At 44.4% G+C, this 144179-nt stretch overlaps 3 protein-coding genes across 6 annotated transcripts in view; 1 reads left to right on the forward strand and 2 right to left on the reverse strand.

Moving 5' to 3' along the window:
• The first annotated feature begins 3734 nt into the window (after window positions 1-3734).
• DZIP1L (DAZ interacting zinc finger protein 1 like) lies at window positions 3735-52555 on the forward strand. 3 transcript variants are annotated; one of them, XM_060099634.1, is made up of 17 exons: window positions 3941-4023; window positions 6803-6881; window positions 17141-17722; window positions 20381-20465; window positions 23497-23630; window positions 24307-24468; window positions 27928-28056; window positions 34542-34604; window positions 35868-36008; window positions 38296-38326; window positions 39458-39511; window positions 42541-42674; window positions 44799-44994; window positions 48057-48273; window positions 48690-48862; window positions 49930-50069; window positions 51656-52555. In XM_060099634.1, the coding sequence occupies exons 2-17, from the start codon at window positions 6867-6869 to the stop codon at window positions 51815-51817; spliced, it is 2418 nt and encodes an 805-aa protein (XP_059955617.1). In that variant the 5' UTR covers window positions 3941-4023; window positions 6803-6866; the 3' UTR covers window positions 51818-52555. The 3 variants fall into 3 exon arrangements, with proteins under 3 accessions (XP_059955619.1, XP_059955617.1, XP_059955618.1); XM_060099635.1 differs by having other exon boundaries at window positions 48693-48862; XM_060099636.1 differs by lacking the exon at window positions 6803-6881 and having other exon boundaries at window positions 3735-4023.
• A 40214-nt stretch (window positions 52556-92769) lies between these two features.
• Window positions 92770-115150, reverse strand: CLDN18 (claudin 18). Of its 2 annotated transcripts, none has more exons than XM_060100240.1 (5): window positions 114931-115150; window positions 96809-96973; window positions 96073-96190; window positions 93944-94054; window positions 92770-92941 (listed from the first exon to the last, which is right to left on the reverse strand). In XM_060100240.1, exons 1-5 carry the CDS (start codon window positions 115148-115150, stop codon window positions 92770-92772), a joined length of 786 nt encoding a protein of 261 aa, XP_059956223.1. The 2 variants fall into 2 exon arrangements, with proteins under 2 accessions (XP_059956223.1, XP_059956222.1); XM_060100239.1 differs by lacking the exon at window positions 114931-115150 and adding an exon at window positions 105440-105659.
• A 25062-nt stretch (window positions 115151-140212) lies between these two features.
• Window positions 140213-144179, reverse strand: part of LOC132490581 (14-3-3 protein gamma-like) — a 4939-nt gene continuing 972 nt past the window's right edge. The window contains 3 exon segments of the mRNA XM_060098902.1: window positions 140213-140752; window positions 140755-140865; window positions 140967-141103. Coding sequence (XP_059954885.1) covers window positions 140213-140752; window positions 140755-140865; window positions 140967-141103 — 788 coding nt within the window.

Here is a 144179-nt window from a genome sequence, read left to right on the forward strand (position 1 = left end):
GAAGATGGGGACTTCCCTGGCCGTCCAGTGGTTACAACTCCACACTCCCAATGCAGGGGGCATGGGTTCAGTCCCTGGCTGGGGAAGATCCTGCATGCTGCACAGCCAAAAAAAAAGAGAATATGTTAAAGCGTGAAGATCAGCCCCAGCGTGTTAGTGCCTGTGTCAGCCTAGTGGTTAAATATTTTGAATAGCACCCCTGAATTTCTCGTATGTATAGTTTAAAAAAACATAAATGGATTCATATAATACATATTATTATGTCAGTTGTTTTTAATTTAACAATACATTTGTCTTGGACACCTTTTTTTCATTAACATACCAAGATATATTCTTTGTAAGGGCTGCACAGTGTTTCATTGTAGGATATATCATAATCTATTGACTTAAACCCCAATTGGTGAACATTTAAATTGATTCTAATTTGAATCGTACAAGAAATACTGTAGTCCTGATTACCACATTTTGGGGACTTTAAATTGTGATTTGTGCTGCAAAATTGTTTTCAAAAAGCCTGTTTGAAATTGCTCATTTTCCCATCCTTCACCAGTGCCAAAACGCTACTTAATTTTAGCCAATATTATTGTTTAAAAATGTCTCTAATTGTTATGTTACTTTTGGTGAGGTTGAGTGTTTCACATGTTCAATTGGTATATTTTTTTATTCTGTGACTTGCCTAATCTTTTGTTCACTTTTCTATGGGATTGTTTTTCTATTTCTTAGTGACTTAACTAGTCTTTGTATATCAAGGACACAAACATTTTACTATTTTGTCACAATTTGTGCAGTCTATCTCAACCCTCCCCACCTAGGGTTTGTTTCAAGACTCAGAGCATGGGTCCTGGTTAAAATGACCCTGCATTCTCATTTTGCAAAAGAGGAGGAAAGAGGTCTTTTTATAAAGTGATCTTTTTCAGGGAATGGGTTAGAGTGTAAGCTCTGCCTAGGGAAGAGGTTCCCCCTCCGTTCCAGCTGATTCTTGACAGGTGAGAGTGCGGGCCTTTTGTTGCTAGATTCTCAGAGTTTTCAAGAAGAAACCAGCAAACCAGGTTTTTATGTAAAATGCCCTTCTAACTATACGCCTGTCTGTCTATCTATACATCAGTACTGTGAAAACTCAACAATACACCTTTGACCTAAAATCACCTGCAGGACCATTAGTGGCCAGCATCCCAGCACTGAGAGACCTGTTCTCTATACCTCATATGCCCTTTAGGAAAGTGGGACCTGGAACGGGAGCTGACTTCCAAGGTGTGATGCCAGCAGTTGACAGCAGAGGGCTCCCTAGAGTGTAAAGTAGACCCTCATTTAGCAGACATGTCCCACTGTTTCCTGACACATCCTTAAGTGTAAGGAGACCAGTTGTGATGGTGTCTATGCTGGTCAGAGAGCTGGTATCTGGCACTGGCCTGAGGAAGAGGTGAGGGGCTACAGGGCAAAATGGAAACCACAGATATTGAGAACCCACTGTTCTGTACGTCCAATAGTTACGGCTCAGCTGCTCAGGGTGACAGGAATGTCCCCGGGAGTAGCCCACTAGGGCCAGTCTCCTTTGGCTTGTTCCTGTGTCTTGGATGATACACCTGTTCCCACTCGTGCCACCAAATCTTGTGTGTTGTGGCACAGGTAGCACAGCAGAAGGTGACAGCTTCCTAGTGCTGAGTGATCTAGTCCTCTACAAACTCTTGGTTTCCTCGGGTCTTAGAACAGAGCCTGGCACGTGGTAGGCACTCAGTAACTCTTGGCTGTATTGAATGTCAAACTGTGGCCCAGTAAAGGGAGGGGGTGCGGGTTCCACGCAGGCGAGGTCTTGGTCAGCTGAAGAAGGAGTCTAAATACTTTTGCTTTTGGCGTTACCGAGAAGGTGGATCTGGGTGCACGTCAAGTTCACTTGCTCACAGCAGCCCTGCAAAAGGTGGCACCCATTTCCACATGGGGAAATTGAGGCTGGTGGGAATGACACATGCACACGCACGTGCGAGCACACACACACACACACACACACATGCACAGAGCTACTTTTTGTATACTTCAGGGAAGCAAGTTGAGAAGCAAATGCTCCCAACCCTGACACTTGACTGAACTTGGGAGGACACACCCGTGACTGCCAGGCCCTGGGCTGAGATGTTTTAACTAAGTTGGTTCTCATAATGACCTGCTAGGTAGAGTTTATTTTCCCCATTTTACAGAGAGGGTAAGTGACTTCCCAGGGTTACACCACCTGGGAAAGTGGAATTTAAATGTGTCTTTGACTCCACAGCCTGGATTCTTCTCTGCCCTCCTGCAGAAAGTCCTGGAGGGAAAGGGGTGCCCCAACCAGGAGGGCAGAGGAGGAACAAGACTCCCCATCAAGAGCTGGTGGCTGACAGCCATCCCTACTTGGGCCTGGCCCCTGTCCATCCTTTTTTTTTTTTTAACATTTAAAAAATTGTGGTAAAATATACATCCCATAAACTTTACAATTTTAACCATTTTCAAGTGTACCATTCAATGGCATTGTGTACTTTCACACTGTTGTGCAACCAGCACCACCATCTGCTTCTAGAACTTTTTCATTATCCCTGACTGAAAATCTGTACCCATTAGACAATAATTTCCATTCCCTCCTCCCCCCAGCCCTGTCAACCACCATTCTACTTTCTGTCTCTATGAACCTGACTGTACTAGGTACGTTGTATAAGTGGAATCATATAATGTATGTCCTTTCGTGTCTGGCTTATTTCATTTAGCATAACATTTTCAAGGTTGATTCATATTGTAGCATGTGTCAGAATTTCATTCCCTTTTAAGGGCTGAAATATATATGTATGTGTATAATATATGTATAACATTTTGTTTATCCATTCATCTGTCAATGGACACTTGGGTTGTTTCCAACTTTTGGCTATCGTGAATAATGCTGTTATGAATGTGGGTGTACAAATACCTGTTTGAGTCTCTGCTTTTAATTCTTTTGTGTATATACCCAGAAGTGGAATTGCTGGATCATATGGTAATTCCATGTTGAATTTTTTGAGGAGCCACTATTCTCTTTTCCACAGTGGCTGTACCGTTTTACATTCTCACAGCAGTGCATAAGCGTTCCAGTTTCTTCACATTCTTGCCAAAGCTTGTTCCCATGACATTTTGTTTTGAATACCCCATGACACAGCTTGGCAGATTGAGGCTGGGATGGCAGGAAGGCTTAAGGAAAAAAAGAATTCCCAGAAATCTGAGTCTCAGTAAAGCAACAGATGGTTATAGGAAGGGGTCAGAGACTGTTATCCAGAAAGAAAGAGTTCTTTGGTTCTGGGTTTCCCAGCTGGGTCCACAAGGCTGGCCAGAAGGTTGGGAGTTCGGGGGAAAATGGTTGCCATCTGAACAGACCTGGGATTTACTCAAAGGACCAGCATGGGTTCGGATCAGAAACCAAGATGGTCCCTTTAGTTTAGGACGGGTGGGGCGGGGCTGTCTGCCCAGGAGGCTACAGCTGCCCCCAGCTTTCAGCAGGCCGGCAGCTGTACTGGGTGGGGGGCGGTGTGTGTGTGTCTGTGTGTGTCTGTGTAGACGGGAGGACGTCCCAGCCTCTCAGCAAGGCCTGGGAGCCACTCACTAGGATCCCGGATTTTCCTGACGGATTAAACGTGTCATTCCCTCCTTCCCGCTTCCGTAACAGGCCTAAAAATAGCTCGTCTCAGAGGGGCTAGGGATAGGCTCCGCCCCTCTGTGGGGTGGGGTGGGCGGCTGTAGTGGGAGCGGGAGGCATCAGAGACCCCGGGCCTCCGGCTGCTGGCGCCAGAGGTTCTCTGTGTCCCCGGTCCCGCAGGTTGGCAGCACTGGGTGGCCGGGAGGCTCTGTCACGCGCCCTCGAGAGCCCGCGCTACTCGGGGCCGAGGAAGCAGCCCAGGCCGGCGCGGCGGCGAGGATTCCGGGAACGGCCTCGGCCCGGGGCGGTGGAGCGAGTCGGGAGGCTGGGCCGGGGCGGAGGAGCGGAGCCGCCAGCTCGCGACCTCTGCCCGCTCCCCAGGCTCCGGGGACCCCCAGGTGAGCCGCGCCGCGTGGGAGAGCTATGCCAGGAATGCGGCCCGGGAGGGGCGCGGGTGGGGAGCGTCGTGCAGTCCGAGTGACCGGAGCCACGGGCCGCAGGGGGTTCAACAGCAGCGGCTCGGGCGCCCTGCGGCGTCCAGGCGGGGAGCTGCGCCTCGGGACCCGCGGCCTGCGGCCTGGCCGGCTCCAGACCGAGGTACCCGGAGGGGAGCAAGAATGACTGAACCCGTCGGACTGGCCTTCGCTGGGAGGACGGCCTCGGATTTTCAGTTTCTGAAAAAAGTAAAATGATTGGGGGCGGGGGTGGGTGGCTGCTTTGCGTTCTGTAGGAAAAGGGGGATCTTTTCGCAATGAGATGAGTTATTGATAAAAACAAACAGATTAGCATCTCTGGTTCCTCCGCCTTGCACTCCGAGGCTGGAGTGTAGCAGGAGGCAGCCACCGTATTTTCCTTTTGGGGTGGCTGCAGATAAAAGGCCGGGGGAACTTGCTGGGTACGGGGCAAGGGTCCGGAAGGCTGGTCAGAGGAGGGGTCTGGGGGGCCTGGGCAGGGGTTACCCAGGCCTGTTCCTTAAGGCCCAGGGCCTGCCTGCCCCTGCACGGTCTCTTGAAATGTGGTGTCTAACAGGACTTTGAAGAGAGGCCTGATGAGTGTGAGGTGCTCCGACCGTGGCCTCCTACACTTCCGTCCACAGACGGGGTGGCTGGTGTCTCTCCTTTGTCACAGCCCCTCACACCTGCCCCTAGAGCTGAGCCCTGGCCAGTGAGAACAGCCCCACCTAGAGAAGGCCGGTTCTCCAGTCAAGCAGCTGATAAGCGGTCTTCTGTCTGTCTCTGTCAGCACCAACGCTCTGGAGACCTCTCCCTCACGTGGGAATCTTTTTGGATACCATCCAACTTGATAAAATGGTCGCATGAAGTTACCTGCTTCAGGTTGGGAACAGAAACCTGAACTCACTTGTGCAGCATACCTGGGTTCTGCCAGGGAGCTGGAATTTGGTCCAAAGGCTTGTTGCTCAACTGACACTGACAGGAGGAGGGAAGGGGACAACTTGTGGGCTGTTCTGAACCTCCCTGTGGGCCCCTTGCAGGGAGGGCCAGTCCTGGTCAACAGGGTTAACCGCTTGCAGTGCCATCTGTCACTAGGCCTCCTACCTCTAGGGAGGATGTTGTGGGGTCTGATGTCCCAGGCTCCGAAGCTGGAGAAACTCTACCAAGAAGCAATGACTTCTCCATGGGAAAGAAAACACCAGTATGTTCTAAACCGCTATTCTTTTGTGTTCTTTTTTGCGGTACGCGGGCCTCTCACTGTTGTGGCCTCTCCCGTTGCGGAGCACAGGCTCTGGACGCGCAGGCTCAGCGGCCATGGCTCACGGACCCAGCCACTCCGCGGCATGTGGGATCTTCCCGGACCGGGGCACGAACCCGTGTCCCCTGCATCAGCAGGCGGACTCTCAACCACTGCGCCACCAGGGAAGCCCCAAAACTGCTATTCTTGTAGGTGTGAAAACTAGTGTTGGTTTTTCACAATTTTGCACCTGGGAAGATAGGTCTTATCAGTATGTAGTCGTCTCTAAAATACTTTGAAGAGACGTCAGTCAAATCTCTACCTCCCATTTTTATTTTAAAGAACATCCTTTTGTGGCAAAAACTTAAAATGGGCTTTTGACCAAACCAAGGACATCATCTCTTAAAAATATCTCCAAAGTTTCTAGGGAGGAAATGGGAGACCTGGTGTAAGGGAGAGCTGTAAGCCTGGTGGAGTGGATCTCTCTCTTGCTACTTTATGGGTAAGAAAGAGTGGAAAGGGGGACTCCTTTCTTTAGAAAACAGCAGAAACAGAAAACAAAGCAGAACAAGGTCTGTAACGGTCGTGCTTCAGGAGAGCTCCTGGGTCACTCTTGTCTCCGTTGGGGTCTCTAGTGCTCCCTTGCCTACGGTATGTGCACGACCTGTTTGCGAACTGTGCAAGGGTTTCCTTGGAAGCCAGAACAATGAGCACTAATGACACGCCTGAGCTCCTGGGACGGCACCGCTGAAGTTAGCTGGAAGTCAGGGCAGGCTTGTAAATGATTGCCTGGCAGCTGCCTTGGAAGCTTGGCTCCTCCAAGTGCTCCTCGTGGCTTGGCGGCATTCTTGGAGGAAGCAGAACAGACAGCAAGTTGGCAGCGGTGGTGGTGTAGTCTATCTGTTAATTTACGTTAAAAAAATCAGCCAGAATTTTGTTTAAAAAAATCAGCTCTTTGGTCATTTTTGTGGATGTTCTCTTTGACAGATTTATAGGTGGGCAGGTTTCAGAAGAATTGTAAAGTTTCCAGGAGTTGTTTCACTGTGGAATGGCTGCCTTGGGAGGTAGTGAGCATCTCATCACTGGGAGTGTGCAAAGCTAGGTGGTAGACAGGCTTGCTTTCTTGGCTGTGGGATTGCCCCAGGTAGAAACTGTCTCTTCAATAATGAAGTGAGTTTGGAATGCTAGCGTAAATATTCTTTTGGGTCCCACTAATTCATGACAATGGTCTAGGATTGGGAAGTTCCTGGGACCCATCAAAACATCTAGAGATGGTTAATAGTTCTAGATTTCCTAATGACGGCGAGTCATTTTATTTATTTATTTTTAATTTATTTTTTTTTTAACTGTGCCATGCGGCTTGTGGGATCTTAGTTCCCCAGTCAGGGATTGAACCCGCGCCCCCTGCAGTGGAAGCACAGTCTTAACCACTGGTCTGCCAGGGAAGTCCCACAGTGAGTCATTTTCCCCTTGTGTTTCTATTCCCAGATGTGGGAAAAGAAGTCTGCTGATAATTCAGTCTGCAGAAAGTGCGGCGTGCCTGCCCTCTGGGATGTGTGGTTTCCAGGTAACCAGCAGCATTCTCATTCGGCTTTGTCTTCTGCCCATCCCAACCAGGACCCAAGTTTTGGAGCTGAGCTGTACTTGGCTAAGTTCTGCCAGGATACAGGGAGACGTTAGGGTCTCCAGCACAGACCCTGTTGTGATTTGCTGTAAACTCTTTCAGTCCTTGCAGTTTGGTCAAGAAATCTCAGGTATTGTAATTTACAAAATGGGAAGGGATTTATGTATTATCATCATCATCATTGGGAGGTAGTTTGGCATAATTCAGAAGTTTTGGAGTCAAAACTTGATTTGGATCTTGGCTTCCTTACCTAGTAACTGAAGGACTTGGGGCAGGTCCCTTAGCTTCTCTGAGCCTCAGTTTCTACATCTATCAGATGAGGCAAATCATAGCTACATACAAGGTTGTATGATGGCTAGAAATAGAAATATTAAAGGCTGGCACAGTGCCTGGTGCACGGATACTTAATAAATGATAGCTGCTATCATCCTCATCATCTTCAAATTCCCACAGTTCAGGGTATATGCCCAGCAGTGGGATTGCTGGGTCATATGTTATCTCTATTTTTAGTTTTTTAAGGAACCTCATACTGTTCTCCATAGTGGCTGTATCAATTTACATTCCCACCAACAGTGCAAAAGGGTTCCAAAAGGGAACCCTCCACATGCTTTCTAGCATTTGTTTGTAGATTTTTTTGATGATGGCCATTCTGACCAGTGTGAGGTTATACCTCATTGTAGTTTTGATTTGCATTTCTCTAATAATTAGTGATGTTGAGCATCTTTTCATGTGCCTCTTGGCCATCTGTATGTCTTCTTTGGTGAAATGTCCATTTGGGTCTTCCACCTATTTTTTAATTGGGTTGTTGGTTTTTTTGATATTGAGCCCCATGAGCTGTTTGTATATTTTGGAGATTAATCCTTTGTCCGTTGTTTCAGTTGCAAATATTTTCTACTATTCTGAGGGTTGTCTTTTCATCTTGTTTATGATTTCCTTTGCTATTTTAAGTTTTAAGTTTAATTTGGTCCCATTATTTTCATTACTCTAGGAGATGGGTCAAAAAAGATCTTACTGTGGTTTTTGTCAGAGAGTGTATCCCATTGTTCATTGCAGCACTATTGACAATAGCCAGGACATAGAAACAACCTAAATGTCCAACGATAGATGAATGGATAAAGAAGATGTGGTACATATGTACGATTACAATGGAATATTACTCAGCCATAAAAAGGAATGAAATTGGGTCATTTGTAGAGATGTGGATGGACCTAGAGTCTGTCATACAGAGTGAAGTGAGCCAGAAAGAGAAAAACAAATATCATATATTAACACATATATATGGAATCTAGAAAGATGGTACAGATGAACTTATTTGTAGGGCAGGAATAGAGATGTAGACATAGAGAATGGACACGTGGACACGGTGGGGAAAGGGGAGGGTGGGACGAATTGGGAGATTAGGTTTGACATAAATGCACTACCATGTGTAAAATAGCTAGCTAGTGGGAACCTGCTGTATAGCACAGGGAACTCAACTCGGTGCTCTGTGATGACCTAGATGGGTGGGATGGGGGGTGGGTGAGAGGGAGGTCCAAGAGGGAGGGGATATAGGTATACATATAGCTGATTCACTTCATTGTACAGCAGAAACTATCACAACATTGTAAAGCAATTTTACTCCAATTAAAAAAAATTCCCACAGTTCTGCTCACCATTTGATGTCAGAACCCTAGGACTTCTGAGAATTGGACTCTTGGGGTTCTCGTGACAAAAATGGGTGATACTTTTGGGATTTAGTAAACACTCAGGAACGCAGATCCCTGATTCAGAATTCTGTATAACTGGGAGTGGGGCTGCCACCTTGGGTATTTACAGACTGTGCTCCGACTGTAAACGTGAGGGTTTAGGGGCTGCTCAGGAAGCCAGCTGGAACACTGCTTCTACCTCTTGACAGTCAGTGTGGGACAGTCACTGATGAGCCTGCGCCCACCCACGAGGGCTCCTGCCCTCTAAGCTTTCATTAGCGGCCTGGAGGATTAGGCTATGGACCCAGATGGTCGACAAATCAAGCATTTTACTAAGTCTAAATGGCGTGTCTCTCCAAGGAGTACAACTTAAGTGCCCCTAAGTCCATTCTTACTCTTTATCCTGGTTCTTGTTGGTGCATAGCCTCAGTTCCCCAAGACCCCAAGAATATAGAATCTTGAAGCAGATATTCTAAGATTTTGACAGTTCCATTCAGGTCAATAGCAATCTGGGCTGTGGGTAATATGCTAAGGGCTGGAATCCAACAGATGTAAATAAGCCATGGTCTCAGCCTCTGTGGAGCTCACAGCTGGGGATGTGGTGGGACAGGGGTGGGGGCAGAAAGGACACAGAAATGTCCTGTATGGCCCCTCCTTGGGGCTCCCTGTCCTAGCTCCTTCCCTGGCACTTAATGCTCTGGGGGGTAATTCGGTGTATTTTTCTGACTTTCTGGAGAACAAAATCTGGAGCCAGACCCCAACACTTAACTAGTCGTGTGATTGCGGGAAAGTCAGTTGCCCTCTTTGTTCACCTTGAAATTTCTTCATCTGTCCACTGGGTTGTTGTGGGAATCAAATGGGATAATTCATGCAACGTCTTATGAGTGTGTGTGAAGCACACAGTTCCAGAAATGTTCACTATTTTTATTAACAATGGCAGGGGGGATGTCCCTGGTGGCTCAGTGCATAAGCATCTGCCTGCCAATGCAGGGGACATGGGTTCGAGCCCTGGTCTGGGAAGATCCCACATGCTGCGGAGCAGCTAAGCCCACGCGCCACAACTACTGAGCCTGCGCTCTAGAGCCCGCAAGCCACAACTACTGAGCCCGTGCGCCACAACTAATGAAGCCCACGCACCTAGAGCCTGTGTTCCGCAACAAGAGAAGCCACCGCAATGAGAAGCCTGCACACCACAACGAGGAGTAGCCCCCGCTCGCCGCAGCTAGAGAAAGCCTGCATGCAGCAACGAAGACCCAATGCAGCCAAAAACAAACAAACAAACAAACAAAAACAATGGCAGTTACTGTTGCCTGGGTCACCATCCATCCGAAGGGCCAGTCACAGTGCCTGGCACTTAGTAGGGGCTCAGGAGCCATTTGTTGGTGGGATGGGTGAATGAATGTTGCACAGCCACCCAACACAGACCAGAGTGTGGTGAGGGCGACCAAAGGAGTGTATGCTCTCTGCTCTGGGAGCCCAGGGGAGAGGCCAGGGATTCTGCCTATGGGCCTGGGAGGTATTTATGGTGGCATTCATGTCTGAGCAAGGCCTTGAGCATGAGTCCACCTGCAGGAGAAGCAGAAGGAAGTGGCGGAGGGCCGTCTATCCCGAGAGGCCACGTGGCATAGTGGCTCAGAGCGCAGCTCTGTAACCAGGCTGTGTGGGTCGGATCCTGCTTCCTGCACCTGGGGCAAGCTTCTTCACTTCTTTGTGGCTTAGATAATAATAGTACCCCCTTGAAGGGTTGTTGTGAGGATTACATGAGTTATTCTTTATAAAGCATTTAAAAACAGTGCCTATGAATACATAGCCCATAGATATGAAAGTATGGACAGCAAGTAAATGGTCAGTGGGAGAGGCAGCTAGAAAGGTAGTTTGGAAACAGTTCATAGAGGACTTTGACTATCTTATTTTTTATTGAATTATATTTGACTTACAATATTATATTAGTTTCAGGTATAGAACATAGTGATTCATTATTTTTATACATTACAGAATGATCACCACAATAAGTCTAGTGACCGTCTGTCCCCATACAAAATTCTTACAATATTATGGACTATGTTCCTTATGCTGTACATGACATCCCAGTGACGTATTTGATAACTAAAGTCTGTACCTCTTAGTCTCCCTCACCTATCCCTCCGCTCCCTCCCGTTTGGCACTCACCAGTTGGTTCTCTGTATCTATGAGTCTGTTTCTGTTTTGTTATGTTTGTTCATTTGTTTTGTCGCTTAGATTCCACATGTCAGTGAAATCATACAGTACTTGTCTTTCTCTGAGTTATTTCACCTAGCCTAATACCCTCCATGTCCATCGATGTTGTCGCAAATGGAAAGATTTCATTCTTTTTTATGGCTGAGTAATTATCTATCTATCTATCTATATCTTCTTTATCCATTCATCTGTTGATGGACACTTAGGTTGCTTCCGTATGTTGGCTATTGTAAGTAATGCTGCAACGAACATAGGACTGCATTTATGGTTTTGAATTAGTGCTTTTGTTTGCTTCAGAAAAATACCCAGAAGTGGAATTTCTGGATTGTATGGTAGTTCTATGTTTAATTTTTTGAGGACCCTCCATACTGTTTTCCATAAAGCTGTACTAATTTACAATCCCACCAATGGTGCATGAGGGCTCACTTTTCTCCACATCCTCCAACACTTGTTATTTCTTGTCTTTTTGATAATAGCCATTCTGACAGGTGTGAGGTGATATCCCCCTGTGGTTTCGATTTGCATTTCCCTGATGATGAGTGATGTTGAGCATCTTTTCATGTTGTGCCACTCCCTTCTGGCCTGCAAAGTTCTGCTGAAAAGTCAGGTCATAGTTTTAGGGGAGTTCTCTGTACACAACTAGTTGCTTTTCTCTTGCTGCATTTAAGATTCTCTCGTTATCTTGAATTTTTGCCATTTTTAATTATAATGTGTCTTGGTATGGAACTCTTTGGGTTCATCTTGTTTGGGACTCTCTGTGCTTCCTGGACCTGGATGTCTGTTTTCTTTTCCAGGCTAGGGAAATTTTCAGCTATTATTTCTCCATTTAAGTTCTCTTCCCCTTTGTCTCTCTTCTCCTTCTGGGACTCCTATATTGTGCATGTTAGTACACTTGATCTTGTCCAAGAGGCCTCTTAAACAGTCCTCATTTTTTAAAACTATTTTTTAGTTTTCACCTTGGGTGATTTCCACTACTCTGTCTTCCAGTTCATTGATCCATTCCTGTGTATCATCTAATCTACTGTTGATTCCCTTCTAGTGTGTTTTTATTTCAGTTATTGTATTCTTCAGATCTGTTTGGTTCTTCTTTATATTTTCTAACTCTTTGTTAAACTTCTTACTGTGTTCATCCATTCTTCTTCTGAGTTTGTGGGGCATCTTTGTGATCATGACCTTGAACTCTTTATTGGGTAGATTGCTTATCTCCACTCATTTCTTTTGGAGTTTTGTCTTGTTCCTTCATTCGAAACATATTCCTCTGTCTCCTCATTTTGTCTAATTCTCTGTGTTTATTTCTATGTATTAGGCAGGTCAGTTTTGTTTCTAGATCTTGGAGAAGTGGCCTTAGGTAGGAAACGTCCTATGGAGCCTAGTACCACACTCCCCGCTGGTCCCCAGAGCGCTATGCTCCATGGGCGCCAGCCATGTGGGCTGAGTGGGCCCTTCTGGGTGGCTGGGCTGGCTGCTGTGAGTGTGCTGGTAGGCGTGGCTGGCCCTGCCTCATGTGGTGGCTGCCAGCCCCCTGGTCATCGGGGTTGAGTCCCGGGGCAGCTGGCTGTGGGGGCCAGAGGGGCCCAGGGCTGGTGCCAGCTCTCCCATATGCAAGCCTTGCTGGCCTTCAAAGCCAGGTGTTCTGGGAACTCATCTTCACAGTGCAGGACCTCTGGGCTGGGGAGCCCTGAGGTGGGGCTCAGACCCCTCCCTCCTTGGGGAGAACCTCTGCAGTTGTAATTATCCTCTGGTTTGTGGGTCGCTCACCGAGGGGTGTGGGTCTTGACTAGTTTGCGTCCCCACGCCCTTTACCCATCTTGTGGTTCCTTCTTTATATCTTTAGTTGGGGAAAACCTTTTTTGCTAGTCTCCAGGTCATTCTTATAGATAGCCAGTCTTTAATAGTTGTAATTTTAGTGTGTCTGTGGGAGGAGGTGAGCTAGGGTCTTCCTACTTCACCATGTTGGCCATACTTGCTTGAATATCTACTTAGTGAATTTGGAATTAGCCCACGAGGAACACAGAACATCACTTCCCATATGGCTGAAGCTCAGTGGTGGCTGCCCCTTGTAAACAGGGCACACACTTCCCATTTTGCCACAGTCCTTTTTTTAAAAATTAAATTAAATTAAATTAATTTATTTTTAATTTTTAAAATTTATTTTATTTTATTTTTTTGATTACTGATTCAGTGTTTTTACCTGTTATAGGTCTAGTGAGATTTTCTGTTTCTTCAGTCAATTTAGGTAATTTGTGTGTTTCTAGGAATTTGTCCGTTTCACCTAGGTTATCCAACTTTAGAACCCAAAGAAGGATTCCAGGTTTTTTTTTTTTTTGGTTGTTGTTTGTTTGTTATATTTATTTTTGGCTGTGTTGGGTCTTCGTTTCTGTGCGAGGGCTTTCTCCAGCTGCAGCGAGCGGGGGCCCCTCTTCATCGCGGTGTGCGGGCCTCTCGCTGTCGCGGCCTCTCCCGTTGCGGAGCACAGGCTCCAGACGCGCAGGCTCAGTAGTTGTGGCTCACGGGCTTAGTTGCTCTGCGGCATGTGGGATCCTCCCAGACCAGGGCTCGAACCCGTGTCCCCTGCACTGGCAGGCGGATTCTCAACCACTGCGCCACCAGGGAAGCCCTGCCACAGTCCTTAATGCTCCCTATGCCAACACTCCCTGCTGCAGTGGTTCTGAAGCAGTTAGTCTGGAGATCTGCATTTCTAACGAGTGTCCAGTTGAGGCTGATGCTGCTGCTCAGTGACTACACTTTGAGAACCACTGCCCACGTGTATCTCGGACACTAAGATAAGGAATCAGTTGCCACTTATCATCAAGCTTGTATTTGGTTTCTCTTACACCTGGCATGTTTCCTACATTTAGTAGTACCTTCCTGGTCCTGGTGGAATTTAGATTTGCAATTTCTGGTATAATCAGTATTGGAAGGCTAAGTCTAAAGGTCCCAAGAGACAGGCCTGTGAGAAGGAGATGTGGGAGTGGCTGAGGCTCAGCCTATAGCAGGCCTATGGTAGCTGAAGCCATGGTTACGTGTGAGCTCATCCTCAGGGAGGGTGTGCAGGGAGAGATGGGTGACGGGTGAACAGCAGACTGTCACAGGGGCACTGGCACGCCCTGCCTTAAAGGAAGGGTGCAAGGATAGTAGGCTCTTCCTTGTTCAAGGAAGAGGCTGGAAGGGGCATTCGAAGAGGTGGGAGGAGAGCTGAGAGAGTGGCTGGTGGAACATTCTTGGCCTTACTATGAGAGAGGGGACTGTGGGCAAACATCTGAGGCCAAAGCTTAAATATTAAATAGTTAAACAGCGAGTTCTCAGGTGAGCTCCTGGTCTGTGGGAGGACAGGAAGCAGGTGTCCTGTTACCCTGGCCCACAGCACACCTGGTAACATGCTGTTGCTCCAAAGCACAGCTTGTTGTGGCAATTGTCTCTGAGGCTCCGGTGACAGTTAGAGCTTGCAGCCGAGCATGGTGAGTGTCATGTCACCTGCCTCCTTTCTTAAAAATAATGCGACATAGTAAGAGGAGTGTGCTGGTCTTCTCATGGCCGTGATGGGGATGCTCGTGGCTGGATGGTTTTGTTTCTGGAGTATGTGTTGGGGAGGAGTATCTGAGAAAGGGAAACATGGGAGCTGAAACGGAAAAGGTGGGTTCGTGGCATCCTGTGGCAGCTTCAAGACCAGGCTAAGGGGTTTGCACTTGGTACTGGGGCAGCAAGGAGCCATGCTAAGCTGCCGAGGAGGGGGCTGGGGGGCAGGTGTGTGATTAATGCATGTTGGTGGCCCCAGTGCCTGACACTGGGCCTGGTCAAGCTAGGCATGTTCTAAAGGAGTGGGGGAGGGGGTGAGTGAATGAATGAATGAGTTCGATGGGAAAGGTTTGATGATCTGATCCAAGCAAAGTTTTAGGACAAATAGCCTCAAGAATCGATGTTGGATGGTTCAAAGTCCATAAGCTTTGGAGCCCGATGCACCTCCAGCGGTACTTCAACTCTGGCTTCCCTACCTGGGGAAGACACTTAACCTTTCCAGACATCAGTTTCCTTGTTTGTAAAGTGAGGGTAGTTCTACCTGTTGGTAGGTTTGCATTTAGAGTGTGTGTCTGGCTTGGAGGCTGGCACTCCCTGCACTGTGGCCGGTTTTCTTACCAAGCGCCCTCCCCTTGCCTCTCCTTCAGTCCCCCGAGTACCCCAGGGCAGGTGGGGGCAGGCTTATCACCTCCCACTACTACCTTTCCCAGATGAAGACGGGCTCAGGGCGCTCAGGGGCCTTTCCTGGAGGCCTTCCCCTCTTTGCAAACCGAGCCTGACTGTTTCTTCGAGGCGTTTCAGCTTCCTGAGGTCAATGACCTTTTTCTTCTCTGACTTTCTGCTGTACTTGAAAGTGTAAATCACATGATCTAGAAAGAACTTGATTGAATAGGGTCACATGTATTTCCTGTTCAGTCAGATTCTAAGTTCTTTAAGGGCAGAAATTGTATATTTTTCTTTAAGAAATTATAAAAGTAATAGACGATGACGCAAAGAACTGAATAGTATAGAGAGGTGGTGAGTGGAAAATAAAAGTCCTCTGGGCTTCCCTGGTGGCGCAGTGGTTGAGAGTCCGCCTGCCGATGCAGGAGACACGAGTTCGTACCCCGGTCTGGGAAGATCCCACATACCTCGGAGCAGCTGGGCCCGTGAGCCATGGCCGCTGAGCCTGTGCGTCCGAAGCCTGTGCTCTGCAACGGGGGAGTCCACAACAGGGAGAGGCCCGCGTACCACAAAAAAAAAAAAAAAAAAAAAAAAAAAAAAGTCCTCTAACCTCCGTTCCCACTTCCCAGATATAACCATTGCTAACAGCTTGTTTATTTTCTAGAAATAGTCTATGCTTATTAAAGAATATAGATAATGAACCATATTTAGGAATAATAAATAACAAATATGAATCAGTCATATATGTGTATGTGTTATATATATATCATTATCATCATTGGTCTATATAAGACCTATCTGTCTGTCTATCTGTCTATCCATCTCCTACCCATGCACCATCTGTCTATTTTATTTATTTATTTTATTCATTTATTTATCGCCATTTCACATTCCCATTTCCCTCCTACCTCATGGGTAACATTCTAATGTGAGATATATATATTTATGCACATGTGTATATATAATACATATACACATACATACGTGAGATATACATATCTCCTTTATTTTTGCTAATTATTATTAAATGTCATATTAATATATTATTTAAACAGAAATGGATATATATGTATATGTATATATATAGTCATTATTCCATATCAATCAGTACATAAAAAACTGCCTTATTCTTATCAATAGCTGCATAGTATTTCATCGTGTAGAGATACCATTCATATCCCCACTGTACTTTGTACTTTGCTTTCTTGTAATTCTCTTGTAATTTGCTATTACAAATAATACTACAAAGACAATTTTTGTACAAGCACCTTTGCACACACGTATGAGTTTATCTGTAGAACAGATTGTAATTCTTAATACTGGAATGTTCATTTTAAATTCCGGTTGCTATTGTCAAGTTCCTCCCCAAAGAGGGCAATTTCTTTGTCTGACAAGAGAGTGGTGAATAGAATCTGAGTCATTTAACAACAAACTGGAACTGTTTTCTAAACCATGAGGTTTGAAACAGACCATCGTGGACTGAGCACAATCTCTGTGCAGACACGGCTGCTCTCTTGAGCGCCACCCCGTGGCCGGGGCGGACATCATTTCGCTCACATCCCCCCAGAGAGAACATAGTCATACCGATCACACCTTACAGCTGGGGGAACTGGGAACTGCAGCGCACCCCTCCGTTAAATGTTGCAATTACAGAAGGAGAGCCCCTTACTGTCCACCATTAAGTGACTGCCTCCCGTGGCAAGTTATTAGACTTCATCCCGAGGTCAATGTAGGGTTGCAGAAAGACCTGCTTATACATTGGACAGCTCCCTCCTGACCAAGCCCTCCGGCAGGCACTCTTACAGTGGACTTGGGCACGGCGGGGGGTTCACTGAGGACCTGCCAAGTGCCAGGCACTGGCCTGGGTGTTTCGCCTGCCTCATTCCTAACCGCGAGCCTGAAGAGGAGGCCCCGTGATCCCCAACACACACGGAGGCTTAAAGATGTAAAGGATCTTGCTCAAGGCTGAGGATCTGAATCCACATTTGTGTGTTATAAAGCCCACACCCTTGCTCTGGCTGTGTCAGTGCACACCATGCACACTACAGGCTCCTGCTGGCCAGCGCGGTACATGGAGCCACACACACCAAGCCTAACTTCAACCCTCCTCTCATTTTCCAGGCCCTCTCTCAGCTCCTGTGCCTGCTGCCGTGGTCTTGGTGGCGCCCTTCCCCAGTGGTCAGCCCAGGGCTCCCCCCGTCCATGCAGTCCCACGCTACCACCGCCCAGGGCCTCAGCGACCCCCTCTTTGCGGCCTACACTCTCCCCACCTTCAAGTTCCAACCTCGCCGTGAGAGGATGGACTGGAGGCGCATTAGTGCCCTGGACGTGGACCGCGTGGCACGGGAGCTGGACGTGGCCACCCTGCAGGAGAACATCGTCAGCGTCACCTTCTGCAACCTGGACCGGGAGGTGTGCGGCCGCTGCGGGCAGCCCGTGGACCCGGCGCTGCTCAAGGTGCTGCGGCTGGCGCAGCTCAGCATCGAGTACCTGCTGCACTGCCAGGACTGCCTGAGCACCAGCGTGGCCCAGCTGGAGGCGCGGCTGCAGGCCAGCCTGGGCCAGCAGGAGCGCGGCCAGCAGGAGCTGGGCCGCCAGGCCGACGAGCTCAGGGGCGTGCGGGAGGAGAGCCGCCGGCGGCGCAAGATGATCAGCGCCCTGCAGCAGCTGCTCCTGCAGATGGGCGCCCACAGCTACCATGCGGTGAGCATCTCTGCGGGCGGGGCCGCCGGGAGGGCTGTGGGCCCGGCCACTGGCCACCCAGGCGGCACCACTGCCTGGCCCCTGAGGCTGCTGGGGCTGGGAGCAGATTTCAGAGATGCCGCTGGTGGCCAGAGAGCCCCAGGGTGTCTCATCGAGTCTATGGCATGTGTGTGTGTGTGTGTGTGTGTGTATGGAGATTGTACATGTGTGGCAGGTATGTGTATGAGTTCATGTCTCATGTGCATGTGTGAATGTATGCAGGGTGTGTGTGTGTGTGTGTTTATGGATGGTGTCTAAGATGTGTCTGTGATTGTTTGGAGGGTACATCTGTGAGTGGTATGTGTAGATATGTATGTAGAGTGTGTGGTGTGTAACGTGCTTGCATGTGAAGTGTGCACGTAAAGATATATTTATGGTGTGTGTGTGTGAATGAATGAAGGATTGTATGTGTGTAAGGGTGTGTGTATTCATGGAGGGCGTGAGTGCGTATATATGAAGGCTGTGTGCGTGTGTACAGAGTGTGATGTGTAAGGGGTGTGTAAGAGGTGTGTGACAGCGGACTGGTAGAGCCAGGCCTGTTCTGGAAAAGTGACTCTATTAGTCAGCCAAGTGACAGTTCATTCTCCAGAGTGGCATTTGAGCATTTGCGTTTCTTTCTATGGAAAGAGTGGATCGGGGACAGTTGCCCTTTAATAGCTTGTCAGGTGCCCGGCCCTCTGCCAGGCTCTGAGGATGAAGACACAAATCATGCTGGTTCAGGTTTAACAGAAATTCATAGTTTGGGGTGGGTGGACAGAAGGAATCATTAGGACATGATATTAGTGGATTGAATGGTAATTGACATAATTAATATAATGTTAATTATGATAAAAGGGTCAGAACCTTTCCAGTAGTACATGACAAAACAGCAGGCTAACCTGGCTTAGGCCAATAAGGAATTTATTGGTTAATTTAACTGAAAATTCCAGGGTGGACTTTATGGTGGGACTTAGGTGATGGCACCAGAATCTAGTTTCTCTCTCTGCAGCTCTTGGCAATTCTTTGTCAGTGTGGATTCCGTTCTCAGAAACACTCTCGCCGTGTGGCAGCGAGTTGGGCCACTGCAATGCCAGCATCTTATTTTCCCAGGTTCAAAGCTGGCATGGTAGAGGGACTAGTCTGGTGTCTGGTTTGTGAGTGTGCTGCTTGGGGTGGAAAAGGGGAAGCAGGGAAGGGTGGGTTGAGGGGATGGGCTTATAATTTGGAATAAGATGCCTTGTGACATATTCCCTGCCCCCCCAGCTGATATTCCTTCAAACAACTAGAAATTCATGTGTCACTTTAGAACTCAGGCGTGGGCAGAGTCCGTCAACCCAGACTGTATCCATCTGGGTTAGGTTTGGCTGTGGGTGACAGGAAACCTCAAATTATAATTGTTTAAACCAGATAGAAGTTTATTTCTCTCTCTTATGAACAAAGTTTAGAGGCAAACAATCCAGGGGTGGCATGTAATCGCGGACCCAGTTCTGGATGTGTTTCTCTCCAGCCTCATTGTGTGACTTCTGCCTCCTGGTCCAATATGGCTGCCTGAGTTCCACCTCTCAGGTGCACATTCCATTCAGCAGGAGGAGGGAGGGTGAGGAGTATCATGGCTCTTTCTTTAATGACACCTCCCAAAAGTGGTTGCATATACCACTTCTGTTTCCATGCCATTGGCCAGAATTTAGTCACATGGCCACACCTGGTTGTAAGGGAGGAGGTGACATATATTCTCATTAGCCTCACAGCTAAAAATCAAGGTTTCTATTGCTAAAGTAAAAGGGAAAACTGGTACTAGGGGACGATTGGCAATTTCTGTCACATGTGCCTTTGTGTAAAGACAGCAAATAATCTGCCCTCTTACTCTGATTGACTAGCAATGGCAGCCTGCAAAGCCGTGTTGGAAGAATTTTGAAGTTTTACAGTGAAAAAATGATATGCTAGATTGGCATTGTCTGAAATGCTTGAGGAGAGTGAAGTGGAATTTCAGATGCTATATTTACTACCCTTTGCTCCAGTGGTTCTCAACTCTGGGTGAGACTTGGACATTGGTGTTTTTTGAAAAAAAACCTTTTTATTGTGGAAAATTTCAAACATATACGAAAGTAGAGAGAATAATATAATGAACCTTCATCTGCACACTCTCCAGCCCAATAGTTATCGACTCATGGCCAATGTTGTCGCATTTGTTCCTCTACCCAATTTCCCCCACCCCTGTATTATTTTGAACTGTATCAGTCATATGAGTTTATCTGTAAATATTTCACTATGTAGCTCTAAAAGGCAAGGACTCCCATCCCACTTTTAAACATAAACGTAATACCATCATCATGCCCTGAAAAACCATCAAAAATTCCTTAGTATCATCTAAGGATGATACTAATCATTGTTCCTAGCTCCCCATGGCACTGGTAGTGTTTTAAAATTCAGAAAAAGAAAAAAATATATATATATTGGGGGGGGGGATAAAATATATAGTATATATATTTTGGGTTCAGTCACTGCCTTACTCAGTAAATCAAACTCTTTATTTGTGAAGCAGCCCAGGGGGCCCAAGGAATGAGAGTTTTGATAGAGGGAGAATCCCTGGCTGACTCAGGTGAGCTAATCCTGCACTTCCCACTGCTTCCCTCTGTGTAGTGCCACCTGTGTGACAAGACCTTCATGAACGCCACCTTTCTCCGGGGCCACATCCAGCGCAGACATACGGGCGTGGTGGAAGGTGGTGAGTCCAGGTGGCCCTCCTGGGACTGTGCAGGGCCTGGGCTTGTGTTCAGTGGGTGAGGGGCACGTACCCCACCAAAGCTGCCCTCAGAACCTCATCATCCAGTTGAGGATGGGGGGATCCCACGTGGGGCGGGGAGGGTTTCTGACCACGTGTTTAGAGAAAAAGTGCTGGGAGTCAGACAGGTAGGTTCTAGTCTTAGCTTTGTCCCCTTCTGTTATGTGACCATGGTCAGTATTTCCTCCTCTGTGTCCTTCACTGTGAATGGGACAGTCAGACAGAGTGACTTTGAAGGGCCCTTACCTCCCAGCCTTCTGGAATTTGCTGTTCTCTGGTGCTGACTGTGAATAAGCTTAACTGGGCTTAATGAGCAGTCAGACCAATTCTTTGACTTTTTTAATGTCATGAGCTTATTATGACTTAATCACTGTAATTTGCATACTTTATATCTGTTTTTTGAGGTTCAATAAGAAATAGCTGTTAAAACGTAACATAAATATAGATATGAAAATATAATGTGATAAAATGTAATATAAATTAAATATAAAAATCCCATTGAATAAAATATTTTCCCCTTTATTTTAATTTCTTTTTCAAAGAACAGAGTTTTAAAACAGCACAATTCACCTAGTTACTATGCATTTATTATATATCTGATTCTTCTTGGCTCTGCATTGGAGGCTGCTAAAGAAAAACAGATTTTCCACTTATCAAATATTTTTTTCTGATAAAGATATATATCTTTGGAGAGATATTTGTACACATATTCATAGCAGCATTGTTCATAGTAGCTAAGATGTAGAAGAACCCAAATGTCCATTGACAGATGAATGGATAAGCAAAGTGTGGTATATAGATACAAAGAAATACTATTCAGCCTTAAAAAGAAAGGTAATTCTGCAATATGCTGCAACAGGGTATTATGCTAAGTGAACTAAGCCAGTCACAGAAGGACAAATACTATATGATTTTACTTAAATGAGGTACCTAGAATAGTCAAATTCATAGAAACAGAAAGTAGAATGGTGGTTGCCAGGGGCTAGAGGAAGGGGGAATGGGGAATTAGTGTTTAGTGAGAATAGAGTTTCTGTTTTACAAGATGAAAAGCATTCTGAAGATGGATGGTGCTGATGGTGGCACAACATTATGAATGTATGTAATACCACCAAACTATACGTTTAAGAATGGCTAAGGCGGTAAATTTTGTGTTATGTATATTTCATCACAATAAAGAAATTGGAAAAAATATGCCTTTGATCTAGAAAATTTAAATACAGAAAGGTAGAAAAGAGAAAATAAAAACTGTGGACAATTTCACCTGCAGTTAATATGTTGGTATGTTCGCAGTCATTATTTTTCTTTATACAAATATAGTCATATAGGATGCAGTTTTGACACTGGTTATTTTCAATTAATATATCACATTTTCCAAAGTCAGTAAATCATCTTTGAAAATATGATTTTTTTTTTTTTTTTTTTTTTTTGCGGTATGCGGGCCTCTCACCGTTGTGGCCTCTCCTGCCGCGGAGCACAGGCTCCAGACGCGCAGGCTCAGCGGCCATGGCTCACGGGCCCAGCCGCTCCGCGGCATGTGGGATCTTCCCGGACCGGGGCACGAACCCGTGTCCCCTGCATCGGCAGGCGGACTCTCAACAACTGTGCCACCAGGGAAGCCCGAAAACATGATTTTTAATGGCTAAATAGTATTTCATTGTGTGGCGATCATAATATATTTCACAACTGAATTATTTCTCAATTTATATGGGCTACTAAAAATTTTTCCTGTTATAAATCACATGATGATAACATTCTTGTACATAAATCGTTGTGCATATTCCTTATGTCCTTAATGTAAAGTGCTGTAAGGAGAGGGAAAATATGTTCTTAAGGCAACTTTTGCTACATTAATGTTCACTAACTTATTGTCAGGCTGCTGGCTTCTCAGATAACTCAGCCCTCCCATTCCAGACTCACCTCAGATCACTTAATTAACCCAAATTAATTTACACTGCATCTAAAAGTTGCTTGTTTCTAAAAAGTCCCATCTGAGAAAAGCCATATATTTCTTTTCAAAGTAAAGCTTAAAGTTTCAATAACAGTACTATCTAATAGTCTCTAAATGTACCTTAAAAAGTAACAAATGTTGGGCTTCCCTGGTGGCACAGTGGTTGAGAATCTGCCTGCTAATACAGGGGACACGGGTTCAAGCCCTGATCTGGGAGGATTCCCCCATGCTGCGGAGCAACTAGGCCCGTGAGCCACAACTACTGAGCCTGCGCGTCTGGAGCCTGTGCTCCGCAACAAGAGAGGCCACGACAGAGGCCCGCGCACTGTGATGAAGAGTGGCCCCTGCTTGCCACAACTAGAGAAAGCCCTCGCACACAGCCAAAAAAAAAAAAAAAAGTAACAAATGTTCAAGTACAATTGGTGTCTTTTTCATTAACCTTTAACTCTTACTTTATCATTATGTGATTTAGTTAGAGTATTCTGTAATTCAAGGTTTCTTCGTAATGCATGCTGCCTTTTTTTCGCTGGAAGTTTAAAACTACACATTTAAACTACGCTATATTCTGAGAAGAGTGAACTTAAAGCTACAATTATTATCACTATTTTAAATTCCCCTCTGATTGCTCTCAGGATACGTAGATATGTTCTTTGTATTAATAATCAGAGTGTACACACTATTTGGTATTCTGCTTCTGTTACTCTGCTGATTTCGCATTCACATTGCCATGTGTTAGGACTGTCAAAATAGTTATTTTAACTGACAACAGTGGTTCACATGGACTGAGCTGTCCTGCCAGGCACTACGCTAAGCCCTTTGCATTATCACATTTCGTCCTCACAATAACTCTCTGCGTTAGGTGCTATTACTATGTCCATTTTCCAGTTTGGAGAAACAGAGGGTCAGGGAGGTTCTGTCATTTGCCCAAAGTCAGTGTACAATGTAAGTGGCAAAGCTGAACCCAGACTGAGGTGTGACGGTATACATTCCACTGACTTCGACTTACGCCATCACCCTCTCTTCAAGTGGACCCCACGGGAAAGCAGAAGAAGCAGGAGCAGCCAGTGGAGGAGGTGTTGGAAGAGCTGTGGGCCAAGCTGAAGTGGACCCAAGGGGAGCTGGAAGCGCAGAGGGCAGCGGAGAGGCAGCGGCAGCTTCAGGTGGGTGTGGAGAGGAGAGGGCAGGGGGCTTGGTCACGGACTAGCTGAGAGACCCATGATGCACTCGCATCCCACAGGAACAAAATTCTGGCTGTTTCCTAGAGCCGGAGACAGAGCTAGGATGGCGTCTTCCTGGATGTGCTAAACGATTTTAGGTAGTTTGGCAAGGAAAATTCAATTACTTGGTCAGACCTGTATGGCCAAAAGAGAGCTGCAGCTTCTTGCATTAGCACCCTCTGAGAGCATTTGAACCTGAATCTTAACTTCTTACAATATAATGTTAGCTTTCTGAGGACAAAGACTGGATAAGCTCCCAAAGGCAGCCCAGAGGAGGTACTCAGTAAATATTTGTAAATGAAAATGCACAAACTTACCTCATTCCTTCCGGCATTTATTCATTCATCACTCCTTCCCTCAGCATACATTTACTGAGCACCAACTATGCCAGGCATTGTGAGGAATATAAAGAGAGAAAAGACATGATCCCCATCCTCAAGGGCCTTTACGGTTCAGATAAGACTAATCCCACTCCCAGTCCCAACAGTGGGGACTGGGGGATGAATGTTCTTTGGGTCTCCATAGTGGCTTGCACGGACAAGGAGCCCTAGCAGTTTCTCGGTAAATATTAGTCATATTGTGGAATTAATGATTCTCTTGTTCTTGCTTTTCTTTGTAGGAAGCAGAGATCACTCGCCAGAGGGAAGCAGAAGCTAAGAAAGAATTTGATGAATGGAAAGAAAAAGAGCGGGCCAAGCTATACGGGGAAATAGACAAGCTCAAAAAATTATTTTGGGATGAATTTAAAAGTGTTGCCAACCAGAACTCTACGCTAGAAGAGGTACCCAAGCTAAAAGGCTTCTCAGAGTTCTTTAGTTGAAAACCTGCTTATTTGTTCTCAAAATTCATTTCGTTGTTTGTACTAGTTCTCTGTCATCTGCCATTGGGGGTGGGTAATACACTGTGAGCCCAGATACTAGAGGCCAGTGCCCAGGATTGAATCCCTGCTTGCTCCATCACATACTGGCTGTGTGATTTTAGGCGAGTTACCTAACCTTCCTGTGCCTCAGTTTCTTTTCTGTAGGATACGTTTCTGAAAGGGTTAAATTAACACATAGACAGCACTTAACATTATCTGGCATATAGTAAGAGCTCCTGAGATATTATCCTTATTTTCTCAAAGGGCTTTCATCACTGGACAAGAAATGAGGCAAAATGTAAATGTAAATGAATGCATTTTTCTTCTAACAAGTACTTGCTGGCTACAGGCCAGGCTCTCTGTTGGGTCTGTGGGGGTCACACATAATAACTAACATTTACTGAAACTTTTCTAGCCCCCGTGCAGAGTACTTTGTATACACTAACTTTTAATCCTTGTAACAACCAAACAACTATAAGATTCTAAAGGTAGGTGTGTCATTAGTTTATTAATTTCTTTTTGGAAGTTCTTTTTTTAGGGAATTCCCTGGCAGTCCAGTGGTTAGGGCTCCGCACTTTCACCGCAGGGATCCCTGGTCAGGGAACGAAGATCCCACGTGCTGCACAGTGTGGCCAAAAAGTAAAAAAATATAATAATAAATTTCTTTTTTTTTTTAAAGCTATTATCATTCCTCCTTTACAGGCGAAGACACTGAGGTCACATAACTTGCCTAAGGTCACACAGCTGTTAAGAGGTAGAGCTGGGATTTGAACCCAGCTCCTTAAACTTCAAAGCCTCTGCTCTTCTACTGGATATATTATTACGTTTATTCAAGAAAACCTTATTGGGCTTCCCTGGTGGCGCAGTGGTTGAGAGTCTGCCTGCCGATGCAGGGGACACGGGTTCGTGCCCCGGTCCAGGAAGATCCCACATGCCGCGGAGCGGCTGGGCCCATGAGCCATGGCTGCTGAGCCTGCGCGTCCGGAGCCTGTGCTCTGCAACGGGAGAGGCCCGCATACCGCAAAAAAAAAAAAAAAAAAAAAAAAAAGAAAACCTTATTAAAGTTATCTGTGGACTGTATCTTCCCATATAAACCTGTATAACTAAAACTGTGTCAGGGACAATGTTTGAGGAGAACTATTTTCAGGATGTATTTAGCTCTTATTGGTCCTCTGAACATCAAGGAGAATCTTTTCTTGATTTGAAAATGAATTGTGTAATAGTGTTTCTCATGATCATTGCATGTTTTGCCTAAAGAAACACCTAGACAACTTTTCTAGAAGGGGATTGTCGTAGGATATGTGTGGAGCCTTGGTGGTCTCAATCTGAGACGGAAAGCCAAGGATGGAGGGCGGTGGGAGTGCAATGAGAGCTCTGCGTGTGTGTGTGTGTGTGTATCGATAGTGACCCAAGTCCTCCCATTCCTAAGTGTTCCCCCAGGGTGGACAGGGATGATCTGTGGAGGACAAGATGCTGCCCCACCATGTGGACGTCATACTCCTAACCCCCAGCTCCACACCCATCATCTCTGAGCTCATCTGAAACTCCCTGACTCCCATGCTTCCCCTGACATGGTACTCGCTGACTAGACACGTTAGATACCTAGGTATTGATTTGAATTTGGAGTTGTCGTTCATAAACCGTGTCCTCAAAAATCAAAAGGTTACTTTTGGTGAGGAAATCCTGGGTTGTGGTAAATGAGGACATGATTCTCACTACCATCCATGGTTTCCTTTTAACTTGGATCACACTGTCCTAAACTGGAACATCCATTTTTTTTTTTTTTTTTTGCCTTTCCCTTATAGGATGGCTTCTGTTGTATTTTTGTGTTTGTGTGTCTCCCCCCCATCTCCTCTCACCTGACTTTTTTTTTTTTGATGTACGGGGGCCTCTCACTGTTGTGGCCTCTCCCGTTGCAGAGCACAGGCTCCGGACGTGCAGGCTCAGCAGCCATGGCTCACGGGCCCAGCCGCTCCGCGGCATGTGGGATCTTCCCGGACCGGGGCGCAAACCCGTGTCCCCTGCATCGGGAGGCGGACTCTTAACCACTGCACCACCAGGGAAGCCCTCACCTGACATTTTATTATTTCACTTTCATTAAAGTACAGGAACCAAACTGGATACAAAATTCTCAGTGTAGTTGGATAATTATCTTGTTGATTTATTTTTTAAAAATTCTGGGGGGGTTTCCCTGGTGGCGCAGTGGTTGAGAGTCCGCCTGCCGATGCAGGGGACACAGGTTCGTGCCCCGGTCCGGGAGGATCCCATGTGCTGCGGGGCGGCTGGACCCGTGGGCCATGGCCGCTGAGCCTGTGCTCCGCGGAGGGAGAGGCCACAGCGGTGAGAGGCCCGCGTGCCGCAGAAAAGGGAAAAAAAAAATTCTGGGGGATGGGGAAACAGATATGATTCCATTTAGAGTGATTGTGAAAAACACTGTAAACACTTTACCCCAGTTGAAAGGAAAACACCATGAAGGTTTGTGATGCCAAGAAAGCCAGCTCTCTGGTGTGTCATAAGCAGCAGTGTGAAGACAGAAGTGACACATCAGGGGCAGAAAGTTGTGCATACATCTGATAAAGCATTTGACTCTACAAAAATATTCAAGGGGTTTAGAAATGGCTAACGCTTGGCCCCAATATTGCTTTAGCAGGAATTGAGAAGACTTAAAGATTAGCAAGAGAGAGAAGTTAAACTCAGGGACTTAACTGTTCTCTAAAGCTTTAATAGGGCTTATGAGTCTGATATAGTAATGGAGATGGAGATCATTGCTTTTGTCACTGCAGTAGTGACCTATTTAAAAATATAACCATAGTCGGGTGGAAAGGCACCTTGTCTTTGATCCACTTTTCCATGCCTTTTCCTTCACACCATACACCTTTAGCTTGGGAAGCACTAGGCATTGGTGACATGACTCCAAGTTGTGAAAAGCCAGGCCTTCTTGGTGACAGCCAGGGTTTTTCTTTGTGGGAAGAGGGGCAGGAGTCCTCAGGGAGTGGTCTGGAGTGCCTGAGACCCTCCTCAAGGCTCAGATAGTGTGATTCTCTTCAGCCTATTCGAGACTGAGGAAGAAATGGGAAAGCTGTCAGGAAAGTTCCGGGTTTGAAGTACAGCAGAATTCCAGCGCAATGGAAATGACACTCTTGAATTCTGTTCTTCCATGGGAATTTGCTTCTCCTGCGCAAGGGCTGAGCTCTCAGGAGAACACTAGTGAAGGGGAGTGTGAACTTGTGTGAATGTTTGCAGGCATGCAGATACCTAGTGAGTTCAGGTTGGGGCTTTGTGGTTGGGGTTAGGTGTGCCCTTCTGACACCGCTCCGGGTATAAAAGACAACATCATGGTTAGATCTTCATCTGAATGAAACTGCACCCTGGTCTTTTCAGAAGCTGCAGGCACTGCAGTCCCACAAGGTGATGAAGTCCAACCTCGGGTCCCTGCAGGATGAAGAGCCCGAGGAACGACTCAGGCAGGCTCAGGAGCTCCAGAGCCTGAAGGAGAAGATGGAGATTCAGGTGAGCCGATGCCCCATGCCTTTCTTCCCAGAGCCAGGCAAGAACCATGCTGTCTTCCAACAGAGTTTGTCGGTTTTGTGCTATGGTTTAAAGGAAGTTGAAAGACATCAAAGTTCTATATTTTCAAACCTTCTGCCAATTCATGAAAGCATAGAGTAGGGTTCTTAGGGTTCTCAGGTGAGTCTGGTGACATACTTGTGTGCAATGTCAGATTTGCCTGGGAGTTTTTTCAAAATACATTCAGCCGTGTATCTTACTGGACACCCTTGCCCTCATTTTGGTTCCAACCCAGTTGAAAACAATTCTTAGAAAGTGTGACAATCTTCTGGCTTTGAAGATATTTGGCATGGGTCTAATGGTGTGACGTTAAATACTTAACAACCGGTTGTCTGGAACTAAAAAAGCTTTGATTTGTAGCATTTGCCATTTTCTGTGGTGTAAATCTTCCCACCATGGCTGATTTCATGCTGCTAATGTGAGGTCACTGGATATGGAACTGGGAAGACTTACGCACAACCTACTGCCATGGGCTGGGAGGGGGCGGCCTGGCCTCCACTGGATGAACCTTACATCAGTCCAGTTACATGTGGTCTGTGTCACTGATAGTTCCATGTCAAGGAAGGGCAGTTGGCACAGTCGTTCAATCATGTTGTCCCGCTTCTGCTCTCCAAGACTGTTAAGAAAGAGCCTAACATTTAACTAGCAGAGGTGAAGCGTTTCCACGGCTTGATGTTTCAAGTTTCACATTTTATAAAGCCATTCTCTTTCTATGAACTCTTTCACATCCTTTGCCTATTTTTTCTGTTGATTTCCTTACCAATTTTGAGTTTATAGAACGTATGGAAATTAACCAACCCTTTGTTGCTCTTGTTGTGGCTATTTTCCCCTGTTTCCTAGTCATCCTTGAACTTTATCATGGTCTTGACCATACAAAATTAATAACGTTTATGTGGTCAAAATGATCAGATTATCAGTCTTTTGTTTATGGCCACTCTGAGATTTAAAAAGAAAATAATCATGGGAATTCCCTGGCTGTACAGTGATTAGCACTCCATGCTTTCACTGGCAGGGTCCCCGGTTCGATCCCTAGTCAGGCAACTAAGGTCCCACAAGCTGCGCAGTGTGGCCAAAAAGAGAAAATATTCCTGTGTTTTCTTTTTGTTAGTTTGTTTGCTCATTCATTCATTCATACATGTCACTTTATTGAGGTATGATTCACATGTAAAAAGCTGTGCATATTTAATGTATATAACTCATTGGATTTGGGGGTAAGTGTAGCCATATTTTGGCTATTGTGAATAATGCTGCCATGAACATGGGAGTATGAGTATTTCTTTGAGATCCTGATTTCAATTCCTTTGAATCAAAATCAAGAAGTGGGATTGCTGGGTTATATGGTAGTTCTATTTTTAATTTTTTTAATAAGAGGAAAACAAACAAGTTTGTTAACATGTATACCTCATGGATACATGGGAGATTCCCCTGGGAAAATGAGTAACTCTCTTGGTTTTTAATTTTTTTGAGGAGCCTCCATACTGTTTTTCCATAATGACTGTACCAATTTACATTCCCACCAACAGTGTAAAATGTTTCCTTCTCTCCACATCCTTGCCAACACTTGTTATCTTTTGTTACTTTTAAAAATAATAGCCATTCTGACAGGTATGAGGTGATAATCTCATTGTGGTTTGATTTGCATTTTTCTGCTGAATAATGATGTTGAGCACATTTTCATATACCTGTTGACTATTTGTAGGTCTTCCTTGGAGAAATGTCTATTCAAGTCCTTTGTCCATTTTTAATTGGATTGGTTTTTGCTGTTGAGTTATATGAGTTCCTTGTATTTTGGATATTAACTCCTATGAGGTACATGGTTTGCAAATATTTTCTCCCATTTCATAGGTCATCTTTTCATCAGTTGATGGTTTCCTTTGCTGTAAAGAAACTTTAGTTTGATGTAGTCCCATTTGTTTATTTTTGCTTTTGTTGCCTGTGCTTTTGGTATCATATCCAAAAATCATTGACAAGGGCTTCCCTGGTGGCGCAGTGGTTGAGAGTCCGCCTGACAATGCAGGGGACGCGGGTTCGTGCCCCGGTCCGGGGGGATCCCACATGCCGCGGAGTGGCTGGGTCCATGAGCCATGGCCGCTGAGCCTGCGCGTCCGGAGCCTGTGCTCCGCAACGGGAGAGACCACAGCAGTGAGAGGCCTGTGTACCGCAAAAACAAAAAACAAAAAACAAAAAACAAAAATCATTGACAAGATCAATGTCCCTGATTTCTTCTAGGAGTTTTAGGGTTTCAGGTCTTACATTTAAGTCTTTAATCCATTTTGAGTTGGCTTTTGTGTATGGTGTAAGATATTGGTCCAATTTCATTCTTTTGCAAGTGGATATCCATTTTCCCCAACACCATTTACTGAAGAGACTATTCTTTTCCTGTTTTGTATTCTGGGTGCCCTTGTTGAAGATTTGTTGACCATACATATGTGGGTTTAATTTTGGATTCCATATTCTGTTCCATTGGTCTGTGTGTCTGTTTTTATGCCAGTACCATACTGTTTTAATTACTGTAGCTTTGTAATATAATTTGAAATCAGGAAGTGATGCCTCTAGTTTGTCTTCTTGCTCAAGATTGGTTTGGCTATTTGTGGTCTTTTGTGGTTCCACATGAATTTTAGGATTTTTTTTTCTATTTCTATGAAAAATGACATTAAAATTTTGATACGGATTGCTTTGAATATGTAAATTGTTTTGGATAGTATGGGTATTTTAACAATATTCTTCCAATCCATGAGCATGAGATATCTTTTCATTTATTTGTCTTCTATAATTTATTTCATTGACATTTTATAGTTTTCACTGTATAGCTCTTTCACCTCCTTGGATAAATTTATTCCTATATTTAATTGATTTTGATGCTATTGTAAATGGGATAGTTTTCTTAATTTCTTTTTTGGATAGTTTGTTTTTAGTGTAGAGAAATACAACTGATTTTTGCATGCTGATTTTGTATCCTGCAACTTTACCAAATTTGTTTATCCTAACAGCTTTTTTTTTTTTTTTGGTGGAGTCTTTAGGATTTTCCATTTGTAAGGTCATCGGTCATCTCATCTGCAAACAGATAATTTTACTTCTTCATTCCCAATTTGGATGCCTTTTATTTCTTTTTCTTGTCTCAGTGCTCTGGCTAGGACTTCCAGTACCATGTTGAATAAGAATAGTGAGAATGAACATTCTTGTCTTGTTCCTGATCTTGGAGGAAAAGTGTTCAGCTTTTCACTGTTGAGTATGATGTTACCTCTGGGCTTGTCATATATATGGCCTTCATTATGTTGGGGTATATTCCTTCTATACACACTTTGATGAGAGTTCTTTTTTTATCATAAAAAGATATTGAATTTTGTCAGATGCTTTTTCTACATCTATTGAAATGATCATATAATTTTATCCTTTATTTTGTTAATGTAGTGTATCACATGTATTGATTTGTGTATGTTGAACCATTCTTGTATCCTGGGGATGAATCCTACTTGATTATGTTGTATGATCCTTTTAATGTGCTTGTAGTTGGTTGAGTATTTTTGCGTCTATGTTCATTAAGGATATTGGCCTATAATTTTTTTTCTTGTAGTGTCCTTCTCTGGTGTTTGACAAGGGTAATACTGGCCTTATAAAATGTGTTTGGAGGTTTCTTCCTCTTCAATTTTTGGGAAGAATTTGAGAAGAATTTGCATTAATTCTTTAAACATTTGGTAGAATTCACCAGTGAAGCCATTCAGTTCTGGGATTTTCTTTGTTGGGAGATTTTTGACGACTGATTCAATCTCCCTACTCATTATTGGTCTGTTCAGATTTTCTATTTTTTTATGATTCAGTCTTGGTTGGTTGTATGTTTCTAGGAACTTGTCTATTTTTTCTAGGTTATCCAATTTATTGGTGTGTAACTGTTTATAGACATCTCTTGTAATCCTTTGCATTTCTGTGATAACAGTTGTAGTGTCTCCTCTTTTATTTCTGATTTTATATGTTTGAGGCTTCTCTTTTTTTCTTAATCTAGCCAAGGATTTGTCAATTTTGTTTATCTTTTCAAAAACTAACTCTTACTTTTGTTGACCTTGTCTGTTGTTTTTCTATTCTGTATTTCATTTATGTCTAATCTACTCTTTATTACTTCCTGCCTTTTGCTAACTTTGGGTTTAGTTTATTCTTCTTTTTCTAGGTCCTTGGGGTACAAAGTTAGGTTATTTATTTGAGATATTTCCTTTTTCTTAATGTAAAATTTTATGACTGTAAACTTCCCTTGTAGAACTGCTTTTACTGCATCCCAGAAGTTTTGGTATGTTGTGTTTCCATTTTTGTTTGTCACAAGTTATTTTTTTGTTTCTCTTTTGATTTCTTCTTTGTTCAGGAATGTGTTGTTTCATATCTACACATTTGTAAATTATCCTGTTTCTCTCCTATTATTGATTTCTAGTTTCATAACATTGTGGTTGGAAAAGATTAACTTGATATGATTTCAAGCTTAAATTGGCAAGACTTCTTTTGTGGGCTAACGTGTGGTCTGTCCTAGGGAATGTTCTTTGGGCATTTGAGGAGAATATGTACTCTGCTACTTGGACGGGATGTTCTATGTATGTCTGTTCAGTACACTTGGTCTATAGTGCTGTTCAAGTGCATTGTTTACTTATTGATTTTCTGTCTGGATGATATACCTATTGTTGAAAGTGGAGTATTGAAATCCCCTACTATTATTGTATTACTGTCTATTTCTCCCTTCAGTTCTGTTAATATTTGCTTTATATATTTAGGTGCTCCTATGTTGGGTGAGTATATAGTCGTCCCTCAGTATCCATTCGTAGGAGATTGGTTCCAGACCTGCTAAGGATACCAAAATTCTCAGATACTCAAGTCCCTGATGTTTTGCACATACTCCCATATACTCTACATCATCTTTAGATTACTTCTAATAACTTATAATACCTAATACAATGTAAATTCTATGTAACTAGTTATAAATATTGTAATACAATGTAAATGCTATGTAAATAGTTGCCAGCATGAGGCAAATTAAAGTTTTGCTTTTTGGAACTTTCTGGAACTTTTTTCCAAATATTTTCAATCCATGGTTGGTTAAATCCATGGATGTGGAATACACAGATGTGGAACCTATGGATATGGAGGGCTGACTGTATATTTACAGTCATTATATCCTCTTGATGAATTGATCCCTTTATCAGTATGTAGTGACCTTCTTTGTCTCTAGTAACAGTTTTTGACTTAAAGTTATTTTGTCTGATATAAGTATAGGTACCCTGTTCTCTTTTGTTTACCATTTGCATGAAATGTCTTCTCTCATCCCTTCAGTTTCAGCCTATGTGTGTCCTTAAAGCTAACCTGAGTCTCTTGTACACAGCATATAGCTGGATCTTTTTAAAAAAATCCATTTAGCCACTTTTGATCTTTTGGTTGGAGAATTTAATCCATTTAAGTTTAAAGTAATTACTGATAGGTAAGGATTTTCTATTGCCATTTTGTTAATGGTTTTCAGATTGTTCTGTAGTTACTTTGTCCCTTTCTTTTTCTCTTGCTCTCTTCATTTGTGAGTTGATGATTTTTTTGTCACAGTATGCTTTGGTTCCTTCCTCTTTATCTTTTGTATATCTGCTACAGGTTTTTTCTTTGTGATTTGTATTAGATTATATAAAACATCTTATAATTACAGCACTCTGTTTTAAGCCAAAAACAACTTAACTTTGACCGCATACAAATAGTCTACACTTTTACTTTTCCTCCTCCACACCTCCCACTGTCCACAGGCTAACCAGTAGGATCTAAAGCTGGTGTTGAGATCCGTGTGCCAGTACCAAAACCCGAGTCAGCTGTGCTGATTCCCTCAGTTCTGGGTGGGGTGAGGCAGAAATGGGCCTCCTGGGCAGCATCCTTCAAGGCTGAGGCAGTTGGGTGCTCACTTGCTCTCACTTTCCCCATGGGAGAGATTGTGGGCTGAGTGGGTCTCTCTTGGCACTGAGCTGTGCCGCCTTGGGTGAGGGGTGACACAGGTGAGGTGAAAACTGTTCTTCTTCCCCTCTTCAGTGTGTCTATTCTTGGGGTTTTTTTCTTCACCGAGGTGCTGGGACCTCTCAGCTGGATTCCCAGGCTCCCATAAAGGTCTCATCTGTGGATGTTTTGAGAGCTGGAACCTCCTGGTCCATCATCTTGCTGACGTCACTTCCATGTTTTAAGTTGAAATCTTTGACCACCTAGAATTTATTTTTGTTTAAGATATGAAATAAGCATCCAAGTTCATATTTTTTTTCAGGCAGTTAACTACTTGTTTGAACACCATTTGTCAATAATCCATCTTCCCCCAGACTAAGATTCCATTTTTTCCCCATCTTTGTCTGGGTTTTCTACTACTCGTGTAGCTTTATAGTATATTTTAATATCTAGAGGGGCCCACTTGATAAGCATTTAATCTTTTTCAGAAAACAGAATGGAAGAGAAAAATGAAGGCATTGCAGGAAGAGCATGCAGCTCAGAAGAGAGAGGTAGGTCTCACTGGACCGTTTGGGGGAGCCTGGTTTCCCACGACCTCCTCTCATCCTTCAGCTCCCCATCCTTTGCGGCCCCCCCCACCTTGAACTGGTTGGCAGATAACAATTTTTTGCTGATACTGTTCCTGGCTGCTGACCCCCATCAATACACAGAGGGGTCAGCCGCCCGGACAGCAGCTTCCCTGGCAGGGAGCAGGGGCCTCCGGGCCTTCTCTTCTGAAACCAACATATCCTTTCTCTGTGGTTTCCTCTGCAGTGACCCCGTAAGGTGCTCCAAGGAGGGTTGTGCTGTAAAACTCAGAGAGCTACCTGGTCATTCTGTGTTTGGGCCCCCCTTTGAAACTCCAACCAGGAGAGACCCCGGTGGCTGTGGACCTCAGTGATAGTTCACGGGCAGCTCAAATGGAAGGGTTCAGACACTGAGACCAGTGGGCAGAGAGCAGTGGGCCTCAGGGCAGAGAAAACAGCTTCTCTAAAAATGTCCCTGACAAGGAGGCAAGTTGAGGAGGAAGCCGGTTAACAGGAGCCCCAGGTTCTGCTGCAGAAAGCTCAGAAGGTGAAGGTGCTTAGGTCTGAGTCTGGCGCAGGATGGATTCCCCCCATTCCAGTAATTCCCATCTGATGGGTTTATCTTATTTGAAACATTTAAAGATGGGAAATGCATTCAAGTTTGTTCCAAAAGCAGAAGAACTATATTAAGGTACATGGAGTAAAGTCTCACTTCCGCTCCGTTTCCGTCTACCTGTCCCCGACACCCACCCCAAAGGTGACCACTTTTATTGCTTTCTTGTATTCTTCTAGAGGTTCTTCATGCAAAAATAAACAAACAGCGTCATTTTCTCTCTGCTCTTACATCAGGGGTTTTATTTAAAACTAAATAGCGTCATTTTCTCTCTGCTCTTAGACTGCATTTCCTTCACCTTTTGTCTTCACCTAAAAACATCCATTTGATGGTTTTCAAATGACCTCAACTTACCCGACTGTCCTTCAGTGGGTAGCACACCTGACAGGGAGCCTTTTGCCCTGACCTTAGGGGCCTGCATTCGATTCTCACTTCTCCTCAGGCACCACCTGAAACGTTCTCAAATGGGAAGGAAGTCAGTCTTGTTAGAAAGCCACCTGCCCAGGTCTGGAGGCACTCCACCTGCTTCAGGTGAAACCCCGACCAGCGTTTGCCTACAGGTGCAGGCCCTGCAGGCACGGGGCACTCAGAGGTCCCTGCAGACATGTGACTGACCGACCGTCCTGTGCCACCAGCTGCAGGAGCAGAACGAGAGGCTCCAGGCCTCCCTGTCTCAGGACCAGAGGAAAGCAGCTGTCCAGGCCCAGCGCCAGATCACCGCCCTCCGCGCCCAGCTCCAGGAACAAACCAGGCTCATCACCTCCCAGGAGGAGATGGTAGGTGTGTCCCTCCTCCCAGCCAGGACCTGGAGCCCTAGGCCTCTTCCCTGCGAGGATTTCCTTAGATTCTTCTGGACCTATCGGCACTAGCCTCAGGAGTCAGACTCTTTGAGGAGAGAGAAGAGTCCTCAGATTTGAGGGGCAGAAAGTGATGAGGATGCTGAAGTCGTGCCTGCTGTCCTGTGTTAGTGGGTTCACGGTACCACCAGAGACCGTGTGAGGGCCCACACCTGGTTGACACTTTGCTTATTCCTCCGTGTAAGCCTCACTGCTGCCCTGCAGGGTAGACATTACCTTCTCCCCATCTTCATCTGACAGATGATGAAACAGGCAGGAGAAGCTAAGCGCCTCACTCGAGTCCACACACGGCACGTTATAAATGACGGGGGTGAGATTCAAGCCTCGCCAGGCAGGTGGAATGCAAAGCGTGTGCCCCTTTCACTGTGTTCTCAGACATCATTTCTTAACTAATTCCTTTTTCATAAATTGACCGCCTCTGATGAAGTTGACAGGTAAACTAGTGGGATGAAAAGGCGTCACTCACTACGCACCCTCTCCTAGACCTGGCCCCTGTGACTCTTCATCTAATGCAGATCACTCTCTGCCCAGCCTGGGCTCAGCTCCCCCTTCTGAGCCCCAGGTCGGTGGAGACGAGTATCTGTCCCCAGCTGGTCCCTCCTGTGGCCTCAGGTCCTTTGCCATGGGTCTGATACCACCCTCCACACAGCTTCCCTGGGCTGAGCACCCACTGTCACTGTCTAATCCACTGTTCCTGTACCTCTTGCGTTTTGTGCCTTTCTGTTCTCCCAGCTATACTTCACCATCACCATATCTTATTATCCCATGGCCCTGCTGCTTTTCTTTTTACTGTTTCTCCCCCAACACACTTAACTCTTCACAGCTGTGGCCGCCTCAGGTCCAGTCTGGAGGTTTCCTCCTTATGTTACCCAGAACTCTTGTTTGCACATGTTTCAGTTAGGTATCCACTGGCTAAACATAGCAGAATAGGTTAACAGGGGTTTATTCTTATTGTAACACCAAAAGAGGTGACAGCTGATGGCCTTGGTTTAGCTGCAAGATTATACCATTGGAAACCGAGACTGTTTTTTTTCTTTTTTTCTTTTTTTAATTACCATCTTTAGCATATTGACTTTTGTTCTCATGCTTGACTCTCATAGTTGCAGGATGGCTGCCATAGCCCCAACCATCACAGTCATATCCAATGGAAGCAGTTGATGAAAAGGCTCTTTCCCAAGACTTCTACTTATATTTTACTGTTCAAAGCTGTGTTATATGGGCAACTATAGTTGCAAGGAAGGTTAGGAAGGGAATAATTAATTTTATACATTCTAGGATAGAGGTAAGCAAAGGAGGAATAGTTAGAAATGGACGTTGGATGAGTCATTCATCAGTAGGTCATGAAAAACAACTCAAGCCTAAGCAGAAGAGGGGATTTGTCATAAGGGTAGACAGGGTGTCTCAGAGAGCTCGAGGCAGGGGTGCAGCCAAGTCTAGGAATGAACTGGGACCAGAGACATGAGTGTAGTCAGGAGTTTTCCTCTGCTGTGTGTCTCTATCCCTCTCTCTGTATCTGCTTCGATGTTTTCTTTTACTCTGAAGGTCAGCTTCCACTTCATGTCTGCCCTACATGGCAAAACAAACAAGCAAACAAATAAAGAGTGACAACCAAAACTCAAACCAGTTGGCTGTCAAGAGCTCTTGAATTCACATGTTACCAGTCCAGACTTCTCTGCCCAAACCTGGCCGTGGTGTGGGGGTCTCCTTGCCACAAGGGGCTGTCCTGTCTGCAACTATGTGGAAGGAGGAAGAAGAAGCACTTCCTGGAAAAGAGGGGTTGAGCAGAGAGTCGGTGACTGTCCGCATCATGCCTCCTGCCTCCCACGGGGCACTCAGCTCAGATGCCCACATCGCAGGAGGGGAGTGTCCCTTGCCCTGGCTGATTTCCACCCATTAAACCGACAGTGCTGCCTGTGTGCCTGCCCCCCTCTGCTTGCGTGGGGCTCCTGCCCTTCAAGCCACAGTCCCTCTCTGAAGAGGGGCATTGTCTCTTCACCAAGGGACAGTGGAGCATGGTGCCGTCTCGGTTGCTGCGGGTCACCCTTGGTGCCATTGAGGGGCTGGGGCAGCGTACGCTGAGCTCCCTCCCGGTCCCAGTGGTTGGCATGGAAACACTGGCCGTCCCTTCCTCACAGAACTGGGCAGAGCCGCCGCTCACAGCAGAGTCCCCTGCTGGCTGTAACCTCTCTGTTCCACATCTTTGCAGATCCAGACCATGTCTCTCAGGAAGGTGGAGGGTAAGTCTGTACGGGGAGACTTGTAACAATCGTGGTTATCGTCTTGACCTCTCCTGTCTCTTGTCCCCCACCAGTCAATGTATAGGACGAGGCTGGTGGCAGCTCAGGGGCCTGTAGCGTCAGCCTCTCTGGCTGGGTGGGGGTGGGTGAGAAGACGTCAGTTTCTGGGACAGACAGGGCTCCAGCCCAGGTTTGTGCTGAAGGCGTTCCATGCAGCTGGCAGGGTTTCTTGCCTGGCCTGCTCTTCTCTGTAGGACGGTGGAGACGTGAGGTGGGAGCGGGGAGTGAGGATCTTGGGGGCAGTGATGGATGGGGCAGGCGGGGCTCCTGAACAGGCTCTTTCCAATTCACTGTGCCTGTGATTCAGTTCCATCCAACTTTACCTTGTTTCCAGCGTGTAGCGAGTTGACCCCAAATCTCTGCGAATCTGTGTGAATGAGGCCTGTCTGGAGGGTGCGCCCTCCTCCCCTTGGGTACTCCGGCGTGCTGGTGTGCGTGCTCGTGTGTGTCCGACGGACACAGGCACTGGCGTCTAAAGGGCGCCAGCAACCTACAGGGCACCGCTCCTGCTTCTGAAACCTGGCCCTCCTACTCCACCCCGCCTCCCCTGCCCTATGCCTGTAGCTTCCTTTCTGCCTCTCCTTGCAGACCCACACATCTCCCCCGTCCCCTGCCTCGAGGATACACATTTCTTTCCCAGCCTCGTAACCAGTTCAGAGAGACACTATTCCTATAGCCTTGATCTCCTGGGTGCCGGGGCTGGGGCTGGGGTGTGTGCCATTCATAGGAGCTGTGTGCCATGGACTTCAAATCCATTGTCCCCATGATTTAACGTGGGGCGGGTATTATTGTCCTCACTTTCTGGATGAGGAGCCTGAGGCTTAGAGAAGTGCAAGGACTTACTGTGTCGTGTGCAGCTAGTTGGAGGGCAGAGCTGGAATGTGGACTCTGATCTTCCTGCCTCCAGGGTCCATGGTTGTGACCGCTGCTCCATCCTGCCTCTCTCTGCTAGAGAACCGACTCGAGGGCTTGCTGTGTCTGGCCAGCACTCACACGCTGTCCGGTGCTTCCCTCTAAGGCGGGGATGGGGTGCAAAGCATTGGAGATACTAACTGCTCCTGCTCTCCTCAGGGATCCGCAAGGGCCCGAAGGCTGTGGACACAGAGAAGGACTCTTCCGAGGAAGGTGAGGCTCCGTTTTCTTCCCTGGGGGCTGCCCTCTTCATTGTTTAGTTTGTCCCTACTTAACTGGATCTGGCTACCTGAGGCTGGGGCAAGGGAACTAGGGACATGAAATAAATATTTCTTAAGCCCTTTGTGCTTGCCAGGCACATTACACGCAGGTACTAACGTGCAGCCTGCTGGTTCACCCAGGCTCAGAGAGGGTCAGTGACTTTCCCAGAGTCTCAGAGCCAGCAGGTGGTGGAGTCAGGATTTGGCGCAGTGTCTGCTGCATAGCCTGTCCCTGGTGCCTGCCCCACCACTTGCCTGGTACTACCCAGAGCAGTGGATGCAACGCAGCCAACTCCCTGCGTTGGCTTAACATGACCTTTGCGGTTTTATTCTGCATGGCGAGCATGCTGCAGACAGATCACACAGGACCTAACTGATGTGCAGGAATCCTCCTCGGCGCCCTCTGCAGAGCCCTGGGTACCTGCTGCTTTTATTTACTCCGTTTGCCGAGCTCTCGACCAGATGTTTCCAGGGAATGCAAAGGAAAAGTGAAAAAAATAGACTGTCCTGAGAGGGTCAGGAAGAAGGAGCTCCCAGGAAAGATCAGAGAGCTCACAGCCAACCTGCTGACCAGGGCTGCCTGCCCAGCCAGGCTGTGATGTGACAATCCCAGAGCGACCCAACAGGTGCTCCCAGGAAAGGGTTTTATTGGTGTCACCAAAGAGTTCATCGTGGGGTGTTTTGTTTTTTAATGTACTAGTTTACTTTTGAGATGGTAATCCATGCTATTGACAAAAAAAAAAAAAAAAAAAAAAAAAGAAGGAAGGAAGGAAGGGAGAAGGAAATAAAAGCAAAAGTGTGCACAGTGAGAAGTAGGTCTCCCTCCTGCCGGGCCATCCAGTCTCTGCCCAGAGATTCCATTGTTAATGGTCTGTCACACATCTTTCCAGATACTTGGTGCAAACACAGGCCCATAGATATATGCATTCTTTTCCTTTTTCCTAAACAGGAGCACAGTCTACCTATTTTTCTGTGGTTATTGCTTAACAACGTATCTTGGAAGTCATTTGCAATCCCTTTATGTAGAGCTGCTGCATTAATTTTTCAGGACTTCACAGTATTCCACTGGAGGGATGAACCTAAATGTACCTAATCAGTCCTCCGCTACCTCCCTCCCCACCCAGTGCGTTTAACCTTGGGATAGAGTAGCAAAAGTTAGAGTTACATGTAACCTTGAGTAACACAAGGTCCACAGCGGGGATGAACCAAATCCTCCAAGGGGGGCATAGAGTTCGATGAGGAGGAGGCTGAGGAGGGCGAGTTAGGGAGACCTCGCCCCACCCGCTCCACGCCCCATCCTGTTGCAGGCAGGACCCAGGCCTTTGTCAGGCTGTGCTGTGCCTCTTCACTTGCTTGTCTACTTCTCCTAGTCCCAGACCAGCAGAGCAGCATCCCTTGGGAACGTATTAGAAATGCAAGATTTTCAAATTCTCGGCGCCATGCCACACAGACTGAATCAGAACTTCTGGGGCAGGGCCCAGCCATCTCTGTCTGCACCCGCCCTCCAGGGCATTCTGGGGCTTGCTCTAGTTTGAAGACCGCTGCGGGGCCCGCGGCTCTCTGCAACTGGCTGCACACTAAGAATCTCCCAGGCTGCTGACAGCTCTCTGGAGGACCATGCCAGTCCCCTACTACCTAAATCACAACACGCGGTGAGGGGCGTCCCAGGCATCAGTACTTAAAGCTCCACAGGTGATTTCAACATGCAGCCAAAATTGGGGCTCATGCCCTGTGCAAACTTTATGGAAGAGCGTCAACCCTGAGGGGCAGTGGGGGGCTTGTTAAAACACAGATTGCTGGGATCTACCTCCAGAATTTTTGGTTCAGTAGGTTGGACTGGGATCTGAGAATCTGCGTTTCTAATAAGTGACAGGTGGTGCCGATGCCGTGGCTCACACTTTGAGAACCACTGCTCTAGAACAGCTGGTTCTCAGGCATGGCTGTTGTTAGGTCTGGGGAGTTTCACAAACAGATCTTAAGGCCTGGGGCCCACCCTCCGAGATTCTGATATAATTAGCTTGGGATGGAGCCCAGGTGATTCAGATAGGCAGCCAGGCTTAAGGCCATCGCCTTGACTGTGAGCTCCTTGAGGGTTTTCTTTAGTGTCCTCAGCACTGGCCTGTTCAAGCTCCGTATTACTTGTCAGTAAACGTCTACTGAGTGAATCAAAAGGCTGGTCCATCTGTAACCACAGTGGCCCCCGGCATTGGACCTGAAGAGCACTTCTGGGAGGCCTTCCCTGACTCACCGGGGATGGCCCCTTTGTAGCAGTTACCACATTTTATTGTAATTGCCTATTTTGTTACCCGCTGGGTCGGTATTTCTCAAGGTGCAGTCTGTGGCTCACCTCCATCAGAATCATCTGGGCAAGTTAAAATGCAGATTCCAGGGCCCTTCCCCAGACCTATGGCATCAGACTCTCTGGAGGATGGGGCCAGGGAATGTGCACTTTAAACCCAGGCAATTCTGATGTATACAGTTGGAGGGAGAACGCCTGATTTAGGCAGTAAACTCAAGGGGAACAGGGAGCTATCTGTCCACCATATGTATATGTATACATACATCATGCATGTAAGCCAAATCATTATGTTGTAAACTTAAACTTATACAGTGCTGTATGTCAATTATATCTCAGTAAAACTGGGGCGGGGGCGTGAGGCGTGAAGACCAGAGCCCAGGGAACAAACTGCTGTCAGGACTCAAGTGTGAGTCAAAAGCCTGAAATCTCTCAGTTAACCTGGGACAGGACTGAGCCAGATCTTGGAGGTCCAGACCAGCAGGGGATGAGGATCCTGAAGGTGGGTAGGTGGTCTGCAGCAGTGGTTCCCAGGAGGAGAAGGACCCGGGGATGGACACTCAGGGGGGATTGGTGGCCCTGGGTGCACAGGCTGGAGACCAGGATCCCTGGCTGAGTGTGGTGTGGCTTTGGGAGTAGAGGTTTCGGGCACCCAGGCTGACCTTGGTGGTTGTCTTGTGCTGCAGAGCTGGAGGACTCCCACAGTGGACGGCAGAAGGTGCTGGCACCTCTCAGTCGAAACCCCACCTTGCTGAAGCAGTTCAGGCCAGTCCTGGAGGACACCCTGGAGGAGAAGCTGGAAAGCCTGGGGATAAAGCGAGTGAGTTCCAGGGCCTGTGTGGCAGGGCCGGTACCTACCGTTTAGACACAGGGCATTCTTAAACCGACAAAGGGTCGACTGTTCTTTACATTGTAAGCTTATTCGTCTTATTTGTTCCAGTGGGGCACCTTTGGTATCCAGGAATATAAACCTGCACAGCTGGCACTGTGGTCTCTTCTGTTTCCTCCAATGGCTTCCTGAGATGTCACCCTGTGTCCTGACTTCTCCGTGCTCTGCACTCTTGGCTACTTTCTTCTCCGTCTCTATTTTATTGTCATTGTTCACATATTAAACAAATATTTATTGAGCACCTTTGTGCTAAGTAGTGTACTAGATGCTGAGAATACAGTGATGAATTAGACAGAACTGACAATTTTTTTCATCGAGTTTACAAATGGTAGGGAACTCAGGTATTAAACAATGATTGTCCAGAAATTTAATAACTTACCATTGTGAGAAATACTCTGCAAGACAGGTATCGGATGCTATAGGAATGAATAATAAGGGGATGTGCCTTAGCCTGAAGGTCCAGGTGTGAAGGTGGACAATATGTGGATATTACTTTGACAGATTACTCCTCTCCAACTGGATAGAGTCTCAGTGGAACTATCAAACAAGATGTTCCATCTTCTCCTGGACAAAGGGACTATATGTGCCCCAAAGGACTGTGTCTCTGTTTCTGACAGAGGGAATTTAATTGGCTCAGTGTGGCCTTTGGAGGGGCCCCTGGGGTGAAGTGTCCATGATTGGTGGCACACGTGGCCATGCCCACTCAGCAGGTGGCTGTGGGTGGAGCAGGCTCTGAACACTCTGGTACAAATTAGCATTTGAGCACCATTGTCCCTACATGCCCGTGTGCAACCAGAGTATGCATATTATCATGAAAGGCATTATTTTTGGCTGCATTGGGTCTTCATTGCTGTACGCGGGCTTTCTCTAGCTGTAGTGTACAGGCTTCTCATTGTGGTGGCCTCTCTTGTTGCGGAGCACGGGCCCTAGGCGCACGGGATTCAGTAGTTGTGGCACGTGGGCTCATTAGTTGTGGCTCGCGGGCTCAGCGGTTGTGGCTCACGGGCTCTAGAGTGCAGGCTCAGTAGCTGCGGTGCATGAGCTTATTAGTTGCTCCGCAGCACGTGGGACCTTCCCAGAGCAGGGCTCAAACCCGTGTCCCCTGCATTGGCAGGTGGATTCTCAACCACTGTGCCGCCGGGAAAGCCCAGTGACATCTATTATTAAAAAACACACCTTGTTATCAAAGCAGCTGAGCATCATATCGTTGAGAATACTATGTGTATAGAGTAAAATAAGAAAAAAAATAGACACCTAGGTTTAATTTAGCAAGGATGCCCCTAATCACTGACTGTTTTCAACTACTGCTCAATCTAACTCTGGCCTTACGTTCAGACTTAATTAAACCATTTCTTTCTAACCTTAAATGATTTCTCATGGGCTCTAGGTGGATGTCAAAAGCCCAAGCAAGTTCCAGTAGGTTTTGGAAGGGTGCCTGACTTTTTTTTTTTTTCGCGGTACGCGGGCCTCTCACTGCTGTGGCCTCTCCCGTTGCGGAGCACAGGCTCCGGACGCGCAGGCTCAGCGGCCATGGCTCACGGGCCCAGCCGCTCCACGGCATGTGGGATCTTCCCGGACCGGGGCACGAACCCGCGCCCCCTGCATCGGCAGGCGGACTCTCAACCACTGCGCCACCAGGGAAGCCCCTGGCTTTGTATTTTTGCAGTTGATGTTTTCAAATCTTGTTAGCCATGGAGGGCAATGTGTCCAGCATAACGGTAGTGCCTGGGGTACAAAAAGGAGCAAGCTATGGTCTCCCCACTGTAGGATTCTGTCGGGTGGGGGAGAGGCATGTCCCACCTAAGCCTGTATGCTTGATGTCCTTGGACTGGTGCGTAGCCCCTTTGCACCATCCTGCTGTGTGTGCTTTGCTGGGGCCCCCAGGTCCTAGCCCACCTTGCTTTCAGCAGCCTGCTCACCCTGCTCTAATGCTCAGCTCCTCTCTCAGAAGCACCGGCAGTGATCCCAGTGACTCCCAGGCCAGCAGCAGCTTTGAGAGGCTTAGGGCAGGAGAAGGGTAGCCCCTCTCCAGAGGGAACCTCTGTGGTCTTCCAGGATGCAAAGGGAATCCCTGCTCGCACCCTCCGACACCTGGAGTCCCTCCTGCGAGCCCAGCGGGAGCAGAAGGCCGGGAGGTTTTCTGAATTCCTGAGTCTGAGGGAGAAGCTCATCAAGGAAGCCAGCAGCAGAGTGAAGGAGGAGAGCCAGTGGAACAGGGACCCGGTGTCCCAGCCAGACGGCGAGGCTCCAGGTGAGCTGGCGAGTGGGCTCGCCCGGGGCTGTGAGCTGCGAGGGTGCAGGCTTGTTTGCATAGAAGGGGGTGCGTAATCCCCCCGTCCACACCCAGGGCTTTGCTCTGAAGGGCCAGACGACAGGGTCCTCCCAGGTGGCTGAGTCCAAAAGTCTTCTGCTGGAAAAACAGAGTCTGTGGATGGGGTGGGGTGGGCACCAGCGTCCCTCAGGGAAGCAGAGGAGAGCCAGGACCAGGGCTGTGCTCAGCCCTGAGCTGGCCCTGCTCCGACACGCCGCCCCCTTCAGCAGCTTAGCTCTGCACTGTTTTACTTGCTTGGACCACAGGTTGAGCTTTGCCGCAACAGAGAGCAGCCCATTCTGTTTGTGGCTCTATAAACCAGGCCTGTCGGCACAGAGGCTGCGGGTGGAGGCAAGGATCCGTCAAATGAATACTCGGCTCTGGGGCAGCGGTTGGGCCACTTTGGCAGGCGGACAAGTCCTCAGAACTCAGGTGTCCCCTGGGCCGGGTCCAGCCACTGCTTTGTCCCTGGAATTTGTGATAAGGAAAGGCCCTGTGGGTCTTGTGGAGGACTGAAGGATGTGGGCGAGGACCCTCCGCGCTCTGTTCTCAGGGCACGCGGGGAGCAAGGGAACTGTGTTCTTTGGCTCAGGAGCCCCCATCTCTAGATTCAGATCCACAGGCCGCGTGATGCCCAGCTCCTTTCGGCCATGGACGTGTGCAGCCAGAGGAACGTCGCTTCTGCTGTCTGCTTGTGTCCAGGCAGGCCCCAACCTGAGCTCTGTATGCAAAGGAAGTTTCCAGAGTGTGGTCCACACATCTCTGGGGGCTGTGAGGGTTGATTTTAGTTGGTACGTGAATCAGTAATTTCAAGATTTAATCTTTATTTTTCTTCATGTACATTGGAAAAATATTACTAACGTAGCAATCCTGAGAGCTCATGGAAACTATTACTTGCATAAGTATGAAGTGGGTACTTTATGTTTAAAAGTGGTGTCATTTTATATAAAAATGTTAAATAGAGAACAGGACAGTTGCTTTGAGAAGATGGTGAAAATTGTGTCGATGATCTGGGTAACTCTGTCGTATTTGGTTTAAACTTCTGGCCTTAAAAGCTCTAAGGAAAGGATAGTTTTTAGTCTTGTACAGAAATCTCAGAGCGAAGGGTATTTGTCCTGGTTGCTCACCTGCCTTTCACATAACCCTCTGCCTCCAGTGCTCACTCATTCCTAATTTGTCTAATTGAGTGCAGTGTTTACTGAGGTTGACCTGGGCCGGGGCCTGCTCCCTCAGCTGGAAACCAGCCAGGACTAGGTGATGTGACAGGGCCAAGCACAGGCTGGGGCAGCTCGGAGGAGAGGGGACGGGCCCCGAGGGAGGGTGATTGGAAGCCCCTCTGAGTCCCGGTTTCCAAAAGAGGAGAAAGTTTTCTTGCTCTTCAAGGTGCTCCCCTGCTGGGTCCCCGAGCCTGGAGTGGGAACCTCCCCTGGCCCCCGCCTTCTGTCTCTGCTTCCCTGGCCTTGGGTCCTGCCTTCTCCAGGGCCCGTCACTGACCTGTGAGATGAACACTGTTCTCTCAGCATTTCGTAGGCCTCCTTCCAGCTCTGCCCCCACGTGTTCTCTTTCTAGGCCCCAGGAGTGCTGTACGAAAAGCTCACCTCCCGTCTCTGCTCAGAGCATGCCTCTTTTTTTTTTTTTTTTTTAATCATTTTGGTTTTTAGATGTTGGGGGTAGGAGTTTATTAATTCATTAATTTATTTTTGCTGTGTTGGGTCTTCGTTTCTGTGCGAGGGCTTTCTCTAGTTGCGGCAAGTGGGGGCCACTCCTCATCGCGGTGCGTGGGCCTCTCACTATCGTGGCCTCTCTTGTTGTAGAGCACAAGCTCCAGACGCGCAGGCTCAGTAGTTGTGGCTCACGGGCCTAGTTGCTCCGCGGCATGTGGGATCTTCCCAGACCAGGGCTCGAACCCGTGTCCCCTGCATTAGCAGGCAGATTCTCAACCACTGCACCACCAGGGAAGCCCCAGAGCATGGCTCTTTTGTTTTGGGGCAAAGCTGCGGGGTGCAGCCAAGGCAGAGGCAAGAGCCCTAGATTTGGGGCGACTGACCACCTGGGTTTGCATCTGCCGCTGACTTCCACGGAATAGTGGGTCTTGAGCAAGTGTTCCTGAATCCCTGGAAGCCTGTCTGGGGCTAAATGGATGTTGGATGTAAAGTGCTTAGCTTGGTCTGTGCATAGTAACGGTAGCTGTTGTTATTTTCCCTCAGCACGTTCACCCTCCTTTCAGTTTACTCTTTCCTAGAAACCCCACTTCCGTGTAAATGCATTCTCCGAGAGCTGTGCATTTTGAACCGTCTTTTCAAACTTCGAACTCCAGTAAGAAATGCATTTTATGCTGTGGCTCAGTCCACACGTGTAAGAGTTTGATGAAACAGTACTTACTCGGACTCCCTGTGATGCACTTTCTCTCCCCTTCTCTTCCCATAAAAAAACTGCCAATCCTGCATTACTGCCCGCCCCTTGTGATTCGAGAACTGGAGGGGCTGTATCGAATTGCCTGCCTTAAGCACTCCTGCACAAGCTGAGTTCTGGGAGGCGGGTGTGCGGATCTCGATGGCCCAGGTGGTCCACCAGCGCCCTCTGGTGGCAGCAGAGCCTTCCTGCAGGGCTGCCTGCACTCCAGCGGCAGCCGCTTGGGTTGGGTAGAGAGGGGAGTAGGTGGCCTTGGCGAGGCCAGCTTCTAGGATTGTGTCGGGGGAGCTGCAGACACGTTGGACCCTCTTCACACCTGCTGCCTCCCGCGGGTCTCCCGACACGATGCCATGACCCTGGAGCACCAGCTGCTCTCTTGGTCTCTGATGAAACCGTGGGTCCCGGCCCCAGGTCTGGCCAGCAGCAGGACACTTGGGGTGGGGGAAGTTATTAAATCCTCTCTGATTATTACGGGACTCTGCACGGAGTGACTTGCCCATTTCCCGTGTGTGGAGCCTCTTTCTGCATCCTCTCGGGCTCGGGGGCCCAGATGGGTATGCTCTGAAACTCACTCTCACCTGTGTTTCTAGTCAAAGGCCAGCAGAGCACACCGGTCACCAAAGACGCCCGGCCAAAGGCCAGGACCCTGCACGTGGCACAGTCATCCAAGCCGGCAGAGTCCCCCGTGTCACCTCTTCAGAGCCGTGGCAGCCACGGCCCGGGCCTGGCTCAGGGACCCACCCCTACTCCTGGCTCCAGAGCGCCTGGACCCTCCAGCACCCCGCCTTCCTTGGGGCCCGGGCTGAGGTGAGCCGGGCTCTGTGCTCTCCCCGGGTCTGTGGTGTGGCTCCCGCCCTGTCCTGGGCCCCCCACAGGCTTCTGCAGACAGGGGAGGGGCGGAGGCAGAAGCGAACAGGAAGGGCCTCAGGTGCGGTCCAGCCCCAGCTCCCATGAGGAGACCGGGGTCCTTCGCTCCCAGCCAGGACACAGCTACCCTCCCCTGTCCCCAAGCCTCGGTTGCCACGCTGGAGGGCCTGGGTCTTCATCTGCTCACGGAGGAGCTGGTGTGGCTGCCACTCTCCAGATGGCTCCTGGCTGGCGTCTGGGCCCAGGGAGGGAGCAGGGCTGGCTCTGGGCAAAGCAAACAAGCTTGCAAGTGGTGAAGTGTGGCGTTGAACGTCTTCCTTCCGGCCCACACGTCGCCCGTTGCTTCTTTTCCTCAGCAGTACGTCCCCGTTCAGTTCTGAAGAGGACTCGGAGGCAGATGCCGGCTCTCATGCGTCCCTCCAGACCCCGAGAGCTCCTTCGAGGATGGGGCCCCGGCCGCAGGATGGCTGGGCCTGGTCTGACACCGAGACCTCGGAGGGGAGCGCCCAGACGCCTGGCAAGAGCTCAGGTGGGCTGGCTTCCTCAGGAGAGGAAGGTTTTCTTATAAAAATGTTAAGAGGCTTGTAGCTTCTGGCTTCAGTTGCATTTTCTAGCCAAAGAGGAAAGGATGTGGAACTTTTGTCTTTCCAAAGTCAGTAGGTGGAAGCGCTGGGGTGTAAGCCCAGCTCTATCTGCCAGGTCCACAGTGTCCATGGATTCCGCACTACTTCATCTTGTCCACAGTGTGTTCCAAGCCTGCCAATCCTTCGACCACCAGAACCAGATCTCTGGAGAAGTACTGACCACCTGCCAGGCGAGATGATAGGGTGTAAACATCCAGGAACCGGGAATCTGGAGTCCTCGGACACGCTTCAGCCTCTGTCACTTGCTCCCTGCGTGTGCTTGTGTGAAGGGTTTCGGTTCGTTTGTTGTAAAATGAGGTTTCCGGACAAGATGGGTAATGAGGGGCGAGATACACATTAGGCCCTTAACAATCAGTTTTTGAATGAATCAATGAGCCGAGGGCTGTCGTAGCTCCGGACCTCTGTTCAGGCCCCAGCTGTTTGAATCCCGGAAGTCCGTGGCTAGCTCCCTGCTTCTTGGCCAGTCCTGAGGTCTGGACATCCACCTTGCTCTCCCACGTCACCAGAGTCCATTGATCACGTAGTCACTGCTTAGCCCCCTCTTGCGTGGAGTCCACAGAAAGCGTGTCTGGCCCGCAGCCCTCCTGTGCGAATTTATATTGATGACGTTTCTTCGTTTCTCTGCGAAGGTGTTGGAGGAGGAACTGCACGTTAGTCTTGCAGTTCATGTACCAACTGAGCAGGGATTCCTCCCGGCCTCCCGTTGAGAGGGAAGAGCAGCTTCCTAAGCCTGTGGGCCCAGCCGTGTCCTTAAGTGCACGGCACACTTACAGGATGTTCCAAGCACACGCCGGCCTGGGCCTCTCTCTCTTTGCCCCTCTTTTACTGTTTTTGCCTTTCCTTCTTCCTCTTGACCCTTTTCCACGCTCCCTTTATCCACACCAGAGCCTGGATGTGACCCATAAGGATGATGCATTCAGACTCCGGGCTTTTCCCCCTGGTTGCCTTCCAGGTACACTGGTGCGGTCGATGGTCAGACGTCATGAGAAGCAGCTGGAGGCTTCGGCCAAGAAACCTGCTGGAGAGGTCAGTCTGTTCTCCAAGCCCAATGCCGGGCCACAGAGGGCTGCTGTGCCAGGAGGGAAGCCCCAGGTAGGCTGTAGGACCTTGGAGGCTGCCCTGCAATTCCCTACAGAGCCAGCTCTGAGTTTGGGGGCCTGGGGTGGGGGCTGAGGGAGGGTCCAGCGAGCGTCACCCTGGGGCCTGGTGTGACACTGCGGGTGACCTCACTGTCCCCTCTGCCCTTGCACAGATAGAGGGATGGCCACTTTCCAATGCTTGTTGTATCATTATACGAACAACCGCTCAGTGGGTTGTGTCTCCGGGCCACTTACGCTCCCACTTCCTGCCTCTGATAGAGCCTGGACCCAGCTCTGTGTCTGGCTTCCTGCAGTAGCTGCTCTCTTCCGGCTCCGCCTCATCTCACAGCCAACCCCTCCCGCTTCCTTCAGGCCCCGAGGACCCCAGCGCAAGGCGTGTGTGCAGAGCAGATTGCTTCACAGGGTGGGGTGTTGGAGTAGCATCACACAACACATCAGAGTGGGCCACAACACACAATGGGGATATTTAGACTAAATATTCAAGGCCATTCCTCATCACTACGAATGTCTTGATGGCCTTGCCTCTCTCAGGCTCCAGCTGCCATCAGATTTAGAACTCAGATGCCCAGCCTCCCAGACCATTCCCGTCAGGACGTCCTCTTTGCTGCCCGCCCCCCATCAGGGAACAACTTCCATATTCCTGTTGCTGTCTTAGGCAGAAACATTTCGAGCTCTTGTACTTTACACTCCTTTCTCAATCAAGAAGATGCATCCTGGGATGCTATTGCCCTAAAATTCAGAAAGAGTGGGCCATCCCTTTTTGGTTCTCCCTAGCATACTCCCCCAACCCCAAATACCTACCTTGTACTACATAATATGTTTGGTTTATTATGCAGCCCATGTGTGTTTGCGAGTAACGAGTCTAAAGGATTTAAAAAGTATTCATCCCTTTTCCCATGTTGTGAAAGAACACCCACAGCCCTAAGCAGTTTGAGGCGCTGCTCAGAGCCTGCTTGCTGCCCGGGCCCTGCTGGTTTCTGACTGGTTGGCCTTACGTTCCAGGCAAACGGCCTGGGCCCTGAGAGCTCTTGGTGGGGGGGTGACCGTGGCTATGGTTCCAGGACAGCCTGGGACCTTGGCCCACCCTGGGCTCCTCAGTTGGCCCCAGCCCAGACCCTTTACAGGCCGAAAGATTCCTGGCACTTCGAGTTCCCCTCACGCTCCTATGGTCAGAGTGTTTCCCAGCCCCTAGACGAGAAGTCTGTGGCAGGTGGGGTGGGCGTGTTAGCCCCTGGTGCATCAGCTCAGGAATTTGGAGAAGCTGAGGCTCTAGGCTTCCAGATCCATCACTGTGGGCAGTTAAAAAGTCTGGACAAAGTTTAAATTACAACAAGAGCAACCTGCTCTGCTACCGGCCTCTCCAAGGAGCTTGCCTTGGTGTGGCCAGTGGAATCTCAGGGGTGTTTGCATTGCTGTGACCCCAGGTCTCTGAAGCAGGTCCTCAGGGAAGTGAGAAGGCAGGAGGAGAAGCATCCCCCTCCTGCTTTCTTCCAAATCTGCATTTTGTCCCCATGTCCGTCCTGCACATCCATCCTCCCTTGTCAGATGCATCTTCTTCTCCCCCTCCCCTCCCTGCAGCTTTCTGAAGATGAGAGTGACTTGGAGATCTCTTCCCTGGAAGATCTCCCCCAGGACCTGAACCAGAGAGAGAAACCAAAGCCCTTGTCTCGCTCGAAGCTCCCAGAGAAGATTGGTGCCAGCTCCTGGAGCCCTGGTCAGCCCCGGGTCCCTGGCTGGTGATCCCGCCCCAGAGCCTGGCGGCCAGAGGCGCAGCCTTGTCGCCCAGCTGGGTGGGGCTGGCTCACGGTCCACCCCCACAGATGGGGCTGCTGGGCCTCTTCACCAGTAACCGAGAGGTCTTCTCCCCTGGAGGGAAGCAAAGCAGAAGATGGATATGATCTCTCCCGCCCCCTGTGAGGGGCCCTGGCAGCGCCCCTGGGTCCCAGGGCCTGAGAAAGTGTTGTAACAGGACCTCAGAGCAGCATCCTTCCTCCACCTCCACGTTCACGCCAGACTGAAAGGAAACACCTGGTCTCTAGTCCGGAGCGTTTTGTAAACCTGCAGAAACACTGTAGAGATGGGTCTTTTATGGGGTCCTTTTGGGGACTTAGGCCTGAGTCCGTCATTCACTGATTGACCCAAAGCCATTTACTGAGGTCCTCCAGCCTCTCACTGCTGAGTTGGGGTAGAGGCAGAGATGGGGGGTGAAAAGTACAGGGTCATAATCTGTTGACAGTTTAGGATGCCATGGGAGCGCAGACAGAGCCTCCAAGTGCAGCCTGGAGTGACCTTGGAGAGCTTCCCAGAGCTGCTGTCTGGCAGGGCCTGCTCGTGGGTGGGAGGGAAGGAGGGCCTCATATCCCCAAAGAACCACAAATTAAAATTTTGATATTATTTCTAAAATTGGGTTATGTATATAACTACTGTATTTTTTTAAATTTGAAAAGCATTAATTTATTATATGTAAACCTTTAAATACAGCACAATGTTTCTCACTCTCTGGTATTTCTTCCTACTTTTGGCACTTTAGCAGGGGCTGGGTGGGGGCTGGAGCCATCTGTACCCCAACTGTGTCAGTTTAGGGCCTTTGGGGTGCAGTTGCCAAGATGGAGATAGGATTGCAGTCGGTTTGCTGGGGAGTCACACCAGCGGAGGAAGCCGGATCGGGCAGGGAAAGCGCTCACGTGCAATGCAGGTCTGACCCCTGTGGGAGAAGGGAGAGAGGGAAGCAGGAGTGGCACTGCCCACCAGGAGTCCCCACTGGGCAGGAATGGCCAGGACCTCGTGCCCCCAGCCAGCTTGGCCATTGGCTGGCGTGCCCAGGTGAGTGAGACCTAGTTGAACAGCCATTGTTTTCCCTAAAGGGAAACCCAGCCGTGCACCTCCAGGCCTCACGAGTAGAGGGAATAGCGTGATGAACCCACGTTCCCAACACCCAACTTCAGCCGTTATCAGCTCAGCTCGTGGCCAGTCTTGCCTCACTATCTCTCCCCACGAGCTTGGGTCTGTCCCGCTCCCCAGCCCTCCATCCAGGCTTCTTTTGACCTCTGGGTGGTCCTGATACCTGGGCTAAGCCCTGAAGTTCTAGCAGGAGGAACCAGGGGAAGTGAGGAGGAAAGGCGCTGCAGAGGGCAAAGGGGATCTGGGGCAAAGGAGGCTTGGGGGTACCATGGTGCCAGCCTGTTCAGTGAGGCCAGAGCCTAGCTTATGAAGGGCCTGACGTGGGCCTCGGGTCAGCCCACCCCTTAGCTCCTGGGGAGTGAGTTCCCTTTGTGGATCTCATACCTTTGAACAGCTGAAAAGGTGTGCAACCAGGATCTTGGTGGCAAGTGAGGAGGGGAAGGGACCGTGAGTGGGGAGTGGTGGGGGCAGTTCATCCCTCTCTCAGAGTTCTGCCGACAAAGTTATGCTTTCTTATTCACAGGCTTTGGGCAAGGAAGGTGTAAAAAGGTGCTTGTGGGGTCCCTCGCCACATGCTGGTTTCCCGTAGCTCTGAGTGCACTACCGTTGCCGGGCCCCACATCACAATGCGCTCTGGGACCTCTGCTTTTCGGCCTCAGGGTTGTCTCTGGTGGGAGGTTGCGCAGGCTACATGCAGGTACAGCCTGCAAATGCTGGAGAGCTGTCTCTACCGGGGCAGCCCACACCCAAGGTGGAGTGGGAGTTGGTGAGTAATTGCTCCAGCCTTCCCATGCTTTGGTGGGACAGTTCTGAGGTTAATTCTGCAGTTTCTCAAAGTCCCCAGGGGGAGTGAATCCCAGTCTCCCGCAGCAGTTACAATTTTTTTTTTTTTTTTTTTTTTTTTTTTTTTTTTTTTTTGCGGTACGCGGGCCTCTCACTGATGTGGCCTCTTCCGTTGTGGAGCACAGGCTCCGGACGCACAGGCTCAGCGGCCATGGCTCACGGGCCCAGCTGCTCCGCGGCATGTGGGATCTTCCCGGACCGGGTCACGAACCCATGTCCCCTGCATCGGCAGGCGGACTCTCAACCACTGTGCCACCAGGGAAGCCCAACAGTTACAATTTATTAACACGCCCTTTATTGGCCTTTCTCCCTCTGGTTTCATTTTTCTCACCCTCTCGCTTCCACTTTTTGGGAGCATCTCTGAAATAAATAAAACCTGTACCCAAGTCCTTGCCTCAGGTTCTGCTTTCAGGGGGGCCCAAGTGAAACAGATGTGAGTACCCATGTATTCTGCGTGTGCTTACACATGCTGGTGATAATCACCTGTACAGAATGACTCTGTTCCTGAATGTACATTATTAAGTTCTATGTCCCCAAATGTGTTTCTTTATCTACTCTGGAGACTCACATATTAGTTTTGCATTTCTATGCTGTTTACCCCTCCCTACTTTCAAATACATTAAAATTTTGGGGGGGCAAGATTTATAAGAACTTTGGAACATATGTGTATTAGGGTTCTCCAGAGAAACAGAAGCAATAGGATATAGATATAGGTTCAGATATAGATATATGAAGAGGAAATTTATTACAGGAATTGCTTCATGCAGTTATAGAGGCCGAGAAGTCCCATGATCTGGTGTCTGCAGGCTGGAGAACCAGGAAAGCTTCTCAGTCCTGGAGTGTGAAGGCCTGAGAACCAGGAGTTACAAGTCTCAAGCGCAGGAGAAGATGGACGTCCCAGCTCAAGAAGAGAGAGCTAAGTCGTGCTTTATCCTTCCTCTGCCTTTTCATTCTATTTGGGCTCTCAATGGATTGGATGATGCCCAGCCAGGCTGGTGAGGGTGGATTTTCTTTGCTCAGTCTACTGATTCAAATGCTAATCTCTTCCGGAAGCACCCTGAGAGACACACCCAAAAATAAAGTTTTCCCAGCTATCTGGGCATCCCTTAGCCTAGTCAAGTTGACCCTGACATAAAATTAACCATCACAATATGTAACATAATAAATTATTTGAAAATTATCCAAGCAGTAAGATTGATGTAGAAAAATTAGAAAACACAGATAATCAAAAAGAAAAATAAATTTGAATAACCTCCAAATCCAGAGTCAACTACTAGGTATGCATGCACTGATTAAAAACATACATATGTCTCCTTCCTAGAGTTCAACTTTATTTATTCTTCTCTAACTTGATTTTCCTTCTTGAAAATAGATTATAAATGTCCTTACATCAATATGCATGTATCAACATAATTATATTTAATGGCCACATAGTATCACAAGGTAAAGATTACAAAAATTTATTTAGCCAGGCATTTCTACTTTGGGCCTTTGATAAATCATGGAATGATAAACAGATGTGTATATACATCTTTGTGAGCTTAATAAAGATTTCCTTAGGATAAGGACTTAGAAGTGAGGTTGCTAGACCAACATCGTAATGAAAGCCAGTACTATATGCCAGGCACTGGTCCGAGTTTTTTACGAATATTCACTGACTGAGGACTTGCCTGGCGGTCCAGTGGTTAAGACTTTGAGCTTCCACTGTACGGGGCACGGGTTCCATCCCTGGTCGGGGAACTAAGATCCTGCATGCCGTGTGGTGCGGCCACACACACACACACACACACACACAAAATTCACTGATTGAACTTGACAGTAACTCTTTGAGGAGGTGCTGCTATTACAGTCATTTTTGGGCTAGGAGGTGAGACACAGAGCAGTTAAACTTGCTTTGAGTCCTGTCTCCAGTAAACGGTATGACTGGGATCTGACCTGGCCAGCTGGCTCTGGAGCCCTGGCTCCTCACCATGTATTTTTTTTTCATATATATTTTTTCTTTTCTATTTCTCTTCTCCTCTGTTAATCTTTTTAAGTTTTTTGTTTTAAATTAATTAATTAATTAATTAATTTTTGGCTGCATTGGGTCTTCATTGCTGAGCGCGGCCTTTCTCTAGCTGCGGCGAGCGGGGGCTACTCTTCGTTGCGGTGAGCGGGCTTCTCATTGCGGTGGCTTCTCTTGTTGCGGAGCACGGGCTCTAGGCACGAGGGCTTCAGTAGTTGTGGCCCATGGGCTCAGTAGCTGTGGCTCGTGGGCTCTAGAGCACAGGCTCAGTAGTTGTGGCACACGGCCTTAGTTGCTCCACGGCATGTGGGATCTTCCTGGACCAAGGCTCGAACCCGTTTCCCCTGCATTGGCAGGCGGATTCTTAACCACTGCACCACCAGGGAAGTCCCTCACCATGTATTTAGCAGGATTTTCATTACATAAACACTCTCCAGAAAACCTGAGCCACTGAGTCTAGTGTTTGGGGTGCTCCTTTTCGCATTCCCTTGCCACCAGGGGGTATCATTCATCTCTAAATGTTTGGACAGTGTGATAGATGAAAAACGCAACCTCACCTTTTAAAAAATTTACATTTTTTAGTTTTCTTCTAAGACAGGATTTCTTTTTTCATTTTCCTATCAATTATTTCTATTTCTTCTTTTATCAATTGCCCGATTATATTCTTAGTACTTTTTTTTAGTCAGTTGATGTAATTAACTTTTCCTTATTGTTTTTTCTTTATCTTAAAAAAATTTATTTATTTGTTTGTTTGTTTGTTTATTTTGGCTGTGCCCGGTCTTTGTTGCAGCACACGGGACCTTTTTAGTTGTGGCATGCAGGCTTCTTAGTTGCGGCATGCGAACTCTTAGTTGTGGCATGCATGTGGGATCTAGTTCCCTGACCAGGGATCAAACCCAGGGCCCCTGCATTGGGAGCGTGGAGTCTTACCCACTGGACTGCCAGGGAATTCCCTCTTTATCTTTTTATTATGGAAAATTTCAAGCATATATAAAAATAGAGAGAATGTATAATGGCCTTGATGTCCTCATGGCTCAGCTTTAACAATTATCAACATGTGAAGACTCTTGTTTCCTGCAAACCTCTTGCCAACCTCCTCCTGAATAATCATATTATTATATCTACAGATATTTCCATATGTATCTCTAAAGTATTTTTTATTTTGTGGTACGCGGGCCTCTCACTGTTGTGGCCTCTCCCGTTGCGGAGCACAGGCTCTGGACGCGCAGGCTCAGCGGCCATGGCTCACGGGACCAGCCGCTCCATGGCATGTGGGATCTTCCTGGACCGGGGCACGAACCTGTGTCCCCTGCATCGGCAGGCGGATTCTCAACCACTGCACCACCAGGGAAGCCCTGTTTATGTCTCCTTTAATCCATATATTTCATTTCCACTTTCCCCTTCCTTTCTGCCCTCCCTCCCTCCTTTTCTCCCACACAATCCTTATTTTTTTTGTTGCTAAAGAAATTTGGTTATTTGCCTTGGAGAATTCCCCTGGTCTCGATTTTGCTGACTGCTTTACTGTGATGGTGTTTAATGGATTCCTTTCCCCTGAACTATCTGTAAATTGTAGTTAGATCTAAATACTTGATCGGGTTCAACTTTTTTGATTTTTCGATTCTTTTTTGACAAAACACTTCGTAGGTGGCACTGTGCACTTCCAGCAACAGGCACATAACACCTGGTTCCCTCTTTTTATGGTGTTGATGATGGCATTGATGATATATTGAGGATCATTACCTAAATCCATCTATTGATGAGGGATTTCCAAAATTATGATAGTCTATCATTCCTTTGGCATTTACTAGCTGGGACGCTTCTCTAAGGAGAAATTCCCCAAATAGAACTGTCTGGTTGCCTTAAGATCCAGTTTATATAGGTAAGGAAGCTAAGGGTTTGATTCTTTCCCCTTTCAAAATAATGAGATGGTTTCCTTCTGTACTCCATGGGAACCATATGAACTCATACGTTTAAATATATTTGATCTGTTGAAACTGATTGTGGTTGAAGCATCCATCGTCTTTGGCCAATGGGTGCTTCTTCCTGTTGGTTCCTGGGTCCTTTTGAATGACCTTAGCAGTCTGATAGCTTCCTTGCTATCTGTTATGAAAGAAGATCCAGGCTCATAGCATACATTTCCTGCCTCAGACCTGAAATTAGTAATTTCTCTGGGGAAATCCTGGTTTCTTTTAGAGGAAGATGATATTTACAGACACAATCTGGGTGCCGTGGGGTCCTGATTACCACTGGTACTGTCATTACTTCTAAGTGCTTTCAGTGGACAGAGACAGGAAATACAAGTAAGAAAATTATTATAAGTTCCTACTGATATTTCCCATTCAAATTCAAGACTACAGGATTTTTACTTTATTTCATTGATTTAATATCTATTTGTATCTCTTTTCTTCCACTCCAAGAGTCTTGGCTCTGAACAGCACAATCTCAGTCTTAGAATAGCAACACCAACTTTATTGTCCACAATAGGAATATTAAAAAGTTTAAAATTTATTACTGTTATATTTTGGAGTTTTGGGGTCCTGAGGGTGTATCTCACTAGGGATGCCCAGTCAAATTACTATGTTTTAAAATCACTTCCAATAGTTTCTGTCTGTGGTTATGCTACTGAATGGCTGTATAATTTGGTTTGCTTCTTCGTTTTACTTTTGAGTTTTAGAGATAGCATTTTTATTATTTAATTTGCTTCATATTGCTTTTATATATACATATTGCTAATATATAAGATGTAAATATATTAAAATTATATATATTATATAAATAAGACTTTATATATATTGAAAATATTAATCCATTGTCATACTGCTATTTTTTGTCTTTTAATTTTGTTTATAGGTTCCTTCCCACAGAGAGATTTTTAAGTTTTTATATGTCTAACTGATGTTTTCCTTTATAATGTCTGCCTTTGGTGGTTGTCAGCATTAGAAAGGCTTTTTTCATGCCAATATTCATACGTTTTCATCTATATTTTCTTTTACTTCTATTAAAAAATTGAAAATTTGAATACTTAATATATCTGGACTTTGTGGGGGGAGGGTGTTAGCTGTGAGTTAGGGATGGTACTTATTTTTCTCCAGACAGTTAGCTAGTGGTCTCACCATCATTATTTGACAATTTATCCTTTCTTCACTTTTAAAAATATCAGGTGTAAATTATCTGATGTTATCCCCTTTATCAGATGTAAATTATTGTATGTGCTTGGATCTGTTTCTGGACTTTTTATTTATTCCATTAATCTGATGGTTCTGGCACTGGAATCGCACTGTTCTTAATCATTAAAATTTATCATCCAGCAGGATGCAAATACCCTAATTATTTTTATCTCTCAGAATTTTATTATTGGTTATATTTCAAAGTTGAAATTATATCAGATTCTTATGAAGGCATCCAGATTCCCATCTATGAATAAACAAATAAATATGGAAGGCCCCCACGTGCACCTTCATGAACCCTAATTGCAACTCTTATTTGAAGTTGGGTCTTGTCAGAGCTCTAACTTGGTCCTTAATTGGGTGTCTTTTGAATACTTGTAAGTAGAGTGTCCCGTTTCTCACAAATCCTCCTGGATCTCACAATTCTTCCTGGATTCCCATCAGGCTGGTTCTTTGTAGGGTGGGAACGTAATCCCTGGTAGTGTGGGGTGGCAGTGTGCTTTAGGCTCACTTAACAAAATGTTTTTCAGGTGATTCGAGCTTAACAGCTTTTATTTTGCCGATAAGAACATAACAGAAAGAAAGTATGCAACAGTTAACACACTAGCACCTTTATTTTATAAAAGATTTTTAATACCAGATGAATAAGACTGAGTTAATCTTAGACTAGAAGACCTAACTTCCCAAGAATAAGCCCCTCACAATGAAACGCACCCCTCATTTTTTTCATTCACTTCAAAACGAGGTGGACAAATGAAGACCTGATTATGGACCAGCTCTGGTCCCTAGCCTAGCACTCGAGAACTGCAGTTTGTATCTGTGGACCATATATTACATGATTGCATGATTCAATAGGAAAAAGAAAATGTAATGAGTTGTATCTTCTGAGATAACTTCAATAATGAGCTTAACTTATGCATGTAGGGATGATAATGATTGGAAGTTTATAATAGGTTGATGACTACAACCTGAAAAAGGTTTTTACCACCTAAAAATCCGAACCCACAATTTAGGAAGTAGAAGATACTTTGATCTCATGGCTGGAATCTGATAGTGTTGTGAAACTGAGATACACATAAGACCACTTTCAATTTTGGAAAATCTAAGGTGAAATGACATAATAAATTGATTTACACACTGTTATCAATTCTAAGTTTATAGGGAATTGAAGTAAAGCAAACTCTAAAGTCAACAAAACCTCAGCTGTGATTCTACACTTTTTTCTCTTCCTTGTGTGTGTCCCCTGCCAGTTTCTGAGGGGAGCTACTGAGATCCTCCAAGTCCTCTCTAAGAGGAAGGGATGTGGAAAGAATCATTCATACCTGCATAGCCTATTCTATGTCTGTTCTCATGCTTGTCTCATTTACATACCTGTCTCCCTGGAGGTAACAGTGCAGGTTCCATGTTAGAATAATAGACAGAAGAAGACAGAACTGCCAGGCACTAACATTTGCTAAGTTCTTTAGGGAGGAGGACATGTCGCTGATCTTTGTATCACCTGTTTCTACAGAGAGCAGACACTCCCCATCTGATAAGCCTAACTGGGCCAATTCTAAGTCAGTTATTGTGCCAGGAGTATCTTCATAGCGTATGAAGACACACCTGATGACAAGACAAGAGAGAAGAACCAACATAAGCAAGGAAAGAAACATATTCCCAAGGGATAGAGAGGACTCAGGATAAAGGTCTGAGGGGGGTGAATGGGAGGACCTGAACCGAGATGAGGTAATGAGCTGAATTGTTGCTGCAATAGCTGATCAGTGTTAGGCTCTTGTAGAAATGGAGATGTGTTCCATACTCAACAGAGCCCATCAGCATCATGGATCAAATAAATGGATGGTCTGAAGGAGTAGATAGCTGCCCTCTGCTCACTGATTCCATGATGTGACCACAGTCAGAGGTCTTACAGGGGAGAACTTGGGCCCAATAGCTGATCACTAAGGGTCCATTGAGCCCCAAGATTCTAGAGCCTTTTCTTTGCCTTGGTTCAGCACAATAGTTATTCAGAGAAAGTGCTTTGAATTCCTGACCCGAAGTGGTATGTTGGCTTAGAAGCTGCTACTGCTTGTTTTATTTTGTGCAGGATCAGCCCACGGGTGCCTACCACACAGTGGTACTGTGGGCCAGAGTGGATGGCTCATGAGGACTTTTCAATGACGTGGACCTTTCCACAAGAGATAACCAGGGCTCTTCCAGCCTGCACCACCACTCAGGACAGGTGGGCAGGACTTGGCAAATTGTCTTATTCAGCCAGGCAACTCTCCTATCATTAAAAAAACAAAAATCAAGAACCTTTGAAGATAGGTATAGAACAGGGACTTGTCCTGCTTTCCAGTTTACCCTTGTGTTGCCAAGGCCTAGCAGAGAGTCTTTCACCAAAAAGGCAATCAACAAATACTGATAGGTTACCACAACCTGTGTTCTCAAGGAGACTCACTGTCAGGACGTTTCCCCGTCCTGGAAGTATCCAACACACAGAGCAACCCCACACGGGAAAGTCCTTATGACCTTTTTGCTTCCTCAGTTGCTGTACTGTCTCTCATTTTGTTTATAGATACATCTAATTGATGTGCTTATACCTGCGGCATCCCAGGCCTCATTCCATCAATCTGTTAGATATACCCAGTCATAACTGAATCTCAGCCTCGGCTGACATGCCTTTGAGTTGCCCTTGAACTGTCTGTCCCCTACTCTTCAATATTCCAGCACATATGCATACCACTATCACCACCACCATCTCCACCATCACCACCACCTCCACCACCACCGCCACCACCACCACCCCCACCGCCACCACCATCGCCATTGCCACCGCCACTGCCACTGCCATCACCACCACCATCTCCTCCGCCATCACCATCACCACCACCTCCTCCATCATCAGGACCACCACCACCATGACCACCATCACTACCACCTCTTCAACCATCACCACCACCGCCGCTATCATCACCACCACTATCACCACCACCATCTCCACCATCACCACCACCTCCACCATCATCAGGACCACCACCACCATGACCACCACCACCACCACCACCATCACCATCACTACCATCACTACCACCTCTTCAACCATCACCACCACTGCCGCTATCATCACCACCACTATCATCACCACCATCTCCACCATCGCCACCACCACCACCCCCACCGCCACCACCAATGCCATCGCCACCACCACCACCGCCACCACCACCACTGCCACTGCCATCACCACCACCACTGCCATCACCACCACCACTGCCATCACCACCACCATCTCCTCTGCCATCACCATCACCACCACCTCCTCCATCATCATGACCACCACCACCATCACCACCACCACCACCACCACCATCACTACCACCTCTTCAACCATCACCACCACTGCCGCTATCATCACCACCACTATCACCACCACCATCTCCACCATCACCACCACCAGCAGCACCACCACCGTCACCACCACCACCACCACCATCACTACCATCATCTCTACCATCACCACCACCTCCACCATCACCGCCACCACTGCCACCACCAATGCCATCGCCACCACCACCACCGCCACCACCATCACTGCCACTGCCATCACCACCACCACTGCCATCACCACCACCATCTCCTCCGCCATCACCATCACCACCACCTCCTCCATCATCAGGACCACCACCACCATCACCACCACCACCACCACCACCATCACTACCACCTCTTCAACCATCACCACCACCGCCGCTATCATCACCACCACTATCATCACCACCTCCACAACCACCACCATTGTATATTTATTGATGTAACTCTGGGGATTGTCACTCATTTGTGAACACATCTTCTATTGTAGACAGAGTGGAAAGAGCCTGAAGAAGGGAGCTAGGAGCACTGATTCAAATCCTGACAGCCACAGACCTGTTTTGTGACCTTGGGAAAGTCACGTAACATTTTGTTTTCTCACCTGTGAAGTGAGAAGTTTGGCAGAGGCGATCTTCTAGACTTACAGTATTGTGTAATCCCATGAATGCCTCAGGCTTTAGAAATTCACTTTTACCTTTAAAAAGGTTAGTCAATTTACTAATTATAACCTGAAAGTCCTTTTGATATTTAAAAAATCCTCTTGCTTTCTCTTTGTTCTTTGAAACTTTAGAGCTGCCGCATTTCATAATGCCTGAAGCCTGTATTTATAATCGGCATCTATTTCATGGTTCTGAGCCGTTTTTCACGTAATTGTCTTTTTCTTTTTTTTTTTTTTTTGGCTTTGGAATTAGTTCTTTTGTGGTTAATGTATAGCAGAAACAAAATGACTTTTTAAAAAGCCCTTTCGGAAATATGGGGTTCACAGCTGTATTACTAGGGGCACACAGCACTGAGAGAGAACTAGGTCTCAGAAGGGAAAGCAGCCCCATTCTGGGGAGAGAGAGAAAGGAGCAGCCGAGGCCAGAGGCTGGTGGTGTGCCCGAAATTTGCAGTGGTGTAGACAGTGGTTTGAGGGTGGCCTGGAATAAGCCAGAAAATGGTAGTCTGGACTCCGGAGGGGAAGGGAAGACTGTGTCCAGTGAGACCGGCAGGGGGCGACAGATCACAGAACACCGGGAGGGTGAGAGCTGAGGGTGGGTCAGGTGGAGGCTCTGCGTTTATGTGGGGCATTCCAGACACTCCAGGAAAGAACGGCCCTTACCTGGGACCCACAGATGGGTAGATTTAGGTACATTTGGGTTTCACATGTAAATTCTGAGAGAGCTGAAAAGTTTAGGGAGGGTACTGCAGCAAAGCATGGGACTTCCTATTAGTCAAGGGCATAGGGGTTTGGAGCATCAATATTTGGAGTGTGGCTGTGTACAAATGATCACATGATTTCTACTCAACGGCTACTGCAGGCTAGGTGGCAAATATACTTTTTTTGTTTGTTTTTACAAATTTATTTTATTTATTTATTTTTGGCTGTGTTGGGTCTTTGTTGCCTCTTGCAGGCTTTCTTTAGTTGTGGCGAGCTGGGGCTACTCTTCGTTGCAGTGCACAGGCTTCTCATTGCAGTGGCTTCTCTTGTTGTGGAGCACAGGCTCTAGGCACGCGGGCTTCAGTAGTTGTGGCATGCGGTCTCAGTAGTTGTGGCTCGCGGGCTCTAGAGTGCAGGCTCAGTAGTTGTGGTGCACGGGCTTAGTTGCTCCGCGGCATGTGGGATCTTCCTGGACCAGGGCTCAAACCCGTGTCCCCTGCATTGGCAGGCAGATTCTTAACCACTGCACCACCAGGGAAGCCCTATACTTGGTTTTAATACTCCCTGAACGTGTATATATTTCTCATTCTAGATGTGGATTCAGGCATTCTCAATACATTCTTTAGTCACATAGGTGGTTGAAAGTTTCCCTGTAGAAGGGGTTTAAGGGTGAGTATCTGATTTGGGGAGGCCAAGGCATTAGAGTCAGTGAAAATGGAAAATAAAAAGATTTCATTCTCATTCTTAAATGATAGAATACTTAGGTGTAGAGAAGTAGGATAATTGTTTTCCATCATTACATTAAAAGATGTGATTCCACTGTGTTCTAGAAAATCTATTATCACACCAAATGCCATTGCTTTGTAGTCAATCTGTCTTTTTCTTGATTTAAGTTTAAGATGTTCTCTTTATTGCTGCAATTCTACATTTTCATCACTGTGTTTGTAAGTTTGGATTCATTTGTTTTTTTTCTATCTTTATTAAGATACAGTATGATTTTAAGTTGGAGAATTTATATCTTTAAAAAACTTTAAAAATTGCAGTATTCTAAACATAAAGATAATTAACCGGACTTTACAGAAACTGATCTAGGATTTTCTTTTCTGCATATGGTTGGCTACTTCCTTCCACAAACAAATAATAGCAGCTGACACTGACGGAGCACTTATTGTACAATAAGTACCTTGATGAGAGTTACTGTTATTCCCCCATTTTACAAAATGGAGAACTGAGGCTCAGATAGGTTCAAGGTCACATGAATATACATGATACAGGGAGAGTTTGAACGTAGGGCAATTTGCTTTAGCAACTACTGTTCTTGCTATACTTCCTCTTGATATTAGCCTCAAGTTTTCAAACCTTTAGTGGGCTTATTTTTCTTTTTTAAAATTTATTTTTATGCCATTTGGGGAGGCTCTTAGGGGATGAATAAATACTAGTTGAAGGGGACAAAAGTCTCCACTCATGACCAGGTTCTCCTGTCCTCAGGTTTGAACGCACTTTTTCCCAAGCATGTTTCTGCCCGGCTCTTTCCCACAAACCTTCCTCCTCTACCTTAGAAAGACGCACTCCTGCCCAGGGAATCTCTAGGGTGTACAGGGCCCTGAGCAAATATTTTTCATAAAGCTGTCTATGAAAACAATTTGTTTAAGACAAAGAAATTGCAGTTAATTTAAATTTTAAATTAATTTAATTTTTTTTTGTTTGTTTGTTTTTTTGTGGTACACGGGCCTCTCACTGTTGTGGCCTCTCCCGTTGCAGAGCACAGGCTCCGGACGCGCAGGCTCAGCGGCCATGGCTCACGGGCCCAGCCACTCCGCGGCATGTGGGATCTTCCCAGACCGGGGCATGAACCCGTGTCCCCTGCATCGGCAGGCAGACTCTCAACCACTGCGCCACCAGGGAAGCCCTAAATTAATTTTAAAGAATTTAAAATCCATGGTCATGGGCTCATGTGACATAGTGATTTATAGTTGGCAATATAGAAAAATAGGGGGAGAAGAGGTACTTATGGATTTGTTTATTGTCCACTTGGTGCCTGTGAAGACTCTCTGTAGTGTTCTGGCACCATGTCATCCTGTTCAGGTCCAGGAAACATTCTTCACGTTCTTTATTGTCAAATGCACCATTCCTGGCTAATTTCATACTCCTCGTTATGAGGAAAAGGTAGCAATGCTGTTATTGCTCCCATTGCTGTGGCTGTTTGTATTGAAACAATATAGATCTGCTCATTCCCGCAGTTCCCTGATGTCAGCTATTTAGTGATGGTGATATCACTGCTTATGACGCTGCCTCTGCATCAGGCCACCTGTGCATACTGGCTTCCAATGACTCTCTCAAATGTTGCCTGCTTCATGGTTGAGGAGCACAAAAACAAATCTTACCCGGAGTATACAGGAAAATGAGTATGATAGATCTCTGGTCTTGTTACCTTTACCATTTGGAACTTTTTAACCCGAAGGTAGACCACATCTTCTTTTTTTTTTAATTAATTAATTTATTTTTGGCTGCGTTGGGTCTTCGTTGCTGCACGTGGACTTTCTCTAGTTGCAGCGAGCAGGGGCTACTCTTCATTGCAGTGTGCAGGCTTCTCATTGTGGTGGCTTCTCGTCGCAGAGCATGGGCTCTAGGCACGTGGACTAAAGTAGTTGTGGCACGTGGGTTCAGTAGTTGTGGCTCGTGGGCTCTAGAGTGCAGGCTCAGTAGTTGTGGCACATGGGCTTCATTGCTCTGTGACATGTGGGATCTTCCCGGATCAGGGCTCGAACCCGTGTCCCCTGCATTGGCAAGCGGGTTCTTAACCACTGGGCCACCAAGGAAGTCCCTAGACCACATATTCTGACCACGTCTTCTCTTGAAATTTTTAGGCTTTAATCACTGCCTTCATAGGATGTAATCTCGTTCAACGCAGACACACCTTTGCCTGCAGGGAGGATGGACGAGGGGCCTGTGAGGGGAGTGAGAAAAGCGAGGCACATACCTTGTATGAGGCATGTCCATCTGTCCTCTACCATGGGGGAAGACTGGGCAGGAGAGCACAATGTCGCCGCATGGATTAGAAGCAAGCGAGGCCATCAATTAAAGCGCCCCCTGGGGTTGCAGAGCGTCAATCTCAAGCGGCCTCAGGGGATGTAGGTGAGACCATCCCCAGAGGACCGCTGGGCGTGTGGCATGGAGCCGGTGAGGGCTTGGGAGACCTCCCTGGGTGCCAGCAGCTGGGGACACATACGGTAAGTGACCTGCTGCTGTCCGATGTTGTAGGTCTGAGGCGGCACGGAGCATAGAACATGGGGGAGGGGGGAGGGTTGACACACGGGCCCTGAACTTATTCTGTGGAATATGTGAGTGTCACCCCAACTCAGCATGTTAACACCATTTTAGGGGCCCAATCTTGCATGATCTCACAAAGAAATACTGAACTAAGTAGGAAGGGTAAGCTGCTGGCCTGGCTGCTGTCCTGAAACAGGACACGTAGGCATGTTCCAGAGCTCCTTTGGGCATCCGACCAACCCCACATCCAGGGTAGAGTGTCAGCACTGAGAAGGGGAGAAACAGGGATGGAGTTCTCTGTGTCCTGATCTGGGCTTGAGGCGTCTTCTCAGACAGCACTGCTGGCCCCAGCCCGTTCCAGGCCCTGAGGGGTGCTTAGAAAATGTCAAGGAAGGAGCAGGGCCCCGTGAGGCCTGGGCCGCTTGCCCGCTCAGGCCTAAGCCACGTATCGCTGTTGCTCATCTCCTCATGACAGTGACCACATCCACATTTGCGGTCGTAGCATCAGCCCTAGGTCTCTGCACACTGGACCCAGGAAGGAAGCTAGGTTGTGCTGCGTTCTGGTTTGGTGGATGAGGATGGGCCTCTAATGTAAATCTTCGATTTGGTAGGATCACTTCTCTTACCATTTGATCTGTACTGTTGTGAAAACAAGCAACTATTTTGTTCTTGACTTACAGCCTGAACCCATAATAAGGAAAGGATGTTTCTTCCAGCTGCAGAGATCTGCCCTGACCTTGGCCTCACAGGGCTCCATTACCGAATGGAGGAGCTTTTCTTTCTTGCTTCAACTGGCAATCTTCCATTAAATGTTTGTTCTTGGGCCTCCCTGGTGGCGCAGTGGTTAAGAGTCCGCCTGCCGATGCAGGGGATACGGGTTCGTGCCCCGGTCTGGGAGGATCCCATATGCCGCGGAGCGGCTGGGCCCGTGAGCCATGGCCGCTGGGCCTGCGCATCCGGAGCCTGTGCTCCGCAACGGGAGAGGCCACAACAGTGAGAGGCCCGCATACCGCAAAAAGAAAAAAAAAAAAAAAAAAAAAAAAAATGTTTGTTCTTTGCTCACCTGAGGGAGGGCTCTTATCTTGGATAAGCTCTTGCAAATCTGGAGGTACCCTCTAGTGAGTATGAATGTCTGTGTAATGGTGTTTTGGGGGCTGTTGTGGTCATTATTGTTTTTGTCTTTTGCCAATTATTCCCGTGACAAAGCATATCTATATGCTTTATATATATGTAGGTTTGGGTGTGTTTCATAGTACAGTAGGGGCTGGATTCCTAATTTAACAGAAGAGGAAATGAATGTTCTGAGTGACCTGACCAGACTGGAGTCCACAGCAAGGATCTACACCCTGGGATCCACACCCTGGAATCACATATTGGGACTGTCGACTGAAGAAAAATGCAAACCTAAAAGTTGTGAGTTATGTTTTATTCGGGGACCTTACTGAGGACTAAAGCCTGGGAAGGCAGCCTCTCAGATAGCTCTGAGGAACAGTTCCAAAGAGGTAAGGGAAGAGCCAGGTTATATAGGAGTTTTTGCTGAAAAAATAAAAAAGCAAAGACAAACCAAATATGTGGTCGAACATCAAAAGATTCCTGATAATCACAAAAGACAGACGACTCAAGTTCATGATTTTAGTGCTTTTTTATGTATAGGAAGATGCAAGAATCTGGGCTCATTGAAATTATTCCTTAGATTTGCATCTTAACTCTCTAGGGCCAGTATCCTGTTTTCCTTCGTCCAGAATTCCCTTCATAGAGTGCTGACGGGGGTGGCCGCAGTGGCCGATGACTTGATGGTGGGCAGCATTTGTTGTTTAATGGAATGACAGACAACATTTTTTATAGGCACTGGGATAGCATCCTGAGATCCACACCCGGGATCACACTTCGGTAAGCCTGGCTGGTTTCTCATGCTTCTTAAGCCCACAAGCAATTGGTGTTGCCACAAGGTTCTCCAAATCCCCGGAAAACTAAGGCACATCTTCCTGGGTTATTAATTTTATTTAAATATCTGAGGGGGATAAAGGTTAAGCATTTTAACTGGCAAATAATTTTAACGCTTAAAACATTACAACAAATACAGATATATTACAGAGCAGAACGTGACGTGCACAGGAGTCCCTATCTGGAGCTCTAATTGGGTCTTGGCCCTCCAGGCCTCCTGGACAAGTTTCCCAAAGCTGAACTTCTCTCTCTTTTTTCTTTTTAATGTTTAAAAAAATATTTTTGAGGTATAATTCATATAACATAAACATCACAACTTCAAAGTGTACAAGTCAGTAGATTTTAGTATATTCACAATGTTGCGCAGCCATCTCCACTATTACCCTGTTTTTGAGGGGTTCTTTCATGAAACAGTTTGGGATGCTAACTCCATGCTGCTCTTCCTCCAGAGAAGAATTCACAGCATCAGTGACAGGAGGTAGGGAAAATTTCTTATTTGTGAGGGTGGATTTCGGGATGCATTTTCAGTTCCTATCAAGTCCTTCCACCTAGGCAATCCTCTCTATTTGGGAGGCAGCCTGTTCCTTGAGTATTCACGCTGTGCTGTGGATGGATTATCACTAGAAGAATCAAGGATGAAGTCTTCCTGCCATAGAAATGACCAAATCACAAAGGACTCAACAGCTTAGAAAGTGTGAAGATTCCTGAGAGAATAGTAGGGGCTGGACTTGCTTTAATCAGGTTTCAATGCAGAGACAGGTGTCCTGTCAACTCCCTCATTCAGGGACACATTTGTGGTGACATTAACAAAGTCAGCATTCCCTGGAGACCCACAAAAGCCTGATCCAATGTGAGTTTGTGTCTTTCTGTAAAGATTTGCTGTGGGACTCCAAGCAGTTTAGATAGTGGCCTTCTTCTCACTGAAGATGCCCATGGCTATTCCATGGGGCCAGATCCGTGGTCATGTTGTTTTTCACTTTTCATGCAAATTCACAAGCAGGCTTGAACTATGGTGGCTTCTCTTGGCATTCCTGCCCAGTATCTGCCCTGAATGAGGACTTGATTTTGCCTCTGATTTGGGATTTTCTCTTCTTACAGACTTTCTGGAGATTCTTGAGACAAACATATGCCTTCTCAAAGCCATATAGCAAAATCCTGTTAACTTAGGTCCTAGATTTCATACCCACTGCAAATTCTGAGAACTTGGGGTGTAGGAAAATGGCTCCTGCCTCTTTGAGAAATGGTAATTTGCATAGCTGTGAATAACAATAATTATTCTTTATAGGCTAGTACCATGTGCTAGATGCTTTACACGTATTAGTTTTAATCCTCACAACAACCTTGCAAGGTAGGTGTTAGCCCATGTTGACTGAGCTGCTGAGGCTGAGAGAGGTTAGTAACTGGCCTACTTTCATACAGCTTGCTAGGAAATGCTCTGACTCCAAATTTCCCAGGACCCCTCCTCCCCCTTTCTTTTAAACCTTACTTCTCATTTGGTCCCTTGTCTTGGTGCATTGAAACACAATGGGCTTTGAGTCTGTTGACTGAAAAAAAGTGCAAAACCTAAAAGTTGAGAATTATGTTTTATTTGGTAGCTTTACTGAGGACTTAAGCCCTGGAGACAGGCTCTCAGATAGCTCTGAGGGACAGATCTGAAGAGGTAAGGGAGGAGCCGGGATATACAGAAACTCAAACAAAAAAAAACAGGTAGATGAGCATCAAAAGATTACCACTAATTAAAGAAAACCAGACATCTCAGGTTAATGAATTTAGCACTTTTCTATGTATGGGAAGATGCAAGAATCTGGGCTCATTTAAATCATTCCTTTGATAGACACCTCAGCTATCTAGGGCCAGTATCCTGTTTTTCTCCATCCTGAATCCCCGTAGGGTGCACATTTGGGAACTGCAGTAGCTGATGGATTGGTCATTCCAACATCTTTGTTTACTGATATGGCAGGCGACATTTTTTGTCCACAAGTCAGACAGACATGATTCAAATGCCAGCTCCACTAATCACTATAAGAATGACTGGACCAGTCAGGTTACCTCTCTGAGTCTCAGTTTCCTCAGCTCTAATTGTGATAATAACGCTTTGGGAAATTGCTGGTTGCTATGGAAATGAAATGAGCTGAAGCACTTCCAAGTCCCTGGCATGGTATTGGCACATTACATAGCACAGCAGAATCTCAACAAGTGGCACTTCCTTTTCATTCTTTATTCATCTTTGTATCTGCCATGGCACCTTGTACAGAGTAGGTACTCAAGAAATATTTGAGGAAGTAAATTCAAAGGATTCTCCATGGCCTTGTTTCATAGGGACGTTGTGAAGTTGGACCCTCTCCAAAAGCTCCCTGAAAGAACAAAAGCAGTTTTGAAGCATGTCAAAGCTACTCATGGTTAAAATCTTTAGGAGGAAGCAGGAAGACAAGAAAAATCATAAAAATAACAATAATACTAAAATTCTGAAGTAAAATTCGCTAGGCTGGAGTGCTGTTGATCTTCCAGAAATAGCAAGTTGAGGCGTGTCAAGTTGCGGATTGGCAAGGGACAATAAAAGTGATGAGAATGGCTCTTGGTCTTGGAGGATTGTTCAACAATGCCTGAATTGGTTGGAGACAGTGCACTTTTGTAAGTGTATCCTTGTTTAAGAGCATAAAGGGTAAAATACAAGATTCTTGAATGCGTGATGTGCGGTGCTGGAGGGAGCGCACCTTCCCTGTTATGCAGGGAGTGGTTGGCTGAGGTCTCGGAAGGGATTCGGGAGGGTGAGAGTGTGACGTGGGTTCTGCTTGTCCCCAACCACTTGTATGACAGACACTGCTCACTGACCATGGCAGTCTCTCATGCCTGAGTCCTTCTCAGCACTCAGTTGGAATCAGTCTAGACTTTTAAGATCCAATGATTGTTGTCCCTGGCTCCAAACAGGGAGATGTTTGTGCCCATTTGGTACAAAGATTCAAAGACCCCTCTTCCCTCCAAGGAAGCTTCATTCTAGTCTCCTGACACAGCTAGGTCATGGCACCAAAGCTACTAGAACCTCTCAGGATGGCATTAAGATGTTAGTGAAGTGCAGTAGTTCCCCATTATCCATGGGGGATACATTCCAAGACCCCCAGTGGGTGCCTGAACCCACAGAGAGTACCTAACCCTATATATACTATATTTTTTCCTATACATACATACCTATGATAAAGTTTAATTTATAAATTAGATGCAGTAAGAAATTGTTGTTAAATAATAACTAATAACCAAACAGAATAATTATAACAGTATACTAATAAAAGTGGATTTATCATGCACTGTGGCAGTAACTTCTGCAGTTTAAGGTATGATAGCAAAGCTAGCACAAATTTCTTTTTCCTTCTTCACAATTTCACAGATAGGAAAGTCATTCTAACCATAAGTCTAACCATAAATATGCAACCTCAGCATATTTTTTCTTTCCTTATGTCAAGAACTTTCACCTTTTCACTTAAAGGAAGCGCTTTAAGGCTTCTCCTTGGCATATCTGAATTGCCTGCAACACTACTCTTCCCACTGGGGCCATTATTAAATAAAACAAGTGTTACTTGAACACAAACACTGTGATAACATGACAGTGTATCTGATAAATCAAGATGGCTACTAAGCGACTAATAGGTGTCATACGCTTGACAAGAGGATGATTCACTTCCTGGATAAGACAGAGTAGGATGGAGTGGGGTGGAGTGGGATGGTATGAGATTTCATCACACTACACAGAATGGTACACAATTGAAAACTTACGACTTTATTTCTGGAATTTTCCATTTAATAATTTTGGACCACAGTTGACTGGTGGTAACTGAAACCACAGAAAGCAAAATGGCAGATAAGGAGGGACTACTGTAGCCATTAATATGTTTTGTTTCTTTTTGCAGTGCATTTGGCCTAGAACTCAGACACAAGTCTATGCACACTAGATTAGAGGACAATCAAAATTACACACTGTATCCAGAATCATCCCTACTCATGTTTGAAGTAAACCTGTTCTTTGTCATTTTTCTTCTCTTGAGATGGGATTTTCTAGGACATACTTCATTCCTCATGCTCCTCAAGTCTACCAAACCCACTTGGCACAATGGATATTTCTGTGGGAGCTGTACCCACTCAAGGTCTCTGATGAAAGCCTGGCCTGGGTGTCCATGTTTCTTTTAATTAAGATACATTTGCTTTAAGTAGTAGTAAATCCCAACTGAAATTTGGTTATGCAATAAAGATGCTAACTATCATACATTACAAAGAGTTCAGAGATGGAATGTCTGCAAATGAGCAAAATTAGAGTTCTGCTTCCACTTTCCCTTCATCTTCAGGCTGGTAGCAACCTAGCTTCAATGTTTCCAGTCATCACATATAATCATGGTTATGCTAGATGGAGGAAGAATGTGTGTGTGTGTGTGTGTGTGTGTGTGTGTGTGTGTATTTGGGGGATGGGTCTGTAGGTTTTGCTGTCTTCTCATTAGGAAGTGAAGAAATCTTTTTTAAGAATCCTCCAACTGACTTTCCTTTATAAATCACTAGTTAAAACTGGATCATATGCTCCATTCCCTAAACCAATCCCTGGGAAGGGGAATGTGCCACTATGATCGACTTAGGCCAATCAAAATATATCCTTTGAGCTGGGGAAAGGGCCATAGGATGGAAGGTGGATATACTTCTTTAGCAAGAAAAAGTGATGGTAATAGGACGGATGTTGAGTAGCCAAGGCTACTACAGGGACAGAACTGATTGGATCAGAGGTGCACCCTTCATAGAGGATGACAAAATTTTCATCGGTTAGTGGTCAATCAGATTTTCTCTCATGAGAAGAATTTAAACTAAGATAAACGTAGGTTCTGCTTAGATTGTAGTAGATACTTTAACTAAAAGTTCATGCAGAGTTGGATCTGGGTGGGGCAACCATTTTTAGTTGAGGAGTAAGCAGCTGGCAGAGAGGCCCCAAATCATACAGTGGGTTTTCTGCTCCTTGCATACAAAAAGACTTGACCAGGATATCCATATATGCTTGCATCCCAGGTTGAGCACAATGTAGATTTAACTGGTCCCTCTGCCTACCTAGAATGTGTTATCTTTGTACTTCTCAAACTAATGAAGTAATTTCGGTGTGTAAAAAGTACTAAAGCTAAGATGGTGCTTGCTCTTCAAGGCCCACCTGTTCTTAAATGTCTAGATATAATCGTCAGTAGTATTGGCTTGGCAATACCCACCTGATAGAGTCAACAAGACCTCTAGTTCCTCAGACCTGACCCTTTTCCACTGGGAGAATTCTTTGTGGCTCACACAGTCACATTGTGTTTCCTGAGCACAATGACAGCCGGAATGGCCAGTATCTTCTATGCTGGTCCCTAGAAAGACTTCATCTTGCCCTTACTTTGGAATGGGCCGGTTTTAAAATTCCAGCTTGACAACTGTTTTTCCTCTGAACTTTGAAGATATGATTACAAAGTCTTCTGGTATTTTTTGGTACTGATGTCAGTCTCATTGTCATGGATTTATAATAAATAATTTTTTCTTTACTTATTTTAAGATGTTCTTCTTATTCCTGATACTCTGTATTTTCATGACTATGTCCCTAAGTATAGCTTAATTCTCCTCAGGAGGCAGTGTGCTTTTCATCCCAGAGAATATGTCTTTCTCCAGTTCTAGAGACATTTCCTCTCCTCCAGGTTGACTAATCTTTTCTCTTGGATCCATATTAAGTGAATGTTAAAGCTCCTCATCTTGTGTGTCATGTCTCTAAAATCTTTTTTAGACATTACATCTCTTTCTCTTCTTGTGCTGAGTCATTTCCTTTACTCATTCTTCTGAGATACCATGCTATATCTAGTCCATTGTTTAACCTGACTATGATTCTTACATCAATGACTATATTTTAAATTTCCAGCATTTCTATTTGGTTCATTTTAAAATACCACCTGTTCGTTTTTCCCAGTTCTTTTTTTTTTTTTTTTTTTGCGTTATGCGGGCCTCTCACTGTTGTGGCCTCTCCCGTTGCGGATCACAGGCTCCGGACGAGCAGGCTCAGCGGCCATGGCTCACGGGCCCAGCCGCTCCACGGCACGCGGGATCCTCCCAGACCGGGGCACGAACCCGCGTCCCCTGCATCGGCAGGCGGACTCCCAACCACTGTGCCACCAGGGAAGCCCCCAATTCTTTTTTGGGGGGACACATTTAAAGTGTCCTTATTTTACAGCCTCTTATATTTTTCTATTAGCTGTAGATCTTGATTTTTGATTTCTCTTGGTTTTCAAATCTGGTGACTTTCTCATCATGATTTATTTCCTCACATGCTTTATAATTTTTGATAGTGAGCTTAATTTTAGTGAAAGATGTTTTAGTGAGGGAAGCTTGTGTATGCTGGGATGTGGATGCATCCATATGGAGTACCTGCTCTGGGACCTTATAGTTTCAGTTATTTCAGGCTATTATCTTTCTTTCTTCCTTCCTTCCTACCTTCCTTCCTTCCTTTTTCTTTCTTTCTTTCTTTCTTTCTTTCTCTCTCTCTTTCTTCCTTTTTTCTTTCTTCCTCTCTCTCCCTTTCTCCCTCCCTCCCTCCCTTCCTTCCTTCCTCCCTCTCTTCCTTCCTTCCTTTCACAATTTTAAAAATATTTTGCTACATGGTCTATAAATATTTTATTTTAATGGCAAATTTTCTACATGTTTGTGTAAAATAGACATTCAGTACATGTTTGTTCAATAAGTGAATACAAGTGAATCTTGAAAGTATATTATATGCATGAAACCCATTTGGGGAAGAATAAATTAAGTGCCAATTCTCCTGTTCATAGAAAAAAGAGCTAGCTTCCATTTAGGAAATAGAATGTTAAAGTGTTGCACATCCTCTCCAAGTGTAGGTGTCCCATGTTTAGCCTATTTTTGGAGCTTCCATTCCATTGCAACATGAAATCAGTGTAGAGCAGGGGAGCCAGAGGGCAGCCAGCTATTGGGTTTCACAATAGTATCTTTACACTCTGTCTCATCCTCCTCTGTGAATCATACTCCTCAGTGACTGCTCTGAGGTTAAACTGTCAGCAGCAGGGGCTATAATAATTCCCTTGAGGGTGTCTAACATAAGGATTGCTGCTTCAGAAAGCCTTTTCTTCCACATTCAGGAGAGAAATATGCTTAAAGGGAGAGGAGAGTTGAACTATTTGCCACCAATTATGATGAGTAATTGACACTTGTAATCCTTTTTAAAAAAAGTTTCTAGGTGATTAAAAGCAGAGTGAATTTAGTTTCATTTCTTTTAAAATCTTATCACCCTACAACTTTCATATATACACATAATTCCCCCACCATCACCCTAGTGTGAAGAAATTATGTTAGCAGATATTTTCAATCAATCCACTCAATGTGCTAGGCATAAAATTACATTTTTTTGGCTGTTATTCTTTTAGGAGTCCAGAAGCCTCCCATTCCTTAGCACATTCTGGTTGAGAACCAAGGACTATGAAATTGACTTTGTTCTTACTGATACACATTTCATCCATAAACACAAAACAAAGAAACCCATGTGTTGCTCAAAATATTCAGTGTTAACACACAAAAAAGAGAGATCAAAACACAAGAAGAAATGTCTAACCAATAGCTTGGCGATGAGTATAAAATGAAAATAGATTTTTAAAAAGCTGACACTATCTCCTAATATGAGACAAGACATGCAGAGAATAGCCATTGATTTGTTCTTTATCTTCTATACTGCCTTTGTTTATCACCTAAAGACCTACGAAGTGATACCTTTGAGATATGGGGATTGTGAAGAAATTCTCATCCTGGAAGCTTCCACCTCTGTATCAAATGTGTAAAGTAACAGTTTCGAAAATATTCTTTCAATTAAGTTTTCGAAGTTAAGGATTTCCTGGTTTAGTATTGGATTTAAAGACTGCCAAGATTTGCCTATTACTATTACTTACTCAATGCTCTTGTGTTTCCTCTCTGTACATAAGCAGATATATCCTTCTTAATGTGGCTCTATTGCTACTCCCGGCCATGCGGGGGAGTGTGGGAACACTGACAGCTGCCCAGAAATGCTGTGGAGGTGGAAGGATGGATGTCGTGCACTGATTGTCTCAAATTCTCAGCCTTTGAGCCTTGCATTATATCTAGTGATATACAATGTCCTGTCCAATAAGATTTGTTTCGAGTGCTCTTCATTTCTTCCTGAAGATCCTAGTTTCCATCTGGTATCATTTCCCTTCAGTCTGAAGAACTTTCTCTAGCAGTTTTTGTAGTGTAGATCTGCTGGCAATGCATTCTCATGACTTCCTTTTATCAGAAAACTATATTTTGCCTTCACTTACTTTTAATTATTATTAAAAGATAATTGAGCTGAATATATCATTTTAGCTTGACAGTTTTTTCTTCCAGCACCTTAATTATATCATACCACCATCTTCTGGCCTCCATTGTTTCTTTTTGACATTGTCCTACATGTCACTGTTCTTTTTCTCTGTCCTTGGGTAATTTTTACAGATCTATCTTCAAGTTAACGGATGGTTTCCTGTCATCTCCATTTTGATTATAAGTTCATACATTTTTTGTTAGAGAAATTATATTGTCAGTTTTAGAATTTCATTTGAAAACATAGTTTCTATTTCTGCTGATATTTCTTATCTTTTCATTCATTATGAGCATATTTTCTTTTATGTATTTGAGCATAGTTACAACAGTCACTTTAAAATCCTTGTCTGTACTTCCAGCATCTAGGTTATCTTGAAGTCAGTCTCCATTGATTGCCTTTTTCTATTAAAAATGGGTCATGTCATGTGCATGTAAAATAATTTGGATTCTATTCTGGATGTTGTAAATGTTATGTTCTAGAGACATTGGATTTTACTATATACTTCCAGAGTATTGATTTGTTTGTTTGTTTGTTTGAGTTGACAATTAACTTGCTTGTATTTGAACTGCAAACTCTTTTTCTTGGGGGGCATCTCAAATCTCCATTCAGCTTTTTACCTAAGGCAGCTGTTTTTAGTCAGCCCAGCACGTGTAGATTTTGGGAAAATATTACATACAAAATTTAGACCTTACACCTCTGGGTGTCTTTCTTCCAGTATTCTCCCCTCACTTTATGGTGGCTCTAGTTGCCCTGAACTCTTTTCTCTGATTCTTCAGTCCATAAAGACTGTAGATTTTCTAATAGAGTTTTAGCTGCTTTTTCCTGCCTAACTCTGTTCTTCCCTTGGGCTAGAAGCCACAGAAACCTGCTTTGTGTGAGTTTTCTTTCTTCCAAGTGTAAACTACCCTCCAGAATATGCCTGTCTTTGTTCACTCTCTAGTGGCTTCAGGTGGTTGCTTTTTCTATTTTTTACAGCTTTTATATTTGTTATCTGCAGGAGGATCAGTCTGGAAGGAGCTTTCTAAGCCATACTGGAGGCTCCTCCAGACGACTTTTGGTAATAATCTTTGTGCCAGGCAAAAACCCCAAGCCAAGAAAAACGTGGAGAAGCACAGATTGTAGACATGAAGTTCTATATACAACATAGAATGTGGGTTCACTTTTCTCACAGGTGATTTCTTTTCCATCTTTGGTCCACAATCAGCGGCACATATCTCTTCCGTGTTTTTGGGCCAGTGAGGGCCGTATTCCCCTTTATGCAGTGAGCTCAGTTCAAATATCAAATGTGTGGGGGCTGAGACTTTCCAAAAGAGGTTAAAATACAAACCCCATGATGTATGTCTAGTGGAAACCCCCCAGTGAGCCATCAACTCCCACTCATCACTCTGCCTTTGAGTTCTTTTTTCATTTCCAGCACAGTTTGGCTAAAGAGTAACAAAATTTTTTTTGTTTAATTTTATACAGCATACCTATGTGTTCGAACTGGGTGTGGGGGTGAGCTTCCTGTGTCAGCTCAGCTTGCCTCATTGACTGAGAGGCAAGGGTTATAACTCCAGCTGACACAAGCATCAGTTTGCTTAGCTACCTCTGTCTGAGCTGGGGGGATGCTCTCCTCCAAGTGGAACTTCACCTACCCAGTTCTAGCCTCCTCTGCCCAAAACTTGGCATAAGCTCCTAGGGGCTGGTGAGCAATGCCAACCTGTGTCTGACTTAAAAACGTTCTATACCAGATATGCTGAACCACTGTTCCAGGACCACATCGGGACACCTTGCCTCTCTCCTGCCTCAGAGTGACTTTCTTCTCTCCATGTATAACCCCTCCCTTTATAACTTTGGAGACAGACTTTGTCCTGTCTTGTTGCTAAAGCCCTAACGTTGTGTGCCAGGATCTAAGTGTCAGTCTCATAGACATCTGCAATCTTTCTCCCAGATCCTCCTGCAAACAGATCTCCCTTGTGGTGGATGTTCTGTTGTGTGAGAATTCCTCAATGGATATATAGGCTCCACTCAGCTCCACTTCTCCTGCCCTCTCCTCTCCCATCCCTTCTTTTCCCCTAGGGTCCTCTTTTCTTCTATATACACACAAAAGTGGTGATTTTTTCCTTTCAAAATTGTCTGAAATTTTACATCCCTAGAGGACTTGCTGTGGGATTGGCACACTTGCTGCAGCAAAAAGGTTAAAAGAAGGAATTTAATACGCTTCTTTCCCATTCCCTCTGGTGGGTAGGTGGAGTATTCACCTGGGATGGACACTAGTGGGGAGAGGGCTGAGGGTGAGGGGGCTCAAGTTCCCGCCCTTAGCCTGGGGAGGGGAAAGAGGGAGAGCCCCCTGGTGACATAGGCAACATGTCCTACTCATTATTTTTCATAGCAGCCTCAGCGACAGCTTTACCTTTCTCTAGACCTTTCTTCCTTCCCCTACTCCATTTCTTTTTAACAGCAAAAGAGGAACCAAAAGGAGAGTGTATTAGAGAGAGAACCATTACTTTAAACATAATTAATTCTAGGGCTTTCTTACAGCAGGGTTTCTCAAATTTTAACAAGCATAAGAATCACCTGAGGATCTTATTAAAATGCAGATTCTGATTCAATAGGTCTGGGATGGGCATCAAGAGTCTGCATTTCTAACAAGCTCCCAGGTTAAATACTGTTATGGAACCAAACTTGGGTCTGCTTGCCCCTGCTCAGTAAAGTCAATGTACTGACTCCAGCCTGTGGTGAAGGCAAGTGCAGTGTTTATTGCAGGGCGCCAAGCAAGGAGTCCAGGGCAGCTAGTGCTCAAATCACCTGAACTCCCTGATGGGTTCAGCAAAGCATTTTAAAAGGCCAGGTGAGGGAGGGGAGTCCCAGGGTATGTGATCGGTTTGTGCACAATCCTCTGACTGAGTGATTGATGGTGAGGTAACAGGGTAATGTCACAGGAGTTGACGTGATCAATCCTTGGGCACCAGGAGGTCAGGGGGCTCTGTGCTCATGGTCATCAAGTAGTTAACTTTTTCCGTTTGGTGGTGGTTTTAGCATCCGTAAAACACCTCAGGAAATGTGCGTCAGATACTACTATCTAGGTACTTTAGAGAAGAACTAAAGCTAAAGGATATAGGGGAGGGGGTCTTTCCTGGGAAGGTCTTACAGGGTCCTGCTCAGTTACAATACCAAAACTTAAGGTACACGGACCATACTTTGAGTATTAAGGTATTACAGTTCAGACGTGTAGCCAGGTGCTGACATCAAGGGGAGGGAGCCTGGGGGCTGGGCCAGGATGTGATGTGGGATTTTTGCCATAGTTCCTGGTCTCTGCCATAATGGGGGCAATACCAATGGAGGTATAGAAGGAATGAGAGGGCATGAAATTGTAAGTTTGGGGGCTCTCTCTTGGCAACGAAACTGCACTTTTACCTACTTTATAAATCTGTCTTTACCTGGGTGTGATTTCAACGGGAGAAAAGTCCACACCGAGAAGGAGAAACATCTATGTGACTACTATGTGCTATGAAATATTATTTTATATTTTTTGCTCATGTTTTCACACATTTGGGCCAGCCTTAAGAAGCAGTACAATTGCATCAGTTAGGACTACATCCAACTTCTAGTAACAGAAATTCCAGTGACACTGGGGTTTATTGGTTTCACATAATGGGAAGTCTGAACCATTGGGTAGTGGGATGTTGGCTCAGACCTCACCTTCTATATGCCTCCAGAACTTTGTTCTCAACTCTGGCTGAATGACCTGGGGAATTTAAAAAAATCATGTTGTCCAGAGCACAGCCCAGACCAATTAAATCAGAATTTCCAGGGTCAGGACCCGGGCATCCGTATTTACAGAATCTCACCCCATGAATCTAATGGGTGAGGACCTCCACTCCTGGCCTTGCTGCTGCACAGCTCTCTCCAACACTTTGCATCATGTTCTTAACAACTCTCAGCTGCTGGCATTGGTTCCGTACCGGACAGTGTTACAGCCAGCATATCTGTGAGTCTCCTGGCCGATCCAGCTTGGTTCCCAGATGCTTGATGCAGCCACAGTCACTACATTCTAGACCAGAAGGAGGAGGAAGGGGGAAAGGCAGGGCTCAGACTGCCACTCACATCTTATTGGCTAGAATTGTGTCAGGTGTCTTCTGCTAGGACAGAGGTGGCTGGAAAAGTGACTACTTCACCTTTGTCAGCCTCTGTAGTAGAAGTAGACAAGAGCGATGTGGGTTGGGAATAGCTATGAGGTCAGAGATAGGTATTGGGTTTTTTCAAGAGTTGATTATTATTGCAAACATAAAAATTACATGCCCATTATAGAAAACTTGGAAAAAATGGAATAGAAGAAAATATACTTACTCTGGTCTCAGCACTTCAAGACCAGAACTGTCAATAGTTTGATGCATTTCCTTCCAGATTCTTACATGTTTTCCCTATGATTAAATTATATTGCATTTACAGTGATAACTTTTACCTTTTCTTGTAACATGAAAGGATGAGAATTTCTCCATATGTTATGATGATTTCTTAAACATCACTTTATTGTCTGCATTATATTTCACTGGGCTACTGCATCATAGTTTACCTTTTTCCTTGCTGTTAAGATTAAGGTTTTTGTTTTCCCTTTTCCAGTTTTACAGAATTAAAAACAATGCTGCACTGAACTTCTTCATGCCCAGAGTCTTCCCCCCTGATTTGTTCCTATCTATCTATCTATCAATCAATCATCTATCACCTATTTTGGTGGGAGAGAGGAGGAGATAAAGAAAAAAAATTTGGTTTCTACTTCAAAGAACTTTCCCAAAGAGTGGCAATTGATTTACATTATACATCCTCATGGATGAACACTGTTCTCCTGGTTTTCATGGCAGTTTGAATTCAAGGTAATGTGTGTAAAGTTTTTCTGAAGTCCAGTGTATTCCTTTGGACCTGTGTGGAGTGTTTCTTGTGTTCTTGATCTCATATGAAAGGAGGGGGAAGGGTAAGCTGGGACGAAGTGAGAGAGTGGCATGGACATATATACACTACCAAATATAAAATAGATAGCTAGTGGGAAGCAGCCGCATAGCACAGGGAGATCAGCTCAGTGCTTTGAGTCCACGTAGAGGGGTGGGATAGGGAGGGTGGGAGGGAGACTCAAGAGGGAGGGGATATGGGGATATATGTATATGTATAGCTGATTCACTTTGTTATACAGCAGAAACTAACACACCATTGTAAAGCAATTATACTCCAATAAAGATGTTAAACAAAACAAAACAAAACAAAAAACCAGAAAGATACATGCACCCCTATGTTGATAGCAGCACTGTTCACAATAGCCAAGACATGGAAACAACCTAAATGTCCATCGACAGATGAATGGATAAAGATGTGGTACATATATACAATGGAATACTACTCAGTCATAAAAAAGAACAAAATAAAGCCATTTGCAGCAACACAGATGCCACATGTTGGAGATTATCATACTAAGTGAAGTAAGTCAGAGAGAGACAAATATCATATGATATCACTTATATGTGGAAACTAAAATAAGGCACAAATGCACCTATCTACAAAACAGAAGCAGACTCAGAGAGAACAGACTTGTGGTTGCCTAGGGGGAGAGGGGAGGGAGAAGGAGGAACTGGGAGTTTGGGGTTGGTAGATGCAAACTATTACATTTAGAATGGATAAACAATAAGATCCTAATGTATAGCACAGGGAACTATATTCAATAACCTGTGATAAACCATAATGGAAAAGAATATAAAAAGGAACGTGTATGTATGTATAACTGAGTCACTTTGCTGTACAGCAGAGATTGGCACAGCATTGTAAATCAACTATACTTCAATAAAAAAAATTAAAAAGAAAAGAAAGGAAGGCATTGACATTTTGGCTTCAAGAACAAATTAAAAAATCGTAAATACAACTTGTGTTTGATTTGGGTCTGGGCTGATTACCAAGCAACCATTCAGCAACAATGGTCTCAAATATTTAAACACCCTGTGAAATTGCAATTAACTTAGCAACAGTTGATTTGAAGAACTGTGCAACCAACAAGGGAATGAGGGGAGAATTTTAAGTCTGGATGCCAAGTTCAGAGCAAAATGTTAATAGTCTCCTGCTCACATCTGCCATATCTGTAAATATAATAGAGGGAGAGGATAATAAGTATCATATGAATAATGTTAAATAAAAAGTGCAAATAAAGCAGGAAATTTTTTCCATTAAATTTGCCACTTATTCAAGTTCAATAAAATGGTTGTAAGGAAAATAACAATTTAAGGCAGAAGGCTAGTTACATTGTTGCTATTCAGAACTTCTTAAGGGCAGAAGAATGAATACCTATCAACTCCCCTGCTTTAAACTTACTTATTTGCCTTAAAACATGTTATTTTGTAACTTGAACATCTTTGTTACGCCTTGAAAAGTCCAAGAAGAAAGTAAAATCATACTGAAAGCCAGCAACTGCATCAATACATCTAGACAGATGTTTGCTGGTGGTTTTTGGTAACAAACCCTTTTTCCTCACATTGCACAGATATTCTTTTTATAGGCACAGCCCTGGCAGTAATGAGAATGAGGGTTGGTGCACAGAAATGTTACAAATTCTGCAAGTGGAGAACTTATTCTCCCCATAAGGGCTGAATTTTGCTTTTTTTAAGAAGGTAAAGTTTTATTTTTGTTCAGCTTTCTCCCACCAATTTCACTAGTATTTCTTGCACATGGAAAGACATATATCTGGTGTGATAATACTATCAAAAGTACTACCAAATACCTTCAACTGATGGTTCCCTTAGCCACAGAACAAGCTTTTTTGAGAGTCAGGATGATTTCCTTTGGGCAGATTCCCAGGAAGGGACCACTGGGTCACAGAGAATGAACCCAGTAGTGACTTGGAGTAGGTTGCCAGAGAAGCCAGGAGGGTCATTCTAATGCCAACTCTCCAGTGAACCCTTCACTGGCTTCTCTCTGCCCCATTGGCTGTGCTCCTTTGCAGATGGATAGGGCTGGTCTGTCTGCACAAGGGCTAGTGGTGGGAGGGTTCTGCCAGCCCTCAGGAGAAGACACAGTCACATACACCCACCCATTCTGACGCCCCACCTCCATCCCTCAAAATGCTTGTTGGACATTTTTCTTTCTCTCATTCTCTCTTAATTATGACTTAACTCCTAAGACTTGGGCAAACACTCCCAGTATCATAAGAGGGGGCTAGCTGGGTGGCCTATGCCCTATTATGGTATTTTATTCACCCTTCAGCCAGACTCCATTCTCCTTACCAGAGCCATTGCCATGGCAACTGTCCTCCTTTGGGCAATAAGTATGGGCGGCAAAGTCCTACATGATTAATATGTTTGATATTTTACCTTTCAAAAAATTCATTGGGGAAATTCAAGTTGGATTGTTGAACAAAATAAATAAGCTTTTTATTGTCAACGAGGGCTAAGGGTGGCAGCTTTGATAACAGGAAAAGGCTGGACTGGTCACAAACCTGAGACCAGAGTGAGCAGGTCACATCCAGCTCCACTTCAGACAAGAAAGGAAGGAAAAAACTATTGATTGATGGAAAGTGACTCAGAACCCAGAGTGTTGGGGAGCTCTAACATAAGATTACTGCTGAGATGAAATGTGCCTCAACCCAAACCCAATCTCAGTGACCTTTGGGTGGTTTTTGGCTGTCACCACTGGAGGAATCAGGGATTTCACCTGCAGAGGGTGCCCTTTGAGGGCTCTGGGCCTTCCCTGACCCTCTGGCATCACACCACAGGTCTCCTCAGCCTTAAAAATGCGCCCATGTCACACAGCACACTGAGAGTTTTGCAGAGGCTGAATGTATCAGCTCAGAGGGAACAGCTAGCCTGATGTTCTCCTCCATCCCCACCATCTTCTGTCCACCATTTACAATAGATATGCTCTTTTTTTTTTTTTTTTTTTTTTTTTTTTTTTGCGGTACGCGGGCCTCTCACTGTTGTGGCCTCTCCCGTTGCAGAGCACAGGCTCCGGACGCGCAGGCTCAGCAGCCATGGCTCATGGGCCCAGCCGCTCCGCGGCATGTGGGATCTTCCCAGACTGGGGCACGAACTCATGTCCCCTGCATCAGCAGGCGGACTCTCAACCACTGAGCCACCAGGGAAGCCCAGATTTGCTCTTTTTTGACATTTTGTTTAAAATTAGAGAATTAAAGATTGAAATTTTACAGTATGTTGTTTTAAGTATTATGCTTCTTGGTTTCATAGGCCAATACTTTTTCCTTTAAAGTAGACTTATTCCTCCCTCCCTCCCTCTCTCCCTTCCTTCCTTCCTTCCCTCCTTTGTCTGTATTTATGTATGTATTTTGCCTTAGTGGGATTCACTCTGGCATAGTGGAAAGAGAGTGAGGTGTGGAGCCAGACAAACCTTGGTTGGAGTCCATGCTTTCCTATTAGCTATGTAGCTTTGACATAGGGTGACCAGATGTCCTAATTTGCTGAGGACTGAGGGGTTTCCTGGAAGGCAAGACTTTCAGTGCTAAACTCAGGACAGTTTATCGCAAACCAGGACAGTTGATCACCTTACTTAGGCAAGACACTTAACCTCTCTGAGCCTTGGTGTCTTCATGTGTGAAATGAGGATAATAATACTTGTCTCTTGAGCTATTTTGAGGATTGGAGCTAGTGTACAAAAAGGGCCTGAAGCTATGTCTGAGATCTACTAGATCTCAGTAGATGATACTCATAGTAGTATTCATATTAGTAATTTTCTATATATTTTTTAAGGCTCGAAGAGATCTTTCATCATCATTCAGTTCTGCCATCAATGCTTTTCTCTTAATTTCTAATGTCTGTTCAGGAAAGGGGAGTTCAGTTTGTTTTCTTCGCTTTTATGTAAGCCTAGGTTTCTAAAACGTTACTTTCCCAATTAAAAAAAGGCTAAGAAATTTTGCCTAACATCTCTGAGTGGAGTCTAAGGGTAACACACCAACTGAGATTCAGATTATCTTTTAGAAACCCTGAGAAAGTCCTTGAGGCCCCTAAAGTCTTCCTCTTTAGATATAAGACATATGGCTTTTACCAAGCCCCTTCTTTCCCAGATGCAGGTCTGATGTGTTTCAAGTATTGAAGGCTTGGGAACTGACGGTCTGCTCTGGATACTTCCCTACACAGGAGAGTGGAGGTCCATGCCACCTGCCAACATTAGATCACCTGCCCCACAGCAAGCTTGTCCTTGCTCTTTTGAGTTGGCCCTTTTGTGCAGAAAAAGGTGTTGGGAACCAGGGAGGCCAATGGGGTGGAAACGTGTGGCCTTGGGGAGAAAGTAAGAGGTTAAACCTGCATATGGACTCCAACACTTGTTCTGGCTCCCCCTGACTCTTTTCTGGTCCTTGCCCACTATCAGGGTGGGCCTCTGTCTTCAAGTTAGAGGTGATGAAATGGAGAAATGAATGCCAAAGTGTCTCCAAAGGGGAAAAACTAAAACAACTCAGTAGAAGTCCAGTTTCTGGGCTCATAAGCATTTTATTTTATTGGTTCAGAATAAACAGAGAGCTCTATTCAGCCAGGACTTATCAGCTTCCTCCCTCCAAGCTGAGACGGTCTGGTCTCCAGGTAACAGGTTGCACCTGCCCTTGTGGACTTCCTGCTTGGATGTTATTATTATTTTTAAATTGTGGTAAAAAAACCCCACATAACATAAAATTTACCATATTAACTATTTTTAAGTGTATAGTTAAGTATATTCATATTGTACCATTTCTGGATGTTATTTTCAAGTTTTTGATCCTCCATAAGTTCTTAGTTTTGTGTTTTTCCTCTGGATAGGAGATGAAGATATTCTCATTGAAGAAAATTTGGAAAGTACTGAGAAATATAAATAAAGAAAAGGAATCATTATATCACTATAAAAACAACCACTTTAAAATATTTTGGAATATATTTCTTTCCAGGGCATTTTTCAATGCACTATTTAAAAGAATTAATATTTTAAAAAATCTTAAGAATTTAATGGCTGTGTATTAATTTACATGTCTAAACTATTATTTATTTAAGTCTTCATCTAGCTGAATTTTAGGGTGATGCAGTTTCACTATTCCAAACAATTATTATATATCTTTGGGCATAAATATTTATGATTATTTCCTTAGAGGATGTGAAAAAAACAGAATTGCTGGATTAAAAAACAAATATTTTTAGCCTTTTTCATATTAGGTTTTACATTATCTTTACATTTCCTCCCAAAATCTAAGTTAAAAGATAAGACAAAATATGATATTTTCTATAGAAGGGACTTGTACATTCCTCATCTCCAGGCAGGTCCCAACTCTCCCTGGAAGATTCTCCAAGGAAGAAATCTCTGATTTCTTTTAACAATCCTATAGTAGGGGTGGCTAAGGGTTTTCATCTTATTTGATCATTAGGTAGTAGCTGCCTTTAGTACTGAGTATTGTGGTGCTATGCATACTGAAAACCATCACTGTTAGACCCTTTTTTCTGTATCTAAATTAAATACTTTTGTCCCAGAATAGGATTTGAATAGTTTTGAAGAACTTTAGTGACATTATTTCTCCACGATATAGTGTCTTGCACTAAATACTAAACCAAAAGGGTACTCTGTTTATCCCTACTCCTAATTCCTCTTTTACTCATTTCATATTAATTTGTGTTATTCTGAAGAAAATAATCCCTTTCCTTCCTCAGGGTGGATTGGGAAGGATGATAAATCAGCCTGGCTTCAGCTGGACGAATGGAATAGTTCAAAAGCAGCTCCGAGGTGTATGCAAACGCCCGAGAACTGAAAAATTAAAGAAACTGTGGATGCTGCTGAGGACCCAGAGATAGAGCTGACTGAGTCTGTGTGAGTATCGGTGAGTGTATGTTTGCTAGTGTGTAGTTCCTGACAAGTATCTGGGAGCTTTGGGCCACTCAGACTGGTCACAGGATGGAGGCTGATGAGGAGACATCAGGGTTGTTTGGGGATTAGAGATAAGGTATGTTAAGCATTAAATGCAGTACTGATGATCCCAAGGACTCAATAAGGAAACAAAATAATGAAAACATGTTGGTGAATCATTGTGATTGATCCTTGAAGGTCACATAACTGGTTGGCCATGGAGTTGGGACCAGAAGTTCAGGTTTCCCCAAAGACTGGATTCCAAGTCCAGTGCTCTCTCCAATGAAATGCTCCAACTCTGAGATACCAGGCACTTTGGCAAATATTGTAGTCATTGCAGTGGTTGACCCTGTATAATATCTGTGGTGGCAGGATGGGGCTGAATATTACCCAAGAAAAAAGGTAAAAGAATTGGGCATCCCATGGAAACATTGATTTAACCCTCTTTCTTTTGGACCTCAACATGAATGACAGCGAAAACACTAGCCCACTCCTCGGGATTCCCCAGGGATTTTTATGGATAACAGTGATGAGTCATATTTTGAGCTTGTACATTATGACTTGCACATACTGTTTTCTCACAGAGTCTTCAAAATGTCCTTAACCTTAGTTTTCTACTATCCAGTTTGGTAATCCCACTTGTTTAAAATTGAATGTGAAGGCTGTTTTTTTTTTTTTTTTTTTTTTCCATTTTTAGGTTGTAATTATCAGTTTCCTGTGAGAACCAAAGAAGTCTCCCAGATCTTCCCTCTCCGTACTGTAAATACTGTGCTATTTGGTAAATGGTCAGAGAGGTTCAGAGGTTGTGACTCTGAAGTTTTTTTTGGAGTTCAATTTCAACCAAAGGGGTAAAAAAAAATTAAATCAAGGCAAAGCAATGAGTGCCTGATTGCTAAGGACTCTGGGTCATTAGGATATAGTCTTTGTGGTATATGACAAATCTCCACTTCTTTTTTTTAAAGATTTATTTATTTTATTTATTTTTGGCTGCATCGGGTCTTAGTTGTGGCACGTGGGCTCTTCATTGTGGTGCACACGGGCACAGGATTTTCTCTTCTCTAGTTGTGGCCCGCAGGCTTCAGGGCACGTGAGCTCTGTAGTTTGCAGCACGCGGACTGTCGTCCAGGCGCGCGAGCTCAGTAGTTGTGGCATGTAGGCTTAGTTGCCCCGCGGCATGTGGGATCTTACTTCCCTGACCAGGGATTGAACCTGCGTCCCCTGCATTGTAAGGCGGATTCTTTACCACTGTACCGCCAGGGAAGTCCCCATCTCCACGTTTTGACTGTGGGACCCAGGCTTGGCCAAGCTAACTACCACTGCTCTGGCTATAGGAAGAGATGATGGGTGGATACCTGGATAGGAATAGATTCATGGCTCAAATAGTCCAATGAGTTTTATCAGGATTTTTTTCTCCTACAGATATCAGGAAAGAGATACCTCTTTTTTGGCAAGTTTCCCTAGCTGAAAGATGGCCTATGCCTGGAAATATGAGCAGCCATCCCTGCTAGCCTGTGGGAACAACCTGCCTGAGAAGCACACCAACTGAGAGGAAAGCAGAACTGAGATGTGAGCAGAAAAAGGTAGAGTCTTGAGCATATTCCTTGATCCTTCTGTGCCTGAAACCAATCCTGGCCTCATATGCTAGCTACACAAGCCAAGGCCCTGTTTGTCTTAAAGTTGTACAAGTCAGGTGTTTTCACTTAAATAGATCCTTTACTCACATTATTCCATTAGCCTTATTATGCCTATTCTGTAGATAAGGAAACTGAGATTCTGAAAGTGTTTTGTTCAAGCTAACACCGCTGGGTAATGGTGTGGCCTCGATTTGAGACTGGGATGTTCTGCTTCTATAGCTCATGCTGTTTCCACAGCCTGATGCAGCTTCAGTGAGTATGGCTAATTGAGCTGGTCAAGCCAGACCTTGATGTCATCAAGGGGACAGGCATTGACTCTCTGGTTTTACCAGCTCATGGGCTTACCAATGACATGAGACACTTCAGGCTGGCACACTCAGGGTCAGACAGGCTAAACTTGGTTTTTGGATCCCACGCTGCCTGCCTGGCAGCTCTGGGAATCCCTTTTTATTCAGGCTTCCCAAGTTGCAGAAACTGCTAACTGGACTGGATCAGACCTGGCTGGCCTCCAGGCAGCCAGGCTGCTGCTGAGAAGACAGAGATTCTGCAAACAGAAACACCCCAGGGAGATGTACTCAGCTTTGAGGTGCTGAGACTCCCACCTCCACATTCTGAAGCTAAGGAAAAAGAGCAGAAGCTGTTCGAATGTGAGATAACAGTATCTTTAATATTTAAGTAACAAAACATGGAGGTCAATACTCAGTGCATATACAATAAGACAGAGCAGCAACAAAAAAATTTACAAAGCACACTCTAACTACATGGAGGCTTTCAAACAATTAAGTGTTGGATAGAGAATGTGCTAATTAAAAACCCAGCTGAGCCACACCTCAGGGCCTCAGACCTGACTAGGGACTTGGTGGTGGTGTGGGGGAGAGTTCATTGTACTCATGGCCTTCAACTCAAACCCTGAGAACCCTGAACAAACTCCATGTCCTGCATTGCTCAGCTTTCTCTCTCCCAACCTCCACTTTGTGTGTGTGGGTGTGCGTGCATGCACTTGCTGACTTTCAAAAAAAAATTTTTTTTTTACAGTAGGTCCTTGTTGGTTATCTGTTTTAAACATAGCAGTGTGTGCATGTCAATCCCAAACTTCCAATCCGTCCCTCCCTCTTACCCTTCTCCACTGGTGACCATAAGTTCATTCTCTAAGTCTGTGAGCCTGTTTCTGTTTTGTAAATAAGTTCATTTGTATCATTTTTTAAAAGATTCTGCATATAAGCGATATCATATGATATTCGTCTTTCTCTCTCTGACTTACTTCACTTAGTATGATCATCTCCAGGTCCATCCTGATTTTATCTGTTCATCCTTTACCCCATCTTAGACAATGATTTTCACGAGCACTTTTATGTGGTTTGGCCTAAAGCCATCGCTATCTCATTGAGAAGTGTCTCTGGGTTTACTGTTTGGGTTCTTGGTGAACCCAATTCCTCTCTGTTTAATGGGCCATGATCTGGTCTTCCCCCGACCCCCGACCTAGTCTTTACAGCCTGAAGACCCCTATGAATATTCACCCATCTCCTTGGAGGCCACTTTCCTATGCACTGTTGGCCTGAGGACTTTTTTCCTCCAAAGAATAACCCAATGGTCAGATTCCCCCAGGGCCAGTGCTGTTCCCTGACTAGGTAGTTTTGAGAGATTGGCCTTACCTCAGTTTTCTGGTGGGGGGCGCTATTCTGGCTCTGGTGCTGGGATGGGATTCTGGTGGCCTGGAAGAAGGAGGTTAGGCTTTTGGCAGTAGTGATGCAAACAAAGGGAAGGCGTGTGGCTGCAGAGAGTTCTTGAACATCCAACGGTCCAACCACTCAAGATGAATTTAATGAAGGGACCAGCTTTCAGGGTCACAATGCTGACCACGGTGCCAAGTAAGTGCTACCCTCAACTCTTAGTGGCCTGCAGCCATGGAAGTGTGGACACCTGTCACTTGGAAATATTACATTCAGGCTCATCGCTTTTTTAAAAAAGAACCAGTTTCAACTCACTTCCTAGAACCTGCTGTGTTCCATTATTTGGTTTTTACATGGATTACACTGATTCTATCATCTATAATCAGAGCCCAGGAGACCTCAAAGGGAAGGAAATAGGATCAGTGAGCATTTCATGAAATTTGGACTTAAATGTGATTTTACAAAGTACAATACAACATCAGAGCAATTATTTTTTCATTTTCTTCTATTCATGTGCAGGGGTGAGGCTAATTCACAGAGACAGTGTATCATTTCACTAATACATTATTTATTCTAAGTATATTTAGAATACCAAATATATTTAGATTATCAAAAAAAAAAAGAAAGAAAAAAGAAAAAAATTCTTTTCTCATTCCTCTAGGGACAGTTTCTGGCCTGTGACAGAAAGAGGACCTGCAGTGGGGAGTCCAGCTAGAATTAGCAGATGTTAGCAGAAGTGGAAAAGGTTGGTTTCCTCAGACTGAAATCACTTTGGTCCAAGTAATGTTCAAGATCATAGTGTAAGAAAACTCAGATAATGAGCTGCAGATATGATAAATATTTTTCCCTACCAACTCTCCTTCAATCAGTGTTTATTAGTAGCCAAGTTAGGGTGGGGGTGGGGGGAAGGGGCAAAAATCAAATAGCAGAAAATGATGTCTTTTGATTGACCCTTTTTTTCCTTTCAGAATTGTTCTGGGGGATGAGTTGGGAAATAGATCATCAATGGGCCATTGGCTAGAAGGAGGAGGGAGAGTCTGCCTAAATTATCTAAGTGAATGATATGAATTCAAACCACATTCTATCATCAGATTAAAAAGCTTATGTTAAAAAAAAGAAATAAGAGGATTAGAAAATGTGGGCTATAGCCTCTAATGCACATCTGCTAACTCAGCTGTTTTGTGATGGAACATTTAGAGACAGAGGCCGGTGTCCAAGACCATCTGGCCTCACCACAGGTGAAACCAAGGCTTTCTAACTTCCAACTGTGAGTCAAAAGCAATGGGAAATCAAGGTAAAATGTCCTTGTTTTTGGGCGAGCTCTAGTTGGGGGATTTCTTCTGCTCCTGCCGAGGTGTCTAGGAGGGCTACACGTAGTCGTACTTGGAAGGATGGGATTGTCCCTCATCTTCTGTGCGGGCACCTGCATCGTATATCTTCTTGTTTTTGGTGTTGGACTCAAAGACAGTGCTGGCTTTGAAGCCTCCAGGCCTGTAGGCAACATTGTGGCCCGAGGCGTGATAAGAGACGGCTTTGTAGCTGAAAGCAAAAGAAACATTCTATGACCATAGATGTATTTGGTAGGAGGACAAACTACTCATTTTCCCTAGGATGTCTGACTTTTAGCACTGAAAGTCCAGTGTCCCAGGAAACCCTTAGTCCTGGGCAAACTGAGAGAGTTGCTTCCCTGGGCTTTGGGACACTGGCTTTTCAGCCTCTGCGGTAGAGCAGAAGTTCTTGCTTTGTATTAGAGCTGGGGGGTTAGTGACTAGTGAGTTCCCTCTGTTCAACAATTAAGATGAAGCTGAACCAGAAATGATGTCCAGGGGAACATGGTTATGCCAAAGAATCATAGAATTTGTGAGTTGGGAGGTATTTACATGCAACCCATCTCCCCTAATCTGCTTAGTATGTGGATGAGGTAACAGAGGCTCCGAGAGGGCAAATGACTGGCTAGAGGTCACGGGGCTGGTGAGCAGGAGAACCTGACTGGGATCCAGGTCTCCCAACCCCAAGCCCAGTTACAGAGGTACAACAGGTATTCTCAACAGCAGTGCTGCTAACATTTTGGAATGGATACTTCTTTGTTGTAGGGGCCTGTCCTGTGCTTTGTAGGATATTTAGCAGCATCCCTGGCCTATACCCACCAGATTCCAGTATCACCCAACCCTTCCACCCCAAAGCTGTAACAATCAAGAGTCTTCAGATGTTGCCCAATATCTTCTGGGGACCAGGGCAGGGGTGGGTGGGGGTGGGAGGTGGGTAAAATTGCTCCCAGCTGAGGACCATTGAGTTACAGAATACTGGAGTCAGGGGGAAACCTAGAGGGCTGGGTTTTTCCTTCAATAGCATCATTTCTAAATCTGCTCAGGCTGAAATAGGGCTGTTCTGTTCTTTAGGTCTCCTCGTAAAAGATAAGGTTCATGATCCTTTTGTCAGTAGAGTTCTTCCATGTACCTATACTGATCATTCTGCCTGCAAATGATATGTTAAAATGGACTCGGATAAAACGTCTGGTTGCATTGGGATGGGGAGACTCACTTGGTTTCCTCGGGCTCCAGGCCCCGGCAAGCGATGCACATCAGCACGCCCCCAATTAGCGTGAGGCCTCCAGCGACCCAGCCAACAAACAGAGCCGCACCAAAGGTGTACCTGGGTGGGGAGATGGTGGCTGTGAAGGTGGTTGACTCAACTCCTTGGGCTCTACCCAGTGAACCTGGCCATGCCCATCCTCTCTGTCCCCACTTTTGGATTCCACATCTATCCCAGCTCGCCCCTGAACACAGCCCTTTGGGTCGCAGTCAACTGAATCAGGTGTCCTGGAGAATAGAATTAGGACTGAAGCTACTCAGCAAAACAGCTGTGGGATTCTTAGGCCCCTAGCATCACTCAGGCATAGAATTAATCGTAAACTTCTAATTTCAGAGAAACATCTCAGGAAATCCCACTCCCTCCCTATTGGCAAAGGGAAGTGGCTTGAAGGTTTGGTAAGAGAAGTTTGAGAGATTATGGGATCAGTCTCAAGTTATTATTTCAGAAGGAATTTTGGTCTCTTGGGTTCTTACCCTGGGCCAAGAAGCTTTTATCTTCTCTAACTCAAGTAACCCTGGTAATCGTCCATGCAGGTAGGAGCATTATGTTTAGAAAGAACTAATGTGAAGAGACCAGTCATTCTTTCATTCATTTCTTTACTCATTTGTTCAACAAGTATTTATTGAGCTCTTACTATGTGCCTGGCACTGCCTGGCACCGGGACAAAGGGATGAACAAAACGGACACAGACCCTGCCCTCATGGTGCTTCTGTTCCAGTCCACACTGAATTCCAGTCCACCGAGGCTGGTACTCTTCCCCTTGGAGGGTTGCCTCCAATGGGACTCAATTACATCAACACAGGATTGTCTGAGAACAAAATCTCTGAAGTTGCCTGCCCAAGGGACACGGGAATGTTCTAAGGAGACGGTGTAAGAGAGTGATGGTGGGCGTTAGCGCTGGGTGCCAGGCGGGCGGGGGACTCCTCGGGCAGGGGCAGTGACACCAGGCACCCAGACACTGTAGCCAAGAAGGGCTCTTCAAAATAGGGTGACCAACCATCCTGATATGCCTGTGACACAGAAGTTTCCCAGGATCTGGGACTATCAGTGCTAAAACTGGGGAAATCCCAGGAAAAGCAGGACGAGTTGATCAGCATGCTTCTAAGTTTCCCCTGTAGTCAAGAGACCATGAGGGGGGATGAGGAGGATGAGGCAGCTTATGGGGATCACATTTTTTCCTATTCTTGAAATAAAGCAGGAACATGGATGGCGAGTGGAGTTCCAGGGAGCCAGAGAGTAATGGATTTATCACGTGCTCATGCTCATCTGTCTCCCATGATGGTGTTGCTAGAGAAATACCAAGTGTATCCACTCCAGAGATGACGGGTCACTTAGGTATAATATTTACATTGCTCTCCCAGAACAAGATCTTTCTCCTTCAGGAATTTGCTGCTGTTTCTTGCTATGAAATACATCCCTTTGAAGTGGCTGAATGAATATAGGTATTGGAATTGCTCTTCCATCTTTGAAAAGTTGTACTCTGCTTCCGACACCAAATTACAAGGAGGTTTCATCTCCCTACACTAGACCATGACCTCCATGAGAACAAGGACCTTGTGGTTATCCCCAGACCTCAGAAGAGTGCCTGTATGTTCGATACATTTGTAGAATGAGTGAATTAATGAATGAGAGAAAGAGCAGCCGTACAAGGAAAAAATATTACTTTTCTCATCTGTACCGCACCTCCCTCATTTCGATTCCAGCTTTTCCCTGTCCCTAGCTGGGTTCCCGTCGTGAACTGGAGACGTGGGGGTGATGCTCATTTACAGGCTTGGGTTAACAGTGCCTGTTTCATTGCCACCACAATGGGGCTTGTGTAAGAGTGTTAGATAAATACTGTGAACTGTCGCTGTATTTCAATGCAAATGTCAGATCAGCCTCAAGTCATATCACCAAGGATATTTCACTGAAATGAAGTTTATGAATTTACAGATCATTGTTGATTTATGATATGGCATGGTTGCCTCTGATAAATTTTTGCTATTTCAGGCACTGACAGTCACATTAGGCATACGTGTTTAATCGGATTTTTACAACAATGTTCACCACGGAATATTGAGACTAGATTAGGAGGTTACCTGGTCTGGACGGTCTGCACCATCCCACCCATGCCAGTGTACATGTTAGCTGTGGACATCCAGAAGTTAGTAACCAGCATGTTGGCAAACACAGACACTCCAGCGATTGCACAGAGACCTGTGGGCAAGAACAAGAAAACTCTGGAGTCAGCTTTAAATGGCTCACATTGTTTGTGAGGCAATGTATGTTTAAACGCGTTTAGAGGAGCAGGTGCAGAATATTCTATTCCTATAACAAGATGGTCAATCCAAGCCTCGATTATTGAATTCCCACTATGAGTCAGACCCTGTGCTAGGTGCCTACACTCTCTTATCTCTCTAGTTGAGGAAGGATTTGTACGTGAGCAGAAAGAGATTTTCCATCTTGGGACCAGGGGTCAGTAGTACAAATATTTTGGGCCTGGTCCTTTGAGGATGTCAAGGGCTTTTCCCTTAAAATCATTTTCTAAAGTCTCACCCAAATAATGCCTTTAGGGATTGAGTCACATGTGTACCTAGAGTTGAGAATCTCTCATAATGAAGTGAGGGTGGCAGCTAAGAAGGACACCAGCACTCATGATAATTCTGTAGAGTGTAAGTGAGCCTTAATCCCAGATCTTGAATCCCAGTGTGTAAAGCTCTGATCCATGTTCAAACCATGCTCACTAGGGAGAAGCCCTGTCCTCTGCCAGAATGATTTTGCTTTGACATTCCTGGATGTGCATATGAGAGAGGGAACCCCAGGCTCCTTGTTTACCTGAGATGATGAACATGATCCCGGAGGTAAGTGTCATTTTGGCTTTGGCAGAGTCATCCATGTTGCCAATGCGGATGCACTTTAGGGCGAAGATGGCCACCAGGAGGCCGATGACACTCAGGACGATGCCCACAATCATCAGGGCTCGCACTGCCTGCAGCATGGCTGCGGGTCGCGGGGCAAGACACAAGCAGACAAGTAAGACCACCTCAACGTGACTGATTAGGCTCTGGTTTAATACAACAAAACAACTACAACCAACCAGCACCAAACTGCGGAGAAACGGCAAGTCCATAAACTGTGAGCCTTATCATCATCAGGGGATATGAAATTGTGAAAAATGCAAAACCATCGCTTACACTCCCCTGACTGATGAAAGACATGAACGCAGAAGTCTATAGAATGAGAAAATTATGAACTATTGGAGCTGGGAGGGCCAAGGGAATTTAGCTATTTCATGTCCTCATTTTAAAGCTTGATAACCTGGGGTCCAAGAAGGGGAAATGGCTTGACTAAGGTGCCATTAAAAATTATTGATAGAGCTTATAGTAAAACTGTGTTGCTTTGACTTCTAACCCAAACATCTTTCTTCTCGAGTCTTTCCATAGGAACTCAGTGCTTCATAGGGTTGTGTCCACTTCCAGAAAGCTCAATACTCATTTACAGCCTATAATGAAGCCAGGCCACTAGGTGGTATACCCGGGGCACTGTATTGTTGCCTCTTCCCAAAGGGACTACTAAGGTCATGGTGAGCTGTAGGTTTGGGGTCTACATAAAAAGATGATTATATCAATCTCAGGCCTTTCAGCACAACCACAGTTTATCAGCAGTTCCCTTTCCAGGAATCAATGGAAGCTGTACATCCTGCTGGGACTCTCCTGCAGTGACCTCCCCTCCAGATATTTCCAAAGAGGTTTCTAGTGCATCCTTAAGGTGCAGTGACTCATCCCAACAGTTTTTTACTGAGCCTGCATGACTAGGCATAGGGAGGACAATGAGTAACAGGTTGGATATGGTCTCTGCCCTCACGGAGCTTATGCCAAAGTGGGGAAAGAAAGTCATTAAACATGTCCACCACAAGCATAATTAATTTTACAAAAGGAAGATAAATTAGTTCTTGTGTCTTCCAGAGGGAAAGGCCACTAGTGTGGGTGGTTCTGGTAGAGCAGAACTGAAGAACCATGTGCAGCAAAGCAGAGAGCTCTGTCCTATCCTAGCTGTCATAGACAACTGCTACTTTTTTTTTTTTTTTTTTTCGGTACACGGGCCTCTCACTGTTGTGGCCTCTCCTGTTGCGGAGCACAGGCTCCAGATGCGCAGGCTCAGTAGTTGTGGCTCACGGGCCCTGCTGCTCCGCCGCATGCGGGATCTTCCCGGACCGGGGCACGAACCCATGTCCCCTGCATCGGCAGGTGGACTCTCAACCACTGCACCACCAGGGAAGCCCACCAACTGCTACTTTTAATTGAAAGCTATTAGGGACTTTTCAACGTTAAGAGATTGAATCCATATAAAAACTCCCTTGCAATGTAGGTAATATTATTATCTCTATTTTATAATTGAAGAAATTGAGACTCAGAGGTTAAATAACCTGCCCAAAGACACATATCAAAGGAAAGGCAGAGCTGGGGGTCAAACCTGGAACTGTTTCAAAATGGTTATTTTCCCATCACAATACATTGCTCTGAGGTACTTTATCCTGGAAAAACAGGTAGAGTTCTGGCTACCAGCAAGGTATAGGGATCTGTAAGCTCCTAAGAGAATGTATCCTTCAAACTTGGAGACTAGACCATAAAATGTCATCCTCTGAAATGGATGCTAAGAATGTATAAAGGAATATTCTCCAAAAATCATCTCAGGGAATTGTCTGTCCCAGGAGATTACTTATAAGTGTGACTCTCAAGACAAGGGAGCCCTGGGAGGAATTCTCTCCAATCTCTTCGGGAAGATTTCATCTCAAATATGGCCAATATCAGGGGAGCTGCCTGCTTATTCACTCTAACGTGTGTATCATAAAGCAATTTGTCATGATGGAAGAATTGGAAATCAATGAAAGATACTGAAAACAGGAGAGGTAGATCATGCACAGTTCATTAAAGAGCCTTCTGCAGTGTCTGAGGAATCGAGGCCCCGGCAACTTTCTCATCAGGTAGCGAGACAATGGTAACCAGCTACTCTAGTTCTGTGCCATTGACCTCCATTCACTTAATTCTGATTCTCTTCTCCCTAAAGAAACTTCTGCTTTTTTTTTTTTTTTTTTTTTTTTTGCGGTACACGGGCCTCTCACTGTTGTGGCCTCTCCAGCTGCGGAGCACAGGCTCGGTACGTGCAGGCTCAGCGGCCATGGCTCACGGACCCAGCTGCTCCACGGCATGTGGGATCTTCCCGGACCGGGGCACGAACCCGTGTCCCCTGCATCGGCAGGCAGACTCTCAACCACTATGCCACCAGAGAAGCCCCGAAACTTCTGCTTTTCACTTTGCTTCCCTGCTGGGAAGAGATTTCTATAAGCATCCATCATCAGTCTTGGTCCTATTAACCACTATATTCTGGGGGTAAATGTGTTGGTGTACGGTGTGGATCAATCTTCCAGGATCTGACCATTCAATCCTAGAAGAATTGATGAACATTAGCGTCTTGGGCTTGCAGTTTCCTGATGCTAGAGCCACGGTGGCCCCAATGAAAAGAACTCATGAGGGCTTAAGAGTGGCCTCTGGATCCACACCTTAATATAAGAGGGCTCTAGTGTGTCACCTCTGTTTTCCAAAGTCTTTCCCAATGGCTTTGTTGACCCCACACATACTGGGAACAAACACCTCATCCATTCCCTCATTGACAAATTCAAGCATGTGACATCTACTTATGTATTTATTTATACCTTTGTGTATTCATCCAGCACATGTTGGTATACTCTCATAGTCAAACATTAACAGATTCATGCGCTCATCCATGAATTCATTCATTCATTCATTCATCCATAATGTATTCTTAAGCTCAAATTCTCTGCAAAGCCCTTTGCCAGATGCTGTAGGAAGAATAAAATTTCATGATAAATAATCTCTGTCTTCAAGCAGTTTACAACCTGGAAAGATTATATTTTCACTGGAAATCCTGAACCTCAAATTTCTTTTCACCTTGGGAGTACTTTGGCTAAGAAATCATAATAGAACCCCTTTCTGACAGTCACTCATGGTGTGGTTCTAGCTCTCTTTCACACACACAATTAAACTCTAAGGCTGTGGTTCAGGACAGCTATGGAGAGGACATTTGTGGGGCAGCCCCAGACTTCAGGAAATACCCTCAGGGCTCTTCTATTTTTGCATGTTGCTACCAGAAAACAGGACCTATGAGAGGAGGAAGGGACTTTGACTTTCCTTCCGTCTTGTCCTCATCGGCCTCTTATGAACTTCAAATCTACTCAGGAACCTGTTAAAGGTTTTAAAAACTGCTCTTGTTCTGATATTCTAGCCTTAAGCCATTCAGAGAACAAAATCTTTTATCCCTTTTGAGAAGCACCTGGCAAGACATCTGGTTAAAACAAACAAAACCCAACCAGCCAACCAACCAACCAACCAATCAACCAATCAACCAATCAACCAGCCAAATAAACAATATTGACCAAGTAGGATAAAAAATATCCCTTCTTCATTCTAAGAAAAATTTTACTTATCCTGGACTGTTGGCAAGGATGGGGTCATTGAATCTCTTTAAATGAGTGGTTCTACTATTTGTTCTTGAAAACATGCCATGTATGTGCTGTGGCTGTGGCTGAAGTATGTGGTCTTCCCTGACATTGTTGGATTAGAAGGGATGGAGATGCCAGCTGGTGGGAGGTAAAAGCACTGGGCTTGCCTGATGTGGAGAGCAGCTGCTGCTGTGTGTGCCACAGGATTCCCTGGGTACCGAAGCCCTAGCCAGCCTGTCTTTGCCTTTGCAAAGACAGCCTTTGCCTTAGGCTCTCAGATGCCCTCTTGCTTTTGCTGGGTCAGGTTTGCATGACAAGACCACATTCTTTACCGCTCTCTCTTGATCTCTGGATTGCTGATGAACACTGGTACCTGCTTTGAACCAGGGCTCCACCTTGACCCTGAGCTCCTTTTTATTTTTTAGAATCTCCTTCTAGGGTTAGGGTTAGCTTACCACTTTCTTTTAGCCTGTGGTTGGGCAAAGACACAACACTGTCTTAAATCTTGTAGGGCCACTGTCAGAGCCACAACTCTGGACCTGGATGTATGAATCAAGATCTTCCTTGCTTTGGAGACCCCTTGTGGGTGTTCTTCTGAGGGTGGGAGCTGTGATGGGGGCAGCTGCCAGAAAGCGAGGGGAAATGTTCTTCACTACTCATTGCTAGAACTCCCCTATGTCTAGTAATGACCATGGAGATGCATGGTGGTGACTCGAACTTCCTTTCCATCTGGAAGATTCTACCACCTGGAATACTTATCAGTCTCCATGGATAAGTCACCAGAGGAACTGCTTCCAAAGGAGGTAGACTTCTCTTTTAGCCTCTCTGTCTCTTATTTGATATTCTGAGCAAGGGGCATAGGCTTATCAGCTGATAACAGGTGAGTCAACGGGTTCTACAGACTGATTTCCTGCACCAAAGGTGTGACTACGGCATTCTTTCCAATGAACAAAGACGTATTATCAGACCTGAAGGGTGGGCAGGATTCAGGGCTGACAGAAGCAAACAGAAAAATGGGAACTCAGTGTCCCCCCACCCCCGACCGTTGCAATATATCTTATTCCCCCAAAGTAGCTATGAACTGACAGGCAAGGCGTGGTTCCCATTCCTGGCTGTGCCTTAGCCTCTTCTGGGGAAACTTTTAAAGAAATGTTAATGGTTTGCCCTGATCCCTAGGGATTTTCACTTAATTGTTCAGTGACATAAAATTGCAAGGAATAATCTGGGAAAACAGCTCTCAAGAGGGCTTAGGAGGAGGTGCTCAGAATGGGGAGTTGAGAGGAAAGAGTTCCCAGTGGCTGACATCACTAAGCTGGCTAGGGGGTGTGGGTGGGACTGATGAGACCGCAAGTCACAAAGTGCCAAAGACTGGACATGGGGCCTTTGTTGGGGCGGGGAGAGGGAGGACCCATATCTTCAGGCACAGCTTGGCTTCTGATTGAAGGCAGGAATGTCTGGTGGAGGAGCCCAAAGGAGGGGATCCCAGAGGAGGGAAGTCTGAGGCCAGACCTCAGAGGGAAAGCCCTTCAGAACAAGGTGGGAAGGCTTCGATTCTCCAGAGATTCCAGGGAACCGATATGGAGGTCCTGTGTATCTCATGAAAACTGCAGACTTCATGATACCAGGTGTCATTAGGCAAGTCTTTTAACCTCACGGAAGCCAAGTCTCCTCAACTCTGGAGTGGGATAGAGATATTTCTTGCAAAGAAATGTTGTGAGGATCAGATGCTGCTTGGCCCCAGCATGGAGCTAAGCCAGCCTCAGTAAGTTTTAGTTTCTTCCCCTTCCCTAAAAAGAAGTTATCTCTCCATAGAGAACAAACTAGTGGTTACCAGTGGGGAGCAGGGGAGGGGCAATATAGGGGTGTGGGAGATACAAACTGTTGGGTGTAATCTAGGCTACAAGGATGTATTGAATAACACGGGGAATGTAACCAACATTTGGTAATAACTGTAACTGGAAAGTAAGCTTTAAAAATTGCATAAAAATTAATTTAAAAAAATAAAACAATTTGAAAAAGAGCAGTTCTCTCTCTCCAACCTGACATGGCTTTGGTTTGTGCTAACCGTGTACAAACCTGAATCCTCTCACATGGTGATAAAATATAGTTGAGAATTTGAAAGCCATGGGTGAGAGAGTGTGAAAGGCAGGAGTGGAAGAAGACTTGAGAAGAGGAGGAAGAGAAAGGCCTGGACCCAGGCAGGGGGGAAGATCTCCTCTTGTTCACAATATTTCAGGATGCCAGTTGACACTGTGGTCACTCCTGCTGCCTTGAGGACTGGCTATTCTTAAATCCACACTGTTCTCCAAGGCCATACATGATCAACGATTTAAAGTATCTCCCCTTCCACAAACTCAGTCCCAAGAAATGTCTTTCCTGGCTTTTGGTGGGATCCTGTTCCCCCGATGCAGACTGGCAGGGCTGGGGTCCCCCTCTGTGAAGGCTGCCTGGAGCTTTTCGGAGTTTCAGATTTGTGAGCAGTTGTCGGGAGTGGTACAGGATGTGGTACAGAGATCTGTGGGATCCTTTTTAATTTGGGGATGTGAGGGGGCTTCAGGGAGGAGATGGTATTGAGCTGAACCTCACATATGGGAAGATTTGTGCAGGTGGCAGTTGGGGTGTAAGACGGGGGACATTTGGGCAGTAGGGGCAATGGGTATCCAGGACCAAGTCCAAGGCATAGTGAATGGACAGGGAAGCCGTAGGTTGTGGGCAAAGGGCTGGTAAGAGATGGGTCAGGGAAGGGAGGTGAGCAATGCAGGAGGGCATGGGTGTCAGGCTGTCATGTCTGCACCTAATTAAAGCTGGGAGTGGGGAACCATGGAAGCTGGTTAGGTCTTGAAATATCCAGGGAGATGACAGGTGAGACCTGGAAGTTGGTGACTGGAAGATTCTGCCCGACCTTCTGCCACAGTCAAAGCAGAAAACGCTCCAAAGAGATGAAGGATAGAAACCAGATTGTGAGAGGTGAAGAGTGAGGGGTGGTAGAAAAATTTAGTCTTTTAATTTGATTGTCAGTGAGCCGGGGAGAGACAGAAATGGACAATGATCCGAATCAGGAGAAGGTTTTCCAGTAAAGGAGGATATAAGCATAAGGGAGGAGGAAAGATGAAAGAGGCAAAAAGGAGAGGGGCTGATCAGCGGTGATGGCCAGACAGGAGGGCGTGGGGCATTCACAGCTGGGGTGGAGAGGTCGGCCTTGGGCGGGAGGGAGGCGGGGAGGGGGGGAGGGGATCTTGTTCTGCAGAGAGGTGGGGAGATGAGCAGAGATTCTGGGAGGGCTCAGGGAGGATGGGGTCCCTCGGTAGAACAGGAAAGACAATGGGAGTGGCAGCGATGGGGTCTGGCCATTTAGGAGAGTGGGGATACTTGGGAGCCCCATGTGTAGAAAGATACAGAATGAGCAAGAGATTGATAACATGTGACGGGGCCCTGGGTTAACGAGCTGAAGTCATGGAATGTCATGCCTTAATTTTCAACATTAGGTCAATCTTATTTTTTCATTTAATAGTTAAAATTAGCTAGCAACTCAACAATCCACGGTCTCGCACCTCCTCCCTTCTTTTTTTTTTTTTTTTTTTTTTTGTGGTACACGGGCCTCTCACTGTTGTGGCCTCTCCCATTGTGGGGCACAGGCTCCGGACACACAGGCTCAAGGGCCATGGCTCACGGGCCCAGCCGCTCCGCGGCATGTGGGATCTTCCCGGACCGGGGCACGAACCCATGTCGCTTGTATCGGCAGGCGGACTCTCAACCACTGCGCCACCAGGGAAGCCTGCATCTCCTCCCTTCTGACCTTTGCCCTCATGCTATAGCATCATCCCTCCTCCACGGTTTCCTTCCCTCCAGCCAGATTCTACCTCCCTTGATTCTCTAAGCAGGTCTCAGTCAGTGATCGGCCTGTCCTGCAACACAAGTGACTTCTAAAAATGGAGTCAATACCCCAATTCTTCCACTCTGCCACCCACCTTCTTTTTCTTACTGCACATGGAGGTGAATTACTTGAATTGCTCCTTACAATTCAATTTCAAGGGCTTCACAGGCTCTTAACAGTTTTGCACAAATTTATTCCCATCTACCTTTCCACAAAGTGTTTGTTTCAGAGAGGCAAAACCCAGCCCTGTTTTCCTTTCCTCACCCAACTCACATCTGGGCCACTCCTTGGAGCCACTGATTAGCCTGACCTTTTATTTCTTTTTGCTTTAAAAAACAAATACAAGTAGAGCTTCCATAATATCTAGAATGCAAAGTTCCTATGATTTCTATTTGAAATAATTATCTGTATGAGAAACAGGGATTTAGCTGATTTTATCTTCAGGGGTGAAACGATGTCACATTTATATTCTGAAATTATTATAATATCATTACAGTTCTATAATTATATTTTGACATGCATTGTTTTCTAGGAGTGCATACCAGAACCTCTCAACACAAATGCAGAGAAAGGATATTTATAGTTTAATGGCAATGTACACTTTCTGGCACCTACAGAGACTCCAGTTTTTCAAAGGAAAAATTAATTGACTTGATAATGAAATGATATTAGCTCCCAATAAACTTTTTTGACTGGAAGAAAATATTCACCATCCTACCTACTCCCGTGTGTGTGCAGGCAAGAGCAAGTCACATGCACATACATGCACACGATTACTTTTCTCCTGAGAAACATTGTCTATTCTAGTATCATGAGCCTGTCCTCACGATAGACCCATTCTTTTCATGACCTGCTTCCTTACTAGCAATTCCTTTGACCTGAGTATGAAATCTCGGATATTCACCGCTACGACTATAGCCCTCTCTGACACAGGGTCAGCTTCTTCTCTTACTCACACCTCTGATCCGGAGCCCGTGCTGCGAGGGTCATGCCCTGCGCCCATCTCACCAGTCCCTCCTGGCTGCGGTGAGAGAAGCAGGCCCTTCCCTGCCTCACCTGTGCCCTCGCCTACCTGGCAGGCCCAGGATGGTGAAGTAGGGCCGGCACTCGGTGAAGCCGGAGCTCTGCTGCACGCAGCTGCGCCAGAGCCCTTCGTACTGGAACACGGCGGTGACAGGGTTGTCGTACAGGTCCTGGGTGCTCCACGTGTCCATCACCGTGGCGGCAATGCAGCCGGCCAGGCCCAGGATGGACAGCAGGAAGCCCACCGCTTGGCATGTGGTGGTGGACATGGCCTCGGTCGCCGTCCTCCCGCCCAGCTGCTGCCTTCGTCCTGCTGTGCTCCCGGGGAGCTGCTCTGATTAGATGGTTTCCCTCAGCCCTTGGTGTTTGCTCACAGTGTTTTCCTTAGATAGTTCAGTTTCACTCTTGGTTCAAGGGTATTATTTTTTCATTTGTTAGGGAGGCAGACCCAAGAGGCATTTGTCCCGCTGCACCGCGCAGGCCCAGCTGGTTTGAGGGCGAGGCGGTCTGAGCGGACCTCCGCCCCATCCTGGCTCGGGCTCTGCCCCGAGGGCGCCACCCTCTGGGGAAGAAGCGCAGCTGAGACCCCCCACCCCGACCCCCAAAAGCCCTTCCTTTAGGCTCTGCTCATCACAGGAAACCACTTCGCCTGACCTCACTTAAAAAAAAAAAAAAAAGCCTCCAGGAATCTCCTCTTAGACCAGATGTTAACATTTTCTCCTCAAGACTAAAACCACGTTTCACTGACATAGTTCCATTTTGATCTTACAGAAATGGGTAGGGAAGGTATTACTATTTCCCACCCATATTTTTTTTGGGGGGGAGAGGCTGTGAGTCAAGCGACCTACAAACAGGTTAAGAAACTTGCCCAAGTGCCTTGAACCACAGCTACATTTTTTTTTTTTTTTTTTTTTTTTGTGGTACGTGGGCCTCTCACTGTTGTGGCCTCTCCCGTTGCGGAGCACAGGCTCCGGACGCGCAGGCTCAACGCCATGGCTCACGGGCCCAGCCGCTCCGCGGCATGTGGGATCCTCCCGGACCGGGGCACGAACCCGTGTCCCCTGCATTGGCAGGCGGACTCTCAACCACTGTGCCACTAGGGAAGCCCCCACAGCTACTTTAAAGATGACAAAGTTGGAGCTCCCATCTCAACTTCCAATCTGGGGCTCCTTCTCTGTTTCCATATGGAGTGGCAGAGGCAGGCAGAGTTGTACCCTCTTTTGAGAACAGGAAGCCAAATCCTAGAGATAGGCTCTCGGTCCACGGGTATTGGAACTGGGATGAGAAGGAGCAAGGCATTGTGTTGACGGCCATCTCACCCTTTCACTCCTGTTGCAAGAACCACGTGAAGACCATGTGGCAGGCAGACATGGAAGTTCCACAAAGGCCAGGAGGATGGAACAGGGCAGGCTGGGCCAGAGACCCTGACCTGGTTACTGAGAGGCCTAGCATCTGCTCTCGACACTGTCCCTAACACACTGTGTGCTGCGTGATTTGGGACAAATGGCTCAACCTCTGTGGGTCACAGTTTTTTCATCTGTAACATGGACAGATTAAACTAGAGCACTTCAGAGCCCTTTCAGGTCTCACACACTGTCATCTTCTACATTTTGCAAAAGCGGTTTTCACTACAGTTGGTCAAAATATCAGGATTATATAGTCACACAAAAGAGAGACTTGGCTGGAGATCAGCCATGGCGTTTTGTCTACATAATTTGACTTTAGAATTATGTTAGGGAATTGATGGAACTGCTGCTTCCTGTAGGTGGTGTGTGTCTGGCCTCCGAATTCAGACACATTTTAATGAGACTTTCCCCAAATCTGGATGTCAAGGCCCTGATACACAGCCCCCCACACCCATACCCCAATGTCTAGCCTGCAGACAGGTTCTCCCGGAAACAGGCCTGTGCATCTGGACATTTCAATGTTATCATGGGTGCACCCAGCCACCACTCCCATGGCTTTATTCCCAGCAAACACAGAAAGCAAATATGCAAGGTCTCCCCTCTGATTTGAATGGAGGCAACGCTCCCCTCAACCGCACACCTTGCTTTAGGTTCTGTGATCAGTGTTTGTAGAGAAAGAAGAATGAGCCAGGAAACCCAGAAGACGAGAGCAAGCAAGAGTTACATGACTAAGGTCAAGTCATGGCTCTGTATCCCCTGAACTGAGCTACAAGGCCAAGTCTGAAATGTGGGTAGAAGGCAGCTAGAAGAAGTGACCCTGGTCTCTGCTGGTGGACAGTGATCGACCGATTCAATTGGAAAATGTTGGAGTAATTCAGGAATGATTCTGCCACTGTCTCTGTGGACAGAGCTCATTTTACTCTTTTTTTTCAACTAAGAGGCAGGCTTTTTATCCACAAAGAGATCTGTAAGAGTTTGGTTTCCAGTTGTTCATTTTATGACATCTGTCTACCCGCTCCCCACACATTGACTACAATACCACCAGAACAGTAGATTGAAAATGGAAACATTAAAACGAAAAAGTTATTATAGTTATCTATTCTGATTCATGGCAGTTTCCCCACCCACTCTCCTATGCAAATGTTTTTATGCAAAATTTCAGGACAGAAAAAACGAAGTTATTCAGGTAATAATGAATTAAGCTTTCTTTCTTGTTTGAAATGGCGACAGTGGCTTTATGTTTTTGGAGGAAGGACAAATTAAGTTTAAAGGAAAAACTAAAGCTCCCTCTACCTAGGCAGAATACTGAACGAGTGGAGAGAAATTCTAAGTCTATACACTTTTTAAAATATGAAATAAGTACTAACATGTTTTAAAACATGTGGAAGATGGGATTTTTCACTTCCTGTGCTCCAAAATGAGTGGACCACTGCTTTAGCTATCACTGCCAAAGAGTGAATGGGGGTCTGCAGAGGAACATCTGGCTTTCTTGTTCATGGCAATAGGCTTTGTTAAAATATATTAAATGTATCTCTAATGATAGTGATAGTTTGTGGTCTGATTATAATAGTATATAATAATAATGGTAATAATTCCTGGTCTGATTGTATTTAACAATAATGGGGTTGTTACAACTTTGTTTAATCACCTTTAAAATGGAGCAAAAATTTTTGCTGACTTCTTAGGGGGAATCCTCCCTATATTCAACTTTAAATTTGGTTCTGGTGGTGGCATTTCAGGTTGTAAGTTTCCAGGAGCTTATATTATTTTACTGACATTGGAGACAACATTTCCCCTACCTTTTCTTTACCTCATTTTAGGAATATTAATATAACACCATCTATGGTAATTAGGCAAAATAGTGGTCAAATAGCAATATAAACTATCATAGCTAGGAATATAGGAGGAGTAAAATTAGTATTATTAGCAAGACAAATGATTGATACACCTATTGATTTTTTTCTTTTAAACTGTTAACACACTTTATATTCTTAATTCCTGACTCCACCTTTTGGTGCTCAAAATAGAAAATTTAGAAGTAGGGAAAATTAAAAAAAATCTTACTCACCGTTTTAAATCCTAGACAAAATATCTGGCATACTTTCTTTTTAATCCATTCTCTGTATATATTTTTACACGATTAAGAGATTATACAATTTAATGTTTTGTGTTTTTCACTTGATTGCATACATGTGCAATTAAAATATTTTGTAAACATTGTTTAATATATTTAATTTAGTATATTAATATCCCATTATATAGAAGTGCTACTATTCACTAAAACAGCATCTATTCTTATATAGTTAGATTATATCCCTTCCCCAGTTTTTTTTGTTTGTTTGTTTGAAAAACAACGTTATGATGAACATTTTTCACATAACTCTTTGCTAGCATTTCTGATTAGTCTTTTAGGACAGTTTCCTAAGAGAGGAATTAAGATGTCAAAAGGTGTGAAGTTTTAAAAAAAGCTTTCTTATGTAGAAGCAGACTTTTTTCTATGAATTTTATTCCTAGCAGCAGTATTTGAAAGATCTTGCCTCATTGTACCATTACCTACACTGTGAATTTGGTACGTTATAAACGATCACTTGTTTTGATTTGCATTACTTTGATTACTAATGAGTTTGAAACTATATTTTTTAAACAAATATTTACGGAGCATTTGCTTTTCCCGTTTCTTGAGTGTCAGTTTGTACTTCTTCCTCATTTATTTGCTGGAATTTTAGCATTTTTTTCTACCAATTTATATGAATTATTTATTTGTTAAGGATCTTAATATACTGCTATGATTACTAAAAAGATCTTTTCACATCGATTATTTCCTTTTTCGTGTTTTTCATGGTTCTAGAAAAATACAGCGTATTCCATTTATATGTTCACAGTACCTGGTGCATAATAATATGTGCTTAATAAAAATCTGTTGAATGATGTAGTAAAATGACTGCTCTTTTCTATGCTTAGGAATTTAATTTCCATTTAGAAATGATATTAGGATTATTTTAGAATTTTAGAAAGTTTAAAAGTATTTTATGTATCTTTACATTTAATTAATCTGGAATCTATTTGGCTTTATAGTCTATGATTCTTTTTTCCCTCAAAAAAGTTAATAATTTTTACAGCACTTACTGAATAACCTTCCCTCTCCCCATGCTTTGTAAAACCTCCTCTCTCTATATTAAATTCATGTATGTGTCTTTCTAATTTTAGACTTTGTTCCATTGACCTTCTGTCCATCTTTGGGCCGAAGCACCCTTTTAATTATCACAGCTTTAGAATTTGGTTGAATATCTGGCCGAGCTAGCTCTTTACTTTTGTATTATTCTTAAAAAAAAACATTTAAAAGTTAATTTCATCTACTTTCTTCTTATAGATAACCATTTTGTCAAGTTCCCAAAGGAAAACTCTTACTAGCATTTTGATTAAAATTCTTGTAATATTATCCACACAAGCTTAAGCTCTGCAGAAATTCTTTCTGGGTTTGAATTCTCACCTGCCACTTACTACTACAGTGTCACTGGGCAAATTCTACAGCATTTTTGTGCTTCAGTTTCCTTATCTATAAAATGGAGGTAACACCACTACTTACCTCATAGCGTTGTTGTGAAAATTAAAGTTAAGTGTAAGGTAATTTATGTAAATTTATACAACCATGTAAATTATATTTTTAAAATATAAATTAACATATGCTAATTTCTTGAGCCAATGCCTAGCACAAAGTAAGGTCTTAATACATTTTATTATTGTGTAATTAGTTAATTATATTATTTATTGTTATCCATTAACTAGGAACAAATTCACATCTTTATAATATTCCTATCTAGGAACCTGTAGTATATATTTCCATTTAATTGACATTTAAAAGTTTCTTAGTAAACTTCTTTTTTCATCTTTATCCTTGCCTAATATTTACACTTGATCTTAACCAAAAGGCTGAGAAGCGATCCTTGCTTAATATTTAAAGGTATTCCTAAGTGCTTAACACATATTGTATTGTGTTCCCTCACAAAGAGGTCTAAGTTATTTTAATTCTCTTAATACACTACACTCTCTCATGCCACTGTGTCTTTTCCAATGATTTTCCTCTCTTTCTGGAAAATTCTTTATCTCTTTATGTTCCTGGGTAACTCATACTTCTTGTTAGTAACTCAGCTCAGCTGTCATTTCCTTTAGGAAGTCCCTTCCCTCATGTCTGCTGGCTATGCTTTATTGCAGTGATTCTTAACTGGGGCTGCTTTTGCCCCAGGGGATATATGGCAACGTCTGGAGACATCTTTGTTGTCACAACTGGGGAGGGAGAGGTGCTGCTACTTCCATCTAGTGGGTGGAGGCCAAGGATGCTGCTAAATATCCTATAATGCCCAGAACAGTACCCTACAAAAAGAGAATTACATGGCCTAAACTGTCAGTAGTGGCGAGGTTGAGAAACCTTGTATTGCAATGGTTTGTTGATCCTCTGTCTCTCCTTCTAGATTTGTGAGCCTTTTGATATCTATGTTCCCCATGTGCAGACAGCTTGGGACATAGTAGGTGCTCAACAAATGTTTGTTGAACACATAAGCGTACTTTCTAGAGCCACGATTTCTGTGTTACTGGGTTATAAAATTTTAAAAAAATTTTTTAACTTTAAAATTTTAATTAATTAACATATTTATTTTGTGTTATTGTTTATTTCCTATTATTTCTGCCTGTGTAGGAGGACCAAAGGCTTTGCCTTTCTTTCCTTATCCCTGCCAAGAGGAGACCCTGTCCAAACCCGGTCAGCCCAGGACAGGGTGGCTGCCAGTGATGGTTCTAGTGAAAAGACTTTGTCTAGGAAGGTTGGCTGCCAGTCCTATGGCTCAGATTTCTCTGGAGGGTTTGGTTGTGCCTGATTTCTTCCCTCTGAGCCTGAGGATCTGTGTTTGTGTTCTTGGGAGTATGTAGCTTCTCCATGGAAATTAAAATATTCTGTGCTTTCATTTCAATGGCAATGGAAAGGAAGTTAAAACAAGTATGTTCCAGATCCTCAGGCTATAGCCACTTACGGTTTGGGTTCATTTAGGTGTTTATGATCATGTTTATATCAGGGGTCAGTGAAGTGATAGCCTCAGCTGCTACTTGAACAAAGGGTTCATTCCAGCTCAAATAGAAATGGAGTCAGGGGAATTTCTCCCTACCTTGTGGCACTGGCACCATGAACTCAGACCCCTGTGCCCTGGTGGTCAACACTGCGGTAACATCACCAGCAGCATTGTTCTGTCCTGTCTTTGCATAAACCCGATTGCGACAGTTCGTGGTGGTAAATACACAGCAGAGAACTACTCCTCCCCAATTCCAGAAATAATTGGGTTGATAGCCTTAGAGCCACATTCAGTAGTTCCACATCCCAACCTCACCTCAAATGAACAAGACCATTGCAAAAAGCAGCAAGTCACAGATGCGTCATCACCACAGACTCAAGAGGATGATTCTCTGATGGGGCGGTGGCTAAGTGTAAGATGTGAGTACCTCGAACTTATTAATACCCTTTTGTAAAACAAACCCACGTGAATAGAGAATCTGCATTAATAATACTAAAGTCAAAACACTGAGAGAGGTGAAATACAAAATCAGACTTGAGGCTGTCTCTTTGTCCTGTTAAATTCCAAATGAAAACCAACAATATCCCTAACACCAGATGAATTTTGACGTTTGTGTTTATTAGTTTTTTAGTGGTATTTACATTACATTTGCAAATGTGGCTTTGGTCCTTGTATAAGATTTATATGCATTAGGAATTTAAGTCTATTGTTATACGTGTTTATATTAAAGTGACACTACAATGAACACAATTAAAATCAACATTGAGGGGCTGCAAGAATTTCTTTCTTATAAAAGTGATTCCTACAAAATTCTCTTTGAAAAATCCTTCTCTGAGCTATCTAGTCGCAGGATCTTCACATATGAACACACACAAAATTTCCAAGAGAAGGCCCTAGAGCAGTTTCAGTCTGGCTCAGTTTTAGCTCTGTGGATGTGGGCAAGTCACTTTGCCCTTCTAAGTCTCCCTCTCTTGACCTGCAAAATAAGTACCGGGGTTGTTGACAGCTGTTGCTAGTCCAGGACACTCCCCAAGACTGCAGCCCCAATCTTAGGCAAGAGGGGAGGATAGGAAAGGTGCCTTTGCACTGGGGATTTCTGCTTTGTGTCTGAGAGCCTTGGGGCTCCCAGTTAGGGCTGTGAGCTAGGGCTTAGGTGCAGGCAGGTCTGAGCCCTGGCTCCATTTGCATGTGACTTTGGGCAAGTTACCCCAGCTCAGCTTCCTTGTTTCTAAAAAGGTGGCAGTGACAGAACCAAGTTCACAGGGTGGCTTGTAGAGGTTACACAAAATACTGCAGGGCGGCTGTTGGCTCAAGTGCCAGTGCCGGGTCTGCCATAGTTATTTGCCCTTTGTGAAGCCGTATGACTCCTCAGACGTCACGTGGGTGCTCTGTGCGCGAGAGGTCAGCCTCAGGCTGACTCTCTCCTTCGTGGCCTCTAGCTCTGCATGGACACGGGTCCATGGACAAGACCTCTGAGAGATTTGGGCCATTTTGCATTTGAGGTGAGGGAGGATCCCAAGGGCAGATGGTCAGCCCCGAAGCTCAGGAGGGGTCAGCAGGACATAGGGATGTGGGAGTGGCTCGCCTTCCTCCAGCCCCTGGTGGAGGGAGACCTCACTGAATCGGCAGCTGGTCACCCATGGATCTGGTTCACATTCTCCTGTTTGCACCCAGGCCCTTCATCTCTTAGCTTGGCATTCGATGCTCTTCATCATGATCTCCATAAAAACCCTCTTCTCCAGCCAAGGTCATTCCTTCATTTTCTCCCAAGTAAGACTTGGGTGGAAGCACCCCCATGCCTTTGCCCATGCTGTTTTTCCTCCTGGATGCTGCCGCTCTAATGCCTAACTACCTTTCAAGGGTCACTTGTGGGGTTTCCTTCTTGGTGGGTCTCTTCCTGGGCAGGTCATCCTCATCTCATCTCCTGCAGCACCAGCCTCCTGTCCTCCTTACTTGCCACCTTGTCATACCCAGCCCGCAGTGCACTTTCACATTTTGGGGGTGGGCGCCAGGCCCACAGAATCCTGAGGTTGTAGTGAGCTCTCCATCCATAAGTGTGGAATGTATGAAAGACTGAGTCACTGCGTCACTGAGTCTTTACCTCTTACCTTCTGTGCGGGTCTAAGTCTTGACCCTGCAGCCAAATGGGAAATTCCTGCAGGAGAAGCCCTAGTTTCTATTTCTGACTGTCTTTACTGTGTCCACCTTAGGAAATGCCTCTCCCCAGACTTTGATGTATATTTATGGAAGGAAAAAGAACTAAGAAATAAAAATGACAAGTGTATTCATTGTCTTACTCTGTTACCTGAGTGAAAGACACTTTTAACATTCTCTACTCTTGAGACTTGAAGTTTTCTTCAAGTTAACATGACCCATCTACAAATCCTTGAAAACAAATCCTTGTGTGGCTAATATGCCAGTCTGGACATCACAGCCCACACCCTTTTGCCCCGCACAGTGGAGTGCACTTTCTACAAGGGTCCTCTGTGCAGAGAGTGGCCTGAAGCTGGTTCCATGTGGCCAATACATTCCGGAGGTCAGGAGATTCACAGAAGGGGCCCATCTGGTGCCCCCGTCCCTGAGAAATGCAGCACCCTGTTCTTTTTCTCTGTCCCTTTCCTCTGCTCCCTTTCTGTTGCTGCTGTGTGCTGAGGTGTCCCCTGGAAGCTGGGACCAGGCACAAGGGGAGCTGGAGATGGAACTCTGTTCAGGAGGTTCACAGTCCCCAACTCAGGGAGAGGAGATCTCAGGGCTAAAGGAAGAAAGTGGCTATGATCTGGGCCTCCTGAGTCCTGTTCCTGTTGGTGATTGAGACAACGCTATTGCTTGCATAGAAGTTATTTAAAAAATGTGCCCAATGGGGAGAACTGGGTACCATCCAGTTAAGGATACAGGAGCCCTACCAGCTCTAGGAAGCTCCTCGCCCTAAGTTTCCTGCACTCCTGTTCCCACCTTGGTGGTGGAGGCTTTTGCTTCTCCCTCCCCCGTGGCCCTTCTGTGGTGCGCCAGACAGAGGCCGCTGTCTCCTGTCCACCTCTGTCTTCCCCCACATCCTGCCAGGTACCAGCCCTTACCTGGCAGCCCCAGCAGGGTGAAGTAGCCCCGGCACTCGGTGAACCCAGAGCTCTCTCGGACACAGGAGCGCCACAGCCCTTGGTAGTTGAATACAGCTGTCACCGGGTTGTTGTACAGATCCTGGGTGCTCCACTGGTCCATGCAGGTGGCGGCAATGATGCCCGCAATCCCAAGCAGTGAAACCACAAACCCCAAGCCCTGGCAGGCGGTCACGGACATGGTGGGGTGCAGAGTTGACACAGAGCACCACTCAGCAGCGGGCCAGTCCAGTTCTGAGGGCGCTGAGTGTAGGGATGGAGTTTTCTCAGAGAGGCTGGCACACACGTCACGAATGGGCCATGTTAGGAGGGGATTCAGCAGTGCCACCTGGGCTCGCCCTGCTCCTTTATCTGCCTGAGTGAGATAATTTCCATAACATGGTACCAAGAGCCATTTGTTTTCCACCATATGTACACTCTACTCACTGTTTACCTTTTGAGGGAGTTTCCTGATTAGCCAGGCTCCCCTCTGTGGAGGGTAAAGCAGGAACAGAGGGCACTGCCTGCAACACCCACAGGCTGGCCAGACAGGGGTCCCAGTGGCTAAGCCACAAAATACTGGGAGATGTCAAAGGAATGTATCTATCTATCTATCTATACATATATGGACGGATATATAGATAGATACCTATAACTGAATCACTTTTTGGTACAGCAGTAATTCACACAACATTGTAAATCAACTATACTTCAATTTTAAAAAGTACTTGGAGATGAAAGGGCTTCGTCCGTGTGGCTCTCCCAAGGTACTGCTGCTACTTTCGTTAAAAACCTAGGTAAGGCAGGTTATGAGGCACGACGAAATACAGCCGATTCTCCTTAAGCACGTTGCTTACGTCATAGAAAGTTTCCAGGAACACTGAATGAGCGAATACCGAATCATTGCACCTGAGAGGATACAGGGTTCGGTTCCTGTGAGCCTCGGGTCACATTTCTGTCAACCGATCAATACATAACCTTGTTATATGTGGGTTTCTGTCTAAAGACACCTAATTTACATTGTTGATTCACTAACATTGAACTTGTGGCCATCCGCACTAGAACTCAGGCCTGAAGCTCATCTGACACGTCCTTTTCTCTGTAAGGCATATCCCAGCCTTCTCGCCTTAGGAGCACTAACCAGCACTTCAGCACTATGCTTGGGGCCATTTTAAATAGAGAAATCACCAAATAAAAGCACAAAGACGTGAAAAACATGGCACTAAAATACTGCGAGAGAGGCGTTTGTTTACAGGATGAGCTGAAACAAGAAGGCAAAACCTTGCTTGTTTCACCTCACCTGGGAACATGTACCTCCCACCGCCCATATATCTTGCCGTCTGCATATGCACATGTCCGGTGACCACTGAGGAAGCACCTTGAGTACTGATTAAAGTACATTCTAGCGAATAGGTGAACTGACATATATGAATGTGCAAATAATCGACCAGTTATTTGATGGAACTGAGTAGTGACTGTGGTCAAGCTGTTTGCAGCTTCTGTGGCACTGACTCCACCTTCAGCCCAGAGACCATGGGGGAGGGAAGACGGCAGAGGGAAGGAGCAGGACTGTCCTGGGCTCTGGGGTCAGCAGCCTGGGTTCACCCTCGTGGCACCAGCTGTGTGAGACAACAGCTAAATCACTTAACCTCTCTGAGTCTCATTGTCTTCATCTGTAAAATGAGATAATAAGAGTGATTATCTCTCTGGATTGTTTTGTAGCTTCAACGTGATAATGCATGTGAAATGCTAGGTATTACATGTGGAGCTCTGAACTCAGAAATAATAGCAAATATTACTAGGGCAAACTGATAGTAGTAGAATTAAAAGCTTTAGTGATTGACTGATCACTTTCACATTGTGTTTCTTCACATTGATCAGAAACTAAACCTCAGCCTCTCACACAAAGTATCTCTAGTTATAGAGAGGTTTTACAATTTTTTGGTCCAAATATCATTTCTACCTACTTTGGCCCTGGATTCAAGTCTCAAGTCTTTTACCAACTCACAGAACTATATTATACATTGTTGGCTAATACCTCTGTACCTCAGTTTCTCCAAATTATTAAAGTATTTGTAATGTACAGAAATATTGGATCACTATGTTGTGTACCAGGAAAAAATAAAGTAAAAAGTTTGGAATATCTCAGAAATCTCATAATTAAAAAAAGAGGAACCCCAGGGCTTCCCTGGTGGCTCAGTGGTTGAGAGTCCGCCTGCCGATGCAGGGGACACAGGTTCGTTCCCCGGTCTGGGAAGATCCCACATGCCGCGGAGCGGCTGGGCCCGTGAGCCATGGCCACTGAGCCTGCGTGTCCGGAGCCTGTGCTCCGCAACGGGAGAGGCCACAACAGTGAGAGGCCCACGTACCGCAAAATAAATAAATAAATAAATAAATAAAATAATTTAAAAAAAAAAAGAGGAACCCCTTTCGTTGTCTGTGGTATTGTCAGGAAGGCTAATATGTCGTGTACATAAAATGTGTGTGTGTGTGTGTTAGCTTGTGTGGCAGTGCTAGGAGAGGAGAGGGGTGTGCTACCCTGGTTTTGAAGCAGGAGGGAAGAATCTGCCCACTTTTCTCTTGCTCCCTGAAGTAGCTGCTTGGGTCATTTATTAGAATCCCTCAGGGCATCTGGGAAAACCACTGGACAAGATTAAATTCAATAATCTATTCAACAATTTATACAGTGAAGGGATGGACTAGAAAATTCAGCTCCCTGGCCCAGGGAGAAAACAAAGAAGCTTGTTAGGCTTAGTCTGACTTGGTCTCCATATAGAAAAAAAAAAAAGAAAAAGTCATCTGAGAATATATGACCATGAGACTTTGTTTCATTTGTGACTGGGTTTGAATTGACACATCCCACATCATGGTCCTGGAACTCCCATACTAAGAAAATAGCATTAAAAGGTGATTCCAGATGAAACAAACCTCAGGAACGACTTGCAGAGGCAACTGCACAACCCTCAGTGAAGACTGAATAGACTTCTACATTTAAAGCTGTCAAACTTGAGCTCAAAACTCAAAAATTCTCAGTCTATTATGAACAGTGGTAAACCAACTCTTAAAAAAAATCGCTGACTTTATAGCATTTGCCAATTTGCATGGCGTAAATACTCCCATTATGGCTGACTTCAAGCTATCATTGTGAGGTCACTGAATGTAAAGTTGGGAAGAGATGCATGAATCAGCTCCCACGAGCTGACTCCAGCACATCACTTGATTACAGCTATCACAAGACTTATCGAACAGTTACAATGGACCCCCTAAGAAAATCAGATAATACTGGTTAAAGACGTAAAAGAAGGAACAAAAATCACAAGTAACTAAAAGACACCATGAGAAAAAGAACAGGAAGACTTGACCACTACCCACCCACCTAGAATTCCTAGAAATTAAAAATGTAGTCAATGAAACAAAAAACTCAGTGGATAGTGTAACAGGCGCAGTTTTTGGCCCGATGATTTCTGCCTTTTAGGTTACACCATGGTTATATTATGTCATATGGCAAAAAGAGTTTTACAGATGTCAATTTACTTATCAGGGGACCTTAAAATAGAGAGATTATCCTAGATTATAGGATAGGAAGCACAATGTATTCCCATGAGCCCTAAGAAGCAAAAGAGGAATGCAGGACAGATAGAGTAATACAGCGGAAAGAAAGTCAGAGGTTAGGAGAACGAGAAGGATTCAATGCATCAGTGTTGATTTGAAGATGAAAGGAGTCATAAGTCAGGGACCTCAGTTCTACAGCTGCAAAGAACTGAATTCCTCCAACCAACAGTGATCTTGGAAGAGGACCTCAAGCCCCATATAAGAACCACAGCCATGGCTGGTACCTCGATTTAAGCCTGGTGAGACCATAAGCAGAGTATCAAACCACACCATGCTAGACTTGTGACCTACAGAAATTGTGAGATAATAAATGGATGTTGTTTGAAGCTGCAAAGTTTCTAAAAATTTGTTATGGCAGCAATAGAAAACTAACCACAGGTAATTAGCAGATTAAGTACACCTAAAGTTAGCATTCATAAACTAAAAGATAGAATGAGAAAAGTATGCAAAATTAGATACAAATAAAGAGATAGAAAACATGAAATAGCAGTAAGAGGCTTGGAGGATAGAATGAGAAGTTCCAACATGCATCCAATGCATGAGCACTGAAAGAAGAGAATAAAGAGAATGAGAGAAGGACAATATTTGCTAAGCTATTGGCTAAGAATTTTCTATAGCTGGTGAAAAGCATTATTTCCATATTAAGGTTGTACAATAGTTCCATGAAAGGTAAATAAAAATAAAACAATAGCTGCATGTACTGTAGTATTGCAAAAATACCAAAGATAAAGAGAAAAACCTTTTAAAAATCTGAAAGAAAAGAATTATAGCCATTATATCAATTGCACCAATAGAAACCAGGAGGTGAAAGAATTATATCTTTAAAAATTGAGAATAAAAATAGCCATCAACCTCAAGACAATGAGAAGATAGGCCACAAATGGAGAGAAAATATTTGTAAAAGGAACATATTTATGAAAGAAAAATATCTGCAAAAGTATTTTTTATCCAAAAAATTTTTGAATCAAAAACTCACCCCAAATATACAAAGAACTTTTGAAAGTCAACAAGAAGAAAATGAACAACCTGATTAAAAAATGGGCAACAGATCTGAAGAGTTCCTCATCAAAGAAAATATACAGATGGCAAATAAGCATCTGAAAAGATGCTCAACATCATATGTCATTAGGGAATTACAAATTAAAACAACAACAAGATACTACTACCTACCTGTTAGAATGGCTAAAATCCAAAACACTAACACCAAATTCTAACAAGGATGTGGAGCAACAGGAACTCTCAGTTATTCCTGGTGATAATGCAAAATTGTACAGCCATTTTGGAAGACAGTTTGGCAGTTTCTTACAAAACTAGACATACTCTTACCATATGATCCAGCCAATCACACTCCTTGGTATTTACCCACATGAAGTGAAAACTTATGTCCAAACAAAAACCTGTACACTGAAGTTTATAAAATCTTTATTCATAATTGACAAAACTTATAGGTAACTAAGATGTCCTTCAGTAGGTGAATGGATAAATAAACTGTGGCACACCCAGACAATGGAATATTAGCTAGTGCTAAAAAGAAATGAGCTATAAAGGCATGAAAAGACACGAGGAAACCTTATATGCACATTACTAAGTGAAAGAAGCCAACCTGAGAAGGCTACATACTGTGTGATTCCAACTATATGACTTTCTGGAAACGGCAAAACTATGGAGGCAGTAAGAAAGATTAGTGGTTACCAAGGTCTCAGGGCTCAGGAGGGATGTATAGGAGGAGCACAGAAGATTTTTAGGGCAGTGAAGCTATTCTGTATGATACTATAATGGGGGGTGGCTATCTGTCTTTATACATTTATCAAAACCCATAGAATGTACAACATCAAGAGTGTACCATAATGTAAACTACGGACTTAGGGTGATAACAATGTGTCAGTGTAGGTTCATTGATTGTAACAGAGGTACCATTCTGGGGTTGAATGTAGGTAGTTGGGAAAGCTGTGCTTGTGTGGGGGGAGGGCTTATATGGGAACTCTCTCCATATTGCTGTGAGCCTAAAACTGCTCTTAAACATAAAGTCTCTTTTTAATAAAAGGGCTGAGTTCCATATTTGGGTTGATATCTGAGTGGAGAGAGAAGAACAGCTCTGGAAGTGCAGAGCAGAGAACAAGACTTCCACGGGGGCAGGGAGCTGGAATGAGAAGTGCTCATGAAAAGGTAAAATTGCTGGGAATTCTGAGAAATCTTGGAGTGGGCAGTAGACTTTCTCAAGGTGTGGCATGAGAGCTCAAAACAATCTCATTTAGGTCTTCAGGGACAGGGATGCCCTTAGGGGAAATCTCAGTTACATGACAAGCAGAAGGATCAAGGACACTATCTCAGTGATGTGCTCAGTCACAGGGAGGACATAAGTCAGAACACTTTCAAACTCTCGGTAACGGGGTGATTGTGAGGCTTGAATTGGGAAGAGAGAATTCTGACTCAAAACATTCTCAGTGACTGCAAGGCTGTCTCCGTGTAGCTCTGACCCTCTGGCTGCCAGATGTACACCTTAAGGTCTGTGGCCAAGAAAACACTCCTTATATCTAACCTTCTGTCCAGGTAGTCAGTGGTCAAGGATTCTTTAAAAAATGTGTAGGAATTTTTTTATCATCAAATCTTGGAATGGACCTAGAGTCTGTCATACAGAGTGAAGTAAGTCACAAAGAAAGACAAATACCCTATGCTAACACATATATATGGAATCTAAGAAAAAAAATGTCATGAAGAACCTAGGGATAAGACAGGAATAAAGACACAGACCTACTAGAGAATGGACTTGAGGATATGGGGAGGGGCAAGGGTAAGCTGTGACAAAGAGAGAGAGTGGCATGGACACATATACACTACCAAATGTAAAACAGATAGCTAGTGGGAAGCGGCCGCATAGCACAGGGAGATCAGCTCGGTGCTTTGTGACCACCTAGAGGGGTGGGATAGGGAGGGTGGGAGGGAGGAAGACGCAGGAGGGAAGAGATATGGGAACATATGTATATGTATAACTCATTCACCTTGTTATAAAGCAGAAACTAACACACCATTGTAAAGCAATTATACTCCAATAAAGATGTAAAACAAACAAACAAACAAACAAAAATCTTGGAATCAGAGGCAAAGCAATCTCAGTATATACGCTAACATATGAAGAAGTTCATGTCCTAACTCTAACATTGTGTGGTTTTACTTACACCACCATTTAACCAAAACTGGACCTCTCTCCCCCAGAGAAATAAGGAATATTTTGAATATTTTGAAGGATAACAGGCTGAATGCCACTACATGCAGAGATCTCTGGCACTGAGTGTGGGCTCTGAAAAAACAAACTCAAATTTCCCGAGAGAGCCAGTCTGCTCTTTCCAGGTAAAATGTCTACCCCAGATTCTGCAGGAGAAACTCAGCGTGTCCTTGTCATAAGCTTATGCTCCTGAGTTAGCTATGACTCAGAAAAATGACCGCTGAACCCTGAGTTTCAGCCTATTGTGGGTGTTCCAAGAACAGGACTCAGCCACACAGTGACTCATTTCCATTTGGTTTGGCTTGTGGGAGTAAAAAGATTATACTCCCTTGACTGTGGTGGGTATAAACGACTCAAGTACCCCACCCCATTTGAGTTTCAAGATTCAATTCTAAAGCCAGTAAGCAAGGCTAATCAATATACTGCCCAGCATTCATCAGCTTTCTAGACCTGGCTGTATTTTTGAGTCCCAGTTGGAGTGACTAATTTCATGTGGATTTTTAATAAAAATTTTGCCTAACATATCTGGAAAAGAATTTGGACAGTATGCATCATTACAGGCTAGACAAGAATTAGGTCCTATTTGTCTGCCAAGCAGGGTTTTAGTTGGGAAACCCAAACCTTGCTTCTTTGGTGATAAAGCAAAATGCAGCAGGAATATGGACACATCCACAGTGTCCATGTTTTTCTTGTTGCCAGCACAAGCCAATATCAAGGTGTCCCCTGAAATATAGGACACACTTTTAGGGCAAAAGTTCTAGGACAGAATCAGCCCTTCATGCAGGTGTGATGATGTCACAGATGATCCTCATACTCCCCTGCCCTCACCTATGTCCCTTCCTCATTGATGCTCATTGATGCTCCGTGCCCCAGGCTCCTCAAGCTCACTCCCAGCTCTAAAAGCTGCTATCAGAAAAGAGATGCGCTAAGGCACGATGATTGAATGGCAAAGCTTAGTTTGTAACCTCTTCTGGACTCTTTACCCCACGAATCAACTTCTCCTCTCTCCCCCTAAAAAAACAAATAAAACAAAACATTGTGTTTTTGTTAATGGTTTGGTGATCTCCAGTCTTTTGGATTGTATGAATGAGTAAATTTTCATATAAAAGATTCCAGGACACAAAGGAGACCAGCAAAGTTTTATTTTTCCCATTAAAGACAATAACTAATTATTATGATCATCATCATTTGTAAGAGAAAAACATTTTGATATAAAAAATATAAAAAACCATAATCTCAGAATAAAGGACAGTCATGCACAGCTAGAAAACCACAATCTCAGAAATATATGTATATATATATATATATATTTGGATTTATGATCCACATTGTCCTCATTTCTTCCCTCATTTCTGGTTTTTTTTTTTTTTTTTTTTTTTTTTGCAGTACGCGGGCCTCTCACTGTTGTGGCCTCTCCCATTGCAGAGCACAGGCTCCGGACGCACAGGCTCAGCAGCCATGGCTCACGGGCGTAGCCGCTCCGCGGCATGTGAGATCTTCCCGGACCGGGGCACGAATCCGTGTCCCCTGCATCGGCAGGCAGACTCTCAACTACTGCGCCACCAGGGAAGCCCCTTATTTCTTTTTAGATGGGAAAACCATCATCATGGCTCAGCATGGTCCATGGAGCAGCATGGCTGTAGAAACCTGGAGCTGGAGGACTGGGTGTTTTCCTATAGCCAATGAGATGCTCACTGCTAAGGTTTGTTGAAGGGAAGCAATGCCAGGATATAGGGGCCAGAAACATGATTATTGAACGGAAGGTGAGGGTGGGAGCTTTGGTGATCCTGAAGGGAGTTGTTAGCTTTGGAAGGAGATGGGCAAAGATGGGAGATCTTGAGGATTCAGGACGATCTGGTTGGGGGTGTACAGAGTAAGATGGGTGGAAGGGCAGTGTGTCTGCTAAAAAATCATTCTCATCAGGTGTGGAAAAATAGCAATGAAAAGTTCCTAAGGACAGTGAGTATAACCTTACAAGGACTTATTTAGAATGTTCTGTAGACAGAGACTAAGGAACATCACTGACTGATTGATTTTGTGTGACCTATTGGATTCATTTATGGATGCATTTGCCTAAAAAGGAAATGCGGAGCCAGGTGTACACTAAGCACTGGAAATCTGGAAATAAATAAGATTCAGTCCTTGTTCCCAGATATGTAAAATTATTTATAAATGATATATATGTGCTACTATATTTATGTATTACACTGCAAAACATAGCCTAACAAGAAATTAAAGGAGGATAATACAAAGTGATTGTAAATATAAGTTCTGAAACAATCTTCCTGTATCCCGGTTTTGTCTGTCATTGCACTCTGTGCTTCCCTATTTGGAAATTACTGGCCAAATCAGCTGTGAGCAAGTTGAGAGAGAGACTGGTAAGTCAGAGTGATGATGGCTTTGCAGAGAGAAGTATTACTACAAGGCTGAGGAATACACACGGGGCTTAAAGAGAGTAGCCCAAGTTCTTTAGGATTAAAGAGAAAAGAAGGGGGAAAGAGTGAATAAAAGTGAAATGAAGCAAAAACAAGAGAGAAGAATATGTAGCTTGGGCCTGGGAGGAAAGTAGAGAGGTCAAGAAACCTGTTGAATGACCCTTGAGGCATAGCCTATCAACAGGAAGGGAGATTGAAACTTTGGGTGGGGTGGATCAGGCTCATTTGGACCCAGCTAAGTGAGCAGCATGAGCCTGGGTCTGCAATTTAGCTACTCAGCCCCACACTGTAATGCAATGATGACTGATGGCTCTGCTGAACCACAGAGGACTGGGTGGGAAAGGCTTCCATGAGACCTGAAATAGAGAAAACCCAGAAATCTTCAGGGAGAACCTTGCACTGCTGCTGATATATGGGTCACAAGGCACCGTGGCTCAACGATAGCTTTTTGAATCATCTGGTATCAGCACTGGGGTTACCAGTCATCCTGGTTTGCTTGGGAGTGTCCCAGTTATATTACTGAAAGTCCCAGGTCCTGGGAAACCCCTCAGTTTGGGGAAAATTTGGACAGCTGATCACCCTAAGTTAGAGCATCTTGCTTGCTCTTTTGAGGAATGACCTCTTATCCCTTTCAGTCCATTAGGTTCCAGTGGAGTGGTTTCCTCCCTAGAGGTAGACATGTGACTGAAGCTGGCCAATCAGTATCTTTCACCTCCTTGGTCACAGTGATTGGATTATGAATGAGCACAAAATACAAACCAGGTCAGTGAGACTCAATTCTAGGCATTTTGTTGGGTTGTTGGGAAAGAAAAGGGGCTATTTTCACTGGGACTGCAGGCATTGAGTCTGATGAACCCTTGAAGATGCTGGAACCACTTATTGTAATCTTGAATGAATCAACTTAGAAAAAAGTAGAAAGGAGAGATGGTGAGAGATACTGATGATCTTGATGATGTCTGATTCCCTCTACCAGACTCCGCCTAAAGAGAGTTTACACTTAAACTTTTCAGTTATGTGAGCCAACAAATCCCTCCATCCCCACCATCCCACCCTCTGCTCAAGCCAATTTGAATTAGATTTTTCTAACTTTTAACTGAAAGAGTCCTGACAAATACAGCTTGTGGTGATCAGATAGAGACAAGGAAATACATATTGTTCTATCCAGAAGACATCTTTCATTCTGCATCTTGATGCTTGGGGTAAGGGGTACAAATAGCTTTAGCCCTCCTCTAAGGTAAAAGAAGTAATTAGTAGTTGTGTGGAGTTTAATAGTCAGGAATAAAAGTGGAGAACTGATGTCTAATGGAACTCAGTTAGTATTTCAGAAAATAGTCAAGAAGAGTAATGCAGGACCAGTGCTATAAGAAATTTGGAAAATTCTAGATTTTTGTCACTCCATTATATTTACTTTATTTTTATTTATTCCTCTGTGCAGAGTGATTAACAGTAAAATCTTCAAAAAACATATTAAAAATTAGATTGTAAGCATCTTTTGGGGAGCAGGTAAGCTAGGGGAAGAAGAAATCAAGAAACATCAAGTGAGACTAATAACTTACAGCCCTCTGTCCAACCAAAAGTCTTTATGTATTTGTTCAACACTTACTTAGAAGGGTGAGAAAAACTTATATTTATTAAAAATGTACTTCCGTTAATTAAAGTCCTAAAAGCATTCCATAAAATGTTTGTGTAGTTCTCATTCTTCCCTATAGTTTTATGATTTACTGAAGCAGACATCTCCTTGGTAGGCTTATTACAAAGTTTAAAATTTTAAAAATAAATTTCAGTAAATGGCACTGTGCTATGCATGATTCAGTTTTATAATTTCAGTTCTCTGTGACAGAGACCTTTGGTAGCCATTAGCAGGCTGGCTTTGGGTTGCAACAGTCAAGAGAAAAAGAGGTGCTGGAGAGACGTGCTTGAAAAACTTTTACGGGAGGGCATATTCTACTTTGGAAGCAGTGGGACTATTTAACTTTTCACCAACAAGGTATAGGGTTGTGTGTGGAAACATGAGTTAAATGACATCATATTTCCAATTTATTCAGTGATGGTGTAATATCCCATATGGACTGTCACCACTATCAGTTGCCTGGTTAGCCTAATCCAGCTCTGGAGAGAAAACATGGTAGCAGATACTGAGAGGGAGAAGAATTTGGATCTCTGAGTCTTCAGGAAAGGATGCTTTAAAAAAGAGTAAGAAAACTGGTCTGTTGTCCTCAAGATGGGCAGTAGAAATGGTAGAAATGCCAGGTGGAGTGGTTCCTTGTTTCTAGAAATGGTGAGCTATGTAATTTGATCAATTCTTCCACTGGAAACTATTTAAAAAGCTGAATAAAATATTAGGAAAAAGGGTTCTTAAAATATAAAGGGATCACCAGCCAAAAGTGAAGGAAAACCAGAACCCTGGGAAATCACTGAGCATGGAATTGACTTTTAATTGAGGGCATTAGCTTACCTTTCAAAATTAGAACCTTTGTTTTGACAACCTAGTGAGGTATGTGTGGAGAGCAAAAATCAAAGTTCCATGAGAGCTAAAGATGAGGACTCAAGGGACTATCCAACAATTAACTGGGAATCCAAAAATCTAAACCCTCAAGATAAGGGTGTACCAGAAGTTTAGAACTTAAGCTATAAAAAAATTCCCTGGTATTCCAGATAGTTTGATTTAGGGTTGTTTAGGACTGGCAATAACCTCAGGCACCTGGCATAAAGAAAACTCAGATTCTTCCTTGCAGAACATCTCTTTATTGTGGGCCTTGAATTATTTCTTCAAATAATTCAAAAATATATAATATATAACATATAGCCAAAGATAACCAGGCACACATAGAAATAAGACTCCATGAGAAAGAGCCAGCAAAAAAACCAAAGCAAAACAAAACACAACAGCAGATTAGACATAGTCAAAGAAGGAATTAGTGAACTGATAGACCCATTAAAGAAATTATTCAGAATACTGTATGAGGTAAAATGAGGGAGAGATAGAGATGACAGAGATAGAGATAGAGTTAGAGATAGACATGAGAGAGAAAGAGAGAGAGAGAGAGAGAGAGAGAGAGAGAGAGAGAGAGAGAAAGAGAGAGAGAGAGAGAAAGAAAAGGGGGTAAGAATCCTGCAAGATACAGTGATAAGGCATAAACATATGTATAATTGCAATCCAAAGAGGAGAAGAGAGAGAGAATGCAACAGATGCTGTATGTGAAGAGATAATTGCTGAGAGTTTTTCAGAACTGATTAAAGACACCGTTGCACAGATTCAAGAAACCTCCAAATCCCTAGCAAGATAAATAAAAAGAAATGTATTCCTAGACACATCATGACATTACTGAAAATCAAAGATAAGGAGAGTTTTTTAATAGCAGCTTGTGAACAAGAGAGTAATTTAAAAGGAGCAGCAGTAGACTGTCAGCAACAATGGAAGACAGAAGACAGTGGAATGATGTCTCCAAGGTGCTGAAAGAAGATAGCTGCCAATCTACCATTTTATATTTGGCAAACACATCTTTCAAGACTTGTGATAAAGATAAAACATTCAAACAAACAAAAAATGAGTGAGTTCTTCATTAGCAGACCTATAACTAAGGAAATTCTAAAGGAATTTTGTAGACAGTAAAAAAAGTGATTTCAAATATCCTAAATCTGATAGAGTATCTATTAAACCTGAAATCTGATAATGAATATCTATTAAACCTTCGACTAACATCATATCTAAAAAGACAATGATTTCCCCCTAAGATCAGGAACAAGACAAGGATGTCTATTCTCATCACTCTATTCAACATTTTACTGGAGATTCTAATCTGGGCAATTAGTCAATAAAATGAAATAAAACGTGTCCAGATTGAAAAGGAAGAAGTGAAACTATCTCTATTTTCAGTTGATGTGATCTCATATACAGAAAATCCTTAAGAATCCACTAAAAAGCTACTAGAGCTTATAATGAGTTGAGCAGGTTACAGGCTACAAGGTCAATATATAATTGCATTTCTATATTCTTGCAATGAAAAATCTGAAAAGGACATTAAGAAAACAATTTCATCTAAAATAGCATAAAAAAGAACAAAAGGGTTAGGAATAAATTTAATGAAAGAAATAGAAAACTTATATTCTGAAAACTACAAAACATTATTGAAATAAATTTTAAAAGATTGAAATAAATGGAAAAACATCTCCTGTTCATGACTTGGAAAACTTAATATTGTTAAGGTGACAATACTCCTCAATCTGATCTTCAAATTCAACGCAATCTCTATAAAAATTCCAGCTGACTTCTTTTTTTTTTTTTTTTTTTTTTTTTTTTTTTTTTTTTTTTTGCAGTACGCAGGCCTCTCACTGTTGTGGCCTCTCCCGTTGCGGAGCACAGGCTCCAGACGCGCAGGCTCAGAGGCCATGGCTCATGGGCCCAGCCACTCTGCGGCATGTGGGCATGTGGGATCTTCCCGGAGCAGGGCACGAACCGGCGTCCCCTGCATCGGCAGGCGGACTCTCAACCACTGCGCCACCAGGGAAGGCCCCAGCTGACTTCTTTATAAAAAATGATAAGCTTATCCTAAAGTTCATATGGAAATTCAAAGGATCCAGTATAGCCAAAAGAACCTTGAAAAAGAGCAAAATTGAAGAGTTCACACTTTCCAATTTCTAAACTTATTATAAATCTACAGTAATCAAGACAGTGTGGTACAGGAATAATGGAATGGAATTAAGAGTCCAGAAATAAACCCTCACCATAATGTCATAAGTCAAAAAACTTGTTTTTGACAAGAGTGCCAAGATAAGTCAATAGAGGAAAGAATAATCTCTTCAACAAATGGTGCTGATCAACTGGATATCCACATGGAAAAGAATGAAGTTGGACCCTTACCTACACTATATACAAAAATTAACTCAACATGGACCTAAATGTTAAGTGCTAAAGCTATAAAACTCTTAGAAGAAAACATAGGCATAAATCTTTGTGATCTTGGAGTAAGCAATGGTTTCTTAGATATGACACCAAAAGCACATGCAACAAGAGAAAACAAAGAAACTGGACTTTATTAGAATAAAATTTTTGTGTGTCAAAGGACAGGATCAAGAAAAGTGAGATGAACCAGTGGAATGTGGTACTGTGGAAATCATCTTTTTTAAGAATTTGAAATCCAATTTTCACTTTGAAGAATGGAGATATGCTAAAGGAAAGTATACTGTTAGTCCTCCCAGGAGAGAAGCCTAGTGAAAGGGAGTGCAGTGATGCTTCAGAACACTCCTGATAAAGGTCCCATACAGTGACTGTTTTCCACACTAAAGAGATTATGTACGTGAACTGAGGCAGGTTCCCCACCCCCGCTTTTGATTTAAACGAAAATTTTAATGAAAAAAGTTTAATATAAATGAGTCACCTTTAATTAATGTATGCAATAAGATGAGAAGAAACCCCCTACATGGCAAGTGGTTGGAGTGATATGATCATAGGAGTTTTCATTCACCACTGGCACACACCTTATCTGAGCTGACACCCAGAATCAGGAAGCAGTGGTACTCTGTGGTTCCTGCTCTCAGAAAGAGTGAGGCAAGAGAGCAAACAAGGTGGGAGGGCTGGCTGGTTTCTGTTTGATTATCCTGGGCCCAGAGGCACCCTGACTTCTCCTGATACTCCACACAGAAACTGCATGTTCACCTTTCGGTGCTTTTATTCAGTGGAGCTGAAAATATTCTCAAAGTGTTTCTGAGTCATGGGGAAAATGAAAGCTCCAACGTGCATTTTCCTTTAAAAAAGAGTTTCTTTAAATGACAGTATATTATTATTATTATTATTATTATAAAAGTAATATAAAATGTAGAAAATGTTACAGAATTTTAAAAAATGTGTAAATCCAAAGAGGGAAGAATAGGTGGAGCACAGGATTTTTAAGGCAGTGAAACTACTCTGTAGGATCCTATTTTGTCAGTTTATATTTGTCTAAACCCATGGGACGTACACCAAGAGTGAGCCATAATGATGTGTCAATGTAGGTTCATCAATTGTAACAAATGTACCACTGTGGTGGGGGATGTTGATAATGGGGGAGACTATCCATGTGTGTGGGGGAGGTTATATGAGGAATCTCTGTACCTTCCCCTCAATTTTTCTGTGAACCTAAGACTGCTCTAAAAAAATAAAATGTAATAAAAAATTTTCAAAAATAAAAAGAAAAAATTTTTAAAAATCCAAAAAAATAAAATCAAGAAAAGCACAGAGAATAAAACAATAAACTGTGACTCTACCTCTAAAAGGTACAATTGTTAACATTTTGGGTTTATTTCCTTCTAGTCTTCTTTCCTTGAATACATGGTTTTTAAATAGTTAGGATCATACTACACGTATAGTTTTTACTCAAGCTTTTTTATTTAACTTTATATCTGTCAAAACTATTTTCGTACTTTATCAAAAATTTATTGTAAGTGTAAATTTTAATACTTTATCACGTGGATGTACCATGTTTGTTTAACCTTTCCCCTGCTGTTGAGTATTTAGGTTATTTGTAGTGTTTACTTTTTACGTGTAGTATGATTTTTGAAAAACCAGAATCTCTGATTTTTGAAATCTTGATGGTTAGAAGTTTAAAAAAACTAACATTTAAACTGTAAGCAGTTTTCTGTTTCACTAGCGATAGAGGCTCTAATACTCCTTCAAGACAGGCTGCATTTTGTTCTGGGCACCACTGGAATTAACAATATAATCACACAAATGTAAATTACTCACTTACTATTCTTGGAGAAAATGTGGTATCATCACCAACCATAATATAGATGTTTGTAGACTGAGAATCCAAGTATCCTGATGGGTAAAGTACATTTTTTTGGTGCATGCCTGAGTCAGAATCTTGTCTCTGTAGAATTTTTATTTTTTTTGTAAGGAGAAGTTAATGGAGTAAAAAAAAAAAAAAAAAAGTTTTTTTTTTCTCATTTTAGAATGAAACTGCTTTTTGCCTGAAGGCTGGTTGTTCCCCTGGATATGAATATGCATGTGTGTGTGTGTATGCTGAGGTTACCTGGAGCACTCAGCCTCTTGTGATCTAAATAAGACTGGTTCTATCACTCGTTCTGCATCTCCTGGGTCTCCAAAGCCCTGCCCGCAATTTCTGCAATTTCCTGACAGTCTTATGTTCTTGTATCAATTTTGCCTCTGGGATCTTGCTCTCCTGCAGCTGTTCCTGTTCCATACCATGTATACTCAGATCTCAGATTCAGCTTCTTCCTCAATTTCCATGATACTAACTCACATAGAGCATCCTTATGTAGAGAAATAATAATAATGACCACCGACATTTACTGAGCACTTACATTGTACCAAGCATTATTATAAGAACTTCAGAGGTATTGCCTAATTTAATCTTCATAACAACTCTATGAGATAGGAATATCCCAACTTTACAAATCAAGAACCTGAGACACTGAGAGATTAGGTACAATTTATGTTCACGTATGTTTACTAAAGCACACACTTATTTTAAAAATTAGTAAGCATCTTAATAATTCTGCAAGGTGCTAGGGATTCAATGGTGAATAATACAGATGTGGTCTTGACCATCAGAGAGCTCATGGTCTAGAGGCAGGATTAAGACAATTATCAAATTACCAAAAACACGAAATAGATGAAGTACCGAGTGATACTCCAGAAAATTTCACTTAATCTTTTTATTTATGGAAACTTCCTGAATGAAATGGCGACTAATAGAGACCTGGAGGATGATTGGAAGTGAGCCATAAAAGTGGGAAGTGGGAAGAACGAAGTAAAGGGTGTTTTGGGTACAGAGTAGTTTGTGCAAAGGCTGAGAATGAAGAGTCAGTATGGGAGGACCAGGTGCTAAAGAGGTTGGGAATGGCTACAGCACAGAGGGCTGTCTGTGAATGTGAGAGAGGGGCTGGGGAGTTGGGGAGTTGGACAGAAGCCAGGACATGGAGGGCTTGTAGGCCATGGAGTAAACATGAAGGGTCTAATGGGTCTCTTAAGGATTTTGGACTCCATCCCAAGTGTGGTGGCAAGCCAATGATGGGCTTGAGAGGGGAGGGATAAGCTCATCGTTACATCTTGCTTACTTACTTTGGTTGCATATGGAGAATGGGATTGACTAGTGGGCAACTACTAACAACAGGCAATCCAGAAGGTTTCTGAGGGAGCCTTTTATGGTGGTCTGGACTTATGGTGGCCTGGACTGAAGGAGTGGCAATGCCAATGGAGAGAAGTAGATGGATTTGAGGTTTACTTAAAAGGTTTTATTAGTCTGGGTTCTTAATTGCAGAAAACAGAATCATTCCAGGTGATTTAAGCAGGAAGGGATTTATTATAAGATATTAAGTAGCTCACAAAATGTATAGGAAGACTCAGGGAATAGACTCTAGGCTGAGCTTCCAGAAAAACCGCTAGAGGAGGTGGTAGAGAAATCCCTCTGCTACAGCTGCTTCTGTCACTATCAAACTCAGAACTACACTGTCTCTGCTGCTACCCACATCGGCAACATGGATGCCCCACACCCTGCCTCTTTTACATAACTCAGTTTTGATCAAAGCGTCATGCAACTTTATCTAATGAGAAGAACCTTAATCACATAGGTCCCCCCTAGTGGCAAGGAAGCAAGAGAAATGTACAATCTCTGTACGGGAAGTCATGCTAGAAAGTAATTGGAATGGCATTGAGTGAGTCAACATGCAGTACCTGTTTCAAAGGTGGCAGGGCTGATAGGCTTTGGTGAATGATTTTGAGGAGAGTAAGAGAGAAGAAGGATTAAGAAAAGCCCCTAATTCCAGCTTAGATCCTGAGAGTATCATGGTAGATTTTTATTAAAGTAAAAACATGGCAGAAGGAGAACTTCTTTGGAGGTTGGAGAAAGGAGAGAGATAAGTTCATTTGGGTAGAGATTGACTTTGAGATATCTGTGGGTTGTATGTACAAAGGCGACCCCTGGATAGTTAGATGTAGGCATCTGGAGGTATAGATTAATGAGTTATCAGTATATGGATGGCACCTGATGAGAGAGACGAGACAGTCATTAAAGGAATGAGATCATATGGGAATAGAGTATAGCATCTGTAGCATGGAGGGCCAAAGATAAGAACCTTGGGAATACTACCAACGCTAGAGGACAGGCAGAGCAAGAGGCATCAGCAAAGGCACTGGGAAGGGTTGACCAGAGAGGTGGAAGGAAGTTGGAATGTGGGTCATGGAAAGCAAGAGAAAAGAGGGTTTGGAAGAGAAGAGAGAGTGTGACAGTGTCGAATGCTGCTAGAGGTCAAGCAAATGGAGGACTGAATGGTGTCCAGTGGATTGAATGATTTAAGAGGTCATTCATTTCTCTTCTCTTTTCTTTTGAGGGCAATTTAAGTCTAGTGAGAGGGAAGAAAGTCAGATGTAGGGAGCGGAGGAGTGCATAGGATGTGGGGAAGAGGAGAGGATGGCAGTAGATATCTCTTTCCATAAGTTTGGCCATGAAAGGAGAGATGAGAAAGGGATATGGGATTGAAGGAATATGGGGGGTGGGTGAGAAGGCATGGCTAGAGTGTATAAATGCTGATAAACAGGAGAGAGGAAGAGGAATAAGGTTCAGAAGAGAGATGGGATAATTGAGAGATTGAGGTCCCTAAGAAGATAGACGGGGTAAAGCCAGAGTTTAGGCAGGTAGAGAGAGAGAGACATTCATTCATTCAATTATTTTTATTCATTCATTCATTTAATTAGTTTTTTTCTGAGCCACTGCTTCCTTCAGCTGGGTATTGTGTAGTTCAGAGGCCATTAAGTATTTCTTCATTGAATCATCCTTCTATTTGCTCTTGAATTCATTCATTCTCTACTCACTCACTTAATCCTCCCTCCCTCCCTCTTTTCCTCCCTCCCTTCCTTCCTTCCTCCTTTCCTTCCTCCTTTCATGGGCTCATCCTGGGCCAAGGTAGGGACAGTCCTTTGGGTCACTTTTCTTTCTGAGCCATCTGCCTCCTTCTCCTGGGCCTTGTGTAGTCCAGAGTTCACTATGAAATTCTCCATTCAATCATCCTTCTAGTTGCTCTTGAATTTATTTACTATATCAAACGTGCCAATACTTTATTCACCCATTCAGCTACTTACTCATTTATTTATTCATTCATTTATTAATTAATTTGTTCATTTATTCATATTCTATTTACTCATTCATTCATTCATTCATTCACTCACACATTCCCACTTAACTCATTTACTCAACTGACATTTATGTGTTGGTCATTGTGGGGATAGAGGAGAACCGTGGATCAGTTCAGAATCTGGAATTCAGAACTGTCTGCTTTGGCCAAGGGCACTGGGCAGACCCATCTTCCTTCTCCTATACACCTCTGCTTGGCTGGTGGCTCTCAAGCTAAGTGCTTCAACTGCTGATGTTCGCACAGATAACCTGGGGATCTTGTTAAATGAAAGATTTTGGTTCAGTAGTTATGGGTGAGGCTTAAGATGCAGCATCTCTGACAAGACCCCAGGTTAGATCTATGTTTCTGGTCTTCAGACCACATTCTGTGTAGCAAGAGTCTTGATCAGTGCTGTCCAATAGACATGTTAGTGTGGCCAGATAATATTTAGGATGCCCAGTTTAATTAATGAATTTCAGATAAACAATGAATTTTATTTCTAGAATAAGTATGTCCCAAATAGCACATGGGACATATTTATACAAACAATTTACTAAATATACTTTAAAAATTTGTGTTTATTTGAAATTCAAACTAACCTGGACATCCAGTATTTTTATTTCCTAAATCTGGAAAGCTTATATATGATCTGAGCCACAAATGTGAATCACATATGTAATTTAGAATGTTCTAATAGCTACATTTTAAAAAGTAAAAAGAGGTAGGTGAATTAAAGAATATACTTTATTTAACCCAATATATCCAAAATACCATTTCAACATATTATTAATGTAAATATTATTAGTGAGATATTTCTCATTCTCTTTTTTGTACGAAGCCTTTGATATCCAGTGTATATTTTACACTTACATCTCATTTTGAATTAGCCACATTTCAAGTGCTCAGTAGCCTCGTGTCGCTAATGGCTACTGTGTTGAACAGCTCAGGTCCAACTCTCCCTAGCTATTCCTATTTCACTGACCTGGGGCATGAGCTTTAAAAGCTCCAATGATTCCAATGTGCAACCTGGTTGCCACTTCTGCTCTTTCAGGGCTGCCTGGTCACAGATCATTCCGTGATGAGCGGCAGCCGCCACAAGAGGGAGCCATCCCTTTGGCATAAAGGCTTCTCAAAGCTGCCCGGTCTTCACTAGGTAGGGACTCGGGAAAAGCTGGACGAATCCATGAGCTGGACCTGATCCTCAGTTTCCCTCACACTCGCTTTCCCAGCCAAGGTTTCCCACAGCCTGGGCCGCTACTGCAGATCTCTCTGTTAAGTTGCTCCATAATTATCCCTTTCCTCTGCTGTATCTTGATCTCCCTTCTCCCACCATCATAAGGTCTTTCCCCCCTTAGCAGTTTGTAAGGTACGAAGACTAGGAACCAGGGGTCCTAGAGATTGGGGTCGTATCCCAGCTCTGCTACTGACGAGCGAAGCGCCGTTTCAGGGCTTCCCATAATCGTTGCCAGCTTCTTCACTAGTGTGGAAATACTATCAATCTCATAAGCATGTCGAGAAAGGACAACGTGTGATGATATACTTAGTGTCCAGGAGATACTCCTAAGAAAGTGAAACGACGTAGGCACTCAGGGAGTAACAGTTCATTCCCCCCCGGCCCCCCTACAGATGTGTTGGAATGTGACACACCTAACATATTAGCTCCCAAACTTGGCTGTACCACAGGATCATCGAACGAACTTATGCCTAAATCCTATTTCCTGATCCTCCCAGAGATTCTGCTTCAGTAGGTCTGGGATGAGGCCAGTATGGATTGTGAATTTTAAAGAAGTTCTCCAGGTGATTCTGAGAAGCCAGCCTGGTACTGGTTTTGTGGCTCATGTGGGAACCACTGACATGTGGAAGGAACAGGGGATTTGGAATCAGGGGTCCTGGGCTTCACTTCATGCCTTGCTGTTTACCTAACTTCTCTGAGCCTCTGTCATGCCATTGCTAAAGGAGACAGTGTAAGACCCCTGCCCAGGAGGTGGTGAGATATATAAGGCAGAGTAAGGGCTGGGTAGCCATGCTCCATCCTTTCCCCACCCCTTTCTATGCCCCCTCTTTCCTAAGTCCCTGGCCTGCCTACTGTTTCTTGCACAGGCCATTCTTTCTCACCTCCCAACCACTCCACACCTTTCCTGTTATTGGGATGTCCTCTGTTTCTTTCTCTGTCCGAGCTGGGCCAGCTAAACCAACCGCGCTGCTTGCTTCCCTTGGACTTATTAGATTTTGTCTTTGGTGTCCTATTGCTCCACCCTGGTTTCGATCAGTTTCTTTGATGGAGCAATGAGTTTATCCTTGGGCCAATTCAAACGTGGCCTTTTCTATCTCCTCATCACTCTTCCCACACTACTCCCCACCCTGCCTCCCACTTCACTCAGCCCCAAGGAGCCGGACTTAGCTGACAGGTCTTCATAGGAGGCGATGGGTGCCATCGAGGAAGGAAAGAGGAGAAGTTCCATGTGGGAAACAGCAAAGAAGACAACCTTTGCAGGTTTTGGTCTGAAACAGATTTGCTCTACAGCAAACCTATCAAAAACAGAGCTAGAAGACAGATGCCAAAAGGTTAATATCTTACCAGGTCTCATATATAAATGATATTAAATGAAGGTTGCAGTTTTGATGAATATCATGGATTAAACATTCTGATTTTTCACTTGAGACAGTAATTGTATCTTAAAGTGACTGTAGGATTGTCAACCAAGAGTGAGCAGAAAAATCATGGGCTTGCTACAGTTTTCATCTAGTCGCAGAGGAAATTTACGCTCACTGACCAAACTTTAAAGTGACAATACCCGACCCAAAATAAAATTGCCTTTTTATTAGGTCAGCACTGGTAACTATTCAACGTACTGGCCATACCCAGTATTCTTAACCTCTTTATTTATTTATTTGTTCAGATCTGTAAGTTTATCTGCTCAGTGTACGACAGCTACATAATGATTCACATTCCTGATATTCCATCACTGAGGAAAACTGCTAAGAATGGTCCGTGTGTGAAATAATTCCTTAGAGAAACACGGAGCTGGAAAAATAATCACTGATTAGACCTTAAAAATAGTTCACTGCATAACATGACAAAAAGCAAAACGCTCATTCAGAGAATATATTCGTTGTTCTCCTACACTATAATAGTTATAATTTCACCATGACAAACACCAGACATTAAGATTAAGATAACACTGGTGTTTCTTTTGCTTCCCCTCCCACCCTTAAAAACAAAATATATAACTGCATGTCACTATAGCAACATCCAAAACAGATCCATTTGTTACGATCACTATTTGGTAGAGCAAACTTTACCCCCAAAAGGAAAAATTCAATTAAAAAAACTTTTAAAAATTTGAAGACTTAATTTTTTTTTGTCGTAGGAATACATAACACCTACAGTATAAGTCAATAAATTTCAAGCTACTGTATAGACATACAACACCAGCACGCACAGTAGTGTATCACTAGGCTGATGGAGGAGTAATCATTTCACTGGAGACAAAGCATCCTAGGCAAGTGCATTTCTTTAAAAATAAAGAAAAGAAAAGAAACCATTCAAGCTGCTTAAATATCAAGTCTCCCATTCCCTCCTTCATTTTTAGCCCTCAGATATGGTTTTACCTTGCATTATTCTAAAAAGCAGCCAGAGCCAAAGCTGAAATTTAAAAGGAAGATAGGTTTTGTAATTCCAGCAAATCATTTCCAAATGCTACAAGGAAGGACACAACACCGCTCACTGGGCATGAAGATAAATTAAGGAAATCCCAACCTACACCCCTCCCCCCAAATCTGTTCCCATCCGTGACATTGACCTTAGGCCCCTGTTAGGGCACAGAAGCTATAAAGCTCTCTTCTGTTAGTTCTTCTGGTAGGTTTGGTTTGTTGGGACTTCCGCTCTAGCATATGGAGGGGGCCTTCTAAGGAAAGTCATGCTGGGTAACTGTGCCACATTACAGAGCATCGTCACACTCTTCTATCTTCACTGTCACCTGGATCCTGGTCAACACGTGCATTTCACAACTGGAAGCTCCATTTTTGTTTTAGCAAAAGCAACTGTCAGGTTTTCCTCAATTACGATTCATTCCTCTCCCTGCCTAAATAAAACAAAGAAACAAACAAGTCTGGTGTCATTACCTATCTCAGCAGTTCACACTGTTACTGACCTTATCAAAAAGGCTGAATGCACATGCAACAGGTCGTGTGTTAAGACTTATCCAAAATGAGAACCAAGGACCTAAGGCTAACTGAAACCAACTTGTGGAAACAACATCGTGGTTTCCTTCAATTCTAAAACGTGTACAGATGGTACAAATCAATTTCCAAATTCTATGCTTTCATTAAAAAGAAAAAAATACATAGAAAAAGATTTGGTCAAATAGGAGTTAAGTATTTATTATCTGATAATGATTTTAGTTTATTTTCCTACAACGATTATTTGGGGAAGGAGTGTTTTCAGGGAGGAAAAACTGACACACGAGGCTCCCGACATTGGACAGAATGTTTTTTTAATTTTTATTTTTTTAATTATTTTTTTTATTAGTTTCTGCTTTATAACAAAGTGAATCAGTTATACATATACATACATATGTTCCCATATCTCTTCCCTCTTGCGTCTCCCTCCCTCCCACCCTCCCTATCCCACCCCTCTAGGTGGTCACAAAGCACCGAGCTGATCTCCCTGTGCTCTGCGGCTGCTTCCCACTATCTATCTACCTTACGTTTGGTAATGTATATATGAATAGAGCTCTTCCTTTAGGATTTTTCTACCAGTAAGCTCCTAGCCCCTGAGTTTTCACACACTGCACTGCAGATTTTCTCAAAACGACCGCCAACTTCTACAGCCCAACAGCTTTTCAACCCACCCGAGTGCAGGCCCTGGGCACAAGGTACAGTCGGGAGGACTCAGGTGAGGAGGGAGACAGCGGTGCAGTCCCTGAGGAAGGAGCTACGGCAGCTGAAGAAAATCAGGATTTCTCTGGAAACATCAGCCCAATAAATGACACACAGACCTGAATTTTCTCTATTTTTGTGGTGTTGAACGTTTCTATTAAAGTGATTAATCATTTTTGTGGTGGATTTAAGTTAAGAAGAAAGAAAGACAAAAATCGCACAGCCATCTGCCAAGCACCTATTAACCAAAACCTAAAGTAGCTTTGAGTCTCCTCAGGCAAGCCTTTTCGCCTAGGAGATGGATAACAGCAAAAGCAACCTGGATGAGGCTGAATAAGGATGTAAAAGCCAAAATAAGAAAAACACACAATCCATGGCTTGATGTCATATATGGCTGTAATGTAGAAATACTGTAAACTGCAACTTAGTGTTAATACTGTCAACTAATCAGAAACTTCTGAAAACTGGCAAAGCCTAACCCACAAGGATAAATATACCTTATGTTCTAAGTCTATCAGTTTGGGATTTTAACTATTCCATGTCCGGTAGAGTACACCCTGAAAAACAAGATGCACAGCTAAAAGAGATGAGCTAGAAAGTACCCAGAACTTAAAAGACAAGAGCATATGTACATAAAAATCCTTACTGGAACCACAGAACTTATTGAATGAGGGCTATTCCGTTTAAGTTTCCTTTTCATCTTAAAACCCTATTTTCTAGCAATAAGTTAAATTAAGGACAGCTCCACTTGCATTAATCTACAGAACAGTCCATATGCCAGTGTGAGGCTGCTATTCCAATACCAGCACAGCTAGCCTGACTTTCCACTAGTGGTATTTTGGCAAAAATGTCAAAGAGGCGATCAAAGACAGGACAGGTCAAGGGTTTCTCCCTAGGAAGGTCATCGCTCCCTTTCCCTCCCCCACCCGACCCACAACTCATGGGAAATAAATAAAGACTGCAGTAGTAGCATCAGCGTGTACTGCCAGTCCACCTGGGGGTCTTAATTGCTGCCTACTCCACCGTCGTCATCTTGCTGATTGCTTGTCCAGAGCATGAGGTTCTCGTGGAGGAGCTGCATGATGAGCGTGGAGTCCCTGTAGGAGTCCTTGTTGAGAGTGTCGAGCTCGGCAATGGCGTCATCAAAAGCGGTCTTGGCCAAGTGGCAGGCTTGCTCTGGGGCGTTCTGGATCTCATAGTAGAAAACGGAGTAGTTAAGGGCCAGGCCTAATCTAATGGCGTGAGTGGGCTGCATGTGCTCCTTGCTAATCTCATGGGCTTCGCTGTAGGTCTTCTCAGATGACTCCCCAACGATCGCCTTCTTCTCTCCAGTGGTGACTTTGGCCAGGTAGCGGTAATAGTCCCCTTTCATCTTCAGGTAAAACACTTTGCTCTCATACTGGGTCTCACTGCAATTCTTGATCAGGTAGTTATCCAGCAGGCTCAGCACATCCTGACATACAGCCTCCAACTCCTTCTCTATTTTTTCACGGTAAGCACGGACCATCTCTATCTTCTCATTACCATCTGCAGATGTCTTCTCTTAGTGCTACTAATGACCCTCCAGGAAGAACGGCGTGCCCCAACTACATTCTTGCAGGCCACAGAGAGAAGGTTTCTTTCTTCATTGGACAGTGGCTCATTCAGTTCTGTCACCTGCAGGAGCGACGGGCGACTAGTCCCCAAGTCGACCCAGTGAAAGCCTGCGTCTGCGAAGGGGCTGGGGTGAGGTGGTGGGGTGGGGGTGGGGAACTCACGTTCTTCATGGCCACGGCCATGTCGTTGTAGCGCTCCACCTGCTCCACCAGCCGGGCTTTCTGCACCAGTTGCTTGCTGTCCACCACCTTCACGGGCTGGGTCAGGCCAGGCAAGGAGACCGGGGTGGCCTGAAGGGCTCAGAGGGCGGCTGCGGGCATGGCTGGAGTCCGTGTGCCAGAAGGACCAACCCACAAAATGAGCGGCTGAGGTGACGGTGCGAAGGCTGCGGCTCGAGCTGTGACTGCGGGACCTGGAGCGAGGTTGCTCTTAACCTCTTTATTTTAATTTTTTTTAATATAATGGGATAATTTTTTATGCTATTACATCAAAATTTACCCCAGTCTTTTAAAACCCTGCGTAGTATTCCATCATTTGTCTATACTGTAATTTATTTCACATGATCCAGCAATCCCACTCCTGGGCATATATCTAGAGAAAACTCTTAACTTGAAAAGATACACGCACCCCAATGTTCAAAGCAGCACTATTCACAAGAGCCAAGGCATGGAAGCAATGTAAATGTCCATTGACAGATGAATGGGTAAAGATGTGGTATGATGGAATATTACTCAGCTATGAAAAAGAATGAAATGATGCCGTTTTCAGCAACATGGTTGGACTTAGAGATTATCATACTAAGTGAAGTAAGCCAGACAGAGAAAGACATATATCATATGATATCACTTATATGTGGAATCTAAAAAAATAATACAAATGAACTTATTTATAAAACAGAAATAGACTCACAGACATAGAAAACAAATTTATGATTACCCAAGTGTAAAGCGGCGGAGGGATGAATTTGGAATTTGAGATTAACAGGTATAGATTACTATATATAAAATAGATAACAAACAAGGACCTACTGTATAGCACAGGGAACTATATTCAATATCTTGTAGTAACCTATAATGGAAAAGAATATATGTATCTATATATCTATCTATCTATATATATATATATTCTAATCACTTTGCTATACACATGAAACATTGTAATCAATTATACCCAGTAAAAAAAAGGGAAAAAATTTGGCTAGTTTAAAAAATAATCAATTGCATATAATGTATATTTAGTTGTTTCCAATTTTTAAATTATAATTATTTATAATGACATCAATGATATTGATATCTTAGAACATAAATCTTTTCCCCCTCATTTCATTATTTCCTTAGGATAAACTCCCTGAAGTGAAATATCTGGTATGAGCATAAAAAAGATACATATTTAAAATTTTGATCATATTGTCCTCTCAAAAAGTTAGATCAGCTTATACTCCTGCTAAAAAACAGTATATTTAAATGACAATTTTCCATGCCCTCAAAAACTGAGGATTATCAATATTTTATTACTTTCAAGAAAGAATAGATGGAAGTGATGCCCCATTTAAACCTGCAATTCTTTGATTATTTTCTGCCAAGTACCTTTTTCTGTATTTGTGGACATCTTTATTTCTTCTCTTTTGATTTGCTTGTTCATGTTCATGAGCAAAGTTTTAATCAGATTAATAATTCCATTACAAGGTTGTGTCTTAATATCTTCTTTCAGTGAAATTAATGTCAAATTGGTGGGCAGAGGTCTCTACCCTCCAATTATATATGATTAATGTCTCCAATTACTGTCTTAGATTAAAGTACTTTTCAGATTCTTATCTTCTGTGCAACTCAAGGTTTTATGGTATTCTTATTTATTTTTTAGAAGAATGTGAGTGTAGCGTGAAGCTCACTCAGACAGAAATAAGGTTGCTAATGTGGACTTTGGTAGGGAAGGAAGCTGCCTCTCTGTGGGACCTACTCATTGATTCTAAAACCAGACCATCCAGATCTATTTGAAACAATCTTTGAGGATGTTTATTAAGACCAAAAAGAAGTTTGTTAATGAGATTGAACTCAATTTTTTTGCTGGACAGTTAACTTAAATATAAATGTATCCATCTGATGAAGCATATACTGATAGGTTATGTCATCACTTTCAATTTTCTTTTCACTATGGAGCTTTTTGAAAGTCTTCACCTGGGATGAGGAATAGAATGGTCACTCCTGGCCCTTTGGCAGTGACCGGGTTTCTGGGAACCTTTTCTGTGTGTCTCCATAGTTCTTTCTGTGCCAGACACATCTTTACATGAGATGTAATGGTGACTCTTGTTGGCTGATCCTTTCTGCTCTTTCTGTCATGTTTCAGTCCAGTGTAAGGGCCCCGTGTAATCATGAGAGTAAAGCTCAGGGATTTTCTTCCCTCCAGTATGTTTTGCAAAATGCAGTGAAGGAGCTGAAGCCATAGGTTACAAACCTAAGACAATTTTCCTTCCCCGGTGTCTACTCCAACCCAGTCTTGGAATAGTCCTCTACTACTCATGGATGACATCCCAAGCAGACCCTGCTTTCCCAATCTTCCTTAGACACAAAAGGTCCACAAATCAGAGATCAAGAAAAGGTCCCATTTCAGTGATCAGTATGTCCACTCTAACTACGGTGTGCGTCCACTGTTATATGACACCCACAGAGGATCACTTGTCAACATTTCCTCCCTCTATAGGACCAAATTATTTTCAGTATAATCATGAAAGGGAACAAATATTAACAACGGCCAAAGAAAAAAACATAAACAGTGCAAGTTTTCTTTTCTCAAACGTCCATATATAATCATGTCAGGAACTAAAAAATAAGTAAAAATAAAACAAATTCTACAATACAGGAAAGGGGAAAAGTAGTGAATTAATACTTTCTACTTAGGTTACGATTATTTTAAAGAAAGAAAAAATTACACTGTAGTTTGCACTCAGCTTTAAATTTTAAACCAAGAAAAACTCCAAGTGGTCTCAGAGAATGACAGATTTGAAATAACATATGTTCTTTGTCTTTACAATAACCATGCTATCACGGCTTATTTCAAATCTACTGATTAAGTGCAGGGATATGAAGTATGACAGGAGCTGGAGATACTAAACTGTGCCTGAAGCAAACACAATGATTCTGAACCCTTAAAACTTACTCTTAAAACTAATGTGTGCAGCTAAGTTTAAGTGTGTTGGGGTCAACTGGGCAGCAGGAAATTTTCCGAATTAACTTCCAGGCAGAAACTGTTTACTAAAAGAGAAGTAATAAAAATATCCTAATTTGGAGCCTACATATATAGTACTCAAGAGTATCCACAGCAATTGTTTAGATATTAGACCAACAAAAGATACTTTTGGGGGGGAGAAGTTTATCATA

This window comes from Mesoplodon densirostris, chromosome 5 (genome assembly GCF_025265405.1).
Source record: "Mesoplodon densirostris isolate mMesDen1 chromosome 5, mMesDen1 primary haplotype, whole genome shotgun sequence".
Classification (NCBI taxonomy): domain Eukaryota; kingdom Metazoa; phylum Chordata; class Mammalia; order Artiodactyla; family Ziphiidae; genus Mesoplodon; species Mesoplodon densirostris.

What these genes read in the sequence shown, in the direction of transcription:
- CLDN18 (XM_060100240.1), bottom strand. Translation starts at nt 115,150, where the DNA reads ATGTCCGTGACCGCCTGCCAGGGCTTGGGGTTTGTGGTTTCACTGCTT. An exon ending in GATCATGTTCATCATCTCAG is followed by an intron (nt 96,191 to 96,808) that starts GTAAACAAGGAG and finishes TCTTGCCCACAG; the next exon opens with GTCTCTGTGCAATCGCTGGA. An exon ending in CTGGAGCCCGAGGAAACCAA is followed by an intron (nt 92,942 to 93,943) that starts GTGAGTCTCCCC and finishes TTTTGCTTTCAG; the next exon opens with CTACAAAGCCGTCTCTTATC.
- DZIP1L (XM_060099634.1), top strand. An exon ending in TCACCTCCCAGGAGGAGATG is followed by an intron (nt 36,009 to 38,295) that starts GTAGGTGTGTCC and finishes ACATCTTTGCAG; the next exon opens with ATCCAGACCATGTCTCTCAG. An exon ending in TCCTTGGGGCCCGGGCTGAG is followed by an intron (nt 48,274 to 48,689) that starts GTGAGCCGGGCT and finishes TCTTTTCCTCAG; the next exon opens with CAGTACGTCCCCGTTCAGTT.